Source organism: Dermacentor albipictus, chromosome 2, assembly GCF_038994185.2.
Source record: "Dermacentor albipictus isolate Rhodes 1998 colony chromosome 2, USDA_Dalb.pri_finalv2, whole genome shotgun sequence".
Lineage (NCBI taxonomy): Eukaryota > Metazoa > Arthropoda > Arachnida > Ixodida > Ixodidae > Dermacentor > Dermacentor albipictus.
In genome coordinates, this window is record NC_091822.1 from 47,525,803 (window position 1) to 47,636,766 (window position 110,964).

A 110,964-nucleotide genomic window follows, 5' to 3' on the forward strand; every position below is an offset into this window, starting at 1 on the left:
AGCAATATGCTTCAAATATAAAGCGTGTAACTTCTGTTCAATTGCAGACAGGGCTGCAATGTCAAAGGAATTGTGCTTTGCGTCAGCGTTAAAAAACTCACGCGAAGTTATTGCTGGTGTGATCACTGTTGGGGCGTTAGAGTAGGTTTGGCACGCGTTATTTCTTTTTTACTTGAGCAAATTATGTGTTTTCTTCTAAGCTAAGCTGATCAATGTTCCGAAGCTTTCCTAAAATATCGCCGGTGTATTGTGTCAAATATTGCGGTAAGCCTTTTAGTTATGTTCGGCGAGAGAACTCAACATGGAAGCGATCAATACAGGAATTCAAAGCTTAGAGGTGGACTAGTTGAAAGCTAGATATTCGCCAAATTTCTAATAATTGTAGGATAAAGACTTTAAGAAAAAAGAAAAGGAGCGACACGACAGGCAGGAAAGCAGGGATGCTGCTTAGTATGTAGAGTCCCAAAATTATTATTAGCCGTTACCCTCCATTTATTTGTCTGGGAAAGAATGGTTGTCTTGAACGTATAACAAATTATGCGTAAAGTTAAGATATATAAATTTGCCAGCCCACCATTTGCTACTATACGGAGAATGTTGTGCACCTTTTACCCAACACGGCAATAGATGTATAGTGCGAAGGAATTCCTTCCCATCCGCACATCTTCTCATTCTGTGTCTTTTGACGTGGAAGGTATACTGCCACTTAACTTGGGACACACTGAAAATAAGATGCAGGCACCCTAGTTTCAAAGCAGGTTCGAGCAATTTTGGAAAATTCATAAGCAGCACAATGTTTTCCAAGGGCGAAATAGTAATGCGCTCACCAAATTGATTTTCTATGAATGCCCATGACTACAAAAAAGTACTTTTTGTTTTCCTTACATGGCCCGTTCTGACTTCGAAGCTCAGAAACATTGTGCCAGAAAAACGTAAGAACCATCTAAGGCATGTTGAGAAATGACCATTTTCACTTTAATTTGAGCTGTCTCGTACGGAAATCATGAATAGTTACTTACACAACATGGAAACTGAAGTGCGCGTTTGTGCACCTATTCTAAAGTGTTGTACTTATGGCTGTCGTAAGCATGATTGCGTAGCACTTAAAAAGAAAAAATAGTTCCTAAAATTTGCCTCGCGACACTGTGTTTTACGTGCATCAGCTAACTTTTACAGCTCCTCACCTGACTAGAAATCTCCTTCCTAATAATATTTTTAGAATAGACTGTGCGCAGAACCCTAAGGTGCCTATTATACAGGGCGCCCCAGGTAACATGAGTCAAGGATATAAAAATGAAAGGCGCGTCAAAAGCAAATTGAACCAAGCGCATGCTATTCGCGATAGCCTATACTCAGATATTTATTTCCCATTTCTCAATTTTTGGTTTTCCACACTAATTCATTATTTAGGTTAATTACCCAACGTTTTAATTATTGGCTGAGAACCCCAAGTATGATACGCAGAATTGTAGAGCACCTTCAGACAGCACCGATCGAGTTGTTTCCTGCACGATACGTCTCACGTAGTCCTTTTTTTCGGGTTGCAAAGAAGGCCCGCGTAATAGGAAAAAAAGCCGCGTGGTGGAGCGTTTGCGCAGTGGTATTCTGCTGCTCTCAAGTGTGGGTTCAGTGAACAAGGTCGGCTGCATCGTGACTGGCGACGAGGAAGCGGCAGGTTGCTCTTTATCTCATTGGCAGCGCTCGGCCAGCAGCATGCATTTTCGCCGTCATCCGACGGGAGCCGACCTTGTTCACTCAACGCACGCTTGAGAGCAGCACGATACCACTGCGCAAGCGTTTCGTCAAGTGGCTTTTTTCATATTTTGCGGGCTTTCTTTAGAATCCGCAAAAATGGATTACATGAGACGTATCGTAAAGGAAACAACTCTATCTGTAGTTTCTGAAGGTGCTCGACAAATCTGCGTGTCATACTTGGGGCCATCAGTCAATAATTAAAAAGTTTGGCAATTGAACTTAATTATTGAGTTACGGGGAAAACAAAAAATTACAAGATTTACTATAGGCTGTTGTGAATAGTATGCGTTCGGTTCATTTCACTTCGGACGCGCCTTTCATTTTTAAATTATTGGCTCAAATTATGTGGGACACCCTGTATGTGAAATAAAATTTGATGTAGCCTAGCGAGACTTCTACGAAACATGGCGTAAAATTACCTTTAAATATTTAACCATTTAAGCCATTTCAAGTAACACGACTTGATGAGATTTCTGAGCAATCAGTTCCTCCATAGTGGCGCTCTGCACGTCACTGAACACTCTGCGACTAGTTCCTCAATTGAATCACAGCGCAACACGGTGTATGGAGTTGCTGTAGATGATAATTTAATCTGAACCTCTCCGAATCCGTAGTCGAATTATCGCTACTACTCGCACATTTAATTATCCGGACACTATTTTCCAACATTTTTGATTTTTGAGAACCGATGTGTTATCTCAGTTCCTTTATGCTTCTTTTTTATACTGGCACCTCTTGAATTAGTCACTATTATACACTTACTTCGCGCGTTTTAGCTTTCCTGTGACGTTCAGCATCAGCCTATCTGCGCTTAGACGTCATCGCTTGGAAGTGACTCATGCAGACTTCTCAGCTTTCCTAAAATAATGACAACTATTCCACTATGTGAAGATGGAATAACAGCGAAAGCTGACGACAGTCAAAGCTTTCAAACGAAAAGCAAAGTTATTTCGCTGCAATGCCATCTTCGCAGAATGGAATGATTGTCATTTCATTATGAATCGCGGAAACGTTCTTCGTCGTTGGTCGCTTCGCGCCAGCGCCCCTTACATTCTGGTTGCTGTTCCCCCCGGTGCTCCTAGTACACATCTTGTTCTTTGCGTGTGCGAACTATACGTGTCCGCCGCATCGATAACGCAGCAGTTTTTTGTACCGCGACCTCTCGTGCTTATATACTCCGCTAACCTTGACGTCACGCTATTCTTCATGGCGAGCGTTCTAATCTGTTCCGCATTTTGAAATCTGCGCCGCCACACTGCAGCCGTACGTGATCACACACAAAGCAAACAATGAAACCCATTGTGTGAGATTGTTATAAATCGCTAAGTCCGTTTCTGATGCCGGACGCCGAAAAAACTACGCAAGGTTCGTTATATACAGGTTTAGCTATAAAAATGTTTTCCTCTTTGCTTGTGGACTTACAAAATTACTCAAGCTGGTCAGCATTATACTGTCACAATAATAGACTGTCACGACAAGAGCACAACTCTTTTGCTTTGCTTGCACCAACCACATTGTTCGGCCTTATCTCCATTACTAAGTGTACGTCTGAATCTGCAAGTATTTTCTAAAATTGTCTTTTATTTTCACCCGTTGCAGGCCTGTTCCGGGACAGCTGGGGCTCATATGATGGCCTTTTCTATTTCATGGCAAGCACCCTGGTGGTTCAGTCTGTTTTGTTCGCCGTACTCTCAGCAACTGACTATCGGAAGTCCAGGAAGTTTAAAATACCAAGATAGATATTTATATATATATTAGTGGAACAGATTTTACTGACACTTTCTCGCCTCTGTGTCACTGAACGTTCTGAAACTCTACATATAAAACAGAGCTCTTGTTGCGCGTCGCTAGCACAAAAAGTTATAGGCACGAAACAATATGCCTGATAACGTCGGAGACAGCAAAGCCATATTTCAGGTATAATCTAGCCCTTGCAAATCACCATCGATAATGGTAAGTGTAGACACAATGTCATGTCTGCATCAGATTATTCACCACCTCCGTGGCGTCGTACTGGCTAAGGCGTGCCGCTACTTAGCCCGAGGCCGCGGGATCAAATCCTGGTCGGGGCGGCAGCATTTCAGTGGGGGTTCTACGAAAACCAAGAGCCAAGCTGAGAAGTCAGATCCATTTTCCCTTGCGCTCTCAACTTCCTCTTCTTTTCTCTCAATCCTAACCTGCGCATGTTTATTCTTCGTTTCTATATCGCCCGCCCGAAACAGTTGTTGGCCAACTCGAGTTTTTAGAGTTTCTGCGCTGGCCTCCGCACGAACCTGCCATCTTGCGTCTTGATTCGACAGGCCAGGGCTGCGCTGTCTTGATCAAGAAAACCTTCTTTGAGCCATCCAAGGGGCCAAATACATCTTGAAATGTCGTCCTGAAGGACGAGAATTACGCCAGCGAATTTTAGGTAACTGTTGGAACCCGATGGGTCGTGATGCGTGAACGCAGCTAGAGCAGACACGTTTTTCTGCACAGTATTCGTAGGTGGTTAAGCAGTTTCAGATGGCAGCTCGACTTTGTGGTCAAATCGTTCGTTGTTACTTGCGCGTACTGAGAAAGCAGCCGTTCAAGAAGAGCTGGGGCGTGGTGCCAGTTTTTCGAACATGCGACTACAGTCCCTGATGTAGCGCAAGTTCTTGTTTGTCGTGTTGTTGTATAAGGTGCGATTGAAAATCGCACAGGACCCTGTGTAGCGTCATATAACGCTCTCTAAAAACAAAATGTTCATGGCAATAAATTGAGTTGCTTTTCTGCTCCTGGACTATTGTCGTTCGTCTGCGTCAGTTCACCAGAACGGCTTTTTTTTTTGCAGCTGCCACTGGACAGCGACATAATTTCATGCTAGCGATATTTCGGCAGCAGCTTTCATCCCCATATACGAAGACAACTGAGCATGTTTTCTTTTTCTTAAGAACGAGAAGCATTACTGTGCCAAATTGTACACTGATGGATGTGGACCCAAAAATGACGTGTTTTCGCAAAACTTAAACATGAACAAAGTAGCGGTCGGCCAAAAAATCTTTTTGTGATAACATAAGCGAAATATGCACGTAAATGTAAAAAAACGACGGCCTTGTGGTCTGGCTCTTGCGTCCTCTAACGTAAAGCTATTCCTTTCCATCCATATATGTACTCTCCTGACATCAAATTCAGTTAACCGCAGACGCAAATATCGAGTGGCGACTGACAGCCTTGCTTCAGCAACCCAATCAAACGCATTCCAAGTTTAAGGGAGACTTCTGTTTGCTTTCTAATCAAATAGCATGACCTACCTTGACCGACTTTTCATATCAAATTGGCTGGCAAGAGGTGAGAAGTGCGCACAAATGGAAAGAGTTCTGGTGGGTCCCATCTAGCGCAGTAAAAATGGATAACCAGGAGCCCTATACCGTAAAACTATTCCAAAATGTTTTTATTCCAATCTCCTGACGTCAAATTTGCGTAACCACCGACGCAAGCATCAAGCGGTCACCTGCAAGGTTGTCTGAACAAACCCATGAAACGCTCTCCTCGTTCATAGGAGGTCACTTTTATTTGCTTGAAAAACGAATAACTTTGCCTACACTGAGCGGCTTGTCCTATTTAATTGGCTGACAAGAGGCGAAGAGCAAGCTCAAGTGTAGATGGATTCGATGGGGCCGAGCCACTGCACTGAAAATCAATAACCGGATGAAGAGGGTGGTGGCGGCGTCTGCGAGTGGTCCGCTTTCCCTTACGTAGCTTGCTATGGCTGGTGGAAAATCGCGGCGGAATAAAACGGAAACTAAAGAATGACGCTAAAACGGATCCTCATTAAATAAGAGTTCGCAGAACGAGGTCGTAAACGTGCCCAATATGCTCGAAAACGTTACACGGCCAGGCAAAAAGTTTTCTTATACCCAAATAAACCCATGCTCTCCGGCAGGCGCGTGTAGCCAATGCCTGAGCGATCGGCGGCAGCCACCTTTTATTCCTTTCGGAACGGGGCAGCCTGCAGCTATCCAAAAGGCAATTCAGTTTTGTTCGGCATATTAATGCATTGTTAACGCGTACACGTCACTTTGACGTGGTGAGTTTTTGAGGTTTTGTGATGTCGCGTGACAGTTAGTTGAAGTCGGTGCAGCCCAAAAGCTTTTTACCAATAGCCGTTGGCTAATGGCGAAAAGGCGTCGAATCAGAAACAACTATTTTTCCTTTGCTAGGTCAAATCATGCATAATCAGTGTGTACACGTCATATCAGGTGGGGTGCTATTGCGGTATCCGTGACGTCGCGTGACGGAAAAGTGAAGTGGGGGTGGTCTAAAAAAGTTTTCGGCCAGTGGCGGAGGACTGATTCCACAATTGGAATAGAAAAGTTTGGAATAGTTTTACGTTATAGCATCCCAGATTATGAAGGTGCTGTTGGCGTCTGTGATCGGTCCGCTTCTGTTCGCTTAGCTTACGGTGGCCAGTCGAAAATTGCGACAGAGTGCAACAAAAGGTTTAAAATGACGTTAAACTCATTTTTCAACGAAGAATTGTTGGCAGAGTGATGTTTTATATGGTGGTTCCTAAATGGTTCGACGACATTATACTGCCACCCTAAAATGTTTATTATACGCAGTGAAATCCATATACCTTGGCAGCCGTGAGTAGCCAGTAGCAAAGCTATTGGTAGGCAGCCATTATTTTTTATTCCTTGCGGAGCGCAGCAGACTCCGGCTATTTAGAATACTGCCATTGTTGTTCGGCATACTCATGCATCTTTGGGACTTTCACATCATTTTGACGTGGCGAATTTTCACGGTTTTGTCCCTTCGCGCTACAGAAAGGCGAAGTGGGCGCCTCTGTAAGGCTGAAAAATGTTGACCAACAGCGTATGGCTAATGGCGAAAAAATGCGTAAAATCGTAAACTGCTATTCTGGCTGATCATGTATAATTGGCATTTATACGTCATGTCTGATAAAGTGTTTCCGAGGTTTTCGTGAGGCTACGTGACAGACAGGCGAAGTCGGGGTGGCCAGGAAACTTAACCAATCCTGAAGGGCTAGTTGCACAAATGGAATAGATATTAAAAAATACGTGGTTTTCCGAGCCAAAACCACGATCGGATTATCCGGCACGCCGTGTGCGCACTCCGTAAATTTGGACCACCCGGGGTTCCTTAGCATAACACCTAAATCTACGTACACGGGCGTTTTCGCATTTCGCTCCCATCGAAATGCGGCAGCATTGTCCGGGATTTGATGCCGCGGCCTCGTTCTTAGCCGCCCAATACCATAGCCAGTAAGCAACTACGCCCGGTAGAAATGGAACAGATAAACATCGGAATAGCTTCACATTATAGGGGCCCTATTTGGCGGATTTCAAAGCCTAACTCAACATGAGCTTGTTGCTTTTGAACATGCGGATTTCACCGGTGACGATGACTAAATCATGATGAGAGAACGACCGTCATATGGCGATGACAGTACGGCGGCCACGGTATGGCGACGCTGGAGTGACGACCACGGCATGGACAATAGGATCTTACTAAAATACCGACAAAGTCGTGAAGACGACGCCTTGACAACAATGGGATGACACTGCTGGCATGCCGACGCTGGCATGAGGACGATGGAATGAGCCCCCCGCCCCCGTGTGCCCCACCAGTTGCATGCTCAAAAAAACACAGAGTATAGATGTTGTGTATGCACTCTTGCATCAGGACAAATATTGCTTTCACTCTTACAGAAGTGTCATTTGTCATAAGGAAGTTCCGTCGAGTTCGTTAGCTCGAACAGAGCTCGGCCCACAGGCGTTTTGGTGATAGTCTCCACCCTCGAGACGCTGTCATAGTCATTGGCAGACGAAACAGTAATCCAGGGGTCAAAGAATTCGTATCCGTTTCTCAAGGTCTCAATGCGGAGCGTGGTGGTGGTTATCGCTTGCCGTGGTCGAGGCCACACTCCCGTTGTTATAAGCAGCACAAGCACGACGATGCCCAAAAGCAGCAGCACGACGTAGGCGGCACACACCTGGAGGTACGTCGCTCTTGACGGACCGCCGCGTCTCTTCAACGATCGGTAAGGCTCGTGCATCGCAGTTAGAGCACTGGATGTCAGAGATTCACTCCGCCCTTCCATCATGCTATGGCGGCCACTGGGTAGCAGGTCACTCTGTCTATCTCCGATGATATCCGCCGATGTCACCAGAGAAGATCCCATTGGACATTCCTGGGGAAAAGAGAAAGCTTTGACGATACGTGCTGGCACTTGTGCGGTATACTGGTCAGTAACGTCACCCTGCAGGCCAACACCGCGCGTAAATTTCAGCATTCGAAACCTAAGCATCGCTTCTGAGATCAGCATGGCTGCGTTTCGATTACAAAGTGTGCGCTGCAAAACGTTAAAGTTGTGTTCCGTCATGCCCAGCAACGCTGTAAGAACGTTACCTGTCCTCTCACGCAAAAATGTAATGTAGTGTAACGCTTTGAAACAAAGGCCGTATATTGTATATTGGAAGACAAACCTTCATGGCGCCCTATGTTGTCTGCATGGTCTGACGATATTGAGAAACTGGGGTGCTATAACATAAAGCTGTTCCAAACTTTTCTATTCCAATTCTGCAATCAGCCCTCCACGATTGGCCAAAATTTTTCAGAGCACCCCACTTCGCCTCTGTCACGCGACTCGACGAAAATGCCGAAAACGTCCCACTTGATATTATATGCGCACATTGATTATGCGTGATTATACCAAACGAAAGAAGCATAATTACATTTGATTCGACGCCTTTCTCGCCATTAGCCCTCCCCTAATGGCCAAGCCTTTTTCGGCAGCGCTCATTTCGCCTGTCTGTCACGCCACATCATAAAACTGCGAAAACTCAGCGCATCAAAGTGAGGCGTATGCGTTAAAGGCACAGTACTGTGCCGAACAAAACTGAATATTTTTCTGAATAGCCGGGCAGTGCCTCGTTCCAAAAGGAATAGAAGATGGCTGCCCGCCGATCGCTCTGGCACTGGCAAGTCGGAGCTACCGGGGAACGTGCATTTATTTGCGTATAATAAACATTCTTCGTGGCAGTATAGCGTTGTCGAGAACTTTCGGTATGTATGCGGCATTGCTCTGCCAACTATATATTGCTGAGTATCCATTTTCGCGGCATCTTTAACCTTCCGTTACACGCAGCCGCGATTTTTGACCAGCCACCGCAAGATAAGCAAGGGAAAAATGACCAATTGCAGACGCCGGCACCACCTTTCTCCTCCGTTTATTGAATTCATTGTGCTGGCAGCCCCATCCAAACACTCAGCCTGCTCCCCGCCTCGTGTCAGCAAATTAGATAAGAAAAACTGCTCAATGTAGAAAATGCTATTAGCTTTGAAAGCAAAATAAGTGTCCTCTGCTATAAACGAGGACAGCGTTTTATTGGCCTTTTTGAACAACGCGGCGGGTTACTGCCCTATGCTTGCGTCAGTGGTTACCCAAATTTGACGCCAAAAGATTGGAATAAAAACAAATTGGAATAGCTTTAGTTATAGGGCCCCTAAAACTGTCCTAACGTGCGTGATGAAATCACCTTTCCCTCGCCTCCAAGTCTGTGGCATAGATGCCTTCATGAGCTGTGTGGAAGAGTGGGCTGATACTTAATCCTGCTTTTATTTGAGATAGCACCTGTAGGTTTCACCATAGAAGTGTTATAGTGAGTGACCAATGTTGACCTAAACTTGACGCGTCGGCAGGAGCGTTGAACATTGCAGCATTTGCACCATATCGGGCTTGAAGACATGGAGTGATGAACCCGTAGGCGATAAGTTGTCGCCCTACATTGGACGAAAAATAAAATACCCAGTCAGTGAGTACAACAGATACGTAGGCGAACGTTGGTCCATCGGTTCTGCTTCGCGGTGCCACGGTTGACGCAAATCCCAATCTGCACTATTACACCTGCCAACCCAGATCGCATGCCAAATATCGGTCTTGATTTTAGCGGTCTTGTGATCTAAATAAAAGTTAGAGTGGGTTCCTATGTCTACCACGTTTATTTGTCTTTGTATGGCTGTCTTTCTTCCAACCGGCTTTTAGATCCACCATCGAAACGCCACAGTCGTCACGACCTGTAGTGCTCCGTCACCACAGTAGTCGAATAAAACAACTGAAACAGCCACCCGCTCCAATGATTCAGTTGCTATGGCATTCTGCTGCTGTCCACGACGGCACGTGCATCTGGTAGGGCCGAAAGCAAGAAATGCTCGTATACTTAGTTAAAAGCTTGATGCACAGATCGATTCCACAGACTGCTATGATTATCAGCCCCTGTTTCCAATGAAACAATAATTACGGCTGTTATTGGTTTAAAAAATTATGGTGTTTTAAGTGCGAAAACCACTATCTGATTATGAGGCACGCCGTAGTGGGGGACTCCGGAATAATGTGGACGACCTGGGTTTCTTTAACGTGCACCTAAATCTAAGTACACGAGTGTTTTCGCATTTCGCCGCCATCTAAATGCGGCCGCCGAGGCCGGGATTGGATCCCGCGAACTCGTTATTAGTAGCCCTACACCTAGCCACTAAGCAAGCACGGCGGGTCCCTGCAAGTATTTTAGCGTTCACTAGAGCCTTGTGGTTAATGCACCACGTAGGCATCGTAAATGCTGCTTAGCTTTAGCTACGTAACTATCGTAATTAGTATGTGAGCCATAATGTAAGAGGTGTGGCCACATTGCTCCCCTGGTTGAGCATCTTGTACTATATTTAATGTGAGTCCCTTTCATGCAAAAGAAAATTTAGGTTTCGCCATTGCAGCAAGGCACGCACCCCATGCTTTTCGACATCTTCATCTGCAGTGATAGTACACGGCCACCAGGCAGCACAGCGTAATAACAAAGCAAGCTGCACTAAGTATACATGATGTCCCACTGCTTGGTACACCAATATTTTATAAATTCGTAACCTGCCAACGTTCATTTATCATACTTGTTAATTTACACCCGTAAAATTAGGGTGTAAATTGGAAGGACTGGAGTGTTCCAAGGGTGTTTGCTTGTGGAACACGCTTTTTTTGGAAGAAAACGCGTACCAAGGTTATTTACAAAGGTGGGAGAACCGAAACACCCCTATTACACCCATAATAGTGCGAAAATTTGAGAGTGTAGTGCCGATGAAGCTTTTGGAGCACACACAAGACGCTTCACGTAACCCGTGTGGTTTCGACCTTGACACAGCCTACCGGTTTGTTTTTTTCGCTTATAAAAATGAAACGTGTGACAGCTCAGCAAGAAGCACTCTTCGTGAAAGAGTCGGCAGCGATGTTTTAGCGTCTTCAAGCAGGTACTTGCAATGACTGCACATCGTTCCTCGATCTCTTTAATTTGTAGCAAACGTGGCAACTCCCGCGACACATTTGCACGATAACAAACGGTAACGTTTACAACTAACATTGGCAACCATTGATTTCCTATATTCTGCGACGTTACACCCAGCGACATGTCTCGTATTGCAATGCGTAAAGCATTTTCTTGCATAGCGCTATTTCTACTATACAAATGGTGGGCAGTTTTCTATACCCACACATGTAAACAATATTTTACTGACTTGCGCTAACGCTCATATTTCAGTTAATAGTTTAAGCCCCAGAAACTTTCGCAGGGACAAATTACCTGGCCTGAAAAGTCGCTAAAAGGATGCTGCGAAGATCCCTGCGTGATTGCCGGCTCCATGACATAGCCGAGCGTTTCTCGGGGAGGATAATATGCGGAAAATGATGCTCCGGCAGCATCGGACGATGGCACCAGATTCCATGAAAGCGGCGTCTCAGTCGTGGGCGGCGTTGGCTGGTACTCAAGTGCAGTCAGGTAAGCCATGGGCGGCGATTTCTCCATGGAGGCTTGGACGGTTGTCCCTGTTTTTGTGTTGAAGCACTGGTTCACATCCGAACTCTGTGTTTCTCTGGTTTGGTTTGGTTTGGTTTGGAGCCTGTAGATGTAGCACAACCCACTACGGGGGATTGGCCATGAATCGGGCGGCAGTGGGTTGAAAAAGAATACATACCTAAATAGGATTTTTTTTTACTGAAAATGTGATATTAAATTAATTCTAATCGTTAATAATAATTTTCATGATATAGTTTCTTAAACTTAGAAGTTAATATTTTTGGTTTCTTGTTTTGGAAAATAAAACAGTAAATTTAGCATGGAAGTCTCCTTGTTTCCATTATAAAATTATATATGGCATCACATACGTTCCTATTACAGTGTCCTAGTGCCGACGCCCCAAGAGACAGAATGATAGGTAGCGTGATGGCTAATCCAAGTTGGCGGATGGGACCTTCTAGAAGTCGTTTTCTATGCACGTTGAATCTACGACACTCAATAAAAAAATGATCCATAGTTTCGGGTTCATTGCAGTAAAAACATTTAGGAGAAGGTGCCAAACCAGACCTGTGAGAATAGAAATTAAGCCGTGGTATTCGGCAACGCAGACGCGTAAATGAAACTTCAAATTTTCTTGTTGCACACCACCCGCTGTGCCAAGGAAATCGAAGGTGCTGAAAATCGACGTTATCTAATACACATGATTTGGCATGTTCTTCTTGAATGGAAATTTTTTTAAATCTTGCAGAAGTGACGTATGCTGAGGGTTTTAAGATCCTCAGTACCGGGCCTTTAAGAGATGCCGCTGCTAGTGCGTCTGCTGACTCGTTTAAAGTGAGCCCCACGTGCCCTGGCACCCATACCAGGTGGATGAGGCGTAAATGTTGGGGAACCAGTGAATGAAATTCTTGGAGAATGATACTTGAATTGGGCACAGATAAAGCGGAGCAAACAGACAAGGAGTCGGTTAAGATTACGGCTGAAGAAATAGATGTCGGAAGTTTGCGTAGAGCAAGGATGATTGCCAATAACTCTGCTTGAAATATTGGCGTAAAGTCGGGTAGTCGAAGAGAGAAAGACCAATTTAATGATGTCGAAAAAATGCCCACTCCGGCCTTCTCTTCACTGACAGAAGCATCTGTGGCTATTACTGCATTTATTTGGAGGTTTTCAAGGTGGTCATCTAATAAACCTTTTAGGTATCGAATAGGTAGAAGCTTAGCGTTATTGGGAAATATATCGCCAAATTCAACACTTACTGTCGAAGTAGGTAAATTTTGAAAAGCCACATCACGGATTGATATTTGTAATGGCTGTAATAGTTTCTGCACAAAAACAACCTGGGGACAATGCAGTCTGGGCCATTGATTCTCAAAGAATGCAGTTGGTTCTCGAGTAAAAATATAGTAGGAGCGTCTCTGGGGAGAGGCATAGATGTTTAGAAATGTTTGGACTGTCAGTATACGAAATCGAGTTTGAAGAGAAGGCAGGTGAGTTTCATGATATAAGATATTATTTGCTACAAATTTTGGAAGGCCGAGACACAGACGTAGTGATTCGCGTTCTAAAAGAACCAGAGGACGTAACTTATACGTAGGACCTCCTGAAAATAACACGCATCCAAACTCTAGAATGGGGCGGACATACATACAATAAATCATCAGCAAGGTCTCCCTGCGCATTCCAAAACGACTGCTGCAGACTCTTCGTAATAAACCAAGAGCGCGTGCTCCCTTAGATGCGATGTATTCTATGTGTGTCTGCCAATTTAGCTTTTCGGTGTAAATCATGCCCAGATATTTTAAAGAATGTACCTGCGGAATAATCTCCTGGCCATATGACAGTGTTATTCGGATAGGAAAACTCAAGGGAAAGACAAGGATCGCACTTTTGTTGACATTTAGCGACATTTGTATTCCTTTTAGCCAAGTTTCAATCTGATTCAGATACGACTGCAAAGTTTTATATAGGCTATGTATATCATTCGATACCGTGAAAAATGCGATATCATCAGCGTATACGTATACCTGTACGTCATGATGTGTCGGGATGTGATTTAGTAGAATATTGAATAGTACTGGGGAAAGTACTGCACCTTGAGGGACGCCCCTTGTCTGTTTGTAACTTTTAGAAGAAACACCGTTTTGATAACAATAAAACGTTCGTCCGCTTAGGAAATTTTGAATCCATGCAATTATATACTGTGGAAGATTCACACTATTGAGTCTATTGATTAAAATACTGTGGTCGACACTGTCATACGCCTTCGCAATGTCTAATGTCACTAGGGCCGCATACTGGTTGTTGTGGCGAGCGAGTTGGATTCTACTCTCCAAGTCAACATGAGCACACCAAATTGAGCAGCCGGGCCTGAATCCTATTTGAGAATCATTTAATATTTGGTTCTCGCCTATCCATCTATCAACGTGACCATAAAGAACTCTCTCGATTAACTTTACCAGATTTGAGGTTAGGGAAATAGGTCTAATGTTGTCTATTGAATATCCATCGCCTGGCTTTTTGAGCAGTGGAATTATTTTGGCAACCTTCCAATCTGGATGAATCCACGCATTCTTAATCGAGTAATTTATAAAATTAAGCAAATCCTGGGGATACAATTCGAATAATACTTTTATCATTGCTGTAGTTATGCCATCAGGGCCTGGGGCTGAAGCTGGCAGCATCTTTACCTCTCTCATTAATTCTTCTAATGTGACCGTTACGTACTCATTAGCTGGTTCAGGTGCCGGTATATGATAGGGGCGAAGCGACGTGAATCGATGCTCTAAGCCTTTTGCAATATCCTCCAGTGACTGCACCAATTCAGTGGAAGTTAGGCTGACTGACTCTACATTAACTGGGGCTGAAACAATCTTTTTAGACCGTAGAAATCGAAATAGGGCTTTTTTATTACTAGACTGCGATAGGTAACTGTAATGTTTGGTGTTATAATTTTCTTTCGCTTTTTCAACTGTTTGCCTGAATGTAGCTGCAGCAAACTTATAGTCATTCCAATTTCGTGGACATTGATTATACAGTAACTTTCTCCAGGCTGCCTTTCTTCTTCTATATTCGCGTGCACAGTCCGGATTCCACCATGGAGAATAAGTACCACCTTTAGTTGACTGCATACTGAACTTGCATTTTTTATAACTGTCACTTAGCACTTGACACAAATTAACTGCCTTAAGTTCATCATTTAGGCCAACCTGTTTTTCTAAAGTTGATCGCAGCGAAACTTGAAATTTAGCATAGTTAACATAGGTGCGGACATGTTTTTCAACCAAATTAATTGGGCGCGTTATATCAAAAGTTATTGGAAGATGGTCGCTATTTGTGGCCGAGGTAATAGCAGACCAGGAGGAGATTACACAGCCCGAACTGGAAAAAGTGAGGTCTAACACCGAACGCGATGTGCCGGATACATAAGTTGGGGTTCTCGAATTTACACAATTAAGGTTATTTGACGAAACCCAGTCTAACAATCGTTTACCACAAGAGTCGGACCGATAACCCCATGATACGTGGTGAGAATTAAAATCACCAGCTATGATTATATCCTTTCTGCATGCTGCAACCGCGGCATCAAGAGAGCCTGTATGGCGGACTCCTGTAGGGAAATAAGCATTGATTATCGAAAATGGGGCGCATCCAGGAAGCGTTACATCCAATGCTAGAATCTCACTTTCAGTGGAGAATGACTGGTGACTAATTTTAGCTCTATGACAAATCTTTGTTGAGATGAAAAATGCTAATCCCCCTCTACAAGAAGGACGATCTAGACGAAAACTGCGATAATTCTTTAAATGATATTTCTTTTCTGTGGATAACCAAGTTTCTTGTAGAATAATCAAATCAGGAGAAAGATCCTCACAGAGATATAAGAGATCAGCGGCTGCAGCAAAAATGGAACGACAGTTCCACTGCAGTACTTTCAAGCTTCCTATGTTGACGATATTCCGGCAGTGTTAACTGCCGTCTGTAGAATGTTATCCTTTAGGAAATCATCCTTTGATAAGCTCTTATTTTCACTCTTTTTAGCTTTTAGTTTGTGTAGGGTAGTAGCCCTCGGGGAGAATGGGGAAGCACGACGTTTATAAGTTCTAGCATCCAAATCCATGTTCTCCATGCTATCGGAACCGGGTTCGTGACTCTGAAAGCCCTCATGTTCTACATGAGTTGCGGGAGCTTCGGAGGCATCAGTACTGCGAGGCGAGATCTCTGCCGATACGTGTTTCTCTATGTTCTCATCGGAGACTGTGATTTCAGAGGCTACACTTGGACGAGCAGTAACATGTAAAATTTGCGACAACTGAGAGGAGAGAACTTGTCCAACAGTCTCTGACAGGTTTACAAATAAAGTGTCAAGGGCTTTTGCCATAGCTTTCTCAACGGCAGCAGCTACAACATCACCAAGAGATGCATCCATGGCTTTTGAGTGACGAGCAGCAGCTGCAGCATAGCCACATGATTTCTCTAATGAGAGTGCACGAGCTTCACGACGCGAACACCGTTTCCGTTCTATAATTTGTAGAATTTCGAGCTCTTGGTCTCTCGCAGGGCATTGCGCACAGTCCGCAGGGTGGGAACCTTCACACAAACAGCATCGTTCGCTCTGAGAGGAACACGTTTTTCCATCGTGGCCTTCTCCGCAAATGCGGCACCGAAGCTCTGATCGACATCCCTTAAAACTGTGGCCGTATCGCCAGCATAGAACGCATTGCAATGGGCGGGGAGAAATTGCTTCCACCCTGTATATTAATGGCCACGCCTTGATCTCTGACGGCCTATTTGTGCCTGCAAAGGTGACAATAACCGACTCTGTGGGGGTTCTTTGATTCTCACAAACGCGTGAACATCGGTAGACGGAGACGGCACCTGCCGGGGAGAACATCTGCAGGACCTCTGAAGCACACAGGCTCGCGTCGACTCCACGTACTAGACCCTTAACGCAAGCTAGATGAGCAGGAATAAAAGGCCTCACCGGGTGGTTCGCGAACATTTCGCACTTCAGAAGGTCGGACACGCAGGTCTGGTCAGGCGAACAGCAAAGAATGCCCCCTCTGCCAAATTGGCGGACCTCGGTTATGCCTTGGAAATGCGGGGTTGCTTTCTGCAGCTCTTCTTGAATCACCTTGGGATTCTTCACGCGGATGAATCCCCCATTGGTCGGCACTAGAGCCACTGGAACGCTGTTAATGCCGCTGCGCAAGAAAGCCTCTATAGGTATGTTATTAGTGGGAAGCGAAGCCGTCCAGAGGAAAGATCTCTGGCCGGGAGAAGAAAGAGACATTAGGAACTCTCAATAAGGGGAAAATACAAAACAAAGCTAAAGAAAATCAAACCGCCCGATACTTGACCAAATCCCCGCAGAGAACCGGAGAAATCGGGAACGCGCTACTGCAGAGTTTCTTTGTTTTCCTTCTTTCTTTTCCTTCTTTGTTTTCCACTTCTTCTTGTTCTTCAACCCAACCAATGGCGCTCACCCACTACTGGCAACTGCCTCAGAGCAAGTCTGAAATTTTCATGTATGAAATATTGTCTTAACCACATTAAAACAGAACATTAATATATGGGTGCACATCTATTTACTATCCAGAGATGAAAATTGCAGAAATTACAAGAATCTGAAGATAATTATATGATTTTAGAATACTCTTGCGGATGTGCGCAACGGATGCGTTTGAAAGTTAAATATGACAGTCGTTTAGTGTCCCGGATACAAGCGTGCCAGAGGTCGAAGCTCAGAAAAAATGTCCCGAGAGAGGATGAGTGGTGGATCACCGCAATACTCAGCCTCGATATTTCGAGGATAACACAACTCAAACAGCCACCCGCGGCTTCCATCGACCCAGATGCATCAGCATGTGTGCCGTTCTTTAAGCCCACGCGGTTGAGCGAAAGCGAATTGAAAAAATAAAATAAAAGGACATGTCGTGCCCTCAGCCCGACATCACTATCAGTTTTTCTGTAACCGTTCACTAAGTCAAGTACATTTTAACAAAGATAGCTCGACACGGACATGCCGCAAGGTAAAAAAGAGTACACCCAATGAGAACAAAACCCATTTGACAAGGAATAAGCATGTCACCTATGACGGAAGAAAGCGTGAAGGCGTACGTTGACAATCGCTTTAGACGCTTCTGATATTATTATAGTAGTAGTAGTAGTAGTAGTAGTATAAGACTTTTATTCAGCCAGAAATTACAGGCCGAGCATATCGACCGCCTGGGTGGCCAGTCGACGCTGTTCTTCCTCACCTTCAGCGCCAAGCCATTCGGGCCAGATGGTGATGGAAAGCGAAGGGGGAGGATAGGAACTTGATTGCTGAACAGCCGGACAGTAGAACTGACAATGGGATGCGTCTGCATAAGTAGAGGGGCAGTTGGGACAGGAGGGGTCGGAGCGATAGCGATAGAAAAAGAGGCGGGAAGCGGTAACAAGTGCATTCATTTGGATGTGCCGCAGAAGGCGAGACCCCGGCACAGTGAGTGATGGATGGACGGAGCTGGAGGTAAACTTCCTTGATAGTGCGGCGTAGGGGAGTCCCCCAGAATCCTGCAAGAGCCCCGACCAGGGGATCAACGGCGCCCGGTTAAAAACGTCACGGTCGAGCTGATGGGCCAGCTCATTGCCGTCAATCCCCGAATGCCCAGGGACCCAGCGGAGGAAAACGGTGGAAGGTTGCAGTGCTGAGACCGCTCGTTCGACCTCTTGTTGGAGTTTACGGGGTAGGGTGCGGTTCTGTATGTGGTGAATGGCGGCTTGGGAGTCGGCGTATATCGTGTACTCTGGGAGCGAGGGCAGGGAGGAAAATGATTGTAGGGCATGTACAATGGCAAGGAGAGAGTGCATCCGGAAGGTGTAGGTACGGCCCACTCGTGTGAGTTTCAGGTGCTGGGAGGTGGGGATGGTAGATAGCGTAGCCACAGGAACCTCGAGGAGCTATGAAAGAGGCATCCGTGTAGGCTACTCCCTGGGTAGTAAAGAGGGGGGAATGATGCTGCGCGGCCGCGTGACGACCGCCGGCATGCAGGACAGGGGACATATTGGACGGGAGGGGGAGAATGCGAAGATTGGGCGCCGGGGTGGATTTTGGAGAGGTAAAGGAGGAAACGGGAATGGGAGAGGTACCCGCCTGGGCCAGAAACCATTGACCCTGACGGGTAAGGGAAAGCCGGGCAAGCTGGGAGTCACGGTGGAGAGAGAGAAGAAAACGAAGAGTATGGAAGAGGCCTGTAACAAAGAGCTTAGCAGTGGAGGTGGTTATAGGGAGGTTGAGAGCTGCCTTGTAGAGGCCCACAAGGGCGGTCTCGAGGGTGTTAAGCTGAGTGTGCGTGAAGGAAACGTAAGGCACAAAGTACAGGAACTTGTTGAGGGCGAGCGCATGGGCAACTCGGCACGCATGAGCCTCATGGAGGCCCGAGCGCCGAGTGACTACGCGCAGCAGGAGGTGAGTTACCGAGTGACAAGTCCTGACAGCGTGGTGTACGGCTTGCACATTCTTGGCTGCATGCAACGGGAGCCAAGAACTTTGCATTGGGGGACAATAGGAAAGGGAGAGCCGGAAAGATGGAGGGAGATTAGGGCGTTGTGGGAGCGCTGGTATGAGGAGTAGTTAAGAAGGAGAAGCTAGGAGGCGATAGTAGTCTTCTGCCTGAATAAAATCACACTACGCCAGTTCGAACAAAAGGTTAACAATCACACGGCATTATTATTTTAATACGAATCTGCCCAAACTCATAACCGCAAGACGACAAACTTGTGGACGATGCTCAAGCTAGCTTACGAGTGCCAATTAGGGAAGTGGCGACAGTAGAAAGTTTAGATAGTACTAGAGCCTCTTTCACTACGCATATCTCACAGGAAGTTGGCCATACGGAGGCATGGCATTTGACTTTCAAAATGAGAAAACTGTGGGTACATGCCATATGTTCAGCAGGAGCAGAAAAGGTACGAAAAGGTACGCAACATATATGCCCAAGCCAAAAAGAAAATGAAGATTTGCTTACGCGTAAATTAGCGACGCAAAAAATTTGAGGTCTTTGCAGTTACGTCAGTTTTCAAATTCCAATAAGCAAATGATTAGATTATTCCATGGAGTTTCGTACTTGAAAGCAGCGCGAAAGACATTCCTTCTCACCCATCGATGTCTCTGCATTGTTTTTCATTTTAAGAATTCCGATGCGAACCACAGTGTCTAACACGAGTAACGTGAATAGAAAGAGCAACCCCAGAAAACGCCACTTCTTTTCCTCTTACGCGCCGTGAGTAGCCACCGTGCGACTACAACATGCCTGATTTTTCTCCCTAAACGAGATAGATCCTTAACACCTGATTTTCCACCAGGTAATCACGCGAGTAGGCTGTGTCCGCGCTGGACAGGGCACGTTTTAAAAGTGCTGGCGTGGGCCGGAGATAAAGCAGCGCCGGAGTGTTGACTATAGCTACGAGGCTACAACTACAAAAATACCATAAAAAATTTCAACGGTCTCAAAGTTGCTATAATGTGGCTTCATTTGTGTCAGTCTTCTCGCAGCCGAATTAGTATTATGTTCACGCAGCCTGTCCCTCCTGTTGTAAGAAATAGTTCATCTGTTGTTCCTTCCATCCAATGTAGAATGTAGCGCTGCCAATCGTCGGTGGCTCAAACAGCCGCGAAGTCTGCATGAGCAACAAGCAAACGATTCGAGAAATCTCAACAAAAGACAGAAAGTGTTTACGTGATGACTCTGATAACGACAAGAGTCCCGTTTCCTATACCGAGAATACAAGTATCCAAAGAGGAAGCTTTAGTTTGGGTGCTCCTATCTAAATACATATAAAAGGAGAATTCGTTTTTCTCGGCAACCACGGCTCCGAGTTTGACGAGGTTTGTTGTATATAAAAAATAAACTTAAAATCTACTGACTGTTTGTTTACAACTTTTTATTTAGGTCGCCAACTTTTTAGTAAAAATTGCCAAAATCACTAATTTTCAAAAAATGAAACTGTCAAGTTTACAACTCTAACTAGGCAATAAAAAGCGATACCACAATTATGTTACTTGCATATAATAGCCCATCTAAAGCGGACAAAATTGATGTGTTACACGTGAATCTCAAAAAATTTAGAAATATCGAGATAAAGCTTTTGCAGAACCCTTGTAAAGAACGTAACCAATTCACGTAAGATATATATTCACAAAGAGTTTGTCCGCTTTGAATGCTCTAACGGATGTCGTTTACCGAACGGTGATATCTTTTTTTGATGCAGAGCTATTAACTTTGTGCTCCTATTTTTTCAAGCCTTCAAATTAAAAAAAGATTTACAAAATTCAGGCCCTAAACCGAAATTACGCTTCCAACGGTTCTGCCTACGGTAGTGTGCCATATGCTAGCAAAATGACAACGTTGTCTAATATGTTCACGAATTCCGCTGCCAACACCTAATAGTACGTAACATAATACAGATGCAATGGTCACAGACCAAGATGAAGTCGCAAGTCCTAAGCTATATTGAAAGTCCCCTATAGGTTTCAATTTGTTTTAATTGCCTAAAAGCTTTATTGAGTGACTAATGGTTTTCATATTGTGGGCTGGTTCCTCGTAAGGCTGCGCATTATCAACAGCCACCAGTAATTTGATTTCATTGTGACGGACGCGGTACCGGAACGCCGTAGACGTCGGCGCTAGACCACCGAGTCACTGGATCCTCCGGAACGTCTTCGGCTTCGTCCCTATTGCGATGTTCTCCATTATTATCTAGAGTAGCCCGTTGAGAACGGTTGCTGCAGCATGCATCAGTTACAGAGACCTGCCTTTTCCCGGCAGATTAAAGAAAGAACTCCACTCAAACTTTGTTGCTGAAATTTTGCAACAAAATCGCCTTTTATAGTCCGTATCGTTCACTATAACACTTGGAACTGTTACTTGCCTGCTTCGAAAAAAAAAACGAATAAATAGCGCCGTTACCTGCAGAAGTATCTTAGGGATATAGGTTCCCAATTTCAGACAACCGACGCATAATCAATTAATGACCGCACGTGTCGATTGTCAAGTCACGCTCGCCTGTTGTGTAGCGCTCTCGAAATTCCTAGAAGATTAGTACCTTACCTTTTTTGGCTGCCTTTAAATTCAAGTATTCCTTCGATATAGGTGATTATGGTGCTTCAAATCTGTATGGTATGCAGCAACGACCTATATCTGCGGAATCAAGAATGCCCCGGAGGCATTTCATCCTGACACGCCGAAACCTACCTAGGGAAAGTAAAACACTCCATTAGGGGCCGTCAAAAAACACAGACGTCAGCTTATTCTGAGTTTTAGTTCGGCGGTAAGACTTCTCGAATTATCTTTCTTTTACATCTGCCGTACTGCATGTTATACATTGGCTTGCAAGCCAGCCGCATTGTTCTGCTGCACCCACATTTCCCACGGCAGCAATGTACGGCTACTTGAAAGCAGTCGCCTTCCATTGCTTTTTCCATTTGCCTCCCAAATTCTACTCAAATGTGGTTTTATCTTCGTCGATTTATGCTAATCACCTAGTGTTTCCCATTCCCATACGCTTGAACGTAGCATATAGCTTATGTAGCATATGTAACCTGTAACGTAGCATATGTAGCTTGAACGTAGCATAAATCAAGGTTAGCGCTGCTTTTTGATGCCTGCCTGGCATTGCTTTGCACAGGACACATCCTGTGCATGTGCAGAAATGAAGCAGACAGGAGGAGGAATGAACGTTTATTGCAAGAAACAGCGAGAACGTGTCCTTTCTTCGCCCTAGGTGGGCGGCTCTCTCAGTCCAGAAAGCCGTTGGCTAATGCTGCAGCCCGGGCCCGGTCCACCAGACTTCGCCGATTTTCCAGGCTCTGTGCCTTTAACATTGCCTCCCACGTTTCTTCGATCGCTTGTAGCGGTTCTGAGGCATCATCATCACTGTTTTTCTCGCTGTGCGGGCACACCAACACCATGTGTGGGAGCGTGTCTGGAACGTCACAATACCGGCATAGGTATGAGAATTTGGTGGGGTGCATTCGGTGCATGATAATTCCATGTACATACGTATTTGTTTGTAGTCTGCGGAGGGCGGTGGCTTCTTCCTTGCTTAATTTTGGATCAGGTGGAGGATATTGTCTTCTTTCCAGTCGGTAATGTTGCAATATTACGGCGTAGTTGATGGGAATGTCCTCCACCCTCGTCGCTTTCCGGAGACCATGCGGCAGGAAATCCCGGCTGGTATGCTCTCGGGCAGCAGCATGTACAGTCGAAAAATTAAACCGCATGAACACAACCAAAGAAATTAGTCGATTCACTTGAAGCGGAACTCGGACTTTTCTTTTTTGCTATAGCTTGATTCGTCCATAGATCTAAAAATGCGTTTACGCTTCTGAACCACAGCAATTTTGTTCATTTTTCTGTCTTTGTTTTCACTTCCCTAGATTTCATTAAAATGTACAATAACCTGGCCGTTCAATTCCATTTTTCCAAGCACTGCCTTGACAGTTCTTGGAGAAACTCGAGATGACGTTAAGGCGAACGCCAGCATCCAGGGTGCGTAAGCGCTATACGCCAACCGGCAAAAAAACTAGTGACAAAACCGATGCTGGTCTTCGATGCTAAACCCCATAATAGTCTGAGTTTAACCAATCGTCAAAATAACATTTATTTGTATTGCTACCATTCGGCTATGGTTATGTACACGCTGAGCCTTTCTGGGGCTTGCACGCAGGAAACGAGACGTCTTCGATTCGACTTCTTTATTGGTCCAAGTTGAGATCAAATTTAGGAGAAATGTCTGGGCGTCTCTTGTGGTTTCCTTCTTTATTCCTGTGTCTGCATTGTGCATACGCAACAGCGACGGCTGTTTACCTTCGAGTGTTCACAAAACAGGAGTACCTCATAGCTGCTCAGTGAATGCGCTCCGCTACGGAATTTAACCTTCTAGTAACCACTTTAATAATAAAATACGGCCAACATTTATTTTCTCAAACTCATTCGTTAGTGTAAAGGTGTAATATTACATACCTAAAATATATTCCAGTTCGTCGCGTGAATGTTTCGACTTCCGGCAGACCATCTCGTTTCAAATTCACTGCTGGTAACGAATGGCTCGCCCACAAAAGAACATTTGGTCGGACGCAGGAGATGAATTCTGCTGAGATCATTAGGAAGTCTTGCGTGGAAATGCAAAAGTGTGCTAAGGAATTACTGTTTTGCAATTTTCCACCCGACATCATCTAAGGCAACAATAATTGAAGTCAGTGAAGGTGTAGCTGAAAGTTTCCAGTATTTATGTGAAGAAATGCTAGATAAAGGGAATGAAAGTGGATACAAAAAACTTTCCATCGGTGGGAGCCGTACCCACGCCCTCCGCATGTTGGCTGCTAGCTCTATATGACTGCGACTAACACAGATCGGGCTCAGCGGTTCCTCGTCTCCTCCTGCACAATACCTTGGGAAGCGGAACCGGTTTTCGTTCGCATTGCATACAATTTGCGTTCCACGGTTTTTTTTTTCTAGTTGCGGTTGCTGCATTGACGAAGCAAAAACAAACTTGGACATGTTCATCTATGTGAGTCTGGCCAAGTGTCTTTTAGGTTGCAGTTTTAAATGCACAGCTGAAGAGGCGGCGGGATTTACGAATTTCTTTAGACAGGAAGCGAGATAAGAAACTGAACTACCCAGTCATGTAAACACTAGAATTACAAGGACTTAACGCAACCAGTGCATTCACCAAGCGTGAGCTTCCTTCAACCTGCTTAGCTCGTCACCGGCGCACCGATACACGATGGTGGTGGTACGGTGACGCCAGTCTCTCAGACCATAAGAAGCACTGCCTCAAGTGTTCAGTACCGTAATTATGTTATGGTGGTGTGACTCAAGCGCACGCTGAATGCGTACCTCTAGTGGGACCTGCAAGACAGTGAAATGGCGGAATTCTCGCGGACACTATTTGTTGTTTACAGGGCGACAGTACATCCACGTTAGAGTTCACGACTGTGAAAGCCACTAAATATTAAGAAATTACCCCCCCCCCTCACGGAAGCGCCACGCATTTTAATTCATTAATTTATTAAATTGTTCGTTTACCATCCCAAAGCAACACTGGGACTCTAGATACGCCGTAGTGGAAGGGTGCACGGCTCTTGAGAACGGATGCTGCTCGGCAACTTCAGTCAGTTGTTCCCTAATGACATTTCAACACGATAATTGACCTCGATTCAAAAACTCTAGGCTTTTATTCTCTACATCCTAACTTGCGACTTCACGTGCCACTCGGGGTCTCCCGTTGCGAAACAACTTTGACGCACCGCATGTGGCTGGGCGTCGAATTTACGCACGCCCGTTCACTCCTAATTGGAATGGCCATAAATGCGGCGCGCAATTGTTGTGCGTATAGCGACATAATAAAGCACCTCTTCTGCTACTGCTCATCCTTCGATGCTCAAAGATGTGCTCTACAAGCTAGCATCATCAGTTTGCATGATAGGCCGCTCTCAGAAGATGCTGCAACTTCGTCCTAAGCATACTTGCCAGCACACGGCCACAAATACACTATTGCACTTTTTGAAGGCAACTGGACAAACCGTTTGCGTTAGACGATTACTTAACATTCCTCTGATAGTGTCATCAGAATAATTGATTTATTATTTTCCTAATCTTTTCTTGATCATGTCTTCCAGCCTTTCTCCTCCCCAAGTGTAGCACGGGCAAGCGGGCATGTGCTTGGTTAACCTCTCTGCATTTCCCGCTTTGTTCTTACCGTGTTAGCGCATTTTCCCAGATTTCAGTGCGACCACGGTGCAGAACGCCACAGGGCCTGCACTTGCGCGGGGGTTAAGTTTCTATAAGTAGTGTTTTTAGTAGCTCGAAACTACCATATACGCCCGCTAAGCCAACAGCAGTGATATTGAAGCGAGCTTTTTAGTGTGGTAGAAAAGCAAATGAATCACTAATATATTATTACTCAACTGAATAATTTCTCAGTCAAATAGCATTGACATGTTTTCTGCGCAAATGCCCTTTCCACGTCCGTATATAAACGCGAACAAGTTGCCTAATTTTCCTTGATGTGGAATAAGCGTTCGTGATTGGGAGTGGCCGAACCACATAGAAATCGTGCTTCTGCTGCTCCGAGCGAGACGCTACGCATGATTCACGTTTCGAGCCTATTTATCTTATTGAGTTCGCTTTAAGGTAGCGCCAAGGGCGCCAATCAAGGCCCGAAACTGTGCCAGCACGTTGAAGGTCGAGGCGCATGACTAGTGCGGCCGCGGCCTGTCGAGCTCCGCCGGAGCACTGGAAGCGCCTCCGTGGGGAGCGCGCGCACTCGTCGACGGCTCCGGGTCGCTGTCCTTCTTCTTGTCCCTCCAGCGCAGCATTCTCAGAAGGCCCGTGTAGATGGGCCGGCTGGACGTCGTGCGGCTCTCCCAAGTGTGCGGCTGGTAACCGTGATCTTCGTGGACTGCGGCAGGAAGGAGTGCGGGCCCAAGGCGACACAGTTAGTTGGTACCTTTTGCACTGAGCCATCAAAATAGCGAGATACGAGGAGCCGCAATTCATGATAGTTACAACCACGTGAAAGAAAAAGACATGAGAATGGAGTCAGGGAAAGCGTTGGCGAAACTGACTGGTATATCATAATACGACTTCTTGGGCAAGTCGTTTGTAGTCGGCCAAGCCAACGTTACTAGACTAGCTTCAGTTGTAAAACTCCCCGCCCGCGCGCTTACAGCCGCTGTCGCCACTTCTGTGACTGCCGCCAGGTGGCAACGCTGTTCCATCGGGCTCCACTGCAGACGCCTCGGCACAGCCTTGAGCTCGTGCGGATAGGCAGTTTGCGCGTGTTTCACGCTCGCTGGCGTTCTCCCTTGTCCAAATTAGTGATACCACGAGAAAGCGGTATTCACCTACAGCAAGAAGATTTATCGCGACAGTTCGTTAATACTGAAAGAGGGGTAAACTGTACGAAAGGAAGAAACGCATACAGCGAAGCGCAGAAGCTGAGTTTCTAAATGTCATGTGTTTCTTCCTGTCGTCTTAAGAGGAAGCTTTAGCTGGGGTGCTCCTATCTAAATACATGTAAAAGGAGAATTCGTTTTTCTAGGCAACCAGTGCACCAAATTTGACGGGGTTTGCTACATTTAAAAGAAAAACTTAAAATCTAGTGACTGTTGGTTTCGAATTTTCGATTTAGGTCGTCAACGTTTTATAAAAATTTGGCAAAAATCGCAAATTTTCAGAAAACGAAACTATCAAGTTTACAACTCCGTAACTCAGCAAGAAAAAATGATATCGCAATTCTGTGAATTGTACCTGATAGCACATCTAAAGCGGACAAAATTGATATGTTACACATGAACCTAAAAAAATGGGAAAATGTGTAATTACAACTTTTGCAGAACCCTCGTAAACAACGTAACAAATTCATGTAAGATGTAAACTGGCATAACAAATTCGTCCGCTTTGAATGGTCTAATGGATGCCGTTTACAGAATCGCGATATCTGTTCTTGATGCAGAGCTATTAGTTTGTAAACTTCATGCTTCTATCTTTTTCAAACATCGTGAAGTTTTGAAAATCTTTTTACCAAAATTCAAGCCCTAAATCAAAATTCCACTTCCAACAGTCACTAGAATTTAACTTGTTCTCTCAAATGCAACAAATTTCATTAAAATCGGTCCAGGGGTTATGTAAGAAAAACGTTTTTGCGTTTTTACATGTATTTGAATAGGCCGCGTCGGAGTTGGGCCCGAGCTAAAGCTTCCTCTTAACATTTCGCGCAGTTTAGGCTCACGAGCCTGCATATCTGGCCAAAGTGCGTGATTGTAGGATGATCTTCATCCCCACCGAAGCTTCTCACCACACTAAAGAAGCGCTGCAAAAAGAAAGATGAGGTTGGTCTTGGTGCACACAAGCCACAAATAAATAAATAAATAAATAAATAAATGAATAAATAAATAAATAAATAAATAAATAAATAAATAAATAAATAAATAAATAAATAAATAAAGGAGTTGGATTTTTCATTCCGGGCAGATGCTTAATCAGCGGAGCTGAAACGTGCGGCCCCTGTGTTTATCACTGGGTTAATCCCGAGGGTTCATTGAAGTATTTCTCAGTCATGAGGTTACACACACAATCGGCTGCGACGGAGAGAACGACGTCACTGACGGTATGCCCGCAGTTCGCAGTTGTCGCTTGCGTTCGATGTCTCGAGTTTGCTCGGCGGCGTGGTTAGCAGCCTTCGTCTGCGATTTGCCGCTTGCTATTCTTCGAAATTATTTCTTCAAAATTAAATCGTTCTGTTACGTAAGACCATGAGTGGCTCATACCCCCGTAAACGCGGCCTCCCCATTACGAAGACAGAAGTGAAGTGAAATTCTACGGTGGAAAGATGAACGGCCACGCAGCCAGCTGTGGAAGATGACGACGAACGCGGGAGCAGTGGCACGAGCACGTGCCGTGGATTTCGCAGAAAGTTCGCGGTCGGCACGAGGAATCGCTCTGTTCCACGCCGAGCGAAGCGTCGCATTGCTGAGAGCACAGAAAAAGTGGTGCGCCGAACTGTCGAAATAATAATAATAATAATAATAATAATAATAATAATAATAATAATAATAATGCCTTTATTTTCCATCCCAAGGATGTGGGAGGGGGAGAGAAAAAGCTACATATCCAGCTTGACGGGCTCTCGCCTCCCCGATACAAAACATGATGTTTAGGAAAAAAAAGGCAAACAGTACAAGCATATGAGTACAGACAAAAAGGAATATCACAAATGACAATTTTTACAAAAATGTACAATTCCACAAAACATAGTGATGTGCATAATATCATGTCGTACATTTCAAACAGAAGTGCCACCCTTTCACTTATAAGTGAAACAATATGACGCAAATCTTTTGACCGGGTGCGTTGGAGATTTAAATTGTAATGTTGGCACAGGTTTAAGAGATGCGGAAGAGTGTTTCTGAGCATATGTTGTCCGTAACCTGTTCTGAATGAATGTATGTGCCAAATATCGGTGTTTCTGGTACATCGTTCCGATAGCGGCCTATGCAGCCAGGCAAGCAGCACTTCGGCACCGTCTGCTGATATTCTTAAGAAACTAGGCGAAGGCTACGGTTCCACGGATGACATGCTTGCTAAAATTCGCTGTCAACAACGAACCACAGAATGCACAAACGCTGCACCGCGTGCTTAGTCCGGCCTGCCCGCGTAGCCGGCTGGTGAGGAAGTGGAGCCGGGCGCGACTGCAGCGCCACGAAGGCGCGGGCAGGTGGCGGTTCCGCGCAACGGCGCCGAGTTTTAAAACTGAAGCTAGTCTAGTAACGTTGGGCCAAGCAGTGTATTTTGTGAGCACAAAAAGACACGTGGATAGAACACGCGCACTAACCCAACCACAGCAGTCTACTAACCGATTAAGGGATCCCAACGAGTCAAAATAGGGCACAGTTATTGCACATGCGCAACAGTACACTCGCATGCCGCGACAGTACTGTTATAGGCAAATAAGAAACATGTCTACATATGTCTACACAAGGTCCAAAGTTTTGTTTTGAATAATCTCCTTAACCCATTAGAGACCGGTTTCTTTTTTTTCTTGCTATCTTGAAATAAATCTAATATATTAGCTTACCTTTATACTTATAATTCACATGCAAGAATTTATTACTCTTGCCTAATTAGTTTTAGAAATATAGCCCGTGACCATATGGTCACACTAGGCCCTTACGCTACAGCAAAATACCCGAAGTTAAAAACATTTATTTCAAGCCATGAAACATCACAAAAGACATACATAGCGAGTAGTCGAGCACTGATTTAGCGTGATATTGTTTAAATCATGGAATACACATGCCGACGTCATACTTTGTGCATTGTGTGCGCACCGCGCTGTTGCAATTATCTCATGCACACCTCCACCTCTTGCCATTAGGTATTGGTGCAACCAAGTGGGCCACTTGGTCATACCGTGTGCCATTCTGGAAATCACCAGTCTTTGGGATGCTGCGTGGACCAGGTCATCTAGGCTTATTGTCCCTTCGCATCAGGTAGTTTTGTGCAATTTGCCTGCGGAATTCTACCTGCGTGACGTTGAACCCTGTGCTACGAATTAGCGCCCGAGCGTTAGTGATAGATTACAAAGTCAAGTGAAAATCGGCCATCAACACTTTTTGACACAGATTCAATCCTATAGGCGCCTACATTTGCATCCATCTGGTCCGTTCCTCCTATAAAACTTGTACTGAGCAGCAGTGTTTGGACGGGCCGCCTTGATTCGCTTCTTCTCAACACGAGAGTACGTGTCTGCAGATGACATTGACTCTACGCGGTGAATGGTGCTTACGATCTTTACTACAGAATTGTCCATCCAGCGGACAGCAATTATCCCATTGTCTCTCAGCACGGTATCTTCGTTCCCGCGAGGTTGGCGCTTGATGAATTCTGGTCAAGCGGTAGGACACTCTTTGGGAACGCGGTTCTGCTTCGCTGTACCCGTGCCTTCGTAGCCCGCTGCCTTGAGATGCCTGAGTAGCTGCATGCTTGTGATTAAATTATCAAAATAGAAAAAGAAAGGAAGGTCGTGCGTCTCTGCTGCGAGTTCTTCCACCGTTTGAAGAAGTGGCACCGCTGCTTTTGCGAAGTACTTTCCATATTTTTCAGATGTTCCGGAATCCCCGGCTTGCCTTGATACACTTTGAAGTTTACAAGGTATCTGTTCTTGGCATTTAGGCACCATACTTTATACCGAAAGCGGATAGGCTTTCCGCGTTTCAGCGCCGGCTCATAGCAAGCGCTTGCTTAGATTACCAATGAGCCCACCTGAGTCTTCATCGGCCGAGTCTTCATCCGAATAGGTACTAGCCTCTGGCAGCTCGATATAAATCACTAACACGTCGTCATCTTCCTCTACGACTATCTTCGCTATTTCTTCCAACATCAACCTATTCAGACAATATAATAAGGAATAACCACTGCGAGAACGCCCCAGCAGACGTGCAAGAGATGAGAATGCAGTCAAAGAAATAAAGTTAGGTAGCCTAAAGGCCCAGCGTGGCCATATGGCCACGCGCAAGATAACACGTTCGTTCATGGATAAATAAAACATTAATCTTTCACAAATGTTCATTGAAGGCCACATATTGAAAGAGCAATACGGAGGTAAGGATATCTGGCTATTGCTTAAACAAGTAGTGAAAAAAGAAACACACTTACTCCTTGGAGCGATGCATGGCAACGCTACTCACAGAGCAACACTTATTCCCGCCTTTGCGAGGGGCTCCCACAAAACGACTGACAGCTGCTGCCACTTGGTATCCATAAAGGGAACTCTAATCTGCCAAAGGGCACGTCAAAGGCCATTTTGGTGCCGTTTTCTTAATCTTAAGTAATTGAAATCCACTGTGCAGACTAATGTGATCATATGGTCAAGCAGGTCTTTCATGGGTAAAGAAAGCTTCTTTAGCTACTTAGGGTTGGCGACACTATCGTGACCGATAGTTTAGGTGAAGGCGTACAATTTTGTGATAATACCAACGTAAGTTACGCTCTAACGGTGAAAATGGGGGGACTTGTTTTACGACATTTACTGGTGCTAGGACAGCACTTCCTTTTCAGTTGAATTTTTGCTAGGTAATGCCTTCAAAAACGGCAAGCTTATAGCTATTCACTGCCGCCTCTCTAATCGTACTCGCACTACAATACAACGCAATCATTGACGGATGACTGGGAACTCGTTAGAGCCACCGGCAGATTTTTCGCACACGGATGAATGCCGCCAAAAATATCCAAATAATTGGGCAGTCCAAATAAGTGACCTCTGTCGCCCATATAAATTTCCTTCTTTAGAGCACCAGCACAGCAGGAAATTCATTCACAACCGTTTGCTCAATGCTGGGCTGTATTGAAAAAAACAAAGCTTTCATGGCATTTGATAATAGCCGAGGCTGTATTTCATGTTCACCCATCGTGCAGTGCAGATATGGCTCACTCGAACTTCATGCTCGCCACTGTCAGTTTAGCCTGCGCTGTGCAATATCAGTTGGGGGGGTCAGGGGCGGGGGTTGTTTTTGTTAGGTTTACATGCACACGCGAGTTTACGCCGTTGCATCCAGTGAGCACATACACTAAATTGGCAGACGTTCACGATAGTTGCTGGCTGATCGCCTGCTGGCACAAACGCCGGTTCATGTCGTCATCAATCCCACCAGTGCATCCGATTTCCCACCTGATCACCGATGTGGTGCTTCTCGCAATGGTTCGCCGATCATCGCAGCCGCCGCAATCGGCTAGGGAAGTATCGAAAGTTTCGGTTTAGTTTTCGTGCAGAGTGCGGGATACGGTGATCATATTGCCATAGTCGACGGATGACACAATTGGTATGCTATAAGCATCCCCTTTGAAACGGGCCGAAGGGTTGCTCCATCAAACTCTTGCAATTATTTCGCCCAATGTCCTACGTATACGTAGGACATTGGGACATATATATTTAAAAAGATAACGTAATTCCCAGTATATTTCTGCAGAATCGTAGAAGTAATTCCCGGGAGAAATATTTCCACCAGAAATAATTCCCAGCAGTTATCATTGGTAAGTAAATTAGTGCCATCTAGTAGCAGCTTCCAGAACTAAACCCCGAGAAAATAATTGCGTGACGCTAAGCGAAACATTTTTTTCTTCTTCAAACCATCTTCAAACCGGCCTTACGCGAGGGCGGGTCTTACTTGAATATACACAGAATTCTGCTGCTTATAGTAATCTTGTCTTTGCGGTGAAAAAAAAAATGCACTTATGACGATGATGAGCCTAGCTTTATGAGCAAGTTTGAAATGGCAATCTGGAATTTTGTAGTTTTTGTTATTTTAACTGAGCACCATTCGTGTGTTGCATTGATCGCATTTACGTGCAAAAAGAAATTAATTTCTATTAGTTTCTAGAATGCACCAATTTTATGTCAATATCTATCTCACATTGACAAGTCACTCTAACCTCTTCTGAGCCCTTCTTATTTTTTGTCATCTATAGACAAGCTGACTTTTCTATTCCTTTAGAACGTGAGCGCCCGTTGCCTGGGCACGATGCCGTCAATTTGATTTTAGCCGGATATAGACGATGTGAACAAGGGATGCTGTTCACTTCTGAGTCAACTGATGCATTGTAGTTTTTAGACATCAGCCTCATGTTTAATTCACTTGAAGGGTGCTTCTTATTCTGTGGAATCGGGGTTGCGGAAATTATGCCCGCAAAATGTGCAGCCTATCTCTTCAGAGCAGATCAACAGACTTTCAAAAACCGGCTTCCCTGAATAGGCCATGGTGCTGTGACAGAATCTGTTCTTCGAATCTATTCTTTGAAAGTTGAAGAAGATCTGGAGGAGGACTCCAAAATCGGACGTAAAAAGCACAGACGCCACCGCACCTGAGCCCTGTCCTATGCCTGAAGTTGTGCCCAACGATAATCTCAACAAGCCACGACATGTTCAAGCTGGCTGCTACATACGGCGTCCATGTTATTTTTCACCAGTTTCCAACAAAGTAGCCTAATTATGTCCTCGCACCGCGAGTACGGAAGTAAAAGGGTGCACGAAAAACACGTCAAGCATAGTGTGCTCTGTGGTGCGGTGGTTAGCCAGCAGCTCTACACCTCTCAGCTGGTTCAGACATGCCGATGTTTAAGTAACTGTCTGGCGGAGCATTCAAACTATTTAAATAAATTTGATGGCACGCATCATTGCGTGCATTCCAGCCCATGTGAGCCGTGCTTATCGCGTGGAAATATTATGGGCAAAAGTGGTAGTAAAGCAGCACGTGATATCCTATACAAGCACACCCTATGGGTAAGAAAGCTCCTGCGTGGGTCTGACCCACTGATACCATTATAGTCCGCAGAGATGCACTTCTTCGAGGGGAATTAGTATCTTTACCGATAGACTAGCACTATCACGTCATCTGTGCCGTATGTTGCGCGGTTGTAATAATTGCACCCTGCGTTGTATTCTTTGAATAACTGAATGAATTTATAGTTGAGGCATTTTACTCGTGTGCGTTTCCTTCGTAACATTCCTTTTGCGTCCAACAGCAATGCCTAACTGTTATAAGTCATATGTATAAACTATAAGGAAAAGACCACTTCCCGCATGTGGGAGCTGAATTCGCTACCTTTGCCCTGAGTGTATCAGCCAGCTCCACGCGCTGCCCGGGCACGAAAGTGGAGCACCCTTTCAACGCCGCAAAAGCATCTGCAGGCGCTTGCCGAATGTGGGCACATAAGTAATCGAAGCAAATTTGCCAGATCTCCTGACCATTGCAGCGCCATCCTTTTCTACACGGACTGGACATACGCAGGTCAGGTAAGCCACCGGCGTACCGGAGCACACGCATAATTTTACTCTTAACAGTCGTCTTGTTCTTTTCCACCACGTTCTGAAACACCTTCGGGATCTGTCGTACACGCGTTAATGAAGTTCAAAATAAAGGTAACCTAAACCTGATCGGTGTTGTGTATTCATTCGTTTAGCTCGATTGTGTTTCATTCTTACCATCAACCGCTTCAGTGCTGCTGATATTCGTGATACCATGGTGTTGAGGATGATAAATAGAAAAGAGAGAGGATCGCCTACAAAGTACTTATAACATGTACATTGAAGATCAAGTAGGGAAACTAACTTCATATATTTTACCGGACCGTTAATGTATGCTGCCGAATTAGTTATATCGCTGTTGACATGTTTTCGGTGTTATTACGATTTGAGGTTTATTTCTACGATCAGTTCCGGAATATGAAACCTTGAGCCATACGTAAATCTCAGGCAAGTGACCCAAGTGAATACGGTACACAGACCTCGGTCCAGAAAACAGCAGTGCGTTCCTCGAAACATGAGCATAATTGTTTTGAAAAGTGCACAACAATGGAGGTCGTTGCAATCTACCACGGTACCCCAACAGCCGCTTCAAGGCAAGGAAATGAGAAGACATCGGTGTCTAAATGCTTTGCGCGTGTGCAGTATTATTACTGTATAATGCAAGCAGAGAGGCTATCCCAAAGCATAAAAAAAAGAAAAATGATGGGCACCTAGCAAACGAATTTGATGAGGTTCTCGGGGCGCCGAATTCGGCCTTGCAACATCACTTTTACTGGGAATGACCGGCGCGTGGTGGTGGTGCTGTCACACGAACTCGCAAAGTAGTCCGGCACATGTAGCCGCGTCAGTCATGTGTGGGCACAGAACACAGATCTTACCGTGGCCAATTCTAGTGATGTAGTTCCACACGAACTCGTCGGCTGAGCGGAAACGATGAAGGTCACGTTGCATGAACGCGAGTAGCTCCAGCCTGCGCTGCCAGTCACCCGAAGGGTTCGGCACGGTCAAGTAGTCGCTCAGGTGGCCGCACACGTACGCCAGCCACACAGCGTTGGTCTCCGGATGAAACAGGTCCCAGCGATTCCTGTTCGCCGATCCCACGTCGAAGCATTAGATATATGACGGACTAAGCTTAACACAACAATGGGCTCCACTTCGATAATTTCATTAGCTACGCTTCCCCACGTTGTAACGTTGTAACATGTTGTACAACATGTTACTATGAGCATGTTGGGGACGTTCAATATTGGACTAAAAACAAAAATAGGGACAAGTGCCTCAAGTTCATTACAGAGAGCGGGGCGTACCTTGATGCGCATAGTACATTTATTAGAACGCTACAGCTGGTGGACCCACCTTTGTCCAGAACGGCTGGTTCACCAGCCGAAACGTCAATAAAGTATACTGTGCGCAACAACGGACGCTGTGCTGTCATTTCTCAAGACTATATATATAATATATATATATATATATATATATATATATATATATATATATATATATTGGCCTCCGAACAGGAAAACCACTGTATTATATAAGACAAAGCAGCCTTTTTTCTGCCCATAGACTTCTTTTGATAAGGCTATGAGAGAAGCGAATGTGCTGTCTCTGCAACGGAGTTCCTAGGCCGGGTGGAAATACACTCCTCGTAATTCCATAAGCTTCAACATGATATTAAACAATTTATTTAATTAGTTTTTTATTACAGCGTTGGGCAAATTTGGCTATGTGATTTGCGGCAAGCACAGCAACATCTCGGAGGCTTTGTACAGCACGCACCGCCCATCTCGTTAAGCTAAACGCCGAAGATTCCGAACAGCTCCGAATGGCCACGAATACTTCTGCTGTCGAAGCGTCGTGGCACAAATTTGAACCAGATCCAAGCATCAATTTGGGATTACTGGGCCAAAGAGTACATGACCACGGCACCGGAAAAACGTTTTAGCGCGCAGCCGAAAGCGCCGTGCTAAGGCTCATAAGCTTGGTTGCGCATACAAGATATGGAGAGACAGATTGTACGTGCCGCATTAAACGTGATTACAAACATCGCGAAAGCGTTCATTTCTAGCCTAAGCCCAGGAAAAGGAGAGACCGGAAGTGAGATCCTCAAAAAGCAAGAAACGAGCCCCACACAAAGGATTCGTGGTCTGCCTTGCGGATCAGCCTATAGCTTTTCGTTGCAGTATTGATACATTTATTTAGTCATCTATAACTGTAGAAGTTGGGATTGCGAAAAGATTTGATACAATGTAGCTGTCATAAATTAAACAGTGCCTATCACTACATATTCGGTTCTGTCAAAATAAACAGGCACGTTCTATCTCGTATTGCTGCAACGCTCCATAATTAAGTGTCATATCGTTGACTCGAAAAAAAAAGAAGAAAAAAAGAGCCTCGCTATAATTTCGTCGGATGGATATGGCTAATGCGATCATGAAGTGGCTATAGCGTAGATGCAGAAGTGGTTGCAAAACGATGCTGATTTGGTTTTTCTTTATCTACAAAACTAATTCTTTTCTTTTTATGGTGTCCAATTGATCGAGTCGGGTGAACAGCTTTCTTTTGCGTGAAATGTCTTTACTGAGTTTCCCAGGTCACCCTGTAAGACTGCGAAAACTTAGGTGCATCAGAACATTTTCAGGACCACTTTTAAACGACATCGTGTCCACAAATACATGCTTGTGATGAAACTCAATATTGCGTTGTTTCGTGAGGACGCATACTACAAACGCCAACGGCAAACAAATAAATGAACCACGCAAGTCATTTCCTTACTTTATTATCCTTTCCAGGGTGAGGTACTGTGCCGTCTTGTCTTTGTATATGCAATTGTAGTTCCTCATGCGCAAGATGACTTCGTCGTCTGCCAGGGAACGTAATAGACATATCAGACAAAACGCAGTTTGCATGCTGTTTATTTCGCAATATTTCTGGCGAGTACAACAAATACTGTTCCAAACATAACGCGTCTCGACGATCAATACTTTAAACGCGTCAACATCCTTCGTAATCTGACAAAAAACTTGTAAGCTCATGATTTTCAGATAAATCACCAACAAAAAGAACCCGCCATCATCATCAGACAACTTACGTTCTCTGAAGAAGACTAAGCTCTTTCCCAGATATGTCCCATTACCTCTTGTCCTACGTCTGTCCGCTCCACGATATTCCTGGAAAGTATCCTGTCACCTCACCTTACTCCTTACGTGCTGCTACACCACTCTCACCAGTCTTTTCTCCTTCAAATCTCCTCAAATACCACGACTGCGATTTCTCATTTTATATATTTCTTATGCTGCACTTATCTTTGTTTTCAATTACTCAGTTGTCTTCCAAGCAGGGACCCTCTCTGTGTTCACACTGATGAAAGACATTGATTATCTCTGTTTGCTATGGATATCTGAAAGCTCTCATTTGTGACTGAACTGCGAACCGAACGCGTCAAAGAGCATTTTTGTTTTGCGAAGCCTACGTATTTAATTAGGTACCGTCCGTCGGAATTACAGGGCTTAGGCAGGAGTGGGTATCAAGTATAATTCGCAGAAGCATATCAGGACAAGCGCTTCATGTACAAAACTGGGTAATTTAACATGCGTGAAAATCGAATACAACCATAAGAATACAAGAATTTGCCGTCGCGTACACTGGAGGAATATATAAGCTAAATACAAGATATAGCAGCATAAGTTTTAATATACGATCTTTGAAATGCGCTAATCGCACATTTGAGTACACTTTTAACAACACAAGCCATGAAAAACAGGAACTGCTATAATATTATCGATTAAACTACGTAGGTAAAATAAAAGCACAGGTATAAACAAAATGAGTATTACATATAGGAAATATTAAACGAAGTAACGAAAGAACACTGAGAAGAGCACGAAACTGCCTAGTAATACGTTTTACTAGATGTCGTGTGAAAAATAAATTGCAGAAAGTTCACAGCTCAATATTTCTAAATTTGAAAAACTCATGAATTGTCGGGCTCGTGACCACATCTGCTGGCAGTACACTCCAGTCGGAGGTAGTGGGAAAGAGCAATGAATTTTTAATGTCTTTGTTTTGCATGAGTACTCGGCGATAATTTCGGGTTGGTAAATGGTGTAGTGCGACAGGTTACAGGTTTGATGAGCGTTTTATAGTCAATTTGTACACTTGTCATTGCTATAATAGGCAGAGAAACTTGAGCCTCTCGTGATACCACCGGGTTTTCTGTTCTAGATTGGCGATTCGCAGAACCGCGGATGGTGATATCTGCCATATGTAGCGAAACCTGGTTGACTTTCTTTGTGCACTTTCCCTTTGCGCAATGTTAGTGTCTTTCCAAGGGTCCCATCAGATGCTGCATATTCGAATAGTGGTCGAATAAATACATGATAAGCTATAAGTCTTATCTCAGGCGTAGAACTACCCAACGATCGTCTAAGAAAGTCCAATTGTTTCAGTGCCTTTTTTTCTGCATACGCTACAGGTTCATTCCATCACAAGTCACACGTGATAATTACTCCTAGGTACTTATATCTACGTACGACATTCAAGTGTTTACCGGCTAAGTGGTATATAAAATTTAGGAGCTGTGCTTTTTTTTGTGCGGGGGGGGGGGGGTGTTACTGTCATCACCAGTATTTCTATTATTCACAGACATTTGGCACGTAGAGCAGCACTCTTTTATTTTAGTCAATGTATCGTTCAATAAAGCTTGATCTTGTTCACAAGAATTTTTTTGATATAGTACACAGTCATCTGCGGAGAGCCGGATATTAACAGGAATATTCTCGGCAATGTCATTTCTGAAAAGCAAAAACAAATGAGGGGCCATAACATACACCTGAGGAATACCCGATTTTATTGGCTTGTAATTAGAGCGACTGTAGTGTATATTTGCACTCTGGCATCTGCACGAAAAGTATGACTCAATCCATGGAAGCAAGGACTCATTTGTTAGTATTGGATATAGTTTAATCAATAGTTCTGTGTGAGATAGCCGGTCGAATGCTCTTTAGAAATCGAGAAAAATATTATCAACTTGGCTATTCCTGTCTAAGCCTGAAGCAAGATCATGAATTGTTAAAAAGAATTGCATTACGGTAGATATACTGTGGCGAAAACCATGTTGAAGATAATTAATTAAGCTGTGTCTTTCTACGAACTTTGATCCATACGATATGCTGTAGGATTTTTACGGAACTGTTGAGAATTGATATCGGCCTGCAAGACGATTAAGGTGGTGTAATTTTTGACATTTCCAATCGCTCGGAAGCTATGCGTGAGATGGAGGCTCAGTAAATATTAAACTAAGATAATGTAAACGCCACAACGCGTATCGTACTAAAAAAACATTTGGTACATTATCAGTTCCCGGTGACTTCTTTACATCAAGGTTCAACAAAAGTGCTTGTACGCCTCCTTCATTGAAACATATATCGTCAAAGGGCGGTAATTCTTTGAAAGAGGCTTAACCAGGGGTGATATCGTCGTCTTAAGTAAACACCGAGCTAAAATACTAGTTTAGCGCCTGAGTTACTTAGAAGTTGCCAATATGTGAATGAATCGTTTAGGCAAAGACTAGGCACTGACTTATTCTTTGGTGTTATATAACGCCAAGATTTACCTGGTGATGACATCAAAAAGTTTTCCATGCGCACACTCTGAAAGCAGTATTTTATTCATATTATGCGGTTTTTTAGGACAGCGCGCAAGTCAGAAATCTTATCTGCATTGGTAAGCGACGTGTGCTGCTTGCGATTTTTACAATGTTTCAGTCCTTCCTGATTGAACTGCCAACTGAATGCGCCCCAGATAATTTTGGTTCTTCATGGTTACTTGCGATACGGGCGCCCTGTAATTTCTTGGAAAACAAGAACGTGTTTCATTTCTTTTTTTTTCAGGAAATTGACCACTAATCATAGGCTCTGGTACCTTATTACGGTTACATTAGTTTTCTGAATAACAATCTTTCGATCGGTGCTGATGTCCTCAATGCACGAGCTCCGGCATTTTTGTCACTCATGTCAAACATTTCCAAGTTCGATAATGTCGCCTAAAAAGCACAAGTTCCTCAGCTGTCGCCCGTTCAGTTCTTCGTCCAATATTTCCGTATCTAGCATATCGAATACCTATTGCAAGCATATAGCCAATAAAAAATGGTGATCATGTTTGCGGGACAGCCTTATTATTCCGTTTTTTACTACTCGTGAAAAATGATCGTAGCTGTCAGATCACTGTTGATACAGTAAATTTGTTCCACAATACTCCATGAAATAATAAAAGAATGCAGTGCCTTCATGGGAGCCGGTATCTGCACTCAATCGATCGCCTTTTCATTACCTGTGAAGGTTATATAGAGGCGATAGTTATTTTTCGCCGACTTCTCAATTACGTACTAACGAAACGACTACCATACTGATCAGTATGCTGTTGAAAGCCAGCTTGTACTGCTCCGTTTAGGTAGTAGTAGCAATCTTTATTTTGTCCGAGATAGGGTTTATGGAGGAGAGAGATGGTAAAGTGATTTTTTTAGCCTCCTCTAACTAAGAGAGTTACATGAGGCGTGGGGTGCCCCACTGCGCGTTGTTTTTTGCAGAAGTGGGAGGAATTCGGTCCCCAGTGGCACGAGTTGGAACCGTTCTGCTTTGCATCAGCGTATGATAAAGCGCACTGTGGCGAAAGCAAAATAAAGCTCTCTGGCACCTCTGGACTACTTCGCTTCAGATTACTTGCTAATGACGTGTGCACTGCCAGACAACATACTGTGGTCGTTGGGGTTTGCGGCAGGCGAAAGCAAAGCTCTATAATTTTTCCAACACTAGCTTTATGGGATATATACAGCAGTCGCTTATATAACACTCGTTTACTCGCGATTGTTTTATGGTTAACTTGGTGTGATTTTCATGGTAAATCGTAATCCAGTACAGCTAACGAAATCCAATAACATATTTCAGTGGAACTGCGTACACTTGTGGCGCTTTCATGTAGGTACTTTGGGGCTCGTTGATAGGTTTCTTTTTTTTTCTCTACTGTCCCATTCCTCCTGTGGAATACTGCGAATGCCTTAGTGCAATTATTGCGGTAACACAACGCCGCCGTATAAGAATCACCAAAAATAACAGCTTTAAGGTGACGCCTCCGAAATAACTCTTGCAAAGTTATACAGCTAAGAGCGTGGAAATGCTAGAGCCTTCTAAACAAGAAGTATGCGCCGCGTGATCTGCGTACGCTGCACGACGGAAACCGCTTCCGCACAGATGTCCAATGACAAAAGTGTCCGCCGCAGGGATCTGTCGTTAAACCTAAGCTATTGCACAGCGAATAACTGCGTCTGTCGAGTTTACTCGCACCAATATTTGAACGGTAGCGTGGCGTTGAGCAGTACGGCACAGCCTTTCCAACAAACTCTGGTCCCGAAAAGCACTGTTCTTTAGTGCGCACAACAACCTCCACACGCCGCTGCGGTCGCCGCTCTTGGTTGTTAGGCGTTAGCCATACAGCGCGACATCGAATCGAGCGGGACGATGCACGGAGTAAGTGCCAGACAAGGACGGCTCCATCGTCAGCCTCCTTCCCACTAGGCGTCGGCCACCAATTTCACTGCTGCTGACAACGCAATACGAACGGGGCTGACGGTGCTCAACACGTGGCTGACGAAGCCGATTACTCCGGCGTGGCACTCTCCCACCGTTCTGCGGTTCCCGCTTGCTTCGCGTTGACATTCCAAGCAGTCGTGGAGGAGCAGCTTTCGTAACACCGAATGCAGCGGTTTGTGGCAAACCCTACCGACGTGCCAAGAAATCGGAACAAGAGAGCAGACGTTAGGCATAAATCAGGCAGACTAACGTTCGTGGTTTCTCGAGCGCATGACGCATGCCATATATGTATTATGAAATAAAGTGCTGGGCTTGACGTAACCAGCGGTGATGAGAGTCAGCATTACTAAGCAAATGTCCCTCAATGGGGCAGTAGCGGAACGCACTATATTATCGGGTGCTCGACAGTTGCTTCAGAGCAGTAAGTTATCAGTAGTAGTTACCGGTGAAATAGATCTTCAACAATCCAATCAACGGCGACGGACGCAAATGTATCTTTTTTTCGCTCTTTAGCGCAGTTTCTACGGACGCAAGCCATTTCGATTCGGAACTGTGCGAAACGTACTGTAAGTCATGCGGCCGAAGTTGTCATCGATGAGGGTGACCTTGATGCCGCTTCCCTTGACGCAACAAGTGCGGCCGTCGATGAGGAAGTGGTGGTTCTTGCTCGTACACGGCAGCACCCTGATGTTCTCCTCGAGCAGGTTACGGTGCTCGAACTGTAGCTCCCGCTCGGCGACCGCCAACGTGCACGCGACCTGGCCGATGATGCTGATCGCTTGCGCGGGCTTGAGCTGCGCGCAGTGTTCGGACACAGTTTTAAGCAAACCTATTCGGCATTAGAATTTAATGCTGAGCTAATTGGTAAACATGCGTCTTTCTGTTCGTGCAGCGCTCACAAAAAGCAAAGACTAAGAAACAAATGCAAAGGAGAGGCACTCAGCGCACGCATTGTGCACTTCGCGACTGTATATTCGGCGTACTGTGTATTTGGCGTCTCGAATTCATTAATTTTACCTGGTTTCGTAAAGCTACCATCAACCTCACCTTGTTGACAAGGTATTTTAACGTTACTTGTTCTCCAGTTTCAGTCTGCGTTATTTCGTTTATCGTCTGGCTTGAGATCTCGAAGCAACATTGTCTGCTAAAAGAAAAGTGCACATTTCCCTTGACCTGCCACATAGTGTGCCCTTATTAGAGATGGAGGATATTGATACCGGGGAAACACATGCTTAAACAAAGGAAACTGAATGGTCTTTTCATGTCAGAGGAGACCTCCGCAAATAAGGAGAGAACCGTCAGCGCTCTTACTAAAAGTACAAGAGGATTGGATTGCGTATTGGCGACACGCGGGCATGGACTAAGACGGATATTCACTTGGCTTCATGTATTCGTCACAATGAGCAATGTATCTACAGTGAACTCTTATATTCAATTTCTCCATACGTAGAACTGAGAAAAAATTAGAGACCAGCTGTTCTGGCCGTTCAGCGATGTCGACGAGGGAAAGTGTTTTGCAGCAGCACCTAAAAATCGCAATTCGTCTTATCGTTCGTTTGCCGGATGCTTCATTATACAAGTTACACACCAGACAGACGTTCTGCTCTTCCTTCCTTGAAATGCTGCAAATGGCGAGTGTTTATTCATGCGCCCTCCTTCCACGTATTAGGAGCAAACATTAAAAAAAAAGGGGTTCGGCGGTTTTAGGTGCCAAAATCACAACATGATTATGGGCACACTGTAGTGGGCTACTACGGATCCGTTGCGACCACCTGGGGCTGCTTAACGTGAATCTAAATCAACGTGCACAAGCGTGTTTGCATTTCAGCCCTATCAAAGTGCGGTCACCACGGCCGGGTAGTACCCGTGACCTTGGGCTCTGCAATTCAACTCCATTGCCACGAAGACACTTTCGCGGGCAAGAGGAAGCTTTATTTCTGGATATCCTAACTTAATTAATGGGAAATGTACTAAGAGGTCATGTTTTATAGCGAAGGGCATTCTTTGCAGAATGCACGCGTTTGTGGTATGTCCGTATCTAACCTCTTTAAGGCCAACTTTGGCAACTGCGTAAATACCCGAAAAGACAACTTGAGAACGGAAAGCTTGGGACTATTGGGTAAGTGCAACGGGGCATATGAGTCTAGGTGTGTAAACGTTCTTGGCCACTCCTTCCGAACAGGCATGGCCACTGGGCAAGTGCCCGAATAGGCAACAGAACAAGAGGCAAGAATTGAATAAGTCTGCAACAGAAAATTGAAGCCAGGTACAGAGAACGGAAGAAACCGGCAGCAAAAGCAGCCGGAATCGGTTCAAGAAATAAACAGAACGGGAACGTAGCGTGCATTGAATGAGGAAGGATGAGCTACAAATAAAGGAAGACGATGTGGGATGCAGCAAATTGAAGTCGGCCACACAGAAGTGAGGAATTTGGCAAGACCATGTCTCGCTACATTGCCTCAGTGCTAATAATATTAACGTCGGCATTGACTGTGAAATCAGTTGTGCCAGGCATTCCTGTTCTTATTTTTTTAGCTTTCCTCTGCACGTTCAGTACTCTAAGCATTGAAGTGCGTCTCAAGTGTTGCGGGGGTCCCGCTGGATCATCAAAGTGACTCATCAGCATTTATGTGACAATAAAACAGTTAAGGGATAAGAAAAGAGCAGATTGGGTGAGGGAACAAACGCGAATTAATGACATCTTAGTTGAAATCAAGAAAAAGAAATGGGCATGGGCAGGACATGTAATAAGGAGGGAAGATAACCGATGGTCATTAAGGGTTACGGACTGGATCCCAAGGGAAGGGAAGGGTAGCAGGGGGCGGCAGAAAGTTAGCTGGGCGGATGAGATTAAGAAGTTTGCAGGGGCGGCATGGCCACAATTAGTACATGACCGGGGTTGTTGGAGAAGTATGGGAGAGGCCTTTGCCCTGCAGTGGGCGTAACCAGGCTGATGATGATGAAAACAGTTAAACTTCCTTTTGATAGATATCTTTAAACTGAATGTAATACAGCTCCAGGTAAAACATGGGGAAGGCAGAAGTTCGACATTCAAGACGATGAGCAAAACGAGAACAAGGTCGAAGCGGGAGCCAGCGTTTCCACAAGCGGACTTCTCTTTTTACCTTGTTCTCGTTTTGCTCATATAAATAAACCGTAGCGTTCATATATTACTGCTAAAGTGTTCTTACTTAAGCAGAGCGCACGAAAAAAACGAAAGAGGTAGCGACAGTGCGAAGGCTCGTGCTGAGCCCGCGCCAAACCAACGCGACCTATAGGAAAGTCTAGGTGACGTTGAGCGAAGGGGAGAAGGCGAAATGAGGCAAAGCGTCGCGGAGGAGGATTGAAGGCGGAGGCGCACTGGGTTGACCTCCTTCGGCAGTTGCTACAGGTTTCCTTTGCTTTACGGACGTAGCGGTTTCGTCTCGTGGTAACATCGACCTAGCGCCGCCATACGCTTTCTGTGCGAGCGAAAGCAGGCGACGGTGAGCCGACGATGGCGGCTCGATCTCACGTGCGCAAAGGAGGAAAATGGGAGAGAGAAGCGCGCCGTTTCCCGTAGCGCACATGGCACTGGGAAGGAGAGTGAGGGGTGTTGTACTTCAGCCGCGTGCGGGCACGCGCTTTATCTTGAATGCGATTTCCTTTGGGGACAGAGTCTAGGTGGCCGATGGCTCGTACCTTTGGGTGCGCTGTGTTCTCGCCCACTCAGTTTGTGTTGAAGCGATAGACAGTGCGAAGGTCTCTTCGCTCGCTGCTGCTGCCGCGATTCCTCACGGCAGCGTTCTGGCAGTGAGCTTCTGTGGTCATCGAGTGTGATATGCTCATGCTTGCCTGTGCGCGCTGACACGTTGCTTGTGAATTTATATAGTACGCGAACGTTTACAAGAGGGCGTTCCACTCCGGCGGCTGCTGCGTATGGCGTTGCAGCGCAAGCTCTGTCTTGAATACGATTGGCGGTGCGGACCGTCTAAGTGCACCGAGGGCCGATGGCTTCGTATGCTCTATAGCACCCATGCGCTTGCGCGTCACCCGTGTTTACAAAGTGAAACGTCACACTTTCTGTTCGTTTCCTCCTCTCGTTTTCACATGAGTCCACGGGCGATATGCGCCGCAGGCCTCTAGTTTGGTGCTTCATGCGCGCGCCCCCGGGCATGGCGCATCAAGACACCCTAGCTTCCAGGATGGATAGCAGTGGCGGTCACTCCGAATGCTCATCTTAACCAGAGAGCACGTCTCTGGCAGTTCGTGCTAAGCACATTTTTTTTTCATTGAGTTTATGGAAAACAAAAACGTTCGCATGTTGCTCGTTATATGCGACATTTAAGCTTAACTAAGTTCATCTTGGCGATAGTTCACTGCTGTTCCCGAACGTGTATAAGTGACTGCAACAATTGCGGGAAATTTGCTGGTGGACTAGTTAATCTTCACGATTAAAACAGTGCAAGGAAATGAAACGACATCAACAAAAAATAGACAAACCTCTCTTGTCTAGATTTTTGCGCTGATTTCGTCTTTTACTGCTATTATTACTTGATCTGCGTCAAAAACGATTTCCCATTGGACACAAAAATGTCTTACGCTCTACGAAACCACCTGATATGATTTTGAGCAGTCAGGGTTCTTCGATTGAGACGACATATTAGTTGGAATGCAACAATGAACCAAAATACATCGCCATTTTTATACGTATTAGTCATTGTAAGGGATAAATAGAACTGTGCAGCACTTCCCATATTTTTAGTATGTTCATTTTGCGCGTTCCTTTACTAATGCGTCGTAGCTGACCTAGTTTTCTATCCTTCAATGTGAAATAATATTCCATCTGAAAGCAGGGTGTGCATGGAGGTTAGCCTTGATGTAGTAAGGTTTTCTCGCATTCAGAAGCGCTGCACACTATTTCATTTAGAGCAGTAGAAGTAAGGATGAAGTTCTTTTCAGAACAAGATTTCCTTAGAAAGCATACCTTCCCGCAAACTCGCGCAAACGCGTGCGCTCACACACGCACCCACGCACATAGGCACACACACGCACACTCAAATGAAGCAACGCCTTTACCCATCTAAATAGATTATTCAGAAATTACTAAAACCTTTCTTGGATTTCCTTAGACTAGGAAAGAAATACCATATCAAATGTGCTGGCTACGAGCCTTTGATAGTCGAGTACTGTAACGCATGGCAAAAATCTTGCTGTAAGGGACATAACTGTCAAGACGGCAAACCTTTCCTCTGATGTACGAATGCGCCTTATATTCGACGGTATTTCAAATATTTCTATTTCCTTACATGCGTCCGCTTACCTTAGAATGAAGCACACTTGGACCACAGTAGTCGCTCTCCACCAGGAGGTAGTGCTGCTCCTTCGGCCTCATATCTGCAGAACAATGTAATCGTGCCTGAAACCACTACATCAACAGCTAAATGCACCTATATTTATGAAGCCACTGCATGTTTTTCAGACACGCTTCCAAGTGTGCAGGTTGCACATGGTAGAGACTAGGAATAGTGTAAAGTCTACATTAAAGCAAATACAAATTGCATTCACAGGAAGCAAAAGACACAGGCACATCCAGAAGACGTGGAAAACGCGACCGAATTTTTGTTGGACATGCGCTAAATGGCGCAACCGCAAGAGTTAAATTTGTCCTGTGTTTTTTCGGCTGGCATGATTCATTGCATACAAGGACCGATAACCCATTGACTCACCGAAAACGTTCGAGTGTTTGCACGCAACTTGACGAAATTTTGTCTAGCATGCATTACTACTGGTTGCAAATAAGCCAAGATTTCATGTTCAAATTTCTGAGAGTTTATGTTAAGATCTGCTAAGCCGCAAATCTGTCTGCGCATTACGCACTCATCAATATTACACGGCTGATTTAAGGGTTGTGCGTAAATCAGTGATGTCCACACTTCCACCCTTCGAAATTCTGGAACATCTGCAATGATTAGACCCGTCCAGCTGAGTCTGATAAGATATCAGTCTTCATATTGTGCTTCGGAAGCGTCATTGTATAAGGCGGTTGCTTAGCAACTCAATGTTGCTAAGCAGCTTATCAGCACTACGCGTCCTTCTTCAAGCGCCCCAGGGTCATGTACCGTGTGTGATTAATGATGATCGACGTAGTTGTACAAAGGAAGTTTTTCATCCAGGATGCACTAAAAAAAATTCAAGGCTCACTTAGTTATCTCTACGTGCATGAATTCGAAAGCATTGCGACCGCCGAACGATACTTAGACATTATGGTACAACGTAAGGTCGTGGGTCCGACTCCCACCAAACGTTCAGGGTTCTAGTCCCAACAAAGGTCGTGCGTTCGAGTGTCTTCATTCACTCTATCTCAATTAACTGTGCCTAATTACCTTCGCATTATATACAACAAAATGTCGTCGGTATGACTCCCACCAAAAGTCGAGGCTTCGTCACCGGTCGAGGCTTCGTCACGCCTACGCCAACATCTATGCCGGATTGCCCGCCTGATAAGCCATACAATACTTGCGCTCTAAAAAGCTGTTGAGGTTGCCTTTTCTTTCTGCTTCAGTGAGCGGCATTAGACTCCGTGTTAAAACTTCTATTAAGCCATTATTTCTTTAGGGATCAAGCACACACTCTCAGTGCAGCAAAACGCCCAGTTTAACTGAGTCTCAAGGATGAGGTACTTGGTGATTTCTCACAATAAAAACAGTGAAAAGACGAGAGATGTAAAAGGGCAACGCTGCGTCCGCCGTCTCTTTCCGTGTCTTGTCAACGCACTCGCATCTGTCATAAGGTGCTTGATTCTGTCCAGCGTACCGAGCGCAATTAGTGCGATATATTTGAGAACAAAAGCCCATACGTAGAACACTGACGTAAAAAAAGATGAGTGCGCGAAAATCGGCCGCAAATGGAACAGTAGATGTGCAGCTGAGATTTACGAGCAGATATGATGGTGTGCCTTTGCGCAATCGTGAACATAAAAAACCTCCAATGAATCATTTAGAAAGTAGTTCTTCATAGTAGTTCTTATTTCTTAGTAGTTCAGTAGACTTGCCAGGGTGCGGCTGGTAGCATCGCGAATGTTTCTGGGCGTATGCGTCGTACGCTTTGGCAAAGTTTTCTGGCAGGGTGTCGACCACGAACACAATTCTGGAAAAATACAAAAAAAGAAGACCCAAATTAGGTGCCGCAAGTTGTTCTTTTTTTCTCCCTCTCTCTACGCTTTGTGGGCAATTCCACTCACCTGCGTATAGTCCTGAATCCGTAAGTCTTATTGGTTAGACCCATATGCAGGTCGCTCAACTTCCTGTAATATGCAAAAGACATTGGATACTTGTTTAGTTTCAGAAGTCGTCACCAAATTTGTTTATTTTCGATACGACATTGGAAGCTGATGGTGGACAAAAACATACTAAGTTGAGTTTTGCGGAGTTCAGTCAGTGCCGCAGCGTGTACAAACCAGCCTTATGGTTATTTTTTTCGCCACCTGGCCCTTTGCGACACTTCAGCGAATGTTGATAAATAACTGTGTTATATTTTGTCGTTGCACATGCTCCACAAGATCGGATTGCAAAGGTATTCCGAAATGTCTCATAACAATCGCGCATGCATCGCTTATTGTTCTATTCCCATTGGATGTCATCCGTGTTTGCTAAGTGGCTGTCGCTTTTCTGTTCGGTGCACGAATTTACAAGCTCGATTGGGCGCGGGGGCTGCTGCATACCAATGCAGGTGCAATGCGAGAACGCTGACGCGCCATTCTTTGCCTGCACTAAGCATTCAAGTGGTGATAACTGTTCCATACCCTCCAGCACAGCGTCTCTCAGGGCTCCTTTATCGCTTTGTCGCTTTCTAAACACCCTGTGACTTGATACACGAATTAGAATTTTGGAATTAGAACAAACTTTTATGGACGAAAATACTGCACATAACTCCAGACCGGTCAATAGTAACACGCGGCTTGTGACCAGCAGCATAGCCCACCCGAGCCTCCTTCCGACAACCAAGGGCGCCTTTATGTGAGCTTAGCAAAAATACTCAAAAAGCGCGAGTTTCTTCGTCAGGCTTCGTCCGTATTGCCAAGAACGCAAGTAGCAGTTGTCACGCGCGCTTTTTGTATCTCTAGGTGGTCCCTGTGGATTCCCATTTCCCGAGGAACCCAGCAACAGTGCTCGGTCGGCGGCAGAATTAGCTTGTGATCTGGCCACCGGCAGGAAGCAAGGCCCCGTGCTGTCACTGCTAATAAGTGCTTCGCCTATAATTGATTCTCAGAGTGTGCCGAATATTTTTACTGCGCAGTTAAGTTTGTCTACAGAAATAGCGAGGGTAGTGGAGAAAAAGTCGCGTAAGAGCACCATGACAACTTTCACTTCACCATTGCCACAGGAACGAAAAACGTATATAAAATTTACATGCGGCAGTGCACATATAAACTAAAATTATTTATATTCAACTTCAATCTATTTACTACTGTGCTAACGAAAAAATTTCTCACAATGCTTTTATTTAGGCCGTGTATGAATATATCACATTATTATTTGTCTGTTAGCTTGCTTATTTACAGGCCATGTCTATGAGAGCAAATACTGACCAATAGAACTTGCACAACCTTTAGCGCACTAGAACAGCAACAGGCATGATTCACCAGAAGGCGCAGTATTTACATACATCCACTATGCAGGCTCATGAGAAATGCTCGATAGTAGACTACGTGAAGATTCAAAAACAGTTTCTCATGGGATATTATGCAATAGTGATTGATTGATTGATTTGTAGAACTTATTGTCGCAAGGGCCAGATGTGGCCAAAGAGCGCCAAGTCGATGATCTGTGTTTCTCAATGACATATGGGTGTTAATTGCGGGGAGTATATGAAACGCGGCTGCATAGTGGCCTAAAATGTTCGCTAAAAAGTGCAAAATATACATATGGTGCAATGTGGCTGTAAAAGGGCCTCAAATTTATTCGCTCTAAAGTGCGTAAAATACAAGTATATACATAATAAAAATGACAGTGATTGATCGTTTCAGCGATGACACTACGTGGTTAGTAAAATATGTAGTATCTCAAGGACTAGTGCCTCAGCAAGGCCTTGGAAGCAAGGGCAGGGAGGCACGCGCTGTAGAAAATGGTTTCATTGCAGCTACTACCTCCAGGTGGAAGCCGTGCTACAAGTAGCCTGGCCAAATAACTTTTAAGGCGTCAGTTTCAGTTAAAAAGTTTAATACTGATTGAAAAGTAAAAAGGGGTTCATTGCTCAGAAAGAATGCTGGGTGTAACGGCATGTGTTCGAGATAAGCGGAGGGAAAGTACTTTTTTCTTTCTGCCTCTATTTCTGCGCATTGGATAAGGACATGAATAAGTGTAAGCCTGTTGCCACATTTGGTACATGTCGGAGGTTCGCTTCCCGTCAAAAGGTAGGAGTGAGTGGCGTAAGTATGTCCTATTCTTAATCTACAAAGAAGCACTTCCTTATGCCTTGCTGTTCTTTCAGACATCCAGTTCCCTAGTTTAGGTTTTATAACGTGTAGCTTATTCCTTACTGAATTATCCCATTGATCATGCCAATACTTCCTCACTTTATGGCGTGAGAAGGGCTTAAGTTCTCTTGCTGGTATTGGTTTATTCACATATCCGTTTCATTAAAAGTGACTGACGTTGCAGTTTCATCAGCAGCTACAATACCTTTTATGCCCCTATGGCCAGGTACCCAGCATAGGGACGATATTTTGGATTTACATTAAGACTAAGCATAGTTGTGTGCATAGCTCAATAAAAACAGGGTTCTTATGTTTCCGAAAACTCATTAAGCCCCTTATTACACTTAATGAATGTGTGAAAACGATGGCCTTATTGAGATTTCCTTGCCTGATGTGTTTTACAGCTGAGAGTATAGCGTACGCTTCAGCCGTGAAAATACTTGTGTTGCGATTTAGAACACCGGAGCTGGAAAAGAATGGCCCAAGAGCTGCATACGCGACACCAGCAGATGATTTGAAAGCATCTGTAAAAAACTCGGCACAGCAGTACTTCGCTTGGAGTTCGAGGAAGTGTGATTGTATGTGTGCCTCATGCGCATGTTTTGTTATTTCGACAAAAGAGATATCGCACTCCATGGTCTGCCATTGCCAAGGAGGTGGAAGACGAGTGAGAGGCATTAGAATATTTTCTGGGAGATGGATGTCTGTTTCTTCTGCCATCGCTTCCAAGCGCAGGCTGAAAGCAGTTCTTATATGTGAGCGGTTACGGTAATGTCTGGCAGCAGATATGTCGCTAACTATGGAATGACATGGATGCTCGGTGTCTGATTTTACCTTACTGTAGTAAGAAAAACTTAGGAATGTTCTGCGTAGGTGTAAGGACCATTCGTTGGACTCAACGTACAGACTTTCAACAGGGCTCGTTCTAAAGGCGCCTGTTGCCTATTGTATAGTGAAGCTGTGGGCTGGGTCGAAAATTTTTAGCGCACTCTCAGTTTCGGAGTGGTACACCACGGCTCCGTAATCGAGGCGTGATTGTACGGGACTCTTATACAAGCTAAGCAGACACTTCCTGTCACCACCCCAGGTTATTCGAGAAAGCGGCTTCAGGAGGTTCACGGTCTTCAGGCATTTTTCTTTAAGATATCTTAAGTGGGGAATGAAGTTAACTTTTGTGTCCAGGATAACACCTAAGAATTTGTGTGTTCAAGGCTGAGAGTTAGTCTTTCTCCATTAAGGTCAATATGTGGTTGTGGTAGTACACCTCTCTTGTTTGAGAACAGGACACATGTGCTTTTTGGGGGGTTCAATTTAAAACCATTCTCGTCCGCCCACCTTGAGAATCTATTCAAGCCAAGCTGTAGCTGCCTCTCGCAAATGCTAAGGTTACACGACCTGAACTCTGTCTGTACATCGTCCACATAGACGGAGTAGAAGAGCGCGCGAGGTGATATGGTGTGTAGGGAGTCAATTTTAACAATAAATAGCGTACAGCTCAGTACTCCACCCTGCGGTACACCTGTCTCTTGTACGAATGGTCGAGATTGCACATTGCCAACTCTAACACGAAATATACTGTCAGAGAGATAAGTTTCAGTTATTCTCAGCAAGCTGCCGCGAATGCCCATTGCAGAAAGATCCCGAAGGATCTCGAAGCGCCACGTAGTATCATACGCCTTCTCCAAGCCAGGAAATGCTGACAATACAAGCTGTTTGTGGACAAACGCATCTCTGATGTACATTTCAATGCGCACAAGCTGATCTGTCGTCGATCTGCCTTCTCTGAAACCACATTTATATGGGTCTAATTTCTTGTTTATTTCTAGATAGTGAACCAGTCGACTCCTTAGCATCTTTTCAAAAACTTTGCATAAGCAGCTCGTCAATATTATAGGCCTATAACTATTTGCCCAAAGAAGGGTCCGTACCCTGTTGAAGAATGGGAATTATGATGGCCTCTTTCTAAGCAGAGAGAATGTGGCCGGAAGACCATATAGAATTGTACAGACACAGAAGGGTTTTTTTGTGATTCAGACGGCAGGTGTTTTAGCATTTCATATAAGATGCGGTCAGAACCTGGGGCAGATTTGTTGCAGCTATATAGTGCTGCCTGAAGCTCTGCCATGCAAAAAGGTCTATTGTATGCCTCGCATTTTGTGCTTTTCCGTTCTAATGGTTGTCTTTCTATTTGCCTTTTGTACCTTTGGAATGTGTCAGAGTAGTGCGACGAGCTGGATATCTGTTCGAAATGTGCGCCAACAAAGTTCGCCTGATCTTCCATGCTGTCGCCTTGAGTATTCACCAAAGGCAGCGAGTAAGGCTGTCGACTGTTTATTCTCTTCACTCTATTCCAAACATTTGTTTCATCAATGTAAGAGTTAATGCCCGATATATACTTTCTCCAACTCTCTCTTCTAGCTTGTCGCCGCGTTCTCCGACCCTGAGATTTGTCCTGTTTTAAATTGACTATATCTTCTGCAGTCCGAGAATCCCGAAGTAAACCCCATGCCTTGTTCTGCTTCTTACGCGCTATTCGACACTCATCGTTCCACCACGAAAGATGGCTTTTTCTGGACAATCCCCTTGTTACAGGGATACATTTGGAGGAGGTGTCAAGGAGAAAAACCGTAAAATATTTAACCACAGCATCTATAAATAAACCACACATGTTAAAGCACACATGTCGTCCCAGGATAAAGAAGCAAGATTTTTGAATTTTTCCCAGTCAGCTGAGTCAGTTCTCCACCGAGGTAATTGTGGAAGGCGCTCATTAGACATTGGTGTGCTTAGAACTACAGGGAAATGGTCACTGCCGTAAGGGTTTTTAATAACTTTCCATTTAAAGTAAAGTAGACGAGTAGGAGATGCATCGCTAAGATCTTTTGAGGAGTATGTTTTGTTTGCCATGTTATAATACGCGACCTCCTTCCCATTCAAAAGACATGCATCTGAAGAAAAAGGGAACTGTTCAATCAAGCGACCTCTAGCGTCGCAGCGCGAGTCGCCCCATAGGTTGTTGTGCGCATTTAAATCTCCAAGCACAAAATATGGTTCAGGTAACTGATCTATGCATGTTTGGAATTCTTGTTTGTGAAGCTGAAAATGCGGCACTGTATATAGGGAGCAGATGGTTATCAGTTTATCTAAAAGTACAGCTCGAATGGTCACTGCCTCAAGGTGTGTCTGTAGCTGTAAGTGTTGACAGGCTGTAGACTTGTCAGCTATGATGCCTACTCCACCTGATGATGCGAGGGCATCATCGCGACCCTTCCGAAAAATAACATAGTGACGAAGGAAGTGTTTATGTTTAGATTTCATATGAGTCTTTGGACACACAGCACTTTTGAAGCTAGTTCATTAAGGATTTCTAGAACGTCATCGAGGTTGCAAAGCAGGTCTCTGATATTCCACTGAATAATCAGTGTATCCATATTAAAATTAATGTTGTGTTTTGTGTCAAAGAGAATGAACTTCGTTTAGCTTACAGTGCCCTTTTGGCGTCCTGTAATTGGAATTTTGTCTTTCCTGGAGCGGTCGAGAAAATCGCGCCGCTTCTTAAGCGTCAACTGCGCCTTCTGACTGGGTGTTGTGTCCATGGCCTCTTGCGAGGCACTGGACACGCGCTCTTGCGAGCGGTGTGTTTTCCGTGGAGGCCTTGTCTCGGAAGACAAGGCCTTGGAGCCCACCTTGCTGGTGGTTGATGGGCTTATGTTGACCTCTGAGCTGTGCTGACTGGTGCCAGCACTAGCAGAGGCCTCCGCTGTGGTCAAATTCGGGAGAGGCAAGGCAGCCTTCGCTGCTGCCACCATGGGGGCGGGTGGCGTTGCCGCACGCTCGATATGCGTGGCGCTGGCGTCCGCCAGGTGCCGTAGTGGTACTGCCCCCCACCATACCACTTCGGCGAAAGATGCGGTCTGTGCAAACCTTAGTGAGATGCGTTGCCTTGCTTCTCTGAAAGTTATGTTTTCCTTTACCTTTATTGCAATTATTTCTTTTTCTTTCTTCCAGACTGCGCATGATCGAGAATATGCAGGGTGGCCACCATTACAATTCCTACAACGCGGCTCAGCCTTTCAATCACCTGCAGAGTGATCATTGATGCCAGATTTCGCACATGTTAGCCGCCCTCGGCAGCTCTGGGAAGCGTGACCAAACCTCTGACATTTAAAACAGCGTCGCGGGTTAGGGATGTATCGTCGTACTCTGATTTTTTTATATCCAGTTTCTAATGTCTCTGGTAACTTGCTAGAGCCAAAGGTAAGTATCAGGTGCTTAGTTGGCAGTTCCTTGTTGTCACGTCTGATCTTTATTCTTTGTACACTTATTACGTTTTCATCCTTCCATCCTTCCAGGAGTTCTTCGGTCAAGTCCATCAAGTCGATGTCAGAGATTACGCATTTGGCCGTATTCATGGTTCGGTGTGCTGTTACACTGACAGGGATGTCTCCAACTTGTACAAGGTTTGTTAGCTTGTCGTGCTGTGCTTTGTCTTTCAGTTCGAGTAATAGGTCCCCACTGGCCAGCGTGGTGATTTTATAGCCGCCTCCAACGGTCTCTGTGAGATACTTCGCCACGACAAATGGTGAAATTGCTCTTGCTTTCTTGTCAGGTTTACCACTGTGGACAACGTAAAATTTCGGGAAAGTCGGAGTGCCTTTTAGAAAAAACTGAAATGTAGCATCGGTGCACCCCCTTTTAGAGGGACGATCGGTTGAGAAAGATTGGAAGTTCCCTCGAAATATGTTCAGTATTCAGCGACGATGCCAGTCACCCACCACCGAGCCCAACAAGGGGACAAGTCAAGGTATGTGGTCAAACAAGCCCTACCATGTCAACTGTACATCGTCGCTATAACCACATATGTTATAACCAAGGTAGGTCATGCCACACCAGGTTAACCCTCGCCGCCAGGAATGTTGGAAGTTATCAGAAGAAAAAGAAGACAGGAAAGACTAAAAGTGAGAGGGAAAGGCGACTGCCGATTTCCTCCAGGTGGGTCAGTCTGGAGGTGCCGTCTATGTGAAGCCGGGCCGAAGAGTTGTGTTGCCTCCGCCGGGGGGCCTTAACGGTCCAAACACCCAGCATCGGCTCAACCCCCAGGATTCTGCTTTCCCCAGACGCGGTTAAGCCGCGCACGACTACACGCGGGACGGTCCGACACTCGTGTGCTCGGCTACGTGGTGTCGCAACACACCAAACGCCTGCTGACGCAGACACCCCTGCGGAGGGGGCAGCAGTAAAAAGTTATTTTCGTACCAGTAGTAATTGCTCCCTACGCACCACACTTCTCTTCGACTAACAATTCCTCGCAATAAGCACCAAAATGTGATCTATTCCTACTCGTATACTGCCATTCCTGCCTTTATCGGAAAAGTAAACATCTGGCTCAGACAAAAGATAAGCCTTGCAAGAACTTTCGCACGTCACATTGCACTTACATTACGTAATCACGCGTAGCAACTTCGATAACACAACCAGTTACTGAAAAAACACTAAGCATTTACAAACACCATAACTCGCTTTCTAACTTATCAATGCTGCTACAGCGGCAATGTGCGCAGGATGGCGTAAAAATGAGCCTTTTTACTACATTGTAGCAAAACAGATGCGGCAATGCAGTTACCGGCTTATCTCCCACTGGCTTGTTTCTTATTGCTGCATACTGTTATGTAGGCCACTAGATTACGTCTACTACTTCTAACATCTTCGATTTAGTACTCAACCCTACACCTGATCTTTTACACGCCATATCGTATCTACCGGGGCTAAGCGATCACTTAGTACTTCATTTTTCTTTGACTTGCACCGTGCTTCTTAAGAGTACCACAAAAATATATCCATGACTATAAACACGCTGATTATGATGATATTAACCGTGACCTTTCTGCCTTTCTAGATGATTACTTGCCTAACTTTCATGATCGCTCCATGAATAGTAACTTGAATTTATTCAAAGAAAAAGTTTATTTTTCCAGAAATACGTTCCACGCATAGTTTTTTCGTCAAACTGGCATCACCACGGTTTATTAAATCGTTAAAAAAGAGTTGTAATAAGAAAAAAAAACTCATTTTTCGCTCTGCAAAACTAACCCGTACTCAAGAACATTAGACAACTTATCAGGCCATGGCTACCGAATGCAAAAAAAGCTCTCAAGCGCGCCAAGGGTTCATTTTTCAATACTACATTATCATTTCTTCAAATTCCGCTAGGCAATATTGAAGTGCAGTCAACAAAAGAGACAATTCAGCTATCACCCTTAAAGACTCAAGAGATCAACTGATTCAACTTGATCAATGCGGAAATGTTCTGAACTCTGTATTTGTTTTTGTTTTTTTCAAAAATGCGTGTTTTTAACGCCTATCTATCCCGGTACTGCGTTTTTTCTGATGGACCATATTGTCTTTGATATTGCTGGCAGAGAAAGAATAATAGATAAGTTAAAAGTTTCTTCATCATGTGGCATTTATAATATTAATACAAAATTTTTAATCACGACTAAAGTGAACAGTGCTATAATACTTTCTAATCTATTCCAGCAATCTCTTAAGATAGCCTACAATCAGGAAGACTGGAAGGTCGGGAGAGTGATTCCCTTGAACAAGTCTGGGGACAGCCATTCGCCATATAATTATTGGCTTATTTCACACACGTGCATTCCCTGTAAAATTAGGGAACATGTCATTTACTTTCACCTTGCATCATTCCTGCAGTCAAACGCCTTTTTTACAGACCCTAAGCACAGATTTCCTTTTCCTGTAAACGTCAACTTTTATCATTGACACGAGCTAAATTCCGTAATTGACAGGGGTCCCATTGTTGACTCTCTATTCTTAGATTTTTTGAAAGAGTTTGACAAGCTTTCTCATCAACTGATTTTTTTAAACTAAGTAAATTTAACCTTAATCCTAACGTTCTTCAATGGCTGCACTCTTCTATCACCGATCGCTCACAATTTATCACATCTAATAATACTTCCTCTGTCTCTTCTACAGTTGTATAAAGTGTGCGACAAGGTTCTCTGCCGGGACCTTTGTTTTTTCTAATTTATATGAAAAATTTACTGATAGGTTGTGCTCATGAATTAATCTTTTTGCAGATGACTGTGTCGTGTACCGCGTAATCAATAGTGACTTCGATATAGGTCTTCTTCAGTCCGATATCAACCATGCTCTTGACTGCGCTAACACGTGGAACATGGAACTAAACATGAATAAATGTAAGTACATGCTTGTTTATAGTCGTAATACTACACTGCTTTCATATCATCTGAATACTAGTAACCTTGAATCTGTGTCCTGTTAGAAATATCTAGAGGTATTTATTTCTTCTAATATTTCTCGAGAGATGCATGTACACCATATAACCAACAACACTAATCGCATGCTAGGCTACATACGTCGCAATTTTTATCTTTCTTTTAGTTCTGTAAAACTACTTCTTTATAAATCGTTAGTTCGTCCTAAACTTGTATATGCTGCATCTTTCGGGGACCCCATTGAAGAGATGCTCATCTATCAACTTAAATCTGCCCAGAACCGAGCGGCTCGTTTCATCCAACTAATTATCACCGTGACTCCAGCGCCACTACTATGAAAGCAAGCTGATCATTACCATTGCTATCACAACATAGGAAAATATTCCGCCTTTGCCTGTACCATAACATAAATTATGAAAACTCTATTCTTAAGAATAAATTGGTAACCCTCCCTTTAGCTTGCACGTTTTACCTTGCATAGACCGTCGTCAAAAGGTTGGTTTTCCTTCATGCCACACCAACCATTTTTTTTTCAGTTCATTCATCCCCAGCACGTCAGCAAGTTGGAATCTGCTTCCACGATCTCTCGTCAAAATATGTGGTAATATCTGGTTCAAAGCTGTTTTAACTAAGGTGCTGTTGTCAGAAACACAAGACCTTGTAGCACTGTCACCCTTCTTATTCTTCTTAGCCCCTTGTTTTTTTCCTTTTTCATCCAACCAAACTTTCTTCGTAGGCACATATTACTATTTACTGCGTCGTTTCTTTTATTTTATTTCATTTTTGATAAGGTCTCTTCATGCTTTGAGTGTTCAGCGGTTTTTATTTTTTCTTGAACTATGCACCACTCATTGTTAGTTTCCTTTATTGTATTCATGTACCCCTTTCTTTTTCTTTTTAGCTTTATATAAATTTATTGCTGTCTTTTTTTTTCAACTTTATCGAATGTACGCCCACTCCTCTCTGTAATGCGCGCGGGCCCTGTGGGTAATGAGATAAATAAATCAAAATAAATACCCACAATCAGAAACCAAACGTCATCATAGAAGATGCACGGGTCGTCCTTCAGTGCCTCTGGCGCACTGTCATTAGGCCAGCCCGGACAGCCATTCGCGTATGATGCTACCAACCGTCTCGGTAGCGCCTGTGCACTGTAAGAGAAGCTCCTTGCAAGAATGTCATGGCCCACCTGCTGCTGAAGACGACGCAGTACACCTTGGATACCGAGTGCGTGTCGATGGAGTACAGCTGCACGACCGTATCCGTGGCCGTCGGCTCCCTGCTGCCCACGTCAACCATATAGGCTTCGGAGTCCACGCTCTCTGCTTTCTTCCTCAGCTTGGTGCCTTTGTACCTACGCACGAATCCGAAATTTCCAAATGCAAAAAGCAGCAGCGGTGGTTGGAGGCTCTGTTGCTCTCTTGTCTACTCCCCACCCCCTTCTTTCCAATAAAGGAATGTTGTAACAATTGTAGACGTCTCCAAGAGTTCATCAACATCCTCGTTGGAAGTGTTCCATAAAGAGGTCACATATGTAGAAAAGCCACATTACTTCCAGAATATATCTTAGAAAGTAGTGTGGAAGCGACAAGCAAGATTGCGTAAGAATAAAATACTTTATAAGCAGGCATTAAGTTACACATGACAATACGCTGACATCGGTAAACACAAAGGAACAAAATTACGCAGATAAAACGGATGCTAACGAACTGGCTAAACCCTCAGAGGTTGTGTTCATCGATGATGTAGTCAAGCATTCCATTTATTTCAAGGTGATCAGTAGAAAACAATGCATGAAAGTGTTAGTGTTAGTGAAAGTGTTTGGTCACATACACGCTCAAAACCTGAAGTGTTCAAAAGACAATACGATGCACAAATTTGTGGTAGAAACTGCGTTACACATAGCTTTTCCATGCAGTTATGACAATCCTCTGCTGAGCCTTCTCGTATTTTTTATATCTCAACGAATATTTTTACTTCCATAAGGCTTGATCACGGTTTCGACAGCACAATTTGGGATCGTTGTCTCAGCTGAACCAAGCATCTAAGCGCATCTTGCTAACAACACTTTCAGCTTACATTCTTAAACGCACTGCTCTGCCTTGCAAATAAAAGTTAAAATTCTACTAATCAAACCAGACAAGGATTAGACAAATCAGGAGACATTCTATAGCTAGCAACGCCACAGTTCGAAACATTAGTTCAAGTTAAAGTACTTCCATTCTTCTGATTTCAATCGATACACAATTCATTGACACTGTTAACGTTTCCAGCGTCAACTATTCAACCATTCCACAACGCCGAGCTGCGATTAGACAGCACCTATGAGATGGTGAGGAAATGGGCAATAATTTGCAAGTTAAAGTTTACTACGACTTCTTGCTAATGATTCCTCGCTCGCCTTAAAGGTTGCTCAAGACCTCTACATAATTTTCCCCGCAACTACCAATGATGTAGTTTCCACTGTGCGTTTACTTCCTGGTGTATTTGACGTACACTATGAGCGGCCATGTTGATCACTGATCATTGGAGCTCCGGTTACCGGTACTTTTTGGGGCGTCGGTACATGCATGTGGCAAATTTACGTATGCCCACAGCCGAAAATGCGCAAGCCGCCGTGGTTGCTTAGTGTTTACGGTGTTCGGCTGCTAAGCACGAGGCCGCGCGATCGGATCCTGGCCTAGGCGGTCGCATTTCGCTAGGGCCGAAATGCGAAAAACGCCCGCGTACTTAGATTTAGGTGCATATTATTAACCCCAGGTGGTACAAATTTCCGGAGTACACCACTACGGCATACATCATAATCAGAGCGTAGTTTTGGCACGTACCACCCTATAATTTAATTATTTACATGTGTAACTTTGGCAGGCCTAAAGCAAAATTAAAAGAGCACGAAACAAGGACACGTAAGAGAGTTAACAAAACAAGCAAGAATAACAGAGCGCTTGTATTGTTCAGTCTTGTCGTGGTCCTTTTTCTGCACTTTTTTTTATTTTACTATATACCATAAACCGACTAACCTAGCAGCAAGCTATGTTTCAGGAGGCCCCATGCATCAAACACGTGGCCCTTATGCACACACGAGGTATGCACACACCGGGGAAATAAAAAAAATGGAAACAAAGCATGTGCTCTGAAATTCTTTCTCTTGTAATTGTCGCTATGCCAGTTCGCACAACACGCACTACACCCATCGCTTCGGCCATTAGTCTAAGTGTGCGTTGCGTGCTCACTTACCCGAATATTACATCACGCACTGAGAGAACCCCAACCACTACATCCTAGCGCCTGTACTAGAATGTCTCTCGTCGACAAGGTGCCCTGTTTTAAAAGGGAACTGAATTGGGTTTAAAATGGGAAGATCCGTAGTATTTTGAAAAGCTGGTCAGAACTAGTGCGCGTGCCACCGCGCAGCAATCTCCGATCACATTTGAGCAGTACCACTGTCAATCTCGTGAGGCGGGCGCAGCGCATTCGGACGGGGCAAAAGCAAAACGACTGCGAGTGGCGTGTACATAATTCTCACGTGAGCCTGATCGCCCAGCTCGCCGGCTTGGTAAGAACACATGCAGCAGATTCAAATGCCAAATTACGCGGATGCACTGTGACTACAAAGTACAGCGCACATCGGTACAGAGAGCGGATGCACAGTACGAAGGCGGGAACACATGAGCGAAGAGTGCTGCGAAGTTCACAACTGCGCACCAGTGTGGGACGGGTCGCAACGCAAGACCGGCGGCCGTCGCCTGTATCCAGCAAAGTAGATATGACCGGCATGCCGCATGCGAAGCCCTGCACCGGCGAGCCACAGCAGCCAATGAGAGCGGGGAGAGCGCAACGACACGATGACATGTAGCTAACTGAGTGGCGCACCTTATTAAAACGAAAAGAAAACCAAAGCCCACTTCAGAAACAAATTGCCAGCGTCATACCAAAGCTTGCGCTAAAGTTAAGCATCTTTCGTAACTCTTTTATTACAACAATTATGGCACACTCTTAAAACGGTTGCACCCTTTTGGGTCTATATTTGTCCCACAACGATTATCATCATCTGCCTTGCTTGCGTTTCCTTTCTTGAAAAGTCGGCGCTCGCTACTTTCCTGTCGAGAATGCTGTGTCAACTGATAACGCGCAAGCCGTTGCTGACCGGGTAGTACCGGGTTCGCAGCGTTAAATAAAAGGAAACTCGGGAAAGACAGATGACTGCTATTGTTGTGGGACAAGATAAGCCCCAAAGAGTACAATTTTCTTTAAGAGTGCACATAAGAATGTACAGGCGACATCATTTATAACGAAATACGATGGTACCTCGCGTTAAAAGAGCGTGAATCGTCCACATGTTTTCGAGTTCCTCACGCGGATTCCCAAGAAGTGAAGAGCAGTCTATTCACATTGAAAATAGGCGCAGCTTCACAGAACCGGCGTCGCCATCGCGCCACTGCTGCCGTCGCTTCCACGCGTCCACGCCGGCGGTTCGGCGGCAGTTCGCAAGCGGTGACTGGCGCGGCGTGCCGGTCAGGTTTCCGCACACGTATCCCGCTTGAGATGTCTACGCGGCGATGTCACCAACGCGATACACGGAAGAATAGCGATGACAGGTGTATGCAGAGAAGTATAGCACACATCCAGCGGCATATACCGATTCTCACATCCAGGTTTTCTGAACAAGGCAAACCTAGCGATGATTGATTCAGGCCATTTCAGAGGCTTCCCGAAAGGCATGCACGGGAAGCCTCTGTATTTAGTTCAGGTTTACAAGACATCTTTTTTCAGCATAATCATTGTTTGCGTCCTCCAGCGCTATACCATGCTAAACTATACCGCTATACTTCCTTTTTACCACACTCTACTAATAAGTGAACTTGTTTCCGAATTATTAATGTTGTAGTCTTGCTACTGTTGTCGTACGTAATTAACACAGACGACTCCATCGGGCACCCTAAAATGAAATACTTCCAATTTTCGCCTGGGCACGCGCGCCATTGTGATGCAAGTAAACATAACTTGAACTCATTTTCTCAGAAATAAACGCTGAATAGAACGCTGACGTCACTCTGAACAAGATCAAGAAAAGCCGTAATATTCGATCTCCTGATGCTTCTATTCACAAGCTTAATTTTTCCTGGATGTCATTTTGTACCGTAGAAACGTCCCCCCGATATCCCTTATGCGCGAGTTGTTATTTTCAAGCACCCTATGTAAGCCGTTACGCGCCACTCCATGATGTCCTGACGCCAAGCCACCATGGCATGTCACGCAAGTAGCACCACGCTGATTCATTTGGGTGAGCATAAACTTTTTTGTTTGCGATGTTGCGTCACCACACATTCAATCTGCCAGATCTTGCAGAAGCCGTCTATCTAATCTGACTGTCTCCTTCAGTCTCTTGATATACCATACGAGTGCTGTCATCAAGTTATTCTTCAATTCACTTTGTCGACAGGAACACACTGTATTTCGTCTGAATATAGTTTCGGCTTTAAGTGCGACTTCTCAGAACACTTTAGATATTCGTGGTGATGCGCTCTGACTGATCATACAAGCCAACTCGCTCGCACCCTTTAACTGCTTCACAGCACGACCAAAAGGTTTATGTGGCAGCCACGCCCATTTGCGCCTGTCAGTTGACATAGCTGTGCCCTGCACCTACGTCCCTGTTGTGAGCCTGGGGCCTTCCTACGCGTGCTTCACTTCTATACATCGAATCAATACAGATGGAAGTAAGAGGGGGTGAATACAACAGAGGAAAGATGAACAGTAGGAGAGAAAGACGCAAGATTTCAGAGGAAGACAGAAACAGGCAACTACCCATTCCCCCCGGAGGGGTTAGTCCGGAAGTGCCGTCTACGTGAAGCCGAAAGTGTTGCCTCCGCCGAGGGTCTATAAAGGTCCAAACGCTCACATTCGCTCAACCCCAGGATCCCCTTTTCCTCGGACACGGCTAAGCCGGACACGGTTACACGCGGGAGGGGCCAACCTTTGTGTAGTGTCACAACACACCAAACGCCTACTGACGGAGATGCCCCTGCGATTCTGAATGTTTCAAGCCAGTTCATTCTTAATGTTTTAAATTTAGTCATTTTACGGAGTGCGTGGCCTTTTTAGTCAATTTCGATGTCGATAACGTATATTTTTCAAGATTATCCTAATGCATCCATATGTGTTTCAAGCGTAAACATTTACACGGAGGTTATTCTCGCCTACGCTTTCGGAAACCAAACCACTTTTGCTGCCCGTAATTTTGATACAGTTGGCCGTCATAGAAATGGAACAAAATTTAAGCATCGAGGCACAATAATTTTTTTCGCCTTAAGGAGAGCTATAAATCTTTGAACTGCCGCGAGTCCCGTAGATAAAGGAATGCATGGCCCTAATTTGTCATTTCTGCACGTTGTTTCCATCGCACCATTACCCGTCCCCTACTCAATCAAAAACTAAACTTTGTTACTTCATTTCTCTGCCCAAATTATACAGGCCTCCGTAAGCAGGATTAGATCACTATATGCTGCTTGTTTTCCGGGCCCAGTTAAAACTTCGCGTTCAAAGTGCATTCCATGCTGCAAGGCATTAAAGTTTTTGTGTTTTTTTTACGTAATTGGCACACATGCGCATGCTTGTAGTTATGTCGTTCCAATAATAAAATATGATTATAAAAGGGATGACATGGACAGTGAACAACACACCGCTACGTTTTAGGAAGGAAAAATAGAAAGTATAATATCTGAAAGCAGGTTTGGTTAAAAACCAAACAGGAAAGCACGTTTGGTTAAAAAACCAAACCCGAATACATATCTTGCGTTTTTTGTTTCTGCCATCTGGTGGGAGGCTGTAGAATAAAGTCCTACGTGGCTTAAAAAAATATCATGGAGCAAAGTGTCGAACCACTGACAGCACGACGAGGGATGATAGCTGCGCGCCATTAAACCACTCGGACACGGCTTTATACGATTCCACGATCATACGTTTGTGTTTATCAAGATGTCACGTAAATTGGCATGACTGTGTTTCAAAAGTCGCACTTGGTAACAGTGTGGCGCCATGTCCAGAGAGTGGAGATCGGCATAAATTAAAAAACGAGTCTGCGGCCTGCAAACGCTGTAGCGGCTATTTCGATAGCAGCCTTAGTTTCATTACAGCGACCATTCCTGTCTCGAAAATCGAGTCCAAATTTTCTTCGTTTCCATAGGCTTTCACTGCTGTATCTCTAACTGCTCTGGGAACACAATTCTAGCTTTCCACAGCATAATCACTTCAGTTGACTCGTGCGACTTCTCTTCTAGAACATGTCTGTCCCCTGCCTTTTTCCGTTATGGAGTTGTACTTCTAATTATTCGCGATAACCTCGCTAATTCCATTGAGAACGCGCTAGCTTCGTGCCACAGCCGGTTGGGGCGCTAGTTGGTACGTGTCCAGAAATGTTGGATATGGTAGTTTCAGTGGCCCAGTGGCAAAATTAATAGTGAAGGATTTACCAAGATTCAGCCCACACCCAGTGACACACACCAAATACCTGAATTGAAAAACAAAAAAGCATCGAGGATTCGATATAATAGAATACGCGCTATATAGGTCGGTATGCTTTAGAGGTGCCTGTGAGCCGACGTTCTATATTCTAATTTCATGCACGAATTAATTTGTGTATCTCTGCAGAACAAACCCACATTCCGGCACTACTTTGTCGGTGAGCCTACAGAGATTACATAAGCCTGTTTTCTGACACACGCACACGCGCAAACACACACACATACACACACACACACACACACACACACACACACACACACACACACACACATATATATATATATATATATATATATATATATATATATATATATATATATATATATATATATATATATATATTATATATATATATATATATATATATCTGTTGAGATACCAAATCAGCAGCAGCAACTACGCCAAACATGGGATAATAGGCAACGAAATCGCCTCAAAAATATTGCTCACGGCTGCCGTAGGGCATTGCTGAAGGTCATAGCCTCCGGGCTGTCGCATAGCGTCAATAGTTTGTTCATGCAGTCGTTGTAGCACTTGCGGCAGCTATGTGGATACTGTGAGAGAGAAAAAGATAAATAAATATTAGGCACTTCGTCGCTTTCTCTCTGCCTATGAATAATGACGTTTGCGGAACACTGGAACGACAAGGTGGCAACGTTTATAAAGAATAAAAATGTTTCAATAATGTCGAATGCTCAGGCACGCTGTTCCCAGTTTTTAGACGGGGAAGTATATTTCTCAGTGACTGACTTATCCTAGACAGCTTATATTGGGTATAGCACGTGTGTGTTGTCGCTGGTGACGCCAAACTGCAAAAAGGGGCGCCGAAAATAAAACCAGTGCCCTCCTATTGCTTCCCCAGAAAGCGCTGCTATCATTACAGGAGCGCGACGAGGCTGCTACCCAGGAAGGTGTAACCACCAAAGGACAAAACGGCCGCGTTTCTTTAACACGAGCGTCCTGTACAAGGATCTACCATGAACTTCGTGTAACGGATGCGACGTCGGCGCAAACGTGTCAAATATGCTCTATCTTGACAGTGGTGGCGCCGCCATCTCGAAGTGCTGAAGCGAAGTACTGCGTCATTACACTAACGAGCGCCGGCAATGAGCACTTCGGTAGTCTCAGCGCAGCGGCGGCTCGAATGCGGTGTAGCCTGGTGTAGGTGGTGTAGGGCTTCGGCTCAGGTGACGATGCAGTTTCCGCACACGGATTTTCTTTCCTGTCGGCTTAGCTTGCGAGACCTCGTCGCCTGCGGAGTGCAGCTTCAAAATGCATCAGCAGTGCTCACACGCCGCCTACTGCTTCGCTTGCGATGGCCCCAAGAAAACTGCAGCGCTAAGCGGCACAGAAAGGCAAGGACGTCGGCGGTGGAATCTCGCTTTTGTCCGGCGAAAGGCATGCCAACGTGAAGCAGAACGCCTTCGCCCGTTCCCGGCGCATGCTGCGCACTCTGGCACTCGCATTCCTGAAGCTGAGCGCGTCGCAACTCGACCGGCTGGCCAAGACCGAAATGCTCGAACCTTCGCCCAAGCGACTCGGGAGAAGGACGCTGCTCGCCAACGGGACGCCACCAGCCAAGCAAACCTGAAGCATCGTCGCCGACCCACAAATGGTGCATGTTTCGCTGCAGCGGACTGTGAGTGCACTAAACTACTTAATAATAGCCCGTTTGGTTTAGGTCCTACGGTTCGCAAACGCCTGTGGTTTATGGCGGATTTGCGCAACGCTCGGCGCATGCAATAAACAGCTTTTGTGAAGCCACGTTTCGCTTTCTTGTTCTACCGTTTCTTGTGAAAGAGGGAATCAACGATATTTTATTTTTTTATACCGCATTGTACCGGATCTTTGTTTTTGTGTGTGGGTTTTGCTTCTAAAAACACACAGCTGACTGGAGCGACTGTGGATATCAGTCAGGCGGTTATTGTTGCAACAGCGCAACGCTCATCGGTTCTAGCTCGGTGGCCGAAACATGTGTACGCAAATTTATTTGATATTTTGACTAGGAACGTTTAGCCTAATATACTAATTAGGTAGGTTGATTACATTCTTTGGTTTGTGAGCACCTTTGTTTTCAATAATTGTCAATTGTTCATGTTAAACTACCGCCTTGTTTCTTATTTATTTTTTTGCTTTTGCGCGAACAGGGGATAAAGCTGGTTATTCACATGGAAAATACTGTTAGGTGCGTCACAGAGCCGCTTGAACAAAGAAAAGCTGACTGCGGTAACAATTAGCTGCGTAATAAAGCTGACTAAATCTTGCACAAGCCGTAGCACGTCCCCGAGAACAACGCAAGTCGACAGCAAGTGAGAAAGACTGCCCAGCCCACCACACGACGCAGTCATCGCAGTTCCCTCTTAAAGTGAGTAACTTCCCGTCCTTACGCATAGGTTGCCACTTGGAAGCAGAGATCCAGGTCCATCGTCTTCGCCACTTCGTCCCTGAAAATACGCACGGCTTCAGGGTAAAGCTCACCTTGACTGTTTGCCAGTCCATCCACTAGCTTCTCCTGTCTACTAGCTTATACGGCCAGTGTCTCCCTGCTAAATTAAAACATATGCAAGCACAACCGTACAACTACTGCAAGCCGTGCGACGAAACGCATGCTGCAGACAGCTCTATGGGACAAATCACACAATGGTGTTATTCTGGGTAAACTCGTATTTGGTTCAATATTTTCTGGGCACTCAATATTAGCATTCTCACTGAGAGTAATTTTGTAATTTCGTAGTACTTTCTAAGTGTAATAACAAATCTTGACTTTTATGCAATCAGAAAGTACAAAACACTGCAACTTGCTTCATAGAATGCCAAAGGGAAATGTTTTAGAGGTGTCCTCCGAGGGCGTACTCCTATACTGCTCAGAAAAATTCCAACCAAAAAATGGTATTATAATACCTCCTATTCGACACCGTCCGGAGACGTGAAGCAAGGTAAGCGAAATTACATTTTAGAACGAACACCTCAATTAAGCGGGAAAATTTAATGGTTCACAGCAAACGTAGCTGCGTCTGCGGGTCGAATTTCGCGACGGTCTTTAGTACCTGACCATTATTTCAACTCCAGCATACTACTATGTGCTGGGTCCTTGCAGCATGGTAGAGATGTGCTGTGTAGACGTAGCGAGAAGGCTAGGGATCTAAACAGATTATTTGACTGCGAACAGTATTTGTAAATATAGTAAAAGAACTGTGCGCGCCGGTGTTTTTATCCGCGCATTCGTAAGCATCACGACCTGCGCATCGACTTCGAAACTAATTACTTTGAAGGCGCGCATTGCGGAAGCGGGGGTTGGGATGGAGAGGGGAGAGAAGAGGATAGGGGGGAATGTTAAGGAGTATTCCCACTTCGCGTAGAATAGTACGCAGTTGCTGGAGGAGGAAAAGGACTCCAGGATGGTTCGTTGTACTCGTATGTGGTCTAACTCCCTCATGGCGGCACCAGCATGCAGTCTTGGGGCCCGTTAGATATCACAAGCCTTGTTGCATCTAATCTTTAAAGCAAACTTCACGTCTCAAATTTCGATTGTGCAATAAAAGAACTTCAAATGGAGCGCCAACCCTCCCAGCTTACGCTTTGGTAAGGTCGGCTACAACTCGTAAAAATAATTATCCACTTACATATGAATTGACACTCATACTAATAAAATTGAGCTTAATGAGTAACTTACGTTTCGACAATGCTAAAAGAGGCACTCTTATTGTGAGAGAAAGCTAGGTAATTTGGAAAAGAGGCAAAAGCAAAATACGCGCGCCGACGCCGCATTCAAGTTTCCGCAACAGCTCGCCTTGACGTCATAGATGTTGACGGCGTCTGCGACGGCCTAATAATTTTTTCATCATGAAATACTGATTTCATAACAATGCAAAGCGAAAAAGAAAGAATATTAAGTTATGGAGTTTTGCATTCCAAAACCACGATCTCATTATGAGGCAGGCCGTTTGGACCACCACGAGTCTTTCAGCGTGCATCTAAATCTAAGCACAAGGGTTGTTTCGCACTTCGCCTCCATCTGAATGCGGCCGCCGTGCCCTGAATTTAATTCCGCGACCTCGGTCAACAACGAGAGATTGAAATTAGCGAGATTCAAGAAATCTCACAATATCTCTGGCGTCACACGGGCGTACTGGCCCGTGTAAACATGAAATTCAAAAGTTGTAAGTTTGGCACTTACTTACGTTTCGAACAAGCAACCTTTTTCCGCAAAATAATCGTTGACCCACGTTTGGAGAAATAGTTTATCAGTATAAAATAGATTTGGTATCTACCTTTCGCGTCCCTTTTACCAGCGCCAATGGGACGCGGAAATGAACGTTAACGAGCTGGACGGACGCCTGCGGTGTGGCATGTTAAACACGTGACGGCGCAACGCACTCACCGACACTGTGGTGAGCTTTCCTCTCGACGAGCTGGAGAGACTGCTCAAGCCCGGCTTCTTGGTGCGCGACGGCGAGGAGGCCGAGGACGTCGACCGCTTGTTCTGAGCAAAAAAAAAGTGAAAAGAAAGGAAAAATAAATTACCCAGCAACGCCTCTGAGAGTTGTCTAAGTATGCGTAAGCATTGTGCCACTTGCTCATCATCCCGCAGACCGGCGTCATTATCTATGTTACGAAACTTGATCGGACCAGTACAAACGACAGTACTGCCCCCACACGAACTGCTGCCGACGGCGGCGCAAGGTGAATCGGTGACGTAAGCAAACTACTGGAGTTGGCGACACCAGGTGCGCTGATGACCTTCCCATTATTACGAGCCGTTATTGCTCTTTAGTGCCTGATCCGTGGCTGTCGAACCATTATGACCCGTGATCAACCGCACTCGGGCAGCGACTGCGTCTGGCGCTCCCGTGAGGGCCGTATCTTGAAGGCGATCTGAGATTGGGGCTCATCTCGGCGAGTGCCGACCGCTTCGTGTGCTCCGTGTTCTCACCGAGTAGCTCGCGTTGAAACGAGAAGCAGCACGAAGGGGAATTCGCTCACTGCTGCGGGCGCAATGTTGAAAGCGGTCATCTTGCGGGAGGGGTGCACAATTTTCTGGTTTCGTAAGCATAGAACTATTTATGCATTTAAAAACAGAGCAAGTAGCATCAACGGCTTGCAGAATACAGGCAGTCGACGTTGAATCCTTAGAAGTAAGCTGCAACTGCGGAGCTCCTATCTAAACGCATCGAAGCAGAGAAATCGCTTTTGTTGGCATTCACTGCAAATATTTCAATTAGATTGGCTGCATTTAAAAGTAAAAGCTAGAATTCGCCGGCTATATAAAGTAGGTTCTCGATTTTGGCCTTTATTTTACAAAACTCATTTACAATTGACACATTAAAACATAATAAAAAATAAGGCCTACATCTCTGTATCTCAGTAAAAAAAAACGACATCAGGACTGTGTAAACAGCAATTTCAATCTGCAAATTGATGTACTATACGCTGTTCTGGAATATACCTACAATTTATCAGTATGTCTAACGCAAAGCCATCGTAAGGATTCATCAGTTTCACTTAGGTTCGTATATACATATGTGACATTTCTTCTTTAGAGGCTGTGACAGTTCCAGTTTACTGAACTGCGATATCTCTTTTTAATGTTGATGCGCGGGATTGGAAAGTTTTTGCTTGAGTTTCTTGTTTCAGCTTACCGAGTGTCGGGATTTCTTGTAAAAAAGTAAGCCCTCAAATAAATTCTAGTTCAACAAGTTGAGCTTGTCTACCTTCCTTAATTGCAACTAATCTCAGTCAAATTTATTCAGCAGCTGTCTATAATGAGAGCTTTTCTACGTTTGCCATATATCTGAATATAAAACATGAGTTATAGAAATAGATGCTTATTAAGCACTGAGCTGACAAATAATGATGAACTTTCGACAGCAGTCTTCCAATTATGCCTAATTTCATTCCACGGTGCCGGATGATGTAACGGTACAAGGATGATGGCAATGCGCACTTTCCAGCAAGGCCTCATATTTACTTAGTAATTAGGTATGCAATCGCGGTGCAGCAGGTTACCTTGCGTTATTTTTTTAGGTACCAAGAAACGAATCGCAGACAAGGAGCACATGACCACGGCAATTATAGGCTGCAAGAAGTACGAATGAGAAAGAAACCTTGAGCCTTTCCCCGCGAACTCGTAACGTTGAAGACAAAGTCAAAGATGGTAGTGCTTCTAGCGAAATCCTTGCCCATGGAAATACGCAGCCCGTCCCAGTGAAATGAACGCGTATAGTATGCAAAATGCAAAATTCAACCGAAGCCTAATGTCCGTAGTCTTATTTTCCTTGCAACCACTGCTCATGACTGACAAGAAGAAGTCGCGAATACAAATGTGTGCTCTGTCACCGAAGTGGATATGAATACATTCGATATATATTACAAAAGGCAACTTTATGGGCTCTGCGTATGTATTAAGAAATGCATCCCCGACTGTTTTTTGCAGCTGCCTCTATGAGAAGGGGACACTTGTCACCCACCCGACTGTAGCACAAAGGCCAACGTCTATACGTCTACATGGCCACCTCAGCAGAAAATAGCCCGCCATCGCAATAACGCTTTTGCACGCTACATTTGAACTCAACGTAACTCAACGTCATGAAAGAGCGCAATCGGCGCTGCTGCTTACTTCTACCTCTGCGATATTCCGTATGCGTTGTATCATCAACATAATTTGAAATGAGAACGGGAAATAACTTATCGAAATGCCTGTTACGCGCAATTATATGGCAGCTCGCCATGCAACCGCCCCGTGTCCGGTCTCTAAGCGTGGAGTAGCCCCAAGAGTGCGTTTTGGAGTCTTAATAAGGTCACTGTTACAAATTCAGATTATCTTGAAAACGTAACAACCCACTGCACTAGTTTAAAGCCGTTCGTGCTCGAAATTATGCTAATAGTACATATAGGAATAAACTAAAACTCCCTGCTATGTACTTCCCTTTCACAGTGGCTACTCACCTTGGACTTGCAGTGCGACCGTTCAGCTTTCGGACTCTTCGGCAACACATCGGCGAGAGCGCGGTCAGGGCCTTTCGATGTCACTTCGTCTACCTGTGGTCATAAAAAAAAACATCTGTTGAAAAAGTGGCGGTACCCATCTCACGATAACTGTCGACGGTAATGCGTTAATCACACAACGTATTGTCGCCGTCTAAACAAGTTACGAGGCGTGTGTTGTGGCGGGGTTCCTCGTTCACACTTCCCTAGTATTCCCTAAGAGCCATCAGCGCCATCTTGCGACGCCGCCAAGAAGCCTCCGCAGGGAGTCCTAAACTAAAATCGTGGCGCGCCGGTGCCTGCAAACGCCGAGAATCGTTCCCTCGCTTCCCGCCCGTTCTTCGCCGCATGTACATTGGCCCAAGTTGACCAGAGATTCACCGAAGAGTGACATATACGCAATTCTTTCACGGCGCAGCTCGGTAAAGCTTCGGCGTAAAAGACGTTCACGGAAAGCGGCAAATACGCAGTGCATCTGTGGCACAGCCTTTTTGTGAGTCGGGTAGACATCGTTGAGGAATCCTTGTGAGATAGGTTAGGTTCCGCTGAGCAGCGGAGAAATTTTAGGAATTCTTTTCGTCATTATGCAACGGCACATTCCCAGTGGCTCGTATCTAGTTACCCAAGTCGGCATTAAATACCTTCTTTGAAGAACAGCCCGCACTTACTATATAGACAAACCCACTGATCCAAGTTGGCATCAAAGAGGTTCATTTAAGTCCAGCATAGACCGAGAGGCACATACCGTATATACTCGTGTAAGGGCCGCATCCCCACTTTCGCGGGAGAAATTTTGGAAAAAAGAACGTCCCGCCGGAAAGTGAACTCAGTCTCGTTGCAGCTGAATGACGCTAGTCGCTTTTTTGTCGACACGCTCAGGCCGTCGCAGCCGCGCCATAATTTCTCTGTGTGGCGCGCCGCCTCGGTTTGCCGGCAGTCTTCTCACTTAGATCAGTGGCATTCCTCCTATAGAGAACGCAGCCCTGTTTGGGTCAACGTGGGTCAGGGACCATGGGCTGGCATCTGAGGTCCTTTACTGCAACGTTATGTATTTTGCGTCTATCTTACCCTCGGCAACATTTGCGAAAGCAGTACGAACCTGTAGCGGGCCGTCATCGGCCCTGGTCGTGTAAAGGCTATACTCAGCCAAAATTCTAGAGAAAAAAGACGTCCTTCCCTTACACGGGTACATACGGTACCAATGTGCTCCAAGTTGGAGTCAAAGAGTTTCTTCCAATAGACGAGGCAACCTAAAGTTTGCCCGCGCGGCACCAGCGCCGAATGCTCCCCTAGCGGACCAATGGAAGTTTGGAGGGTCGTCGCTGCGCTGGCGCGCGCCCGTGTTCTGTACGGCGGGAGCGCTCGTGCGCGTGGTTTTTGCGATGCCGAGTGCGACCTCATCAGCCAGGAAAGGTGGCACGCAATACTGATGTGTTGTTGATTGCCACAGCAGCCTCGAAAACACGAAAGGTCCTACGCCGCCCGTGAAGTTCTACAGATTTCCTGGGAAGTGGGACGATAAGGACAGACGACAAGCATGGATAACTGCAGCGCGCGGCCGAGTCGAGTAAGTCTCATACTTTCGCATTCGCGTGTAATATCTTGAAAGCGGAATAGTCATATGCCTGTTTTTAGTGCACGGCCGTTTGTTTAGTCGTGTCGCGTTGTTGAATTGTGGTGGCATCCGCCGTTTGTTAGCGGTAAATGCAGGCGTGTTGCGCCGCTAAGCTCTACGACGCGTGCTCGATTCCCAGCCACGGCGGCCGCATTTCGATAGGGGCAAAATGCAAGAACACCCTTGTTACCGTGTGCTTTGATTTTTGTGCACGTTAAAGAACCCCCAGAGCTTAAAATTATTCCTGAGACTCCCCATTACAGCGGGCTTCATATTGATTTCGTGGTTTTGGCACGGTTTTGGCACTTGGAACCTCCGAATTTATTTGATTGCACTGTGCCTTCCCTCGCGATTGGCATGGACGAGCTCAAGAGAGTTATTTCCTTTTTCCAAACGCTGCAACTTAAATTACTAGTTGTGCAGGTAACGAAAGGGGCCGCGCGCTACTTGTGTGTGGTATCAGACCGTATTTAATGCAAGCCGCGGTCGTCGCGTGCGTCGGGAAGCGGCAGATCGGATAGCAACCGCTCGAGACGTGCGCGTTATGTTTGTTGTTTCCCCATGCTTTCTAAGTATCTAAGTGTGCAAGTATCGTAACTTGTAGTGGTAGCACTCTTGTAGAATAATATATGCACACAATCACAGGAACGTTACCTTTGCAAACATATTATTGGGAGTAATTTAATCCCCACAACAAATAGGCACACATACTGTTTCACTCATATGCGATGCAGATGGAAGCGGCGCCAAACAGACCAATGGCAATCACAACAGTCTTCTCAGCAGTCAGCACCACTGGGACATGTGCTTTCCTACTGCAGCGACGCAGCTCTTGAGCAGCGGCAAGACACGTGTGAAACAGACTCCAGAACAAGCCTTTGTGAAGTGACGGAACCATCAAGAAGCAGCCCAATGGATCTGCAGTCACCGAGTAGTATGACAACAGAAGTTTCTGCTGCCAGTGTGACTTATGTTGTAATTGAAATAAAAGTGGCTAAATTTCTGAACATGGTGCGTACCTCTAACTCGACGTCGTCTACGATCTTGTCGGACACCTGTGACACGCACTTGGCTTTCACTATCACATCACCGTCCACAATTAGTTCAACGCCGTACACGTTCGGAAGCAGACGCTCCCCTATCGTGAGGTTGCCGCCACGAAAAAAAAGCTGTCGGCGTCGGCAGCCTTCTTGCAACCGCACGGCAATCTTTGCATGGCTGTTGCGCAAGCAGGCGATCTGCCGCCGTCGAAAACGGAGCGCCGTGAGCACGAGCAGCGAAGAAAAGCGCGGACAACACAATGTAAACAAAGCGGAGACTGCGCCACGGCGCGACCGCCCGACTTGACGCTTCCACATTGGGGGCGCTGTCAAGAGGCGCAGTAGCGCCGCCTGGCCATGGTTTTCTTGTCTATAGTGGTTCCTACCCAGTGCTGCATCTACAATGCCTATGTCGGCGTGAATGACATTCGTTGAAGAGCGGTACGTATGTACGTATGCACACGCTGTCACATACCCACAGAACCAACTTCGTCCGAGGGCTGGTTTCGAATACTGTTACCTCAGCACAGCATCCTAATGTGCTAACCATTCCACCACGGACTACCCTGTGACCAATGTAGGCGTCAAAACGGTTACACACACACACACACACACACACACACACACACACACACACACACACACACACACACACACACACACACACACACACACACACACACACACACACACACACACACACACACACACACACACACACACACACACACACACACACACACACACACACACACACACACACACACACACACACACACACACACACACACACACACACACACACACACACACACACACACACACACACACACACACACACACACACACACACACACACACACACACACACACACACACACACACACACACACACACACACACACACACACACACACACACACACACACACACACACACACACACACACACACACACACACACACACACACACACACACACACACACACACACACACACACACACACACACACACACACACACACACACACACACACACACACACACACACACACACACACACACACACACACACACACACACACACACACACACACACACACACACACACACACACACACACACACACACACACACACACACACACACACACACACACACACACACACACACACACACACACACATACATACATACATACATACATACATACATGGCCACGGAAGCTGCGTGAATTATCCTAAGAACGATAACGCCTTAAAAATCATGAATAACTCGTTCACACGGAACGTGACAAAACATGCCGCTCCATGCAACCTGTGCAACTCGCGTATAGAGCGCGAAAGAACGGCATTTTATCTCAAGGTGTTTCAACTAACTTGATCGAAATATTACATATATGCAAATGCTAAGTAGCTGCACTGATCCAAGGTAATGTTGTTTGCCATCCCCCCTTGGAGATACTAAGGTGATTTTTGGACTTCACATAATTAGGTATTTAGTCCTAAGTAATTAGTGAACTTCTCAATAATTATAATTGCATGAAAAGTGTAATTGAGGAAATTGTAAAGCAACATGAGAAACTCCCGATACAGCTTTCCGTTATCCTATACGCGCTACATAAAAGTGTTTTTCCGAGCGTGAAAGAAGCCCGCGAATACACGCAAAGTGTCTCGAGCGGCCAGTCGCTCGGCACTTCACGTCGCTTCACACGTTTTTATTTCTTTGTCGTCGGTAACTTTAGCAACACACTGCACACACGATCTCAAAGTTATTCTCCGGATAGAGACATTAGTCATTTAGTCCATGCGGAAGTGGACACAAGTGAGCGTTGAATTATTCAACCGAAAGCTGCTGTGTGCATTTTAACCCTAGTAAGCGGCCATACCTCCGTCTCCGTCTTTGCGTCACAGGTCAACGGTGTTTGCGTCATGGCTGCCCTCGCAGGAACGGTCCTGTGACAGCTTCTCTCGGAGCAGTCGCTTTAAACCCTGCGTGCCCAGTAGAGAAGCGCCCCTGGGCGGCCGATGTCGTCGTGTGACCGCAAGCGTCCGCAGCTGACGTCCTGTGAATTCAAACCACCTCGAGCCGCATCGCTCGCGAAGGAACTGTACTGGCTTTTCTTCGTCTTCTCATCGATGGCCACCGTGGCGCGGGTGGATTCCGCGCGAGAAGTTAGCTCGCCGTTTGGTGACGCTGCTGGGCGTCGTTTAAAAGAGAAGCGGTCTTTCCTTACAATTGCGGGTTTGTCGTGGCTACTGCCTGTGGTTAGATCGGTCCGCGTTCATGCTGATATATATTGTTTATAGATGTGTACACTAATATTCTGTCTTGCGCGATTGGCCGTTAACCAGCATAGCGGAAACCGGCACCGCATACATTGCGAACCGAGCCGGCACCGGGGCGGTAGGCGATGTACGTACGTAAACGCGAACGCGAGCTCACGCTAACTCATGTCGTCGAGGTCATTACCTCGTCGTGGTTTCTTGGCTCTAATTCCGATGTGATCATTCCTTCGTTGCCATGCAGTCGTTAGCGTTCAGGCATCTCCATTCAATACCTGCAGCGCTTTAATGGCGCTGCAGTTATTGTTACTAAATAAATAAATTCTCTCGGCAGCGTTTCACAACTGGACGGTTGCGGAAAAAAGCTCAACGCGCTCATACGCAAAGCGTACAAATGTACGTTGGGACTTGCGCCTGGAGCTAGCACCACCAAGTTCTTCGAACTAGGCCTACACAATACGCTCGAAGAACTCGTGGAGGCGCAACAAGTGTCCCAACTTGAACGCCTATCCAAGACCCGCCCGGGCAGACACGTGCTTGAAAATCTCGGCATCACATACCACTCGCAACACGGCGTCAAAGTAGACATTCCAAGACCCATACGCGAGCAACTATACGTACCCCCATTGCCTCGCAACATGCACCCCCAACACCACACGGGGAGGCGTAAAGCCAGGGCACAACAAATGAACAAAAGTTACTCTAACGACAATGAGGCGGTCTTCACCGACGCAGCCCGCTATCGAGACAGGAAGAGTTTCGTGGCAGCAGTTACTAGCCACCGAGGCAACCACCTCACGAGCGTCACCGTGAACACGGCACATGCCGAAGCGGCAGAGGAAGTGGCCATATCACTGGCCCTCACACAAACCAAAGCTACATACGTGATCTGTGACTCGCAAACGGCAATTCGCAATTTTGCAAATGGGCGCATCTCGCAAGAGGCGTATCAGATACTCCAGCGACATCCCCTACACCAGGGAGAGGCCGACGTTGATAACCGAAGGCATTTGCTATGGATCCCGGCACACACTGGAATGAGCACCCCCAACGAAGCGGCTCACGGCGTTGCTCGAGGCCTGACTCACCGAGCAGCATCGGAGGAAGAGCCCCCGCGGGGTACTGCAAACGTCTGGGCATGGGAGGATCGTATGACCACTTTTCACGACATCACGGCACACTACCATTTACAAAGACGCATATACCCATTCCCTCACGCTATGTTAGACAGGACGCAAGCAGTACACTTCAGACAATTACAAACAGACTCTTACAGGAACCCCAGACTCATGCACGCCATGTATCCAGACATGTACACTACAAACAGATGCACATCGTGTGGCGAGGTTGCCACACTTAATCACATGCTATGGGAGTGTCGGTACCTAACAAACAAGTCGGGCAGTGCCGACCCCTCCGTCTCTTCCACCGCCAGCCTCCAGTCACGCTGGATGACCGCACTGCTCAGCTCTGACATGACAGCACAACTCTGGGCCGTCCAGCGAGCCGAGGAAGCCGCTTCGAGACAAGGTCTCGGAACCGCGTCCGCGGCGGGTGCCCAGACCCACTAAAAGACGCCGGACTCAAATCTTTCTGATTTGAAATAAAAGTTTACGCTCTCTCTCGTCATTACTGCGACGCCATTTAGCCGTCGTCACAAAGTTATAGTACCGCCGCCATCATCGCACCCCATAGTCGTCATACCATCCTCGTCATACGTTCGTGGTCATGGGTCGTCGTAATGCCGTCGTGGTCTATCTATCGTCAATGCACTTTCCTGATTCGATTGTCGACAGGCTCTCGTTGCTCCGCCATGGCTATCACACAATCGTTTTCATTCTATTGTCGTTCCAACATTCTCTTCATACATGTCGGAATAATTTCAGCGTCGAGCTCACGGCTCAAAGGGCCTTAGTGCAGCACGCTAGTGAGGTAGCTAGGCTCAGTGGAGCCCTGGAATAGGGGCCCACCCTTGCTGGAAGAGGCTCCAAGTCGCCGGCGCCCAAGACGACCGAGACCTCGAGACGCTAAATCCTTGAAGGAACCAAAATAAAGTTTCTCTCTCTCTCTCTCTCAGCGTCGGCATCCCAATCTCGTCATAAAGCCGTCGTCTGCCTATCGTCGTCACTCAATAGTAGTCAGTGCAGTGGGGTTATGCCGTGGTCATTGCATCGTCATCATAATTTGGCAGTCATAGTGTCGTCGTGTTCTTTCCATCACCGTCACACCGTTGTCGTCCCGCGATCGTCGTGATATAAATAGTCGTAATCATTCCGTTGTCGTGACGCCGTCGTGTGCTTTTCCTCCGTAGTCATTTCAGATTCATAATCCAATTGTAGTCAGGTTTTTGTCTTTACTACATCGCCGTCATCCATTGCCGTCGCGCGGTCATCTTCATACTATTGCCATCATTCACAATCATCAACCCAGTCACGTTTTGCCGCTGACATCCTACTGTCGTCGTCCACTCGTCCTCGTCATTCCATTGTCAATCTATAGTAGTCCTTTCAGCGTTCTCATGTGGAAATAACGATTTCGCGGTTATGGCGTGGTAATACTTTTGTGCTTGTTCCATCATCGTCACCATACAGTCGTAATCAGGCCACTTTCGTCACGCCATCGTCAACGTGTCATCGCCATGCCATTCTCGCTCTATACCTGTCACTGCAGTATCGTCGTCTGATTGTCATCATACCGTCGTGATCCTCCTTGTATCGCCGTCGTGCGAGGTATCCGCATGTTCCTGTGCTGCAACATTATGGAGAGTTACGTCTTTCCTATAAAAGAATGTGTCCAGCTTGGTCTTGAGCTATAGTCTATCATTGGAAATGGTCGTTAAACAAGAACATTTGTTTTTGCAGACAGCGAACACATCGTTTATATGGATTCCTACCGCACATGATATGTTTTTTTCTTTAGCTATAGCCCCTCCTTTATAGGGCATGCAGTTTAGTATGAAAACAGTGTCATTACCACACTTTGTTACTCTCTTAGTAGCCACTTGCTATTTAGATATATTTCGCAGAAACAAGTGCATGGTTACAAAAAGTACTTGCCGAGGATTTCGCCGGCGTCAGCTCAAGTGGTTCTTTCGCAGATGGCAACAGGGACTCGTACGACAACGGCCTAGACATGGCAAGTGGCGCATCCAGTGACGAAGGCAGTAGAGCTGGCAGCGATGACTTGGTACCGAGGTCATCGAAAGTGAATAAAGTCGACTCCAAGAAACAACTGAGATCGCAATCCTCGAGATCTTCATCATCATCATCATCGTGAACATGGTTTGTGGTGACTAGCATCTCCTGCAAAAGCACACAAGAAAAAAAACAATATTCCGCTATGATTAGCTCAATGAATGTGCCACATAACCCAACTAAATTGCTTCCATGCTAAGGGTAAACACAGTGCCAGCAGTATTATAAACCACGCGACATGTGCATGCGAGCGCCTGTGTGAGAAGGGGGAAGAGGGGGAAGAGGAATGGGTGTGTGTAGTTGAGACGGGTAGTGTGAGTGTGCAATAAATCTACGGCGCACGAAATGGATATCATGTACACTGCTGTGAAATATACAACTAATTTGTCAGTAGGACTTTTGCAAATACCCTGTTAACATTGTATCAACTCAAACAGAAGCTTCTATCTAGCAGAAGCTTCAATTCAAGCAGAAGCTTCCATCTAAATATATCTTAAAGAAAAAATCAGTTTTGTCGGCAAGCACAGCACCATATTAGATGAGGTATGTTGCGTTTAAAAGAAAAAGTTAAAGCCTAGTGACTGATGGTGGGGAATATTTGATTTAGGCCGTCAACGTTTCAATAAAAATTGCTTAGAGTAGAAGATTTTCAAAAAACGATTTTATCAAGTTTACAAATCTGCAACTCGGCAATGAAAAGGGACATCACAATTATGTAACTTGCATCTAATAGTACATCTAAGTCGGAGAAAATTTCTGTAATATACATGGCTCTTAAATAGACCACTAATATGTGAGTAGAACTTTTGCAGAACCCTTGTAAACACTCTAACAATTCACGTAGGATAAAAATTAAGCTATGATATTTGTGTGCTTTGGATGCTTTGCCGCATTCAACTTGCAGAACTACGATAACTGTTCTTGGTGCAGAGCTACAAATTTTTATATTCGTGCTTCCGTTTTATTTTTTCCAAACTTACTTTTTGAAAATTCTCTTTAGAAAACTCGGGCCTCAAGTCGAAATTCCGATTCCTACACTCACTATAATTAAACTTTTTCTCTCAGTTCCGACAAATTACAATAATATTGGCCGAGTGGTTATATCAGAAAAGCGTTTCTGCCTTTGTACATGTGTTTAAATGTACGGCATCGGAGTTGAGCCCTAGCTAAACTCCCTCTTACGCTGTAAAAATGTATATCCGCTTTTCGCTGGCTAGTTCACCCACTATAAGCAGATGGTGCTTGCGTCACGCCTATTCATTTCTTGCCTCAGCGCTCGCGGCGTCGCCTCCGTGGCGGTTCAAATTCCGGTCGCGGAGGTTGTGTATTGATTGGCTTTGAGTGACAAAACACTCCCGCTCTTAAATTTAGGTGAACGTTAACGCGCACCAAATGGTCGAAATTAAAGCCGAGCCACAGAACTACCACTTCTCTCATTGTACATGGGCAGTTTGAGAACATTATATTTTAATCTGCTAAATGTACTGTGTTCGTGCATCCTTGAGTAAGGCTGCTTCCTGATTAGCGGAATGGCAACTGTGGCATTCGCACATGGAGCTTTGTACTAACAGCTAATCTGTTCACAGTCATTTGTGTTCACAATAGAGAAGCATAAAACATGTACTCTCGTTTCCGGCGTTCTGCCAACTCTGCCTTACTGGAGCCCAATGCCATTCCCTGTATTTTTGCGCCTTGTTTCTCGTCGCCACAACCCACTCCACCCCCCCAAAAGAAGAAAGATATGTCAAGTCACCATACAATTTCAAATCAAGGTTTTGTTGTAATGGAACACGTTTACAATTATTTGCTCTCAATGACAAGGTTCCCGGAAAAATACGATGGCCAGCTAGCACCGCAAATTTAGTAGACGCTTGCTCGAACTTTTAAGTATTTTTCTGGTCTCCACTACTGTCCTGTCGCATTCACTGAAACTCACCGAGACTAGCAGTCACGTATTGGATAATAGTGCCCTCATTATAGGTATATCGACCAATGCGTCGTTTCCATAGGTTACGTAAGAATGTCAGAAGCTGTACGTTTTGTCCCCAGCTACAATTATTGTGAACGAGAGACGAAGGATCTTATATCCTTTCTGTAAGCTGCTATAAAACCTCCAAACATGGACGTTTTGAGCTTGGTGGGCGGCGCAAACAAATCTATCCCAATCGCAACGTTTACGAGTGAGCGTATAGAGAATAAATAATTTAGCCACGTCGCACCAAATAAAGGCTACTGAACCAAAACATGATGAGCTGTGCCTTCGGAGGTATTAGAAATAAAGAAAGGAACGATGGGTGAATTGCAGTAATTGTTACAGACTACAGCTTTCCAAAGTACGTGCCACTGTGTATTAGTAAATAAATTTTACCCTTAGAACGACAGAAAGCTGGGTTACCTGGTAAGGATTCATTACGCAAAGAAAGTGAGGCGTGCACACAGGACACAAGGAAAGAGAAGTGGACAACACGAACATGTTGTCCACTTCTCATCTTTTGTCTCCTGTCTGCACGCCTCACCTTTTTTGCATAATGAATTTTTACCCCTTCCTTCTAATACTCGTCCCATATTGCAATGTTCGAACAATTTGCACATGCCTTATGAAGCTTTGGCCAAAGTATTGTGTTACTCGCACTGTCATTGTCGACGACAAATGCCTAAATAGCGGCTTCCTGCGCCGTACCGGCGTCGTGCACTACAACCGTTGTAAACAGAGGCAGCGAGGGCTGGCTGAGGCAATCAATGGAAGCGTCACCACGTCTTCGAAGACCACGGCGCCCACGAGAGCGCTTGGAAAACGTTCTACATCTAATGTGTCCGCTCTTCATTCCTTAGTGAATGCAGCGTACAAGTCTTCTTTGTTTTTTTTTGTGAAGACGTGGAGATTTCTAAATCAAGTGCGCGATTATTATAAGCTTATCAATTTTGAGAATTACCAAAAATAAGTTCAGGCCCTAAATCATAATTCTTACTTTTACTATCACTGCAGTTTATTATGTTTCTCAGACGCAAGGAAATTTCATTAAATGTGGTCCACGTCGGTCACATAAAAGCATCTCTTATACAGCAACGTGCGGCGCGTAATTGAAAGGGTTGCATCAACTTTATCGAATGCCTTTACCTACAAAACGCTGATAACGGGGATGAAATGAATGCGTTTAAGCTGGACGGCAGTACTAAGGCAGGCATGTAGTATTCCATTGCTGTAAAGAACAGAACAGCATACTATGCTCGATTTATAATTATCCTGAGGAAAACGTGCCGTATTGGCCGGAGTGGCACATTTCGCAAAGAATCATCCTTTTTATTCTGAATCATTCACTGAAAACATCACATGAGAAAAAACAAAGCCGGTGCAGAACATGCCACTTAAAAAAAAATGCTTCTGCGGCACACCGGCTGACAGAGAGAGAAGGTGCAGCAATGACAGGCACGTGCGAAGCTAGTAAGGCTTAAAATACCTTAAGGTGCCAAAAAACCCCTTTGGAAATAAATATGCGAGCGCACTATGTCAGCGAGTCTGGAAGCCGGATCTAGGGCATAATCTGTGTCTGCTGGTCTTTCACCCTAGTTTCCAGTTCCCGCATCGGCGCTTTGCCAAAAAAAAGTAAGAGGAAAAAAAACTAAACATAAATTAAAAAAAGAACGGATATAGCTCAGCACTTTCGCAAGTTAGCTGAGAACGTGAGAAATGATGCTGCAATGTACTGCGTTAACATCTTACGGCGTGTAATAAATATATTACGTCGCTCACAGCCAACGAAGAAAAGCGAAGACCGTATTCCACGAAGCTTCACACGTGCTTCACTGAGTGCACTGACGACGCTGTTCATATCATTCTGCTGAACTGTAACATATACTATGCAAGGCGTTTTATTTTAACGCTACCACAATTGTTAAAAGAAAGCGCCTGCGGCACTTGGCGCAAATCTACTCATTGAGCGGGAAGGCTGCAAGACGTACACATCGCATATATTCAAAAATCAATATCCTAACTAACTAATTACCAAAATTGCACTAATTAACGTTTCAAATATTTACTTCAGCACAGGCATTGCAGTGCACGCAATTGAACCCAGACATCTAGTAAGGCACATCCCCTTCGAACTAATTTTGAAACTAGCACCAGTTCAGGTATAAGCTCTGACAGACTTGCTGCCAAAATGCACGGTTGTTCCACTTACTGTTTAAGCAAAACGCCTTCTTTTGTATTCAAACTTATGCGTTCCCAAAATTTGCGATGAATTGCATTGGTGTTCCAGAGGCTTATATCTCAAAACTGGTGTCATTTTCTGAATATGTTCCAATGGGATATGAGTTTAGAAGTCACCAGTTACAATTCGTCTGTTCCGATATGTGGCCTAATGTCAGTATTTCAAAGGTTGATTAAAATTGTTCTTTAGTCAAGTTATAAATTTACTATTCTGCGCAAATAATGTACGACTCTTATAATAACCTATCTCAAGAAGTAAAATGCTGTTACTCGTCACAGGTGGTGATTATTAATAATTCTGTGAAAGTTCAAATCAAACAGCCCAGCGCTGTCCTGTGTGTTCCTGCCTTCTGCCTTCGTCATATTGCGCTGCCCCTTCGAGATGTTCAACGAGTACTGACTCGCCCAAATGTCGATCCTTCTACCACGTATGTAAGGTGGGCGTCACGCTTCTTTAATGGCATGGAAACATAAACGTAAGTTAAAGTCTGGAGGGTTAGTTGAGCAGTGCAAGCGTTGCAGTTGCCTTCGGAAATGGCTTGTGCCAAGTTTCAGAAGATATCGAGTGACAAGCTTCAAAGCAACATCATCGACTCGTTTTCATCTGTAAATCTAGTGACAGGTTCCTCAGGCTATCCTTCTTTCTCGTTCTATACCAAATAAATTGGAGTCTTCAAAGTCAGGTCATGCATTTTCTCTGATGTACGTAAGTTTATAGGGACTTTTATTCCTGGTTCACTGCTTTCGTCGTTTCGACTTGCATTTTTTGTACTTTGTGTAAAAACCGGTGTTTGTAAGCATTAAAGGGAGCCTGTGCTATTTTACGCCTTTTCAAAAAAGATATCCAGAATATATAAAAAACCGATGTTAATAAAGTATGAACAGTTCACATATTTCTGCTCTATTGCAGAAGACTCGTGTGATAGCTTACGTCATTCACCACAGTCTAGTTTTGTGGGATTGCACGTCTCATCTGACTGCGCTTCGACTAGGTTTATATAGTGACTACGTCTTTTTCTGAAATGCCTTCTTTAATTAAGGTGCTTGATTATTTCAGAGTCAAACTACTTCAAATTAGTTATATGCTCACTGCACCAATACTATTGTGCTATGATCGTAAACATCCTTCGCAAAGGCTTATCGAGACACCATTGTGAATACAGAGAACTTTCTTACGCGCTCCATGGTGTGTCCGAAGGAATGTTTAGCATCCGGCGCGTCGGCGCAGCATGGCTGGAGCGCCATCAATGCAGTGACGTCATTGCAGGTACTCGGATTGCAGCGGCCTTCGGGTGTGCAGATAAAGCGTCGCGAAGGTCAGTGACACTGAAGTGACAATCTTGGAAGGTTCCGCACAGCGCCGCGTTCTTGCTTCCCACACTGGCGCGTACAGGTAGAGACACGCAAGCACCTAATCACATAACGCACGCTGTCGGCCCGAACAACCGTGAGCTCCGATGTGAAACAAGAGCAATCATGCGCTGCGACGCGGAACGAACAATAGCACGGCTTCGCGGAACGACTGCACACGAGGTATTTCCGGCAGAAGGATGAGAGCGCCGCTGAAACTTTAGTAATGCGAAAGCTTTCCGGCGGCGGGGCTCTGTCGATTGCCGAAACGTTGCTGGCGACGTCCGAGATGGCGGCGAACACGGCGGCACCGCAGTAAGTTCAGTCGCTCTGTGCGAAGTGCTGGCCCACATAAACACACCCGAGGTTTCGACGCACACCCGAGAAGACGCAGCGCAGCTCCTATTTTTCGTTAGTGTTCATCACAGGCACAGTGAACTGGAGACGTCCAGCGCATCGTCGATTGAAGCACGAGCACACACAAGTGCAGACATCCTGGCGCACGGTCGCACTCGGCGGTGAGAAGACGATGCACAATCAGCTGACCTAATGGCTGTGACGCACGAGGCGCGCTCTCTTTGAAATATGGGCATCATTAATCCACGATAACGGTGTACCATCGTGGCAAAAGCGGGGCTCCGGAGCCTTCTCCGCGATCCGCTTCACAGCCGTAAACAGCTGTGGCGCTGTCAGTCGAATACGGCCCACAAAAAAAAAAGAAAAAAAAAGTTGGTGGAGCGAAAGCACTATAGAGGCCACGTGCGCATGCAAGACCCTGTGGACGCACCTGTCGGTGCGAAATCAGAGCGAACGGAGAGGGCACTGAGCAATGAAGCCCCTCTCTCTCTGGTCCCGGGGCAGGAAGCATACGCAGCGCTCTCCCAAGGCTCTGCCCTCAGACCTCGGCCGTGCGGCAGCAGGAAGGGTGCGTGTTTCCGCCGCGGCTTCGGCACGCGCCACGTGTTCGCTTCGTGACGCATCCGCTGCGCGCGCTCCTGCAATCAGCATGATATTCGGCAGAGCTCGCGTCCCTGATGTTGCGGTGAAAAAACAACGCCGCGTGAAATCGTCGGAACTGTATGCTGCGCGACCAGCCTGATGGCGCGAACTTGGACGAGCCACGAACGAGAGAAATGTACAGGGGAGGGGCCGGCCTATCCCTCCGGGCGCCCTCACATCCTGCGCAGAAAATTTTACCCTGGGGTTTTACACGCCAACACCATACTATGATTACGAGGCACGCCGTAGTTGGGGACTTCGGATTAGCTTTAAACACCTCGGTTTATTTAACACACACCCAATGCACCGTACGTGTGCATTTTTTTGCACTTCACTCCCATCGAAATGCGAGCGCCAGGTCCTAGAATTGCTCCAGCGCCCTCGGGCTTAGCAATTCCACGTAAAAGCCCCGACGTCACCACGGCGGTCTGCGTCTAGTGTAGGAGTGGTCGTTATTGGAAATAAGGGTGCGCCGATATAAGAAATATGGATTAAGATTCGAATAGCGCTTCACATAGAACTCGAAAATATACTATTTAATGTTGCCACTTCTGAACTCATATAATAGGTGACATCTTTTTGAAGTCGACAGAGGAACACAGGCTGACGTCAGCGATGACCGCTACGAATGATTCTGCTGCTGTAGAGGCGCGCTCGGTACCAGTTGTGCAGAGGTAGCACTTCCAGAGCAGACGCATGGAGCACATAGCTACAGCGCAATAACTTCCAGTCATTCAATGCGATGCCTCGTATTTAAGCAGCTAATAGGTTGTTGATCTACAACATTCCCCAAATATTTCACTTTCCACATTGACGGGCCTCTTTCAGAAATACACAGAAGATATAATATTTTCAAAGCGCACCATGTTATGTGGGGAAGCGCCTACTGTGGCCGTCATGGAAATGACCTAGAAAAGGAAATTCAGGAGAGTGGTCTGTGTTTATTGAATGGCGGCTGAGTGACGCTCCTACGGTGTTTTAGTTCCTTCAGCTGCCTGGACCTCAGGTTCTGCTCAAACGATATTCCATGTGGAGCAACATGGAGAACAGGCAGTGAAACAAGAGGTAGTGATGATTTTCGCATTCTAACACAGCATTCTTCACTACGATTTTCTACTTATCGGCACTCTGTGAAAATAACAAATTAGCAGGCATGTCGATATCACATTACAAGTCGAGCTGATGCGGTCAGTGATACAGACAGTTTATTGTCGCTTATAGAAGACAAATTACAAAATGTTCAAGAAGACAAATTGTTCAAAGTCTGTTAAGATTACTGAAGGTTACGCTGGTGTAGACCCTGAATACGAAAGACTCAGAGCTATACGCCGCAGAGCGGAAAGGAAATACCGACGCACAGCCTTATTCAAAATTACCCAGGATGTCAAAAGATGTATGACATCCTGGGTTGGCAGACGGAATGCCTAGGTACAATGCGCAGAAAGAATTTCTGCCCTCCACTTACTCCTCTTACGCATAAATCAAAAATTTGGAATGTTCTGCGTTCGCTGAATGGGCCAGTAACGCACCATCGACCATTCAGAGCTCTAGATTTAGCGCAGAAAGTATCGGAAACGACGGTTGCAAACGAGTTCTGTCAGCTTATTACACGGTCAAGTGCAGCAGTGAACACAGCTGAATACAGTAGCTCTGTGGAAGAAGTCAAATCATCGATCAATTTTTCTATCACTAGCCATCACCATGGCCTAGATCAGCCGTCTTCATTAGAAGAATTAACGAACGCACTTGTATCGTGCCGCCAGAGGAAAGCGGCTTCACCTGCCGGGGTCAGCTATGCTGCCCTGAAAAACCTGACTCCTGTGGTTACAAAAACTTTGTTAAAGTTGCTGAGCGATGCGTGGATATCAGAATGTCTTCCTTTTTACTGGAAAATTACACGAGTGGTCCCGATACTAAAACCGGGTAAAACTGCTTTATCGCTAGATTCTTTCTGCCCTGTCAGTCTGACAAGTTGCCTGTGTACACTTATGGAAAAGATGATAGACGCTAGGCTTCAATTGTGGACAGAATGCACCAACGCACTACCCGAAAATATGGCGGGCTTCGTAGGCGCCGGTGTACGATGGATGCTATTTTAGATCTTGTTACCTAAGTAGATCATGAGAGGAGCTGTGAAAGAATAACCATTGCAGTGTTTCTATACATTAAGCGTGCATTTGACACCGCCAGCCACACTCACGTACTACATGGGTTAATTCAATTGGGCATAGTTGGTCGAACACTCAGATCGATTGCGAATTTCTCAACACACAGGAAAATCTTTATTTAAACTGCTGATGGCAAAAGCACTGAGCATGAAGTGAATCAATGCGTTCCACAATGTAGTGTATTGAATCCATTTCTATTTAACTTTGTTATGGCTGAATTACGCTATATCCCGCCTTCTACTTTGAATTATTCACTACATGCAGATTACTTGTGCATATGGGCATCTGACTCGAGTACTCAAGCCATTCAGTTAAAGCTACAAGCTGGCTTAACACTAAGTAATGATTTTTCGAAAAGCGGAGGTATGCTTATTTCACAGGAGAAAACTGGTGTACTTCTTTTACGATTAAATGCCTCAAGAGATTGCAGCTGATGTTAGACTCATAGCGTCTGCAACTTGTGCGACAACAGAAGTTCTTGGGTATTATCATAGACAGACGGCTATCATGGGCTCCCCAAATGGTTAGGAGAAAGCCAGCTCTCCAATCAACATTCTTCGTCGATTTGCTGGAGTCAGATGGGGTAGTTCAACCTCTTCCTTCATACGCATTTACTCGGCGATCATTATACAAAGAATAGCACACACTGCTCGCGCGCTAAATGGGATATCATGTAATATGCAGAAAGCAACACAAACATTGCTGGCCATAAGCCTTCGCATATGTCTTGGCGTTCCACGTGCACCAGCCAATGCTTTGGTAATTGCTGAGTCCCACCAACCAACTTTCCAAGCGCTAAGATTTACGGAAATTTGTCGTCACTTTCTTTGTTTGGCAACACAACACGCTAACCATCCGCTACGCTCAGACTTGCAGGATGGAACCGCCGCACGCATGCATGAAGAAATACGGAGGTGCAAAAACTTACTGCCTGCTTACGAATACTTGCCTATATGCGCAACTCATCCCCAATGGCGACTAGCAATTCCAGAAATAGACACTTCAATTCCTGGAGTGGGTCGTACATGTGATATGCTGTAGTTTCAATAAAGCAGCTAACTTTATTGCATCTTTACACTAAGTACGTAGATCGCATTCGCGTGTATACCGATGGATCGTGCTGGAAACGAAGGTCTACATTTGCGTTTTATATACCTGCGTGCCAAGAGAAAATAGCTTATAATCTGCGCCAATTTACAACGTGCGTAACGGCACAACTTTAGGCAATACTTTCTGCATTACGTTACATATGTCAGCAGTCAGAACCACATCGCTGGGTAATTCTGAATGACTCAATAGCCTCATTGCTGTGCTTAAATGCAATCGGCTTAAGAAAAGCAAACAGCACATTCACATACGAAATACAGAAGACATATGCCATAGCTAAAGATCTACAACACGACATAACTTTCCAGTGGATTCCAAGTCACTGCGAACTCATGAAATGTAACAGCTGACCACATGGCACATTCAGCACATAATGAATTTTGACTGCTTCCTCCAGCGGCGAGTGATGCACGATGTCTATTGAACAAAGTATGCGGTAGATTGTTCAAGGAAATTTGGTTCATAAATGATGCGCAGAGCTTTCAATTATATTATATAGATCCTGTAATGTAATTCCATATTCCATTTAAAATAGTCGACTAGTTGAAACAACAGTTCATAGGCTTTGGCTAGGCACGTGCCTATACTAAAAGCTTCCTGGATAGGATAACAAAAACTAGCAGTGGTACATGCTGATGTGAGGAGGCCAAAGAAGACATAAAACACCACCTTCTTTCTACACTGTAAAAATAATTATGCACCCCGCAAGAACCTTTCGGAAAAACTGCATGGCTTGGATAGACGGCCACTATCCCTTGGAAAAATTTTAGGTCCATGGCTAACAGAATCACTTCAAAACATCGCTGGGCGCGCCTTAGTGCAAAATTTGGAGGCGTCAAAAATACCACAATAATACTGTCCTACAACAGTCATTGTTCACATTGGTATTCAACAGGCACCCTTAACACATGTCAATTGTGTCTTCATGGTCACGTTGAATTTGTATTTGTTGTACTTGTAGTGCGGCATTGAAGTGCCCAACATCTTCTGTGTGAACATCTTTGTTTTGTGAGTATTTATGTTATGTGAACTGTTTTGTAGCGCGAACATTTGTTTAAAATTAAATTATTAGGTTTTACATGCCAAACCACTTTCTGACTATGAGGCATGCCATTCAAGTGCCCAACATCTTCTGTGCGAACATCTTGGTTTTGTGAGTATTCATGTTATGTGAACTCTTCTGTTGCGCGAAGATTTATTTAAAATTGAATTATGCGGTTTTACGTCCCAAAACCACTTTCTGACTATGAGGCATGCCATAGTGGGAGACTCCGGAAATTTGATCCACTTGAGTTTCTTTAACGTGCACCTAAATCTAAGTACACGGGATTTTTCGCATTTCACCCCCATCGATATGCGGCCGTGGCCGGGATTCGATCCGGCTACCTCGTCCTTAGCAGCCCAATACTAAAGCCACCAAGCAACCACGCGGGCGAACATTTATTTACGTTGCAGCACAGACTTATCACGTGAATGTACGATCATGTGGTTGTTAGTTCAGTTGTGTGATCGTTGACAACTTTCGCACGATAACTAACATGTAAGAGAAGAGGAGAAGCAGGCAGCACACAATATCCCCAACCTCTCCTAAAATACATTTAATAATAAAAAAGAACAGGTGACAGATTTGTAGCCCCTGTTTAGGCGTATGAATGTATCATTTGAATAATTTACGTGTTCTATCAGTTTACAACTACGTGCGCTGTTGTTATGTTGTGAGAGTGGCCGTTCGGAGCGTTTCCGTGTGTGTGCCCGCGCTCGCTTACGGCGCACAGAGAGGTATGATAATATCCGGCCAACTGAAATAGTAAAAAAAAAAGGTTCAGAGAAACGCCAGCATGCATAGTGCTATGGAATTTTAATCTCCTGCGTTTTCATTTTCATAACTTGAAGCACGTGCGCCGCGTGTCGCGCCGTTCCTTTCTCCGCCCGAGCCCAGAGCGTGGACCCCGCAAATGCTTGCGCAATTTTGATGTTCGGGGCAAAAAGATTAAAGAAAGACAGAAAGCAGATTACTTACCTTGTTGTTTTTCATTTTCTCGTAGCAACTTCACGCGATAAATGCCACCGTAGTGAACCGGCCCCGTTCTTTGTTTACTGGACTGGAAAACTTTATTATGGTCCCGCAGGACGCGCTTAGCACGTAGCGGCCGTCTCCCATTAGGGACTGACAGGGTGTAGCTGGCGACCGCTTCGCAGGCCTGCTGGAGGACCCAGTGCTGGTCGGCGGGTAGCGAGCTTCTGAGGGACTTCTCCCGCTTGTCCGAGGCAGAGCTGTGAAGAGCGTTTCCACACTCCCCGAGCATGTGTGCGAGTGTCGCCGTGTCTCCGCATGAATGGCACGTGTCCCTGGGGTACGACGCGTAGGGATAGAAGACATGTAATTTGGCAAGGTTAGGGTACGTGTGAGTCTATAGTTCTGTAGTTGTTCCCTTTATACCTGCTTCTCCCATGCGGGAATCGTGGCATGTGTGTGAGGCTAATACAGAAAAGACACAGTGATGAATGATCGCAACCGTGAAGTGCGGAAAAAATTTATACGTATTTGCATAACCAGCTACATCAGGCGAAATCATACACCATGTTCGTAAGGTTCGTACAAAGTGGGAATACCGAAATAGGTTACTTACAAAACGACGCACTTTAGCGAAAAGGCCGGACTTCTAACGAAACGGTAATACGTCGCCTTAAATAAGGCCAAATGTTACGGGGTGCGTCTTATTACAACGCCCCTGAAAAAAAAAAGAACAGAACAGTTACCAATACCATGAAAAATGACCAAGTGCTGTTGCCTCTATCTTGAAATTAAGCATAGGGGAAAAAAAAATAAGTCTAAAGCTCCCTTTGAAAAGTTTCAACTTAAGGATGTGGTATGATTCGCTGTATCTTCTGTGCCGCACTGAACGGGAATTTGGCTGTAGGATCTACATTTTAAGCTCATCAAAGTGATGAGATGCTTGGTTGAAATGCTTGCTTGGCGAATGCTTCGGGAAGATTTTTAGCTGTGTCCGCGCGACGTCCGTTAAACATTACGTTCATTGATTGTCCCCGTTCATCGATATAGTGTTTCTTACAGAAGAAACACTGAAGAATTTAAATCGCATCGACACTAGTGCAAGCAAAGGTGGCTTTCACGTCGTGCATACTATAACCATTTGCGGCGCTTAAGTTTAACGTCCTTTTGAAACTACCTGAAACTTTTGCACCTAGGGCGACAACATGCTTTTATTACGGAGAAATAATGTTGCCTGGCTTTTACGTTCACTAAAATGTCTTCAATTATTCTGTAGCACGGCGATAGGTGACCCTTGGTAACATCATACGCCTTGTATTACAATGTTGCTGAAAATTATTCCTTGCATGGGCATGACTAATAAGCTGTCGGAAGGATCTGAAGACAAACATCTGAAAGCAATGAAGGCGAAGATAAGATGGCAGTGAAATGACGACGAAAACTTGTTCGTGTTGGTGCTCACGTTTGCTCTTACTTGCGTCCCCTACCGCCTCGGTTTACGTTATCTATAGCACCGGCATGCAATCTCCGCGACCGGCTGCAACACAGCAGCCGACAGCCAGGAGCAAGCAGCGGAATAGTGTGGGTGATAGGAGGAGGCAAATAATAGCTCTGCTTTGAACCCTACCAGACTAAGCAGGTATATGGTGAACTGCAAGATAGCGATTTCCTATTGCAGGGATAACACTACTGCCACTGTGGGAAAGAACGGAGGCCACAGGGTTAGGTAGGCCAAGCAGGAAACGTGCTCAAGCAATTTACCACATCGACTTTGTGAAATTACTAAAGTCGTTATTCTTTATTAATGGGGAAACCGGTGGCAGACTAACAAGAACAATCGTTTTAGGTTGATTGCAGAATGAGCAAACAGGAAAATTTATATGTCAAGCCTGACCCGTCCTTGTAAAAAAATGTATGTCTGTGCAGCAATGTTTCACGAGCGTAAATTCAAGCAGTTGTGTGCGGCAGAGTTAGCGTGTTCCACTGGAATAATTCATGTTGCTAGTCGGTCGAAAATTGTAGCCCAGACCTCGAAGGTCAACTCATAAAACTGCAATTTCGAAATTTTATGGTAATGAGCGTTGTAGTTTACAGACGTGAAACAACGAATCCTGCATGAGACGATTTCACTTTAAATTACCCACCAGCCGGGTTCCCTAAAAGATCATGGTTGTGGCCAGGGATTAGTACAAATCAATGACATGAAAGTGAGGTCGAAACAATGCGCAGGAAGTCCTTTGTATGTGAGAACTACCAGAAATAAAAAGTCATGAGCAAAACTATAAAGAATTCCTTGCAGTTACAGCTGACATGACATGAATTTATGCAGCGTAATGCAAAACCCAAGTTATCCAATCGTAACTGAATTGAAAAAAAAAAGAGATTTATCTTTTGGAACTCACTGTGATCTTTTTATTCCGCAAGGAAGCCGAAAAGTAAAAATAAAAGCTTCTTTGGAATTTTTTAATCTATGCCACCAGGTTATTCTTTGAATCATTATTGCTGCTAAAAGGCATCGAAACTGAGTCATTCTATCAGTTATGTGCAAGAACATGTTGAAGAACTTGGTAATGAAATCATTCTTAAAGCATCTTCAAGGTCAAATAAAAATAAACCATGGTTCTCGTGAACATTGAAAACCGCTGAAAAACAAGAAAATAGGATATTTCCTGTGTTGCGAAACGCACTGATAATCCCGCTGTATGGTCAAGTTATCATTAGGCTGATATCTATTTCATGATGATAATGATGTATGGCGTTTTGTGGCGCAAGGGCCAGTCATGGCCAAAGAGCGCCAAACAATGGTGTTATGTACTCGGTGAGAAAAGTAACAACAAAGGGTATGGTGGCTGTCTATGACGAGATAGTGTGGCTGTATAGAGGCATAAGACAAGAAGCAGGGTGTAAACATGTTAACATAATGACAATGGCTTGTGAGGTGTGCTGTTAACCTAAAGGTTATACCATGAAGGTGTGAAGTACTGAAAATGCATATATATCAGTAGCACTACTGCCTCAAGAAGGTCCTTAACTGAAAGGGCCCGGAGGCAAGTGCTATACAAAGCGCTGCTTTCGCAGCAGAAGCCTCTGATTAGAGGCCGTGCTACGAAACTTGTGGGCCTAGTATTTGTAATGCGTCAACATCTTGTAAATAGTTAAAAACTGTTTTGGGGTTAAAAAGCGGCTCCGCACCAAGGAACATAGATGGGTGTAAAGGGATCTGCTGTCGGTACGCTAGAGGGAAGTGCTTTTTTCTTTCAGATTCCGCTTCCCGACACTCCAGCAGGACATGGAGGACGGTCAGTGTTTCGCCACATTTACAACAGGTTGGAACTTCGCTACCGGTCAATAGATAAGAGTGTGTGCCATAGGTATGGCCTATCCTAAGGCGGCAGAAAATGACTTCAGTTCGCCTTGTGTTTGTTATTGGTTCGTAATTTCCTAAGTGTGGCTTAATTAAATGGAGTTTATTGGAAGTTTCGGTATCCCACATCTGTTGCCAATGCCTTCTAAGTTTTTTGCGCAAAAATAGCTTTAGGTCTGAAGGTGCGATACCTATGGAAGAGTTGCCAGCTTTTTTTGTAATCGATTTGGCAATTTCATCAGCGAGCGTGTTGCCCTCGATGCCCCTGTGCCCAGGCACCCAACATACTATGACCTGTTTATTACACGAATATAATTTGCACAGGAGTGAATATAGGTTAATGAGTATGGGATTCTTGAGGTTCTTAAGTGATATCAGAGATTTTACGACAGATAGGGAGTCTGTAAATACAATGGCTTTCTGTAGCTTTGTTTTCTTGATTTGTTGGACAGCAGACAGTATTGCGTAAGCCTCTGCGGTGAAGATGCTTGTTTCCGGGTGCATAACGTTGGACTCGGAGAATGATGGGCCGACAGCTGCGTAGGAAACGCCAGCGTGCGACTTCGAAGCGTCAGTGTAAAATTCTGTGTAAGCAACAGCGTCGTTTATATTAAAATCGTTAAGAGCGTTTCGAGGCATATACGTCAGAGCCCTAAATTTTTCCCAGTCTGCAGATGCAATCTTCCATCGAGGGGCGTGTGGGAAAGGATCATGTTCTCTTGTAGATTGGAGGATCACAGGAAAATGGTCACTGCCACAAGGGTTCTGAATAACTTTCCAATCTAAACGGGGTACTAAGGTCGGGGATACTATGCTTAAATCTATGTAACTGTATGTGTTGTGTGCAAGACTGTAAAATGTTGGTTGTTTCTTATTAAGCACGCAGGCGCCTGAAGAAAACAGGATTTGTTCAGTTATTCGACGTCTTGCATCGCATCGGGAATCCCCCCAAAGGGTGTTGTGTGCATTGAAATCCCCAACCAGTATGTATGGGTCTGGCAGGGCATCTATAATTCCCTCGAGTTCTGTTCGATGGAGCCGAAAGTTAGGTGGTATGTAGATAGAACAAATGCTAATTAATTTTCCAAACAATAAGGCGCGAACCGCAACTGCCTCAAGAGGTGTTTGAAGTTCCAGAGCACGGCATGCAACGGACTTATCAGCTATTATTGCTACACCACCGGAAGAGGTGTCGGCATCGTCACGGTCCTTGCGAAATATGGCGAATTGCGTCAGAAAGCCTGACTGTGTTGGTTTTAGATGTGTTTCTTGTACACACAGCACCTTGGGATTATATTTATGTAACAGTTCTTTGATGTCGTCGAGGTTGTGGAGGAGACCTCTAACGTTCCAATGTTATATTGATGTATCCATGTTGCTATTAATATGTGGTGTGTGTTTAGGAAAGCGAAGCTACTTTAGGCCCACAGGGCTCTTTCCAGGCCCCGTGATGCGGGTTTTGTCCTTTTTGGCGCGCTCCTGAGAACTGCGCCGAGCCTTCGGCGTCTGGGACGCCAAAGCACTTTGTGATGTATCCATCGCCTCTGACAAGGCGCTGGATGTCCGCTCGCGGTGTCCGCTCGCGGGTGTTTCGGGCTTCTCTACGCGTGCAGAGGCCCTTGAAGCACTAGAGACGGCAGACCCTGAGGCCTGCTGGCTCTTGCAGGGTGGCGGATCAGCACTAGCTGGTCCCGCAGTAGGGGCGAGTGGCGATGCCGCCGGTCCACTCTGGGTGGTCCTAACAGCCACCGAATACCGTTGTGGCCGTGCCCCCAGCCGTGCCACTTCGGAAAATGTGGGTACCTGTGCAATAGAAAGACGCTTGCGCGCTTCTTTGAATGAGACTTTTTTTAGAGCGCAGCTCTTTGGCGTCCGTTCCTGGGTTTCGCGTCGTCGTCGGCGTTGTCGTCGGCCTCGTAACCAGCTCCGCCCCCCTTTCATCCCCCCAGCGCTAGCAGCGACCGACTGATACCGCTGGATGCCGCTGACGCCGCTAGAGAGTCAAGATAACGTGACTGCATAGAACACCGTCGCCGCCATGCAGAAAGAGGAGGAAAGGGTCCCCCCCTGTTCTTGTGTGGCGGATAGGGTGCTCTTCAGTTGCCGACGCGCCGGTTATTTCACGTAGGCCCCGGCACGTCGACGAATACGTGACCACCTTCCCACGGCTAGACCTGGTTCTTAGCGCTGCGGAAGCGAGGGTATCATATTGTTTGTGTCGGCATCGGCGGCGTTGTCCCTGAAACCAACTCCGCAGCTGGGGTTGACTCACTATCGGCGTCAGCGGCATCAGTCAGTCACTGCTATCTCTTCCCTCCTCCCTTTATCGTGTTGTCCGCTTGCTGCGCGCGCTTCTGCCCCCATCGTTTGCCGCTGGGTGTACACGCCACCCCCTCCCCCCTCTTCCTGCGAGTCTCCGGTTGTCAAAGCGCAGGCTCGAACTTAATTCCTTTCTTCGCTCCTCCTCCAATGCAACCCCTGTGCGGTGGCAATCAGAGAGCCAGATCGGTGGCGGCGGATCTGTATATGTGCACCGCCCGAGCCGAAATTGCCGCTGCCGTTCGCCCTGTGCGGTGGCAATCAGAGAGCCCGATCGGTGGCGGCGGATCTGTATATGTGCACCGCCCGAGCCGAAATTGCCGCTGCCGTTCGCCACTGCGAAATTATCTGCCAGTTCTTTCTGAGCCATGAGCGAGACGACCGATGGAAGTCCTCCGTCTGCTGCTGCTGCTGCTAAACGAGCTGCCAGAGCAGAGGCCCAGCGCCGTCGCCGTCAGAATCCAGAGGTGCGTGCCGCCGAAGCAGAAGCTTACCGTCGCCGCCGTCGAGATGATCCAGGAGTACGCGTCGCCGAAGCAGAGGCTAAGCGCCGCCGCCGAGAAGACCCTGCCGTTCGCGCCGCCGAAGCGGAGGCTCATCGCCGCCGTCGAGAGCAACCAGCAGTAAGCGAGGCTGAAGCAGAAGCTCATCGCCGCCGCCGAGAAGACCCTGCAGTTCGCGCCGCCGAAGCGGAGGCTCATCGCCGCCGTCGAGAGCAACCAGCAGTAAGCGAGGCTGAAGCAGAAGCTCATCGCCGCCGCCGAGAAGACCCTGCCGTTCGCACCGCCGAAGCGGAGGCCCATCGCGGCCGTCGAGAGCAACCAGCAGTAAGCGAGGCTGAAGCAGAAGCTCATCGCCGTCGCAGAGAAGACCCTGCCGTTCGCACCGCCGAAGCGGAGGCCCATCGCGGCCGTCGAGAGCAACCAGCAGTAAGCGAGGCTGAAGCAGAAGCTCATCGCCGCCGCCGAGAAGACCCTGCCGTTCGCACCGCCGAAGCGGAGGCTCATCGCCGCCGTCGAGAGCAACCAGCAGTAAGCGAGGCTGAAGCAGAAGCTCATTGCCGCCGCCGAGAAGACCCTGCCGTTCGCACCGCCGAAGCGGAGGCCCATCGCGGCCGTCGAGAGCAACCAGCAGTAAGCGAGGCTGAAGCAGAAGCTCATCGCCGTCGCAGAGAAGACTCTACCGTTCGCGCGGCCGAGGCCAAACGCAAACAAAGGCTCGCAAACAGCTGCGCTCAAATTTCGCATTAGGAAGTAACGTAATCGTCGGTAATTTTTTCTTTTACTGTAAATGTTATGATTTCTTTTTCCTTCTTCCATGAAGGACAGGAGCGAGAATAGGCGGCGTGTTGGCCGTCACAGTTTGCACAGTGAAGTGGGTCGTTGCAGTTGTCCGCAGGGTGGTCATGGGACGCGCACTAGGCACAGGTGGTACGACCTCGGCAGCTCTGAGGGCCGTGGCCGAATCTTTGGCATTTGAAACATCGTCGTGGATTTGGTATGTACGGTCTGACATTAACTTTCATATAGCCTGTTTCGATGCTTTCGGGGAGTGTGCTGGTACAAAAGGTAAGGATCAGGTGTTTTGTGGGTATTTCCTTGTCATCTCGGCGGATCTTGATTCGTTGTACATTCATGACATGCTGCTCCTTCCAGCCTTCTAGCAACTCTGCCTCAGTCAGTTCTAGAAGGTCCTGCTCTGAAACTACACCTCTTGTGCTGTTGAGGGAACGGTGAGGGGTTACTGAAATTGGGGTTTCACCAAATGAAACAAGATTTGTCAATTTGTCGTGTTGTGTTTTGTCACGAACTTCAAGGAGAAGGTCGCCACTGGCCATTTTAGTAATTTTGTATCCGGGGCCTAGTGTGTCAGTGAGGCACTTCGCAACAACAAATGGAGAAAGCGTTCTTACAGTCCTTTGGTTCGTTTCGGTATGGATAACGTGAAAATGTGGGAAAATATCTTGGCTCTTGGCGAAAAAGTTGAAGGGTCCATCGGTGCGGCCTCTTTTCAAAAGAGGTCGATCAGGTAGCTTTGGGAATGAGCTAGAAGCCATAAAAATTACTGAAATTTCGGCAGCTGTGCCAGCCACCCACCGTGGAGCCCAACACGGGGACGTGACAAGATTCTGTATAAATGCAGCCTGCCAGCGCCAGCAGTACACAGCCACTATAACCTAATGTATATACCCAAGTTTGGATATATTACACACGGTTAACCCTCGCCGCCAGGAAATATGGAAGTGAGAAGAAGGGTAGAGAAGACAGGAAAGATGAAAAGGATAGAGAGCAAGGCGAAGATTGGAGAGGAGGACAGGAAAAGGCGACTGCCGATTTCCCCCGGGTGGGTCAGTCCGGGGGTGCCGTCTATGTGAAGCAGAGGCCAAAGAGGTGTGTTGCCTCCGCCGGGGGGCCTTAAAGGTCCAAACACCCAGCATCGGCTCAACCTCCAGGATCCCCCTTTCCCCAGACACGGCTAAGCCGCGCACGGCTACACGCGGGAGGGTCCAACCCTCGTGTGCTCGGGTCCGTGGTGTCGCAACACACCAAACGCCTGCTGACGCAGACGCCCCTGCGGGGGATATCTATTTCAGAGCGGTCAGCTTTAAATTTACATCCAAACATAATGCAATGGCGGAGGAATTCCACATTAACCACTCCCAATTAGCCGTAATGAATAGTCACTCGTCCAACATTCTTGCCGCGAAATAAGGCGCCCCTGGGCTACGCAGGGTAATGCAACTGATGCGTGCTTCGAGGGGTATGGCTGCTGGGGTCGGGGTCGAGGGGTCGACGTCAAGTGAGGTCGAGGTCGTAGAGAAACTTAGCTCCATAATGGAAGAAAAGAAGTGGTCAATTGTACATGTGTGCGAGCTGCACAGCTTTGAGTTCTGTAAATAAAGTACTGCCTCCCGTACACAGGCTCTTTATTTTGGTCTACACAAATTTTTATAGGACTATGGGCGTATGGCGAACGCGGGCTTTTTGCAGAGAGATTGTGAACCAATGACCCATACAGATGCATTTTCCCTTTCCGATTTTTAGGTTGGCGTCGAACTCTCAGCTAGTTACAGAGGATTTCTCGGGTGATAGGGAGGTGCTTTGCCGCAAATAACGTCAGCTTCAGAGGAGCAGTTTACAACAAATGCTAATGAACGTTTTTCTTGAAACGTTTGGCCAACTGTTTATGTAAAAAAAAAACTGAAAGCAGTCACATCTGGCTCCAATTCGCAGCAGTTGAAAGACGAATACGACTGTGGCAAGGAACTTAGGCAGCAAAATAAAGTAGGCAGAGCAGAGATGTAATCATTAACTAACGTAGGTTCGAAGGAAGGACTTATGCCTTTTGGAGTATTTCGTCGTAGGTGTCCTACCACATGCCATTTTTTGACTACTTGCGTTATATAAAACAACAAGCGTCACATTTTATTTTTTTTAATTTCTGAGCAGTTGCTCATACAAAAATAATCCAGCAGGACCTATCTCACGACGGCTGTCGACGTTATTGCAATTGGCATTAAAGCAATGCGGCTCGTGATTGTGTTGGTGAAGACAACTTTATTTAGAATGTGTCGTGTTTATTTTGAGAGTTTCACTGCTTCTGGACATACGATCTCCAGGATCGGCCTACTTTTTGCGAGCTTCACTTGTCAGAACCGACCACCACCATTACGGCATGACGACGATCGACTCTCTCACAAACACGCAATAACAATGGTTGAATGAACAAGGAATGACATCGCTGGAACGACGAAGGTGGTTTGACGACAACAGTGCGACAACAATGGGATGACCATGGTGCAATGACGACAACGTGAAGACAAAGAATGAGGACGAATGTCTGGCGAAGAAGGCGTGACGATGACGATACGACGACGATGCTACGAGGAGCATTGCATAATGAAGCTGGATCGACGACCATGAAATGACCACGACGGAGGCAAGACAATTGTATCGTGCGCGTCTGAGCAACTCGACACACACAGTGGTTGGGCATCGAAGAAACTGCCTGTCTCTTTATTACGCTTGCTTTTATATCTTCGTGTGAGAGGGTGCCGCATGCGCAGAAGTGGTTAGGGGAAACAAGGATGCGCTGCTATCAGCTCGTCTTCTTCCGTGGTAGCCAAGTATGATACATCTGCTTTCTCTTAACGAAAAAAAAAGGAAGGACTTTATGACCACAAGGCAAGAAAAAATAGCTAGGAGACTTGACGGAAATTCGCTTCGTATTGCAGCCGTTGAGGCTTGTTGCGCTGACGGGTCGACCTGTGGGGCTCTGCTTCCGATTCCTCCACTTTGGGGAAGACCTGTATGTTGGCTTGCGGATGACCAGTTAACCCTGGTGCACTTTGGCCTTGTTCTGGAGGCTCCTGTCTTACGTTTTGCAAGCTACTATTTTCAGCGTTGCTGTTGTCATCTTCGTCTACCCTGCGGTATTTTTCCCGCCTTTGAAGCAGGTGTTTGTTCCGCCTTAGAAGCCTTCCATCCTCTGTCTCCACGATGTGGGACTGGGGAGCCGCTTCTTGAAGCACTCTTGCCTTACGTGACCAGTTGTCCAGTATGCGTACCGTGTCTCCTTGCTGCAAAGGGTGCAGCGTTTTGCCCGCGGCCTGCTGTTGATGCTTGACTATTGGGCATCCCAGCTCAGTGCTGTATTCCGGAACGTTCGTGCGCAGGCGCCGTCCCTGTAACAGTTGGGTAGGTGAATGGCCATCCTCTAGTACAGACACACGATAAGACAAGAGTGCTAACCAAAAATCGTCGCAAGATTCAATGGTCTTTTTCATAATGCGCTTAACTATCTGTACTCCCTTTTCAGCAAGTCCATTTGATCTCGGAAAACGCGGGCTTGATGTAATGTGCTCAAGATCATATCGCCTTGCGAAGTCGTCAAACTCTTTGGATGCAAATTGAGGCCCATTATCTGTAAGTACTTGCACAGGGATGCCGTAGCGCGCGAATATCGCGGATGTTCTTTTTTTTGTACCACCTCATGGACCGTCATTGTAGATAACTTTTCCACGTCAAGAAAATTGGAATGCGCATCGAACACTACTAGATGCTCTTCCCCGGCGAAAGGGAATATGTCGATGCCTACTCTGTACCACGGTATACTAGGTGTCAGGCGCAAAATAAGGGGCTCGGACTGCTGCTTGTACGCATATTTTTGGCATGCGTTGCACGAACGAATCATTTATTCAATGCTACTGTCTAGTCCATGGCCAAAAAATAAGAGCGCGCGCTCTTGCCTTGCACTTATTCATACTCAGATGACCTGCGTGTACCTTTGTTAGCATTTCGCTCCTCATGGACTTGGCTATGACAATTTTGCATCCTTTCAGCAGTATCCCATCAATGACAGATAGCTCAGCCATAAACGGACGTAACTGCCCTTGAACCGTAGTTCCACGCTACAGTTGATGCATTACAGCACTCAGATAGGGATCCGATAGTGTCTCTTCCTGAAGGCGACGTTTTGTCGATGGGGTTACCATGCACGAGACGAGACGAACTGCATGAACCTCGATGTCCTCCATTGCTTCCGGGTTTGGTGAAAGGGAGGGCGCACGGGAGAGCCTGTCAGCCAGGAGCAGGTCCTATGCTGGAACGAACTGCAAGTGATATTTGTATTTTAGAAGGCGAACAAAGACACGCTGTAGCCTGGGTGGCATTTCTCCGATGTATTTTTTGCGATCGCCAACAACGGTCGGTGGTCCGTTTCTATGAGGATCTTGCGGCCATAAGTAAACTGGTGAAATTTTTTGCAGGCGACCGCTATGCCAAGCGTTTCTTTCTCCATTTGCGAATATCGCGTTTCGCTATCAGTTAGCGTTCGCGAGGCGGACATCACTGAGCGCCATTTATTCTGGTGTTTTTGCAACAGCGACGCGCCAATGCCGATGGCTGACGCGTCTGCCGAGATCTTTGTTTCTTTAGTTTCATCAAAAAACGCCAGGAGCGGCGGCGATGTTAATGCCTCGCAGACGTTTTGCCACTCGCGCCGATGGGCGGTAGTCTACTCAAAAAGGAAGGACGCTTGATTCTGCAGAGGAAGCGAGGCGAAGCGTTGTCAGGGAGAGAGAGTCCGGGCAAATACCCCCCTCGCACCGGTCCTTCCACAGCTCCAATGCGCGCGTGGCGCGCCATCTGTCGAGGCAGTGCCCTACAAGGAGAGGAGGGGGTCTTCTGTGTTTGCCGCAAGATGGCTCTGCGTGTGCGGAAAGCGCAGAAGAAATGCAGCGGAAACGCACTTCGCTACTCGTGTAATTGCGACTTCTGTAAGTTACATGTTCATAATTACCTATATACACTGCAGTATAACTTTCCACGGCTCGTTTCGAAGGCAACACCACATTCACTAGAGGCGCGTTTGTACCACTTGGAAGCATCAAACTCGTGGCTGAGTGGTAGCGTCTCCGTCTCACACTCCGGAGACCCTGGTTCGATTCCCACCCAGCCCATCTTGGAAGTTGCTTTTTATTTATGAAGTGCCTGCAGTTATTTATCGCTCACGGTCAACGCCGCGGACGCCGACACCGCCGCCGACACCCGACGCCGACGACACCGGCTTTTCTGCGACACGAGCTCCTTAACGCTATCGCGTTAAAACCGTATCGTCCTTGACGAGGCTTGGCAGCAACGCCGTTTTATCGCTTAAACTGGGTACATACCATCGGAAATAGTTGACAACACCCATCATTCTTATCACGGCGTTTTTGTCTTCCAGCACGGGCATGGCTCAGATGCCTGAAATCAACTCGGGGCTTGGGCGCACACCGCCTTCATTCATTATTTCCCCTAGAAATGTTATCTCCTTCATACCAAACACACATTTTTCAGGATTAAACACGAGTCCTGCTTTTTCTGCCTTTTTTAGTGCGGCACGCAAACGTTGGTCATGCTGGGTTTTGTCAGCACCCCAAATGAGGACGTCGTCGACGTAAAACCGTACTCCTGGGATACTTTCAAAGATCTCAGTCAGTGTCTTTTGAAAGAACTCACTGGCAGACGAAATGCCGAACGGTAGCCTTAGGAACCGATAGCGCCCGAAGGGAGTGGCGAGCGTGCAGACGCGCGATGTAGCTTCATCAAGAGGTATCTGATGAAAACCAGAGTTGGCATCCAGTCGCGAAAAACATCGAGCACCTGAAAGCTCACTTTCTATATCTTCACGGGTAGGCATCGGGTAGTGCTCACGTAATATATTTTTCTTTACTTCTCTATAGGGTCCATGCATACTCGGAGAGCGCCGTTCTTTTTTCTTACCACAACCAGAGGACTTACCCATTCGGTGGCTTCTACTTTCACGATGATGGACGCCTTTTCCATGCGTGCCAGCTCGTCCCGCAATGGTTGCTTCAGTGCCAAAGGTACTTTCCGAGCAGGTTGTACGACTGGAACCGCGTCTGGTCGCAGAACAATCTTCTACGTTCTTTGTACGCAGCCCGTTCCATGAAAAAGATGTGGAAATTCTATTTCTGGCCCTGCTTTTCCATTCGCCTATTTGAGTCGATGTTTGCTGGGACAATGCCGAACTCGATGCATGTGCTTAAGCCCATGATCGCTTGGCGTCTTTTCTTGACGATAAAGAAGGCAATATCTCTCGTGGTACCGTTCATCTCTGGTGCTTTAGTGGCGACACCGAGATGCCTGATCTCGGAGCTGTTGTAGGCAGTCAGCACTGCTGCGCTCTTGCGCAACGTGTTCACTTTCGAGATGCGCCGAAAGATACTAAGTGGAATCAAGTTGGCTTGGGAACCAGTATCGACTTTCAGTTCTATCTTGTGACCAGAGATTTTGCCACGCACTGTCCAGTCTTTCCCTGGTTTTGTGCTTACGCCACAGATGCTGACGTCAATGACATCGAAGCTGTCTTCACGATCTTCCTGAATGCCATGAACTTGCGGGTTCTTGCAGCACGATGAAAAGTGATTCTTTTTACATGCGTAGCAAGTTTTTCCGTGGGCTGGACATTGCCATGGAACGTGCGCTCGACCACAGTGCTTGCACTGGCCTTTTTGTTCTTTGCCGCGTTCATATCGGCGAGTGGATTCTACCTGCACGCGCTCGTTGGCCCATGCAGCATTTTGTTGTGCCGCCGCTTCAGCTGCTTTGCATATGTTCTCGGCTTTTTGTAGAGTCAAGGTTTTGTCCCGCAACATTTTCTCTCGGACAGTCTTGTTGTTAGTCCCGAATACAATCTGGTCCCTAATCAGAGATTCTTCAAGGGTCCCGAAATTACAAAGTTCGGTTTGCGTCCTCAGGTCACGTACAAACCACTCGAATCGCTCTCCCTCATCTTGGACTCGCATACGGAACAAATGGTGTTCGTAAACCTCATTCCCTTGCTCAATAAAGTATGCGTCAAACTTCCGCACTAGTGTCTCGTAGTCACGCTTGAGCTCGCCTTCGGCGAATGTGAAGTTGTTAGAGACCTCAAGCGCTTCGTCACCAGCGGCGCTCAGGAGGATGACCGCCTTGCCCGCTTCTGTCTTTGGATGGTCTGTCGAGGTAGCCCTCAGGAATAGGTCCAGTCTTTGCTTGAAGAGTTCCCAGTTCCTTCTCACAATGCCGGTCAACTGTAGGGGGCAGGGCAGTTTTAAAGCGTCCATGGCTTGCTTCCTGCCGCACGGGTGCGGGCACTTCTGACACCGTGTATCGTGCGCGTCTGAGCAAGTCAACCCACACACTGGTTGGGCAACGAGAAAAACTGCCTGTCTCTTTATTGTGGTTGCTTTTATATCTTCGTGTGAGAGGGTGCCGCATGAGCAGAAGTGGTCAGGGGAAAGAAAGATGCGCTATCAGCTCATCTGCTAGCGTGGTAGCCAAGTATGATACAAAGAATGAGTACGAATGTCTGACGAAGAAGGCATGACGATGCGACGACGATGCTATGAGGAGCATCGCATAACGATGCTGGATCGACGACCATGAAACGACCACGACGGTGGCAAGACAATGACTTAATGACTACGACTGCATAACGACAATGCGTGAACACAATGTGAGGCCGTTAGTGCGTGAAGACGATGGCGTGATAACAATACTACCACAATGGCGGGACACCACGGTATCAGCAGAATGTGACCACAAACCGGGAATGACGAAGATCGAACAACTACCATGACATCTCCACGGCTGTATGAGAACGAATGCATTACCACGATGCCATGACTCAAGCATGGGACAATGTGATGGCGAAAACTGCATTAAGAGAATTGCATGATGACGACAGTGCAACTACAACGGCGGGAAGAAGACGGCGAACTTATAATGGAATTACGAAGCTGCAATGACGACAATGAAACTACCGTGCACGAAACCGTCAAAGTAATGGTATGGCAATCGATGCATGACAACGACTGTATGCTGACAATGACACAACGCAGGCCTAATCACCATTGAATGAGGACAGCATGATGACGATGAAACGACATGTGCGGTATGACGACATCATTAATACTATGGGAATGACGTTAAGGAAATGGTGACGATAATGCCGTGGCAATCAGATGATGCGTGTTTGACGACGATAGCGTGACGATGACGGTATGACTAGAGTCCGATGACGGAGCTCAGATGGCGACGATGCAAAGACCACGACGGCGTCACCATCACGAGGGAATACGCTGCGGCCGAAGCTAGTAGACAACTTGTCCCACACTCGCCGTAGTTGCTTAGTGGCTGTGGTGTTGTGCTACTAAGCGCGAGGTGGGGCGATCGGGGCGAAATACGAAAACACCCGAGAACTTAGACTTAGGTGCACGTTAAAGAGCCCCACGTAGTCCAAACTTCCGGAGTCGCACACTATGACGTGCCTGATAATCAGATGGTCGGTTCGGCATCTAAAACCCCGTAATTTAATTTTTAACTTATGCCACTGGATCGGTGTAACAGGTAATGGTTTGATGACAGCACGACGAGCGTCGGATGCCGAAGCTGGTATGACGACGACGCGAAGATCCCGATAGCGTCTTAACCACAAGAACTTCGGCCACTGAGTATAGGCGCAAGAGGCGATGGCGTGTCGACGAGGGCATGGCGATAGTCGGATGCAGAAGCTGGCATGACGACGACGTAAAACCGCGGCGGCATCACAGCCACGAGGGCATATCGAATGGCCCAAGCTACTAGACAACTTGGCCCCTGGGCCAGCGTAAGAGGACAGATAGACAGGCTAGATATGCACAAAGCGTCTGAAAGAGGGAAAATGCTAATCTAACTAATAAATTTATGCTGCTCTCTTATAGTTATTGGGTTATGCAAAGTAACGTAAATCAATTCAAACCTGTTTGAATATCTGCTGTTTTCTTTCTCTGAAGTTGAAGCGGAGCTGAAGCGCTTTCACTGAAGCGGCGGAAAACCAGAAGAGAAATTTCGGTTTGACACGCTTGTTAACAGATTGTGTGCTTTGCGAGAACAAAGGAAACCGAGGGGCCCGCATTTTATCAGTCACAATCACAAGAGGCCAACATACAATAACACTAAGAAAAGCATAGGGGAATGTATTTGTAGTTTTACTTGACATGTACAAATGATATTTAACTTGAAAGTGGATGAACAATTAACTAGCCGTAGGAGGAATATGAACCCATGTCTTCGCATTACGCGTGCTGTGCTCTTCCTAGTATCGTATGAGCACCGGCATCCGTGCGGGAGCTGAACTGTTTTGGCTACTCGAACGCTGTCTCGCAGCAATAAAAAAGTCGCGCGGACGCTTACGACAAGACTGTGATATAAGAAGCAAACCGCCTCTTGTGATGCGCATTTTGGAAGGGAACGTACGATAGCGCGAGTCCATTGCGTGCAAACGCATGTGTGCTTCATAAAAAAATGGCAGTGGCTTACCTCGGCTATGCCAGGATATACGTAGCGAAAGCTAAGGCATAGTAGCATGGTTAGCCTTGGTTAATCTTGATTGTAAGTCCAGGTTAGTCTGATTGTCTAGCAATGTTGCGGCGTTTAGCCAGTCGCTAGGCGCGCTGTTCGTCTATTTCCTGGGCGATTCGTTTCCTCTTCATCTCGTTCCGATGTCGATTCCAGGCCTCCTCCTGCTTATCGGAATTGTCGCCGTCCATACTGCCGCCTCAGCTGTGGTTCAGACGCACGCGAGCTCTCCTTATCAATCCTCCGACATGTTATCAGGCATGCGACGCAGCTGGCGAAGCGAGTGGAGGCGAGCGCAGCGACGAGGAACACCTGTTGTGAACGCAAAACGGCGGAAGCGAAAAGGCCGCTGCGCCGCGGCGGAACACCTGTGACTCGGTGCTACTAGTAGCGCATGCACAGTAGTGACCATGGAGCGAGAAAGAGAGAAATATCCGCGGCGAGGCGCGCGTTGTGACGTCATGTGTCTCTTCGGAGCACTGCCACGGCGAAATCGAAAGTTCGCGGCCAGTAAAGCTTTCGCTTTAATATCCACGGCGAGGCGCTTGTTGTGGTGTCATGTGCCTCCACGGAGCACCGGCACGGCTAAATCGCAAGTTCGCGGCCAGTAAAGTTTTCGCTTTAATATCCGCGGCGAGACGCGTGTTGTGACGTCACGTGCCTCCTCGGAGCACCACCACGGCAAAATCGCAAGTTCGCGGCCAGTAAAGCTTTCGCTTTAAAACACAGGCCTGCATGGCAGACACAGGAGAGTCACAGCGTAAGCTGCTACTAGACCCGCTCAATAGGAGATCATCTTAAAGAGCCCTCGAAGAGGTGAAAGTCCCGGGCGTCATCTTTTGCTGCGAAATCATGGGGGCCTTCGCGGCGAAACTGTCGGGCCTAATTTTCGGCAGAACGCCCTTGAAGGTCTTGGCGGCGAAGCTGTTGGGCCACATTTTCGGTATCACGCACATGAGTGTCTTCACGGCGAAGTCTCTTTCGTCATTTTTCCAATAGCTAGCTGGACTGAACTGAGCCTGGCGTCGACGGCACGCTACAGCTAGCGGTGCTATATGCACAGCGGTCTGCTCAGCCCGACGTTGCCTTGTTGCAGCCGGGCTCGTAACACAATGATTCGCTTCCGCAGCAGTGGTTCGTACCTTGCGAGGAGGCGCCATAACGTGTACCGAAGCGTGAACACAGGTATCGAGAGTACGCGGCGCTCACGTCACATCCCCTGACACGTGGGACGATACGATGCAACTAATACTTGTGACGTCTGGTGGAATACAACGCAACTGCAATGCAAAGTTTGCACGCATCGACGCTACGGTGCGCGCATCTCACATTGCGTGACAAGTGGCACGATACCATAAAACTCCTACATGTTGTGCCACCTTGCCACATAATACGCAACTGCATTGCAAAGTGTGTACGTATCACACTACTCGACGCGTATCTGACATTGCGTGACCCCTCGCGCGTTAGGACGCCTGTATAGGGCATGTTTCCGCAGCAGCTAGCAAGCGCTTGCGTGGCGAAGTGGCAGAGTAGCTGACTGCCACGGAGAGCTCGCGTTCGATCCCGGAGGGAACTTTGCGCATTTTTTACTCATTCCTGGCAATAGCTGGGAAGGACACGGGCGGCAGCGGACATCTGTAACCGAAACGGCTATTGTACTGCTCAGTGGAACATAAA

The 110,964-nt window shown here is 46.0% G+C and overlaps 1 protein-coding gene and 1 long non-coding RNA gene across 4 annotated transcripts; one reads left to right on the top strand and one right to left on the bottom strand.

The window, feature by feature from the left end:
- Positions 1-25,538: 25,538 nt before the first annotated feature.
- On the bottom strand, positions 25,539-87,230 carry LOC139055930 (serine/threonine-protein kinase haspin homolog). Of its 3 annotated transcripts, XM_070533588.1 has the most exons (15): positions 86,254-87,230; positions 80,730-80,975; positions 72,695-72,787; positions 70,131-70,232; positions 68,137-68,193; positions 66,200-66,303; positions 61,931-62,017; positions 59,415-59,579; positions 48,735-48,797; positions 48,546-48,640; positions 46,815-46,888; positions 42,078-42,306; positions 36,702-36,789; positions 34,805-35,010; positions 25,539-26,024 (listed from the first exon to the last, which is right to left on the bottom strand). In XM_070533588.1, the coding sequence occupies exons 1-15, from the start codon at positions 86,320-86,322 to the stop codon at positions 25,822-25,824; spliced, it is 1,881 nt and encodes a 626-aa protein (XP_070389689.1). In that variant the 5' UTR covers positions 86,323-87,230; the 3' UTR covers positions 25,539-25,821. The 3 variants fall into 3 exon arrangements, with proteins under 3 accessions (XP_070389689.1, XP_070389690.1, XP_070389691.1); XM_070533589.1 differs by lacking the exon at positions 61,931-62,017 and having other exon boundaries at positions 86,254-87,223; XM_070533590.1 differs by lacking the exons at positions 80,730-80,975; positions 86,254-87,230 and adding an exon at positions 77,277-77,504.
- On the top strand, positions 73,974-75,355 carry LOC139055406 (uncharacterized). The gene is made up of 2 exons (XR_011511728.1): positions 73,974-74,300; positions 75,083-75,355. It is a non-coding gene; the product is annotated as an uncharacterized lncRNA (long non-coding RNA).
- Positions 87,231-110,964: the final 23,734 nt, after the last annotated feature.

What these genes read in the sequence shown, in the direction of transcription:
- LOC139055930 (XM_070533588.1), bottom strand. Translation starts at nt 86,322, where the DNA reads ATGGCGCTCCAGCCATGCTGCGCCGACGCGCCGGATGCTAAACATTCC. An exon ending in TTCCAAGTGGCAACCTATGC is followed by an intron (nt 66,304 to 68,136) that starts GTAAGGACGGGA and finishes TCTCTCTCACAG; the next exon opens with TATCCACATAGCTGCCGCAA. An exon ending in TGCGTCGTCTTCAGCAGCAG is followed by an intron (nt 48,798 to 59,414) that starts GTGGGCCATGAC and finishes TGCATATTACAG; the next exon opens with GAAGTTGAGCGACCTGCATA.